Here is a 123,326-nt window from a genome sequence, read left to right as displayed (position 1 = left end):
AGTTATTGGTTTTACGTGCTCTCCAAACATTAATATCCGGGTAAATGGGACTTTATATTTGCATTATCTCCATGGTAACGTCTTTAAATTATATATCCTAATAACTATGAGCATTCTTGAATAGATAATCTAATAAAAAACACATCACAGCGTACTGGAACTTCTTTTATTTTTCAGTCATCTCTTTCCAAATATACAAATTTACAAGGATGGAGTGCTGCCCCAGTGGTGCATAGATGCCGGGTTAGTGTTGACAATTAATATTACTAAGAGGGCCGCAAATGTATTCACGTGCAAGCAATAACAACATCGTATTTGGTGGTATACAATTTCAGAATTTCTAAACAAACATTGAGGCCAGTAAATTCATCTAGACACGCACAGAAATTATATGCCTGATAGAAGAATGGATAAACTTATTATGTTAAAAAAGGCCTATATTTTTAGAAAATAAATAAGAAACTCAGTTTACTGATTATATAAAATTATCTAGTTGAATACAATCATTAAATAAACAAGCCACGTCATAGAGTTCTCCTTGAGACTATAATTGGATTTTTCTTATTTAAAATAATCGGGACTGAAATTACAAAAATCTTAGATGATTACACTAGTAAAGCCTTGGAAACCTCCAAACTTTTGTACAGAATTAAATTTAAAATCACCCACAAGAGGGCAGCGTTATTTAATCATCCCGAATTCTCTATAGCTGACCCAAGAAATTATGAATGTGACTCGGTAACCTTATAAGATTGAAGTGCCGAGTTTGTTTTGGTGTGAGGACTTTGGAGCCAGGTTCAATCTCATTCGGGGTTTCAGTGCCAGTGGTGAATTTTAAAAACTGCGTCTACCATAAGTAAACTACCAGTTATTTTGGAAAAAATTGGGATAAACAGGGCTGGAGTAATTTCAAAATGCATTTGGGAGCCTTTACTTTGGAGTTAAATCGAAGGAATGACATAAAGCCATCATGAATAAATGATATCATTTCGTGGTTCCATTCGTAGAAGTTTTTAGTGTTATAGGTTGCTGATCCTATGGCATTAGAAGGATTTACAATCACTAATTATTAAAATTAATAATTTCATGAAACAAGGAGATTTCTATGAAGTTTCCGTATTTGAAATATTAGGCAATAAAATGCACCACACGAAAATCATTCATATTTAAAATTTTACCGATTTTCTCCATTGCTAAGGCATCTTATTTAGCAAAAGAGCATTGAGCAAACGTCATGGATTCATAAGGAACAGTTATTTTCTGGGTGCAACAAGAACTTCCTGTTATAACGTGACCATTGACTTGTGCGAGTAGAATACACCAAAGATACACATGAGGGAACATTGTACTACAATCTTACTCTGCAGACTAATCTATTAGTGTTACAATCACAATCACAGTTCTTCATCCCAAATGATTGTATTTGTAAGCTCTGAAAAAGGCCCTTTCATTTCGACAATGCTAAATTTTAACACTTTCTAATTAGTTTTATTTTATTCGATATTTTCTTCTCATTAGACACAAAAAAATTTGCCTTTATATCTTATACCTATCATATAACGTTAGATTACTAATTTATCATAAAAATAAGATTTTTTTTATTATTATTATATGCCTAAATTGTACAACAACATTGCATTTAAGTTATAAACATTTTGTTCCTTCGTACACATTCACATATATACATAAATTTTTTTAAATTATATTATTATAAAATCAAAATAAAGTATTTAAATATATAGTTATTCATTACTGAAATATGCGTATGCATGGATAATTTACAATATGTAAATGAATTTGGCTCACATGAATCCCCGAGATAGATTAAAAATCTCCAATTAGATTAACTAAGCCTATAAAGTTCACAAATGTTTGAGAGTTATCGGTCTACCCATTCCTTTTAGAGACTGACACTGGTTTCTTTTCAAGAGCGCCATTGCTAGTTTAACTCTTGAATTCGTATTTAAACAACGCCTACTGAAAGAAATAAGTTGTTGGATGACTGGTGTAATAACTTTGCGAAAGCTTAAACACCAATTAGGAAGAGATCTACTTGTCAAACGCATTCTTTATCACTAAAGACAGTACCTTAAATAGCAATTTTAGCTGGAAATTGGTGGAATATGATATCGACAAAATTATATCTAGTGGAAGACGTTTTCTCTTTTGAGACAAGATATCTGTTATGATAATTAAGAATTCTATAAGTCTCAGAGACCATTATTCACGATAACAGATGTGACTATTATGCTTAGTTAAGGTTTCTACATACGACCAAAGTTAAAATATTAATCTCGCATATCGTCCTTCAAGAGAATATTGTATATAACTTCTAAGAGGATAAGATAATACTGCGCTATATTCAATTTCTTCTAAGAGAAAGTTGTAAAATAATAGTCCAGCTTCTACCAAATGGACAGCTACAGTTTATCACATATTGAATGTCATAAACTACAGAGGACCTGTCTATGCCCAAACATGATCAATATGACAGTTTTATTTTCGCCATAAAATCAGATCTGTTGACTAAAATCCCCATATTAACTGAAAAACCTCTTTGGAAAAGACAAATAAAAATTTTAAACTTCGGTTTATTGTTTTAAATGATTATCTGATTCCACCACATATAGCACCTTCGGGGGAGAAAGATCCATTAACATTGAGGTAGCTGCCATCTTATCGCAATGTTCACTTGTGTGGAAATGGCAATACCCAGGTTCGCAGTGAGACGGGTACGCGTTCTACATAAACACGTACAACAGATGCCTAACGGAAGCGGAAATACGCAGAGCAGACGATAGACCGGAAGAAGGAAATCCGTTATTTACAGTAAGATGATGAAATGTAAATAATCTCTTATTTCTTTTTCCTATTCCTTCTGATCGATAAAACTGGGATTGGCTCTCACAGTATTGTGTCCAGCATGAAAAAGCTCTTGGTTCTATTTTCGTCCTACAAAAGAAAAAATAAAGTATATATACATATCGAAAAAATCTACAAACTTGCAAAAATTGTAAAAGAAAAAAAAAGTAGTTAATTAATTGTCGAATATTTGTAAAGAGGAGAAGTTTGCAAACCTTTTGGCACCATTCCATAAATTCATCAAATGTTACGACTCCATCCTGATTAGCATCGATTTGCTATTGAAACACAAACATTAATCAGTCTTTAAACTCAATAAAACTGAAGCTTATTTTATATCCATTAAAAAAGGACTATTAATTTCCGAATAATTATTTACAATAATGCATTCACTGTGGACTAATGAAAGTTAATCAGCTAAAAGCATTTTTAAAAAGCTGTTTTGTATTAGATAGACTTTGTTTTGTTATTATAACGTTGAATGAATAACAAACATGAATTTCAGTGTTACTCTCCATAAAGAAAACAGGCGACCTCTAATTTCATTACCCAGTACGCAATGCGATATTATATTGCGCATGTTCTATCCTTCTTATTATTACATTATGCTAGTTTAGGGCATATCGATTATTACATTATCCTGGTTCCGTGAGTCAACAATTACGTTTGCTTCCCTTCTGCGCCTCTTATTGGATTACCTGCTTTTGCAGATATTTCTTGAATTAAATTCAAATATTTACTGCCAACACTTTGTAGATTCTATCTACAAAGTATTTACTTTACAAAACACCGTATTTTTATTATATTGTTAACAAACTAAATTCATTTTATTTATTATTCGAATAAGTGTAAAAATAGGAGACACAAGAGGGATTTCTGACCTCCGATTGCAGCTCCAACTAGCGGGCAGTTCATATACTTTAAATTTCATATTTATATAATTGCGTAGGACGCGAGATATAAATCATCTTTATTGGCCATAAAAACAATTTCAGGATAGCCACAGGTTTTTACTGCACTAGTCAAACAAAATATAAATAAATAATAATAAAATTAAATTAAAATTCAGAATAAAAACTAAATATATAAAAAAAACCCAACTTATATGCTTACCTCCTCAATAGGTAAGGAGGTAAACCAGCTTACCTTTGAATTCCCCCAAACGTCTCAACCATCCACAGAAGTAACTTATTCCAATAATTAACGGTTAGCTGACTAAAAGAAAACTTCCTACAATCCAGTCTAAATCTTTACCATCCACAATTTGAATTTATGGCCCCTAGTTCTGGAATTATTTACAACCGTGTAAATTTCGCCTTCATCCATTTTAATATCCCCTCTCAGAGGCATATAAACCTCAATCAGGTCCCCTTTAAAGCGCCTGGTTGCCAAGCTCGGTAGCCCATATACAAGGTGTGTCTGAAAAGATTTAGGACTACATTCATAAAAAATCTAAATCTCAAAGAAAAAATTTATTACAATTTAATCTTCAAAGTAAATTTCAAGGTTGTAAAGCTTCTGTATGGCTCTGTGGAACTGAATTTGTGGAACCCTGTTTAAATATTTCATCATGCTGATTTGGATCTCTGAAACGCTGTCAAAATGGTGTCCCTTCAGGTGAGATTTCACTTTGGAGAGCAAAAAATAATCAGCATTTGCCATCCCGTGGACGGGGATGGTGAAGCACTCTAACGCCCTCCCGTGCTAGAAACTGCTTTAAGATGGTCACGTGGTGTGAAGGTGCATTGTCATGAAGCAAGAACGACTCACCTGACTCGACGGCGTCTGGACTAACAAGTCGAATTCTTTTCAACTTATATTCAATATTTTTTAGTGTACGCCTGATGCAAAAACTTTAGGAAGATTATAATCATCAATGGCCCGAATGCAGTTCTCAATGTTTTGCTTCAGTCTTTTTATATATGCTTATTTGGATGTTTATTATATATTTTTTCTTGGGTTCCAAAAATTATTTGGATAACCAATTCCAAATAAACGCAAATTCTTCTCGGGAAAGGCCCACGTTACGCCCGGCACTAAATAAATGCTGTGGTGTTCCTCAAATACCACTACTCTCAGGATCCAATGACATCACATGCTCTGCTGCCATAGTTACAATCGATATACAACGTTGACCAATGACATGAGTGATAAATGCATAACTATCTGTTTACAATTCCTATACATACTCGTAAACATAATTTTAATTAATTTAGCTGATTTGGTAATAGTCTAGGATGACACAGAGATGTGCGTATGCCTCGCTCAAGAAATCGCGCTTCTTGAATTATGATAATTCTACTATTTATAGCGACATTTTGTCTTTCTGTTCTTTAATTAAAGTTCACAGCATCATAGTGCATTTATGCAAATGATATCAATTAACTTACATGGAAGACTCTATCCACATGGTCGTATGCGGAGTGTTCATCGACTGCAGGATCTGTATAACTGCCTAACATATCATAGATGGCGCTGACGATGTTGAGCATTTCCTGTTTAGTGATATATCCATCACCATTGATGTCGTACAGACCAAACACCCATTTTAATTTTTCTGCAACTGTACCACGTGACAGGCAAGAAAGCATGTTCAAGAATTGCTGGAAAAAAACATAAAATAAATAAATAAATTGCGAAGTTAGTGACGTTATGTTTTAAGTATCACTTGAGCATTATCTTCCACAGTTTTATTAGAGCACTAAGGTTTTCTCTGTAATAGGGCCAACGTTTCGAGAGGCATTTCTAATTCTTCTTCAAGAACACAATAATTAACATTAGAAAATTATAGAAATATTAGTTCGAATATTAACAACGTGGAGTATTATCTTCACTCACCACACAGATCTCCACTTGATTCTTCACCACACGTCATCTAGAAGTCCAGCCTCGAAATCTGAAAAACTATCTGGATTGAACGTGCAGCTGATTGAAAACCATTGGAAATTATAACTGGGTTCGAGGTATTAATTTTTTAGTTTATTTATTAAATAATAATTATACCCTTGAAGAAGAAAAGAACCATATCTTGAAACGTTTTTTTTTTTTATATATATTAATAAAAATCGGAATTCAGCTTTTAAAATTAGATTTTTTGTGATCAAAACTTAAAAAGAAAATTGGATTTTACCTCAAAATTTAGAGTACCACTGTGTGAAGACTGCTTGAACGTGTTGAATACATAATGCGCATATTGGGTAGCATCTAGAATATCAAAAACACTAATTAATTCATCATGTATATTATTCAGAAATATTTAGTATGTGAATATGTCAAAAGCAAGCATTTTTAAAATTACATTAACAAAAATAGTATATAAATATTACATTATACTTGTCTGGGGCTTAGAGCGATTACATTATGCATATTTGGGGCTTTTCGTTCATGTGCCATCTGGTGGTACGTTTAGGAAATTTTGCATTAATTGTGAAATTCCTCCTACAAGTATTTTGTTTCTCTGACAAATGATTTCGCGAATAGGATTCTCAAAGCAGGTCAAGTTTGTTTAATTTTGGCTATATGGTATATGATTGAAGCCATCACAGTAAATATACATTATGAGCAGTGTAATCACTTGAAACTAATCCTGATAAACAATGAGAAACAGCTGGAAAATGATTCGCTAGATGGGTTTTACAACAGAAAGCTGTTCCATTGACTTGTTAATATGTTCACAAAGTAAAGATAATGCACAGTTGGCAATACTGTGGTGTAGTAAAACGTGCTCCATTAATTTCATTAAGGTAATGATGGCGTTCTGATTGATCGTCCAATAACGTACCATTTGGGATTTTGTTGAGATAAAGCAGCTAGAAAAATCCTTAGATATTTAATGAGATTCAATAAATAAATACATACGTTAAGATTAAATGATATCTAATCAGATTTAGGCAAAGACGATTAATTAAAAAACACAATAAAAATTAATTCGAAATGATTAATTTATAAAAATAACACAAAGTTAAAGGTTACGCCAATTGACGATCAAATTTCTGTGTCCACCATTTTTTTAATAAGAAATCGAGACCGGGCATTCTGTTTTCCACGGCTACCTTCAAAATTTCTAATGTTCCTACTCCCTTTCCCCTCCTCCATAACGGATTGCGTCCTTCAAATCTGAAAGAGTTGAAGGGAGGTCTACGTAAACACGGTGCTTATGATATCCTTTAACCAAAAGTCTGCTAGAGTTAGGTTGGGGGACCTTGCAGGCCAGGGATGTGGAAAATGGAGACTGATAATTTTCTCATTCATGATGATTTCCCATAGGAGTTGTTTGACTTCATCATAGCATCATTCTACATAAAAATTATTCTTCCAGTAAAGCATGTTCATTAATCTTGATACTGGAAACTCATTTCGCATTTATAAATAATTAAATCTTTATTCTCATCACCACAAATTGTCAGGTTTTTACAAAGTAAATGGATGCTACAAAGAAAAAATGTTACATGTAGAAAAATTGTAGGCCTATATAAGCAAAACAAAGAAAAACAAAAACGGACACACAATAAAAGATCCTGTAATGAGATGAAGGTACAATGTAACGAATTTGAGCACAAGGAAAGACTTCACGGTACTATGGAAGACTGCGACAGATGTAGGTTGTCCATACACAGTTGGAGGTGCTGAAGCCAAATACATAGCGTCAAGTTTTGAATGGTTTAGTCTACGCAGTTGACGAGTCAGCTGGAGAGCTTGCGGTCAGAAGCACATGACGCCTATAAGCTGCCTTGGTGGCAAATCGATGGAGTTCAGCATCGAGTCCTTGGATTCTGTCAAGCATCTGACTTGGTCGGAAAGGATCCAATAAGGCAAGCCTGTTGCAATGTACAGCTAAAGTTGTCATTGATCTTAGACGGGGTGGGACGCGCAATGAACATATGTCCCATATATTGGGTTCCGATAACCATTTTGCAGTTAAAACAAATATTTTGTCATTAACCAGGTTTGGTAACCTCCTTAACCGCAATTCTTCTGCCATTGCTGTTGTCCGTTGAAGAAGGGGAGATTTTAATTTGTGGTTGACCCATTTTAACAATCAGTACTGTATTCTTGCATAAATAGGGTCGAAGACTATTCCTAAGTCGGGGTGCATTGGCACATTTATTATCTAGGATCCTCCAATGGTAGCTACAGCCTGTGCTGGCTTATTTTTCAGCGAGAAGATAATCTGGGCAGATTTAGATGCGTTGATGGAAAGCATGAAGCGTTTAAAATAGTTTTCGATGAGTAGCTGAGATTTGCAAAGATGTTAGCGTTGACATCTGTCACTTTGTCTCCTTGACTGATTCAGGTTAGTATTTTTAAATCATCGGCGTAACGTGTGACGTTGGGTTTGTTCTCAATGAAGGGTACGATTACGGCTGTAAATAAAATTCCAGAAAGCTTTCCCCTTGAGGTAATTGCGTTAATGATTCTTGTGATCGTGCAATCCTTAACCCGGAGGATCATGATTCTGTTGCGAAGAAGGGCGTCAATGAACCACAGCAGATCGCCAGGGATTTCAAAATACTGTTCCAAGACGGCGATGAGTGTCGGGATGTGGATGGTATCGAAGGCTGCTTGGAGGTCAAGGTAGGTGATGGCCATACGACCGAAGGCTGGAGAGAAGAAGGAGTTTGCTTCAATGAATACACCATGAATTTGGACTTAGCCGGATTGATCTTGAGCCCAAACTGGCAGAGGTAAGATGTGACTGCGGTGAGAGTGTTGTTAATTTCAGCTTTTACCAGATCTAGATCTTGACCGGGAATGATGGGAGTGAGTATCTTGATATCATCAGCATAGCTCAGTAGACATCGAGAATGTGCAACCAGTGGGAAGATAATAGATGAAAACAGAAGGCCCGAAAGGACCCCTCCTTGTGGGACTCCTGCTGTGACAGATCTTGTAAGGGTGCGATCTCCTGTATGAAGCTTTATAACTCTGTGATCTGAAAGTGGCATCTTTATGTTCTCTGTGATCTGGAAGTGGCATTCCAGGAGAGTGAATAGTTGATTTACTTGGACGGCATCAAATGCAGCCTCAATGTCTAAGTAACAGCTAGTTCTTGCCTTTTCTCAAATGCTGACAAGATAGTATTCGTGGTCGCTAGCAGATTGGTGATCGTTGATCTGTTTGGAAGGAGTAATGAATTTGGGCTGGATTACTGGGCAAGATCTGCTTAGTGAGGATGGGGAGTAAGGCCTTCTCCAGGATCTTCAGCAGGCTGGAGGAGTTGGAGATGGGTCGAAAGTGTTTAGCTTTCGATGGTGACAGAACTTTAGCTAAAGGTTTGATGAGATAGTTTTTCCACTGCTGTAGGAAAATCTGGTTCGAGAGAAACTGGTTGAAGATAATTAAAAGTGGCTAAATAATGTACGGACTTAAGCATTTGACCATGAATTGGGGAACTCCATCATCACCGGTGGTTGACGAGGCAGGTAGAGAATTGATGGCTACGATCAGCTGTTGTTTTGTGATCTGAATGATATTCAGCACTTCGTGCTGGGTGGGCTCTGTTAGTAGAGCCAGATCTGAGTTTGGCATAGGATTACGGTTAAATCTTATGACGAATTCGAGCCACAATTCAGGATCAAGTTGCAAAGGGAAATGAAGGTTCACTTTCTTGTATGGAATTTTTCCTTTAGCCAGATCACGGTCACCGTATAATTTGATTGTCTCAGATTTCAGGCGATTAAATTGAGCCCGTGCCCTTGAATAAACGATGCGATCATTAACATTTTGCGACTGTTTCCATGTGCGATGGAGCTGTTGCTTCAGCTGGAAACTCATTTTGAGTTCTGAATTCCACCAAAGTCTTGTATATGGACTGATTGTGATTTTTTTAGAGGCAGCATATTTGGCAACCGTGTTGATCCAGTTTGTGAGAATGTTCACAGCTGATTCTGGGTCACAAGTCTCTAAGGCCACCCAAGGGAATGAGAGAGGCGGCTCTGATGCACTTATCTACATCAAGTAAGTTGGGGACTAGTAATATCAACCTTTTTTGTTGTGCTTCTGGCTTCTAATTTGGGGGCTGACAGATATGCAGTCACATGTATTGGGACATGATCAGAGGCAAATGACGTCTCTGCAATGTAATCAAGGGTGCAAGGGATAGAGGCTAGAACTAGATCTAAGAGGTTATTCCCCCTGGTTGGAGCTTCATTAATAAGTTGTAGGTCAGCACATCTCAAGTGTGCCAGAAGATCCTTTTTCAGATTAGATAGCTGAGGAGGTAAATTGAAATCACCACAAACTAAGTGAGAAGGTGTGGGATGCAGCTGATTGATTAACCAGTTGGAAACTTCAAGGATGATTTGCTGGGAAGGCGTTGGGGGTATATACACCACATAGACGTCAAACGTCACGAAGTTGTATCCTAACGTAATGAAGATTGCTTCATAATTGGGGTGGTTGCTGGATTTATTATCCAATAGCTTGAAAGGGGATTTCTTGTAAAATATTGCGACGCCTCCACCATTGCGTGCAATCCGAGATGTGAATACGACCCCATAATCAGCTAGGGCAGCTGCCGATAGGAAATCTTGATGATCATTGAGCCAGGTTTCGGTGATGGCCAGCAGGTCAAAATATCCGGGGAGCAGAATTTGCTCCATAGTGTCAAGCTTGTTCCTAAGACTATGCACATTCTGATAAAAGATGGTGCAGGCAGGTACTCTAGGTAATGCTGAGTATTACAAATAAATAACAATATTTCTCCTTAGGGAGTAGTGCTGCTTATCTGAAATGTAAGACTGAGGCAACACATGGTAATTTTCTCCACAATATAAGACTGAAGTAGTCTGTAGAAAACTTAGTTTGCTCTAAGACATATACATGAGGCTTTTGCCAACTCATCTTTAATTTCTTAATTCTTAAAATTAATTTAATTGGTTCATGAAAAACATATGAGACTTACCTCCCTGGGGAAAGAACTGAGAAAAAATCTCCTTAAAGGTTTCTTCAGTTACAATACCGGTAGGACAGTCCTGTAAATAAAAGAACGCTTATTTAGTCATGCGCAAACATTTCTGTGAACAATTATTTCGTGAACTACTGTAATTCATCTTTGGTGCTTTACTCTAGCAATTCAAATTACAATTTAGCCAAGAAAACTAAAAGAATGCCAGCTTATATAGCTTGGTATCCTTTAGTATCTCCGATGGCAGCGTGCTTCGCAGCCAAACAAGTATTTTCAGAATAACCTGTCAGCTAATGTTCACCCCAAGACGACAATTTGTCAAGTGTAGTTGAAAGAGTGGCAGCAGCCATCGCGCTAACAGAGAGCACTTAACTATATGAAGAAATAACGTAAAATGAAAATCCACTTAACCATACAAGGTGTGTTTGAAAAGTTTTAGGACTAGATTCATAAAAAATCGAAAACTCAAGGTAAAATATTCATTACCATTTAATCTTCAAAGTGCATTATTTGTAACACGATAAACCTCTTTGCATGGTCCGACAGTTTCTGGATGGTTTTGTGGTACACCTTGTGGAATCCTATTTAACTCCCTCCTAAGGCTGGTTTGGATCTCTATAACGCTGTCAAAATGGTGATCCTTCAGTTGGGATTTCACTTTGGGGAACAGAAAATAATTAACAGGTGCCAAATCCGGCGTAAAAGGGGGAGAAACTGCTCGAGGATGATCACTTTGTATGAAGGTGCATTGTTGTGAAGCAAGAACTACTCACCTGACTCGGCCGCGTCTGGCTTAACAAGCTAAATTCTTTTCAATAGTCTGTCCATCACTCTTTTGTAAAATTCAGAGTTGACTGTCTGTCTTTTCGGTACAAACTTCGGTGCACAACTCCTTGTCAATCAAAAAAAAAAAAAAAAATCACTAACATCGTTTTGGTTCACGACTTTTGGAACGGAGTTTCTTCGGCCTCGGCGAATTTTCTCCAGCCCATGCAGCTGATTGTCTTTTTGTTACGAGTTTGCGTTAAAAGCACCAGGATTCATCACCAATTATAATATTTTTAAAAAAGTCTAGATTGCGTTCCCATCTCAATCAAATCTCGACAAGCAGCAGCTCCTTCCTCCTTCTGTTCCGCTGCCAATGCATGTGGTACGAAGTGCAAGCGCACTTTCCTCTCTTTCAAATCTTTGACAACAGTCGAACGCACGGTATCCTTGCTGATATGAAGCTGGTTTGCTCTTATTCGGAGGGACAGTCAACGATCTTCAATTAACAGCTGCCGATATTTTTCGATGTTCGAGTCCGTACGAGACTGGGATGGGCAACCAACCCGCGCAACGTCTTGAACGTCTTCCAGCCCTTCACGGAACCGCCCATACCAGCGAAAAATGTTGAGTCATAATAGTGCTTCGTGTGCATAAGCTACACTCATCATTACAAATGTTTCGGTTGAACTTTTTCTGGCTTTTATGACAGAAAAATCATTAATGTATAATAATCTACCATTAATAGGAAATATGATATAGAATAATACAGATACAGAAATCAGAAATACAGAATGCAGATACATCGATTATACCGAGGCCCTTACCTGTTTAAATCCCTGGTACATTTGTCTAATCTCATTCCTAGTGAAGTTGGTGCTTTTGCAGAGGGAATCCAAACGTTCCGGCTTGTATCTCGTAACGAACAGTTCAACATCATCGGAATCAGCCACTGTAACAAAAACCAAAAAAAGATAAAATTTACAACTGAAATAGTAAGAGCATCTGCTTATAGCAGTTTGCATATGCATTCAGATCTAATACTTATAAATTAAATTGGTGAAAGGCTTATCTATATTTTTAATCGATCCCTGTTTTTTTTTTTTAGTTGCGTATTCTTGTAGTCAATGTTCTTCTTACCATGATCGAAAAATGCACAGAGTTCATAAAAAGAAACTATTTATCTTAATATAACATCTAAAATAAAACTTCAAAATTAATTATTCAACTTTTGAACCGTCACTTCCAAAAGGCTGAGCGTTGTCGTTGTTGTTGTCGTTGTCCACCAGAACGAAATCTTCGCTTACAGCACCAGCGTAGGGAAGGCCGCAATGAGGCAGAGATCTATACGACCAGACTAATTTCCCTCCATAACCGCACTTCACCACCACAGAACTGAATGAGTTCCTGTATGTACACAGGGTTGTTTTGCGTTCCCTCTTTCGTGCTGTTGCCCTCGTGGGTAGCACAGTTGGTAGGATCGCTGTCCTCCCTACACCGGGTGGAAAAGACCTGTGACAATCCGACTTCAGGCTGCACCTGGACTCATCTGTGAGAAGCACTTGGCACCATTTCTCTTCAGTCCAATTACGATAGTCGAGTGTCCATATTCCTCTGACCTACGATGTCGTTAATTCAAAGGAACACACACCATAGGTCTTCTCACATTAAGCCCACGTTAGTGCAGGAAACGATACCCAACTACCTGGACGCTTCACAGCAGCGACACGGGCCAGGATGCAGAGAGTGAGACAGAGAGAGAAAGAAAGAAAAGGAGAAAGAGAGAGAGCTTGCCTTTACATTATTGATGGTTTAAGGCCCTGATAAGAACGGTTATGAACGGTCTGAGTTCCTTGAAATCCAATCCAAAATCTGCTAAATATATTCATGACACTGTGCCATACTTCAAATTCGCGTTGTGACTGTCCCACCTCCAATCTCCAGTGGATTCTCTTAACGGCAGATTTAGGAAAATCCTCTTGAGATGATGCGATTTGCAATAATCTACAGATTGTTATGCGAGTAAAAAAACAACGTACACTTATTCTTGAATCCTGGATAAAAAGTAAAGAGGACAAGGATTAAAAAAACTGAAAGTATAAAGCTTGGTAATAAGGAAACTGGTAACAGAATACACACACCACCTGTGGAAAAGGAAAGGGATCTGGCTGACAATATAAACTTGAATGAATATAATCAGAGTTTAAAAGCTAAATCTATTCTGACCGAATCATAACTGGAGCAACCCGCTTAGGATACGACCAACAAAGCAGCCACCTACTGGAGTCAGCCATCCCGCCCAAGTTGTGCGTGGTTAGAATAGGTGTGTGACAAGAGCAAAAGCAACTAAGGCTACGAGGCGTCTGTATATTATGTCTGTAAACTACAAGTATTCTGTTGTCGATCTGACTGCGTTCTTGACGAAATAACCTGAATTTCTGGGATAAAAATCCATGAACTCATCGACTGAGACCAACTAACTCAGCCACGTTGTGAAAAAGGCCAATAAAAAAGTTCCTCGCGTCATTGACGGGATTCGAATCCTGACCTTTTCACTGGGTGTGGGGAGGACCGTTATTATATCCACTGTGCCATCCGTTAGGGCCTTGAAAACTGTTTAGAAGAACCCAGTACAACTGCTTACCATGTTCGAACAACTGAGACGTTTATAGGTTATCCACACATTGAAAACAGTACTCCCTCATGACTTAGTCACCTCAAGGTCTCTTGCTACTTCCCTCTCAGAAAAACTTAAAATTAATATATGGAAGATACCCTCAAGTCTATTAATAATACGCGTAATCAGTAAAATATGTATCATGAACGCACTGAAATTGTTCTGATGATTAATCATCCTGGCTACAAAACACCGTCGAACCTCAATTTCATCAACTTGGATTTACAAGTTCTGGGTTAACGATAATAAAACCATTAGTGTGTCTCTAAATTGTAAGGGCAAAATATGCGAAATCGCTGGATCTATCAAATGTCTATATTAAAAACCTACCCCACCCATTTCCCCATACTTTTGATCTTGACCATATTAATTATAAATCCATAAAATCTTAAAACCATAGCGACCAATCGTTACCATGCTGCATTCCATTGCCACTGCAAACAAATCCAGGCTGACGTGCCAACCCTACCTCACGCCTCTCTGCAGGGGGAGATATCCTCAGACACAAAACCTTTTATTACCCATCTAGTATGTGCCCCACACTGATAATTGCTTTTTCTATCTGACTCTGCAACCCTATACTTCTCAAGAGATTAAAAAGGTATTCGTGCCAAATACTGTCAAAAGTTGTGCAAAGTCAACCGAAAAAAGTGCCACACTACATTGCTTATATCTAGCATAATAACTCAAATTCTGTAAAAAGCAGGAGTTAAAAATCGATGTCCAGCACGAGGATGCATAAGTACTCATAAGTTCATGTGCTTTGAGTGACCGGAGTTCGAGTGACTGCTAAATACGGTGCTGTTTATTGTATTCTCTCTATATTGTGAGCTCCTCTGACAGTGTGGTCGTACCGTAGTATAAATGAAATTTTATTTAAATGTGTCGTGGAGAACTTCCCGTTATCCCACTTCTTCAATAAACCCGGGCTCTGGTGGGTTGGTGGAATCGCCGGGTGGTGGAAAAGACTCGAGTTTAAGTCCCGTCGATGAAGTGCCGAATTTTTATGAGTCCTTTTTTCACAAAGTGGCTGAGTTAATCGGTTTCAGGTGAGGGTTTTTCTCCTGGAAAATTGGGTTTTTCATCAAGCAAAATAGAAAAATGACCACAGAACACACGCAATATACAAGGAGCAATATGGCTTTAGTTGCCGATCCTCCTAAAACCCTACAAATCAATCAGTCAATAAACCCTGTTCCTCCCATGTCTTAAAAAAGATTAATATATGTTCTATAGAAACGATTTAAAGCATCCAAAGAGATGATACAACGTCCTCAAGGATATATAGAATTATCCGATCCTGCTAACGTGCTTTAGACTGGGGATCAAAATATGCAGCTGAATCACCATTCAATCTGAATTTCACCTACTCTTTAACTAAATACACTTCTGCACTTTGATCATACAGCGCACGAATCTCTTCTTCAATACCATTAAAAATCGACATGTTGTTATACTCCCCACCTTCTGCTAACAAACGTTGTTCATGTCGTAACTCATATATTACACCCAGGAATGTGCTAGAGGGGGAATGGAGGTATAGAACTCAACCGAGCCCCTTTTTCAATTTTTGGAGATTATCCTATCGCCTTGTTAAAAAATACTTCGATAAAATTTAACCGACTGTTCAAGCAAGCACTTTGTTAACATACTGGTAGCACTCCCCTATGAGGGGCCCCATTTCAATCGGACAAATTCATTCATACAAATTAAGACCATGTGATGATCTGTAGTCCCACGATTTGAGGCAAACATTAATATGCCATGCCGAACAACTTCAAAAATTAAATCTTCACAGACATGTACGCGATCAATCTTAGAGCCATGCTAAAGAGATTAACAAAATCTCCACACAGGACAATCCACCTTTCTCTGCAGACCTCAAGGAGTGTGTTCGCTTCTACTGTACCGCTTCGGGTCGGCTCCCATTCGCAAATTATCCAGCCTGATCTTGTCAGGTAACCTCGCAATCGATTAAGGAATTGACTGCGTTACGACGTTACCTAGGAAAATTTGGGACATAAATAAATAGTATTCTATCTTCTCCCCTCCCTCCGATACCGATCAATGCTAATGATTCTACCCTCCTCATCTCATGCAAATTACTAAGAGTCCCAACACATAGTGGGAACATGTACCTTACAAGCTCGAGCCGACACAAAACTCCAAAAAGAACAATCTTTAAACGCATGCTACAGTGCGGTCACCTCCCATTGCTAAAAAACATGGGTCCGTACACCAAAAGTCAAACTGACATTCATGCTGGGATCTCTTTAAAATTCTGACGAAATTCCTTAAAATTAAGAGTAGCAACTAAGAACAGATAATATTAACAACAAAGCTCGATAACATTATCTAAACCTGTCTGAGACCTTACTAAGTAAACCTTTCTCCTCTTTACTAAAGTTTGATGCCGGATTGATCAAGACTATGGAATATCCTTTACTGTCATCGAAAGCAAATCCTTAAGAATTAAGAAATCCCAAGAAAGTATGTGGCAATATTTCTTACAGATTGCATCAGATAAGATTTACACGCGTAGGTGATGACGTAATATTGCATCAGCTGTTACTTTGAGCTATATCAACACCCTCTGCAAGAGTTGCAGTCACTCCTTGCTTGTGCCAGGATAGCGAGTTATGTGCAGTTAACGCCACGAAGAAAGAAGTGCTATTGTTGCTTTACGTGAGGAAGGATGTTCTTCCCGTCATATTGCTTATAGAGTGTCTTGTAATCAGTCGACAGTGAATGGATTTCTTTCCAAACTCAATAATTTGGAATACTGGTTCTGCTGATAGAAAAAAAAAGGAACCGGACGCAAACGAGTCTCTACGCCAAAACAGGACCGCGTTTTGAAGCGCTTATGCCTTAAAAACCGCAAAGCTTCTTCGTCTGAGCTGAAAAGAGAATAGGAAGAACAAACAGGAGTGGTCGCAAGTGCAGTAACAGTCAGAAGACGCCTCTTCAAACATGGACTTGTAGCCCGTCGTCCTAAGAAGAAGCTCCTCCTCACACAAAAATGAAAAAGGCCCGATTAATTTGGTATAAGGAGCATGTCAAATGAACCCCCGAGCAGTGGAAGTCAGTTATTTTCTCGGATGAGAAGAAATTCAACCTTCATGACTCTGATGGGAGACAAACGATTCGCCGTAGACGTGGTGAAGAATACCATCCAGACTGTATGTTGTCTACAGTGAAATTCCCTACCAGCCAAATGACATGGGGGCGCATTTCATATCCCGGAGTAGGTCACCTGCAGTTTATAAAATGTTCCATAAATATCAATGGATACCTGGCTATATTGGAAGGAAAATTGCTGCCAACCATTAGAGACCATTTTAACCTGCCAAGTAACTGCTCAATAGGTCTTCAGGACATCCCCTTACTATCTCTAGGGCTATATTCCTTACTGCATCCGCTGTAAGGAATGACCTCTTGGAAACAAATAATCACTACTCGGAATATAATTCCAAGTAATGATATAATTCCTCTCCAAGCTTATTTCGGGTAGACTAGATGCTCCCATCATCGAGAGGTTCATTATCCTACCCAAATATAACAGAAGAACAAAATCACCAAAAGTCTAAAATCCGACCAGCCCTCAACCAAATTATCTCGCTCAGTGATATGTTTCCAGCAAACACGATTGGTCTTCTGAACGACCTAAATATTAACCCCGAGGCCATTTGCGTGGACAAAATCTACAGATCCAAAGTCCCTGCTGACACCTACTCAATGTTAGAATTTTAGATGTTTCAGGTCTCCTTCGCTCTTTGTAGGACAAACTGCGCTCCCCTCCAGTTCCGGACAGCTTTCTACAACTTTCCTGCTCTCCCGCACCGTGCTTCGAGAGATGTGGAATTTATTTAGAACATTTATTTCGAATATTGTCTTAGCTGCTGTAATTTATTTGATCTGTATCCGTTATATTAATGTATATATTGTTAATCTGTTATAGTTATGTTTACCCTCCTAGCAATTTTTTGCTGTCTAGGGGTGGATGTAACCTTTCCTTTTCCTTTACTTGAATAAATAAATAAATCTTTCAGGACGACTCTTCTGCTTGTCATCGGGCGAAAAGTGTCAGTAGGCACTTCTGTAGTTACTTTAGCTTCATTTCTACATTAGAGGTTCGACAGTAATGTGTTTACATTTGTTACAGATGAAAAAAATGTTGAAAGAACCGTCCATTACAACTGTTAGCTGGCCAGGAAATAGCCCGGACCTGAATCCTATAGAGAACTGTTGGCATCGTGTGGAATCTGCAGTTGCCAGAAAGAAACCAAAGACCCTTCGTGAACTTGAGGAAGCCATAATTCGTGTTTGGGACCACGAACTATCAGTTGATTATCTTCAGAAATTGATCTTGTCAATGCCTCGATGGTGTGCTGCTGTCATCAGGGCCAGAGGCGGTTCAACTAAATATTAGTTTGCACCTGGCGAACGTTTCATTTTGTTTTCCATTTAAAATGATAAACTGAAGCAAATTTAGGGTTCTGATAACATTTCAGCCATAATTGTCGTGGTTACCAAAACTATTGTATAAACTGTCGTGTTTACCAAAACTGTTGTATAAACTGTTGTTGCAAATGCTCATTTTAGAATATTTTGAGAGCACCTGTCAAATATTACTTAGCTTTGCCTTAAATATTAATAAATATCTTTTGTTTATAGTTATATTTGTGATGCTAGTGATTAGTGTAATATACCATTGCGAAAAAGGGTTAGAAATGTGAAATTCCTAGGTTATCCACTTTCTTTGAACACCAGTGTATACATGCTGCACACCTTGCAACACTACCAGAGACTTCTCTTCCCCTTCCCCCATTTCCAGCTTCCTCAACAACTCGTGCGTAAAACTTTGGACTCTCAGATAGAATACTATGAATCTTACCCTCCTCCAAACCGAGATCACTTTCTACAGCTAACCTCTTTGCATCTGAAGTCTCCTCTGCTTGATCATGCTCAATTGCTATTCATTTCCCTGATATGTCACTAGTTTTTATACTCTCAATACTCACCACGAAACCTGTGGTCACAATTTCCTCTTTCCTCAGCAAATATCGTCTAAACCTTTGAAATACTTAAATTCTGCGCATTTTACACCATTGCTACTTCCAGAAGTTTCAACTTAGGACACATAGTAATGCTGTGAGATACTCCTTCGCATTATGCTAAAGGACCGAGCCGCAATATGCCCCAGTTTCCGGAAATTAAACATTACTCATTTACGTTGACATGCTCCTCCTTCCAGCATCGGAGATACGCGCAGACCATCCCACTATAATTCAATACACACCTTCATTTCCATAACAATCCAGGCCTTTCCTGACCAAAAAGTTGGAAACTCCTCCAACTTTCGCCTCTCAAAGATAATGATCTCTCTATTGTTTCAGGATTTCGAAATTAATTTATCCAAAAGATATCGTCTAATGGATATCATTCGATCGTTATAATTTTCGGAAAATTCACAACCATGCTTGACTTTATTGTTGTTGTTGTTGTTGTAGTAGGGTTTTAGGAGTATCAGCGACTAAGGCCATATTGCTTCGTGTATACTATCTGTAAATTGCGTGTGTTCTGTGGTTGATGGACGAATTGCTGCTTTGATGGACGAAAAACTCGTGGAGAAAAAACCATGCTACCCTCACCAGAGACCGAATAACTCAACCGCGTTGTGAAAAATGCCCATAAAAATTCCTAACGTCATCGATGGGATTCGAACTTCAAGTCTTTTCCATAGGTTTGGGAAGGACGGTGATTCTACGAACTATGCTGCCCACGAGGGCTTATCTTGAAGTGGTAAACCCTTTAGAAGCATATCCCTAGTTTTAATGTTGACAACTAATAACTCGTACCTTCCCTCCCATCGGGTTAATGCTCTATAAGTATATCAAGATGTTTACAATATCCCTAAACATACACTCTGGTGGAACCTGAAATTCCTTCTTCTGGTTCTAAAAGACCAAGACTAAAATGTTAGCATATAATACCAACAGTGGTATCAGTAAACACAAAAAGAATTTTTCAGTTTAAAATCAGAGCATATTGAATATTGTAAATTCGCAATAATCCTGTACCGTATAATATTTTACTGGCTATAGGACGTCTTCATGATATGGATAAACATTTTGCAACCTCTTGATACCATCTGAACTCCAATAAAAATCGGTTTTTGAATGATGTCACTACTACGTAGACTGACGCAAATAAGTACATCTGATATTGATATAATCTCATACTACCAAGTTACTATTCTCTTTTCTTTCAGACATATTGAACAAGTTTTAATGCTTATCAAAGTACGATCTCAAAGTATTGAATGCGCTAACAGTATTTCTTCCAGTTAGCCAATTGGCATCGTGAAATTTTCCACAGCACACTTGAGCAAAACGTCTCCATGGCAACCGTTTCTGTGGTTGAGAAGATCATTTGAACACAGTCGTGCAGAAAAAGAACAAAAAGGGGGAAAAAATAATCTTTCTCGTTGCTAAAATAAGTCTTTTTTTAATGTAATGATTAATTTCATCGCACACAATTAAAAAGGACCACCAATATATTTATTATTTTAAAAGAAAGCAGTTCTTATCCAAAACTACAGTATGATCTTATAATCGGTCCAAATTTAACTGCTATGTTATTGGAATGAGAAAACTGTATCACGCATGATTTTGCAGCATGAATGATTTTGCAGCTCATTAAAATGTAAAACCGAGCTGTAAACACAGACATTAAAGTATTACTTTTGTCTTAAAATCTATAGAAGAGACATAGAGTTCTTATTAAATAAAAATATTTAATAATTTTCTAATAATCATAATGTTTACAATTCAGCAACTTACACATTTCAGAAAAAGATTATTCTGTAGCCACTTCTCTTTATCATGTAAAATGTATCCTTCCGCCATAACGCTTACTTATGCACGCTTAAGCTGATTTATTCTGTAGCTATTTGTAAACGAGTAAATATTTAAATTAATTCGCATATAAAACTAGAAGTATAAAGTGCATATAAAAACATTTCAAACTTTTCTATTAAGCAGGGTGTTTAAATCAGCGCCTTGCACAGAAAAAGAAGAATCGATAGTCGTTATCGTGAAAAATGTATCCTTCCACCTTTCAATGTATCGAGTCATTTATCCTGTTGTCCGTAAAAAAAATATCGAATAATTAATTCTTATGAAAATACTTGAAGTATAATGTGTATTTAGAATTTTTGATAATGTTTGTTTTTCTCAATTCAATGTTTGTTCGTATGAACTATTTTACGCGGAAGGATATCTAAGTTTCCTTTATTTGTAATTGTAAATAAATAAAATTAGAAGGAATAATTTAATAATAAATATTTGTTTATTATAACATCGTGTACCTTATAAATGCACAAATAAATGTTTTATCACAGGAAATGAATATTAATTTAAAGAACCGCGATGATTTCAAATATTTTAAATAATTTTGTCAGCGTTTAGAAATTTTTAGTACGCATGCGCTTTACAGAATGCAGCAGAAAAGATCAGATTCTCTGAGAATATATTTGTTGTTTTGAAAGGAATGTGGATAAAATGTGGTTTTTCTAAATCTGCAAAACTCTTCAGGGCTTTTGCCATTTCTCATCTAATTTCTGTGTCATTAAGGGAACATTTTTCAGTGATTAATTCATCTGGAACGTGTTTATTTATTGTCATTAATCTTAATGTTACAGTTCTGTTCTTATCGTTGAATTTCTCGATTTTTAGTAAACTTTATTAAGTTGAGAGGTTTATCAAATCGTGTGCAGTAATTTCTTGTTTATTCTTAAAAACAGAGCATTTGTGGTTTCAACTAAAAGGATGAAGTGAAGTTAACGGGGGTTTGTAATTTCTTGTTGGATGATGTCAAGAATGGTGAAGCCACGCTGCTTGTGTCAGGAAGGGTTGATAAATGAGCACTTTATTATGGATGCCATTAAAATAATGACTGTTGCCTGAAAGCGATTCTCCAAACAACCAGAAATGAAAGAGCATCAGCGTTTTTTTTTTTGGTCAGAAGAAAATATTTTTATATATTCGTGTTAAGGATTATATTAGAATACGAGAAAATAATCGATTTGGGTCTACCACGATTGAGAATGGTGACCTTGAAAAAGGGGCAAGCATGGAAGGAAAAGGAAAGAAAGGAAGAATTAAAGATGAGGAAGGAGAAAGCGAACGATAAAGTGTGAGATGAACATAGAGATGACAAGAACTGTAAGAACAAAACAGAATGTACAGAGAGAGAGGGAGAGAGAGAGAGAGAGAGAGAGAGAGAGAAAAGAGACAGACAGAAAGATGAAGAAAAAAGAGAGATAACGAAAGAGAAAGATACACAGAGGAAAGGAAGAGAATGAATTATAGAGAGCAAAGAAGGAGAGAAAGACAAAGAAAGAAAGCGAAAGAGAGAAACGAGAGAGATATATATATATATATAGGGAGGACTCACATCTGGTGAGTATGGACTTGGACAGGGAGTTGGACAGGGAGGCCACAGAAACAGAGAGTTAGAAAGAAAGAAAGAATAACACAGAGATAAAGAAAGAGAAAGACAGCCAGAGAAAGAGGTAACAAAGGGAGCGAAAGCAACAGAGAGAGATAACAAAGGAAGCGAGGGTAACAGAGAGATAACAGAGGGAGTGAGAGCGACAGAGACAGAGAGAGAGAAACAAAGAAAAGAAAGAGATACAAAGAGAGAAAGAAAGAAAGACGCAGGAAGAGAAAAAAAGACAAAAGGAGAACGAGAGAAAGAGAGAGACAGCGACAAACAAAGATAGACTGGTCAGAGAGATAAAGAGAGAAATGGAGACAAAGAAAGATAGGCGAAAAAAGAGAAAATTAGACAAAAAGAGAGAGAAAAGAGAAAGGGAAAGACGGACAAAGAAAGGGCGAGAGAGACAAAGAAAGAGAGAGAGAGAGAGAGAGAGAGAGAGAGAGAGAGAGAGAGAGAGAGAGAAACAAAGGAGAAGGAGAAAGCAAGAAAGAAACGAGAAGAGAAAGTGAGAAATAAAGAACAGAAAGACAGAGAGAGAGAGAGAGAGAGAGAGAGAGAGAGAGAGAGAAACAAAGGAGAAGGAGAAAGCAAGAAAGAAACGAGAAGAGAAAGTGAGAAATAAAGAACAGAAAGACAGAGACAAATAAAGACAGAATGATAGAGAGACAAAAAAGAGAAAGGCAGACAAAGAAAGAGAGCAAAGAGAGAGAAATAAAATAAGAGAAGAAAAGGAGGAAATTGGATAAGCAAGAGAACGAAAAATTATAAAAAAGTGACACAAGAAGAAAAGAGAGAAAGGGGAAACAAAATTTGAACAACTGTTTGCGGGAATAGCTTTGGGATACCATGAGGTCATGCCACCATCCATATATTGAATAAATATCTGGACACCTCAGAGGTTTGGGAGAAATAAACCATACCGGTGTACCACGTGCCAGGAATAGATATAAAAAGAGCAACTATATTTACGCTACACAAAGAACAGACCTACCAAGTACAGCAGATGGGTCGAGGCGTTGAACTTAGCGATTTCCAACGGCGAGCCGTCGTAGGACGCCATATTAGCAATCAATCTGATTGTAACAGGGCAGCAAAACTGCAAACCCTACATCAAGGTGGGGACTTAATCACCAAATGGAAACGTCATGGTTCTATTACTGCCGAGAAGCGTTTTGGTGTACCTCAGAAACCGACAGAAAGAGACCAGACGGTCCTCAAAAGAGTGGTACATAGACATAGAGTGGTACTCAGGGAGGCCACAGGATTGATATTAGTACAACTACAACAAGTAGGGCAGCTGCATGGTATTGGATTTTGTGGAAGACCTGCAACACACAAACCAACACACGGCTTTCCAATTTGATGGACATCTTTGGGTCTAGAGCATGTCCAGAGTTCGTTATTTACCAGAGTGTGTCCTCCCAACTTCCAACTCCTCCTTTATATTTAAACACCACTTTCGTATTATTCAAACACACAAAAAAAAAATCCTTCTCTGTAAATTAAGGCAAAATTAGTTTTGTAAAATATATACCTCAATAGAAGTTGCAATAAAAAAAAAAATTCCTCCTTTGTCTTTCAAACTCATAATGGAAAAATCTCGATATAAATAAGAGATTGCCTTTCTGAGAGAGAGATTTAAATAAATTATGAGAAAGAAAAACATCAGGAATTCCAGCAAAAGCAGTTACACTTCCACGACTCTTGTATCATCTCAAAGCTAATGAACTACTGCCTCTGAAAAAATTCATCACACTCCTCCTACTTAGAAAGAGGCTGGAAAGGTAATGCCAAGAATTCAAGATATTCTTTGGATACTCTGTCTCCAGTCTTATCAGCGATGTCTTTGTGGAGGAAAAAATTCCATATCTTAACTTATTTAAGTACATTATTTCCAGCAAAATACTTTAAGTTGAGTTGATGGGCTTAAAACTGTGGTGAAACCCATCAACTTACGCCGCTTTTAACTTCTAAAATTAGCATCCCTTCGAATATTCGTTGCTCTCAGGTAACCTCTCTTGCTCCTGGGCATCTCTTATCAGATAATGCCTTTCGTAATTCTCTACAGAACATCAGAGAGATGGTGATGTTCTTCAACTGTGAAAACCTAGATAAACTGAGCCTGCGCAGTGGAGCTAACGTCCTATTGCCAGAGAAGACAACCGAAAGGAAATTCAATCAGATAAAATGAATGTGGTATAGTTTAATAACAAAAAAATTAATATCTCTTTACTCATTTCAAAAATTTAATTAATATTTTAAATTGTGAAAGTATTTATAATAACGCGAATGATTTTGCACTTGAAGCTAAATGAGGTTAAGCGTCTTTATTGTATAGACGCTGGAAATGATCCTTTAGAACATCACTTGTGTTGATTAAACTGCTAATCCTTCGAATCATTTTGTATTATCGTGTATTAGACAATAAAATAGTGAACAACAGCTTCTCGGTGGCAACCCTACGAACGCTCTCTCTCTTTCGAAACCCATATAGATAGTAAATGGCAGTTACCATGGAAACAGCCCGCAATAATTAACATCCATAAAGAAGGGAGAAACGCTACAGATGACGCAAAAGCTTTCCACAGCGGATGCTGCGTTCTGATATAAGTGCCTTGTGGCCCTTCACCTATCACGATATAGTTCCATCGGCGCCTACATTGTTCCGTTTGGTTGCACAAATCAACGCTTCTCTATACGTCAGCATCCCTGCCTAATACCTCTCAGCAATTCTTTAAATATATGACTAGTGTCCATTATTACTAATCAGTATTAGGGTGGGTAAAGGATGTAAGGAAGCTAAAATCACTCTTATTTTTCCTATTCCCAAAAACGTGATTAACGCTTTGAACTTAGCCAAACTCTCCGCCTCAGCTATTACAGAAAGTAACTTATTCCAACGATCTACAACACAGCAACTTTATGTTTGCGTTCCCTGATTCTCGTCTTTCCCATCAATGTGATTATACCTCTGACAATTGGTTTTCATTTTTTCGATCATAAAATCAAATCATTTGAAGGAACAAAAATTGGTTCGAGGTCCTCTGAACCGTTCTGCCAACCTTCGAATTATCATCAGACTTTGACAACAGAAGTTGTCAAAGTCTGATGATAACCTAATCAAACAAGAGGGGACTCCAATACCTATCCCTGAGGGATGACACTTGCTACGCGATCTCTAAAGCATGCTCGTTTATAATTGCCTTCTGTCTCCTGTGCTTCAACCAGACTAGGGAAGCAGTACCTTCCTTTCACGAACCCATGCTATGATTGTTATCGAGGTGGTCCCCGTACTTTGATATTAACTACAGACTCCGTGATACTGTCCACCATAGAAGTCCCACTCTGCTGACTGTAGCTACCCATCAGCTCTTTAGTTCTTCTCTATAGAATGGGGAAACATAGTCACTTCTCCACTCCAAGAAGATAATCCTGGAGTCTACTTTTGATCTCATATCATGATAATCCACCTTTGGGGTTCTACTCCCTAAGTTCATTAACTTTTCCACAGATTCTTCTCAGAGATTGTGACATCATTAATTTTCCAGCAAACTGATTCCTCGCCATTTTTGTTCCTGGTTGATTTGCACTATCATTTGTAAAGGTTGTTGCAAAGTACCTAGTCCACCCAGGCGCATTATAGCCATAGTAGCTTATGCACCTTTAAACTCCCATAATAACAACAACAACAACCTAGTCCACCACCCATTACTGCTTCTCTTCGATTTCTATGAATCTACCACCACCACCACCACTATCCTGTAAGATATATCGTAATTTGTACGATATCTCGTGAATATCTTTGAATATCTCGTGATCCAATTATAAATCGATATATCCTATATTTTATTTATGTGCAAACAATATTTACTTCTACATACACTGCCTTACCATTAATATCCAGACACCGCTCCATGGATGGGGAAACAGATCCTATTAATGCAACACGTCACAGAACCTGTTATAAATATGCACACTGGGCTTCGAACAGATAATCACAAAAGTGGGCATGCAAGATGACACATTCAACAGAATTAACAGACTTCCAACGTGGAATGATAGGGAGATGCCACATAAGAAAGCTTTCTGTACGAGACATTGCAGTCAATCTGGGGATCCCTAGGTCAACGGTTAGTCACGTCATATGTAAATTGAAGAGGAATGGGACTGAATCTGCCAAAAAATGGCCTAGTAAATCCCGAAAACTAACAGAACGGGACAAGAGAATTCTGCGAAGAACTGTGCGCGCAAATCGTAATTTGCCATTGTCTTAAGTCACACAAACCGTCTCTGAGAGTATTGAGACTAATGTCAGCACTAGTACAATACGAACGACACTCCATGATATCGGTTACAATGGTCGTACAGATGTTCACAAGCCATTGATCACCTCAAGAAACGCTAGACACCGATTAAAATGGTGTAAGGAGCGCGAATTATGGACTCTAGAGCACAATGGAAAACAGTCCTATGGACAGACGAGTCGAGGTTCGCACTCTCCCAGTCTGATGGCCGTTCCTGGGCGTGGCGAATGCCAGGGGAACAGTTCCTTCCTGATTGTATGCTCCCAACGAAGAAGTTTGGTGGAGGCAATGTCATGGTATGGGGTTCCTTTCATGGTTTGGCTTGGGCCCATTAGTCGTTATCGATAAAACCGTGAAAGCTGTGCAATACCAGGACAGCCTGGACAATTATGCACTTCCAACATTATGACAGTACTTCGGGGAAGGCCCATACCTGTACCAGCAAGACAATGCGCCATGCCATACTGCTCGCATCGTAAGAGAGTGATTTGAGGACATGGGTGTGGAAAAGTTGGATTGGCCAGCCCAGAAGCCTGATCGGAATCGTATTGAATATCTTTGGGATGTATTGCATCGTCGGTATGCAAGTCGAAATCGTCAAAGAACAAGGCCGAACTGGTGGCTGCGTTAAAGGCCCAGTGGGGGAACATATCACGTGACATTTATGAAAGCTGGTTGAGAGAGTACGCTGAGAAGATTGAAGTCCATCATAAAAGCAAAAGGTTTCAGCACAAAATATTAAATGACGCAATAAAAGCTCTTTTTTGGTCTAAAGGCAGGTGTCCGGATATTAATGGTAGGGCAGTGTATTTGTCTTTAGAATATATATATTCCTTAAATTCCTTCGCAGCCCAACGGTTGAGAAAAATAATATTTTTCCTTAAAATAGTTTCTAATGTTAAAAAAATAAATTTCGAAATCAATTTTTTAAATGTTTTAATATGGCACTGATTTGAAAATTTCTCGAATGCTTAGGCATCTATAAATTTAGGTATCTGCGAGTAGCATAAATAGCTTAGTGATTAATTTGCATAATCGCTTATATTTTCTTAACGTGTAAGGAATATTTTATTTTATTTATAATTTATCTAATTAGCCTAGATATAAATTTAGTAGCTAAAAACTTTGCATTCGCAATGAGTTGCGCTGGTATTGCATTAATTTCAAACAAACGACATCACAAAAAGGTTAATCCTTTTTCCAAAGGATTAATCCAAAAAGGTAATTCTTTTAAAAGAGGACACAAAGGCAAATATCAGATTAGCCTTTCGACGAAGTAATGTCAGCTCTAAAAGCTGAATTTCCCCGTTAGTTTGAAACCAAATGTGTTTACAAACCAGGATTTCTCATACCAGGATTACGACACTTTAGAAGCAATACGCAACGTCTGGTAAACCAGGAGTTGAAAATCCATCTAAACACACCCTAATGAGGTATGATTTCCATGGGTGTTAATATATTGAGTTATCAGATCAGATGAGTAATTTAATGCCATCTGCATAAACCAAGAAATCTTGATGAGTCGCCAAGAATGGGTCCAAGGTCGCAGCAAAAAGCATTGCAGAAAGAACACTTCCCAGTGGAATACATCTGTGAACTCAAAATGTTGGTACAAATTACCACGACAAACCACAAGCTTACATTTCTTCAATAACTTGGATAAAATAGTTAGCACGTTCCCTGACTGGTAATCTGTGAAACGCAGATTTGACGTCTAAGCGTACCACGTCAAGTTGTGAACTTTTGTTGAGAGCTTCTTGAATGTGGAATAAGGTTCAAAGAAGGTTCGTGACCCTAGATGGACCTCGAAGAATGTTATGCAGGTTAAGGCGGTGTGGGCCCGAACAAGTGTTCAATCAGCACTTCATGGATGAGTTCCTTGAAAATCTTTAGTAGTGAGCAGCCAATGAAATGAGTCTATAATCTTTGGATAACTGTATATTTCTAATTTTGGGGACAGGTATCACACAAAATAAGTTGATGAAATCATGGGTGGAACTGGTATTTTGATGATTTCTTGGAAAATATAGAATAAACGCCAACAAATTTTAATTATAAAATGTGGGAATCCATCTGGTTCTACGGTAGCCTTCTTCTTCATCCTATTTTCTACTTTTATAAGGATTTCTTTAGAGAGAGAGAGAGAGATACCGTTTTTGGGAAAATCCATCCCACTTGGGGTTAACAAAAGCTGCATCTTCCTTGGGTTGTTCAAAGGTCTTCATTGCCTATTCCTGGAAGATGTCATTAATGATTTCGAAGTCATACGCGTGTTTCTTCAGAATTCTTATGCTTGTCCACGTTTTAACACTGTCTTGTTGTAGGCGACTTTAAGCTACAAGGATTTTTCCTTGTAAGCAATGTAATCGCCTCTAGTTTTTGATTTTATCCATCCCCTAAAAGCTCTCTGTTTGTGTTTGAACACTGGCTTCAACTTTTCATAAAATCCAGCCTTTGTCTTGGAAGAAATACAAATCCTTTCCGAAGCGCTTACAAATGCAACTCTACGAAGCACGGAGTGTACGATGTAGTTCTCTTACTGAGTCTTCCTCACCCAGATTGTATTCCCGAAGTTCAGTCCACAGCTTGGAGATTACGTATAATAATGTCACCTCGGATGAAGTTCTCCATGAAAAAACTTTTGAGCAGCAGTGTAAACTATTCTTATGGATATTTTATAACATTCTTAACTATAATCTTTGTATTCCTCTTTGAAACTTAAAGATAAACACAGTGGATCGCTCTCTTAAGCATCCATCGGCACAGGTATTCTCAAAAGCAAGTATGGAAGGTCCCATATTTTTGGAAAGCGAACCAAGCAAAGTATTAGAATTTCGTGAGATTGATATTTACTATAATTATATCTTCTGGACAAGTTCCAAACCATGGAAACATTTACAAACTACGACAGAGCCCTCCTGGATAACTTGGCACACGACTGAGTTGAAGCAGGCCTTTTGTTACCTACGTAATCTTCCATCCCATTATGAACAATGTGGAGTATGGAATCCCTGTCCATACGAAGATGAGACTAAGAATCGCTTGGTGCCAGATATGTACACCCATGGTACATAATTCTTTTTATGAATGTAGACTCCTCACATTATAAAAAGCTAAAACTACAATTAATAATGATCTTTTTTTCATTGTACGCTCTTTCATCATCCCAGCAAAATAACATTCCCTCCTTTACACGTGGGCGGCCAACCACTCGTCCATTATTTCAACACGAAGATCAGCGCCACCTGTAATTATTGTTCTCGAACTCAGTCGTGCGTGATATGGTGTGGCCACTTTATTAAAAGATGACAAACAGCCTTTTCATTTCCACGCTCTTTCCTTTAGATGAGCGCAGCAGTCAGTTCGCCCCCCCCCACCAACTCTTATTTATTGCCTTGAAGAAATTACGATTGAGCGAAAGATGCATTAAACAGATTATAAAGAAATGGTCTTTAATCCACTTATTTTGCATATATCTATTATCTTATTAAGTAATCCACGTTTCTAAGGACAAATTCCTACAGTTTATTCCTTTTTCTCACCTTGAACAGGGATAGATATAACCAGTAGAGGTCTGGAAAAGGACGAGCAACGGGTGAACGTTCAAATTTGATCCAAATTGGGTTAATGCGCAATAGACTTATAGCGCTGGAAATATGTAACTCCATCGATCGTAGAAATATATATATTTGTACGATACATATAAAATACAACGATTGAAAGACACTAGCTGACCTCAACAACCACACAACACAACTCATTTTGGATTTAAGAGGATTTAACTTATTTTGTATATTTGCTCTTGATACAACGTAAACTTACTGCACCACTCACACGATCATTCACTCAAAGTTTTTACAGCGCCTTCAGATCATTGGACGTCCTACTGTCTTTCGCCAGAACTAGAGCCCACACATGTTGTGACATTCCACTAGAGGTCTGAGGAAGTCTAGCTCAGATTGACCATTCTTCCATCAAGACATTTGTCAGCTGCTGTGTTGTGGGCAGTAGAGAACTGCAAAGGAGATCTGCCCTTTCCAACATATCCCAGACATTCTCAATTGAATTCAGATCTGGAGAAATTAGGTTGCCAGGGTTGATGTTATAAATCTTGGGAATGATCTTCGAATCATACAGATACATTTTTTGCCTGGTGGTGGATAGTTGTGTTGTCGTCTCAAAATAATTCGGGTAAAAATGAAGCATTGCAGTGCAAAGTTGATCCAATAAGACAGAAAGATATTCATTGGAGGTAACACGATCTTATAACAGTATGAGTGGACCCAATCTGTTGTTGTTGGATTTTTAGGAGCATCGGCTCTCAGGCCATGTATATTGTCTATGAATTGCGTGTGTTCTGAGGTCTATTTTCTGTTTCGCTGGACGAAAAACCATGCTACCTTCACCCAATCTGTACCACCAAAACATACCCTATACCATCATACCACCAGCTTCAACCGCTTGAGTGATGAAGACGAGACAATATGGATGCATGACTTCATGCCACACTTTCATCCTACCATTGGTACAAAAAGTATAAATCGAGACTAGTCAGACCACATGATCTTTTACCACAGTTTCGCAGTCTAGTATTGGTGTTGGCAGCACCACTCCAGTTGAATCTTTCGATTTTTTACTGAAAGAAGTGGCTTTCGTACAGGCACACGACTACAAATCCCAGATTCTTCAACTCCCGCTACAGATTTCGGTTGGAAATGGGTCTTTCTCTGCCTAAGTTGAATTTTTCGATCATTTGCTGCACACTGGACCTTCTATTCTGACGCAAAATTCACTTTGTTCCTGCAGCCTCATCGTTGAAGTACCTCCTGTTTTCTCAACTGTAGCTCCTGTTAAACATGCTCCAACAACAGCGCCTTTCTGAAAATCGGAAACATTACTATCTTCCCCATGATCGGATCGGCTGAAAAGCCTCAGGAAAACGTACAGTATTTATCTGATTGTAAGGAACTTGTGATCATACCATGTGGCCACCCTGTATTTAACGCCAATTACAAAAGGTTCCTAACTTTTTGGCCATTGAATATATGCAGATATGCATATGTGTAGAATGTAATTCATGAGATATGCAGTGCAATTTCATGCTGACATTTTAAATATTTGTAATTACCATTTAATGATTGGAGAATAAACAGAAAGAATTCAAACGACTTTCTCAAGGAGCCATTTTCCTGAATTGATCTGTTTTTAAGAAATAATTAAAAGCTGCCCTAATAAGGAAAGTGAGGATGTAAGATACAGCCTCTAGTGAGCCAACAAGGATGCAGTGGAGCCCTTTTAAGATGAGACAGCGTGTCGCTTCCTTGATAACAGTGTGATACGAGGTGGTGTTGTTAGCAATTACGCTTTCAACAACCAAGGCTAGCAACTTGAGCGAACTCTGCATGACTTTACCTTCATCTTGCCACCTCCTCATTACAGGATCCATTAATCTTAATCAGTCTTTCAGATACCTGTGGCTACCGTTGGCCTTCCTCTTGTAAAGCAAGCTTAACCAACACTTCCTCTTCTCGCTGAACATCTGCTTATGGGGTAGACTTCTCGATCAATCATTCCTGGCTTATTTCTCTTGTCAGAGAGCTATCTCATCTTGGAAATCCCGTATTAACATCACTCCAGTTTTGCAAATGACAACTTTGAATGGGGATTAACGTTAAGGATTAAGACTCAAATCTTTCGTTGCATTTGTGTTGACTCTATAAACCAACAGAGTTCAGCTGCGCATTAAATATTGACAGAATGAAATTGAAAAAGGGTTTAAGTAACAGAAGCCTGCTTTATGGATTAGTGTAACATATACTGAACTCGCAAAAGTATTCGAGCATTCTTCCTGACACTATTTAGATTAAGTTAGGCGTGTGTTAAGCGCTGCCAAAACAACTAAGGCTATGAGAAGTTTATACAGATTGTGTCTTTAACTGTGTATTCTTCGGTCGGTTTGAATATTACTTGTATTTGAATTTATAGAGCCTTGGCTAGTCGGAAGCTGGACGTCACAATCCCTCTTTATGAAGTGGACTGCAATGTCGGAAACCACAGATATTTTAGAGGGGTTTTTTTGGGGTGTATAAGTCCTTGAAGGAGATCTTTCATTGGTAGGAGGTATCAGAAGAAGGGGACACAAATATGAAACCTTAAGGTGAAATAGAAGTTTCCCTCTCATGAAGTCTACCTTCAGGCAAAGTGTTGTAGATCAAGTGAGCAAATTAGCTTCCAATAAGAGACGTAGGTGGAGAGTGTAGAGAAGTTCAAAGTTCATAGACTGAAGTACAGGCTGGTTGGTTTGCTGTTGTTGGATTTTTTTAGGAGCATTGGCGACTAAGGTCATAGTTCAAAGTAGAATTCGACAGTCACCTCTTTGGAGATGGGAAAAGTGTTAGTGATTGGACTTTTTTCCCTCCCTTGGAAGATGCAGAACGCGTTTGCGTCTTCCAGATATTAGAATGACCAAATGTAAAATGCAATATCAACTCAAAGGATTAGATAACCTGATCCAAATAACTTATCCATGACCAAAATTGCTGTTATAAGATTGCTACGAACATTTAATGGAAATTATCACTTACCAAGTATGAGAAATAGTGTCAAACACCCCAGCGTTTCTAAGAAAGTGTCACGGACTGTGTGATGAATTAGACATGGGAAGTCTCACAGGAATATCAAGGTGACATGTCTGCTGTTCTGAGAAAAGCTTCTATACTTAGAATCAGGCCAAAGGGTGGTGTCCATGCACGTAATTGACCGAAGTTTTTACGCTATTGATGGGGATAGTTGAATGATGCTTGCTGGTCGCACTTGTCTTCCCAACCTTTGCGAATCTGACCAAAAATTCGTTTAACTGAACCGTACTAATCTTAAATGAATCAGAAAAGAACTTCCATTTCTTCCTTGTTGATTTGCTAATTGCCGGGAAGACACTGAGGGTAAACTTCTAGGTCGGACAGGTCCATCAAACCTCAGTAGGGTAATCTGACAACAATGTTCACGTCTGTGGATCTGTCACAAGATATCCAACGATTTATTTACCTTATATCGAAGATTGCCTTCACTTACGCCTTCAGTTGCCTTGTTCCCATGGTAGCAGGCATCCTCCGGGCTTTTTCTCTCTCTAGAATACATTAGAATGGAATGTATTTCAGTGTAAGGAACTCTCTCGTTCAAGTTTTAATATCCGCATCTTCTCGTCTTACCTTTGACTTCAATATTTTATATTCCATAACCGCTGGCGTCATGACGTCATATCCGGGTTTATGATATGTTAAATTCGTACAGCGACGCTATCCATTGTATTACCCCGAGGGAGCATTCAGAGGAAAAAAAGATTTATTATTATGTGTAGAAATATAAATTGTCTTTGATATTTTCAGTGAGTTCTTCTTCAATAATAAACAGAATTCTTCAGATTGTAAAAGCCTTATGAAAAGGTTTGACCCGACTTTGTGAATGCCCGAGAACTGTCATGTGCTAATAGAAAAAGCATTTAGACTTGGAATCAGAAAAAAAGGCACTGGGCTGGAACACGAGTGGAAAAAGAAATGTAAAATTAAGTAATAGAGACTCAGATTATTATTAAACCATATTGCAATATCAGCATTCAAAATGCTACTTAAAAGAAGAGTTTAAAGTGGTAAACGATGTTACTGCAAAGAATTAATGGAAAACACGGATCGGAGAGTGGTAGATGATGTAAGAAGTCAGAACGCAGCTACCCGCTTAATGTTTACATATATCAGTCATTAAAAGAATTAGATAAAGTAATGTAAAAACAGCATTTTATAATCTAGGCGAAATTCAGACGCTTTCGCAATGTCTTCTCCATGTCAGTCCGTCCGTCCTCGTGTAACAACTCCTCTCCAAGCGACGGATTTTAATAAAATTTTATTTTTAGTTTTTTTTTGAAAGATTGGTAAAGCCGTCCAGAATTCATTAGAATGGAACTAATAGAAATTTGATATTTGTTGTCATACAATTTGGAGGCGCCTAACGATTACGTGGTCAACTTTTGGTAAACACTTCTTGAGTATAGTATAGAAGTTTATAACACTTGAGGTACATTATTTGATAATCAAACGTGCATTCCTAACATCTGTAAATAAATTTTAAGATGGATCAGCTAAGATTAATATTTGTAATGACAGTTCTCTTCCACCACCCATGCGATTGTGATTATAATACGTTAGTTTTACTACACTCTAATAATTTTAAATGGATCAGGAAAGACTTTTTTCATTTATTTTCTTGAAGGTTGCATTGATTGGCCAATTTCTAAGAAGACAGAGTGATGGGAAAATGCTGGGTCAGACAATCCTGGCAACCCTTAGTAAGATGATGGCTACAGAGTACATGTCCGTGGGTGTGTCACTAGATATCGAGCGATTTATTTACCTTGTATCGAAGATGGTCGTCACACACGCTTTCAATTGCGTTGTTCCCATAGCAACAGGTATCCTCTGGGCTTTTTTCTTCCTAGACCACATTAGAAGAAACAGAACGCATCTAAGAGTAGAGAAAACTTCTCGATCGTATTTTAATATCTGGTTTTTTTTTCACATTATTTAGACTTTTGTTGAGTTCATATTTCTTCAGTATAACCACTGGAAGTATGAAGTCATGTCCAGTGCATTTAATGGTATCCTAATGGAAGTAGCTGGGTTTTAGGAGCATCAGCGACTAAGGCCATGCTGGCCATACTTTTTCCAGGAGAAAAAAACCATTCTGCCCTCGCTTGAAACGTAAAAATTCCTCACGTCCAGGGGACTCGAACTCAGGTCTTTTCCACCCGGTGTGAGGACGATGGCGATTCTACCAACAATGATACCCAAGAGGGCTTACCCTAAAGAGATAAAGCTTTAATGTGCCGTGAAAACCTAGCAGACCAAAATTTTATCTCTTTATCCCAGCAATTTGTCAATAAAATATCCCACTGGATGGTACGCTTTAAGATAAAAAAAGGATTAAATCATTTAGGCTCGCTGTTCGACAAAATTCAATTGATGAGACACAAAATGGAAAAAAGGAAACAGAAAATTAATTCATCCACTACTCCTAGACTATCAACAAACCATTGGACAATATATTAACATACAAAATGGAGTTTAAAAGAAAATAGAATCCTGTTAGAGGAATGCTGAAAGTGGTTGGGCAACTGAAGAGATAAATGAGGTAAGAAGTTTCTGCTTGCTTTCTCTCATCCATCTACTTAATATTTGCATAAATCAGTCATTAGGCAGAAATAATTTAGAAACAGTGATTTATAATCTACAGATAAAAATCATTTTAAATAATACAACCTTTATTTTATGTCTATTATAACTTATATAAAATAAATAACAGAAAATAAGACTGCATTCTTCTTTCTTTTATGAATACCAATGACTGGTTATTTTCTAAAGGGGAAGCTCATTTTATAAACGTTCCTGTCACAACTTAAATACGCCAAAATCTTTCATCATTCTCTGCTAAAGATGGAGTATTAGAGAAAGAAATCGTCTTACCTTTTTTCTTTCCTCCGAACATCTTACATCATAATCCCGGACTTCATAGCAACCCACGGGGTGAGAAGTCTTAGGCAATCTGCTCCCTACTGCTCCTTGTGACCACAGCGGTAGCTTATTGACCGCCTGCGCGGTTCCTGGGAGCTAGAGTACACAGTTTGCACAGACACGCGCTGTACCAGCTCTCCTGCTTGTATCCACGTTTGCGAATACGGATGGTAATCCTCACCAATAAATTAACTCTTTTTGAGGAAGAAAATAAATATAAATAAAAATGCGGGGAAGTTCTACATCGGGTTGATTTAATATAAACTCCTGGAACGCAGAAGCTGAGTAAAATTTATGAATTTTCATCCCAGGTTATAAATAAGAACGTTTCCTGGTCTTCTTTTGCTACAGATTTGGCCAAACGCTGTCAGAAATCCATGAACTATTTTGCAATCTGTACATGATCAGTGGTCAAAATGATCGGTGGATCTTTAAGTAGCCTAAAGATGAGATAATCAGAATCTGTAAGCTCAGAAGTGTACGTAGGATGAGGTAGGGTCTCCAATTTCGACACCTGGGTGCATTCCAGTGTTGGTTGGACAACATAGAGAGTATTACGCTGGTGATGCAGAATAAATCCAGTTATTTATCCCAGGTTTCATTCAAACGATGCGTTCATCCATCTGAATAAATTCGCCAGAATGTTAAGCTCTATCAGGTATTACTGCTCAAACCATCTTTTATCCACAACTTAAACAACTATTTATGAACCCTTCAGAATGCTCAGAACTACTTGTATGAACTTCCATCATACCATAAACGCATTAAAAAGTAAAGTTTCTTCGTTTTTTTACCTCCTCCAACCAGCAATATCTAAATAGCATTCACCTATTGAGTAGTGATGCTCCTGGAAGAGCTGCATTCATTTTGAAACGCCTTTTCCAAGCCTAGTATTTCCAACTTTATATTGCGTATACTACAAATACGCGTTAAAATGTGTAGTAATAAGCATATATTGGGCTTTCGTTCACCCTCATTTTAAACTTGGGCAAAAATTTAGCAAGTGGAGATCACCAGATAGGAATTCCAGTGATCAAAATTCTTCTCATCCATTTTCTTTCGCCATTTTCTCCATATTTTCCCCACTTTTTTATTCCTTATCTTCTATTTGATTACATTACCTTAAGTAGCGGCAGAATGTTGTAAAGAAAAGTGTCAGTTATTTACTTTTCTACTGAAAATACCTCGGGTTGCTGGGCAACGAACTGCCAGGAGCATCAGCATACGTTCTTTTGTATATGAGCAGTGAAGTAAGGAAAGAAAGAGAAGGAGGATGAGGTCTTATCTATTTAGTGTCACAAGCTTATTTAATTCATCCCCAAGGCTGACAATGCATCCTATCTCTGGAGCCTTACTTTCTTTTTTATATACTCGCATTTAATTATTTGGATCGCAGCATGATGCCAACTCACAAGACATGCGAAGAGAGAAAGATTTCGTTAGGGATGGATGTTAACTGTAAAGCCAGTTCATTCCCTCCTCCTTGTCCCTGCTAGCAAAATTCCTGTATATCATTTTGACAAAACCCCATGAGCTGTCCTGGTAGCCTGTCTGCACTGCTCAGAGAACTTCATATCGGACTGCACAATTACCCCAAGGTCTTTTCCATTTTCCACTACCCTGAGTAGATACGATACTCTGGGATTACTGCTACCCATATGCAGTACTTTGCATTTTCAATGTTAAACTTTAAATGCAATTTCTCTGTTCGTCTGCCTAATTTTTCTAGTTGCACAGCATATCTTCATTACCATCATTAACCACCCTGCCAACCAGCCTTTGTGTATTATCTGAAAAATTAGACATTAAGCCTGATATACATTCATCAATATCATTAATAAATTTAGAAAGCAACAAGGAGCCCAGCACTGAACCGTGGGGAACTCCACTAATAACATTCGTCCATGAAGAGTAGTGTCCATTAATAACCACTCTCTGCTTTCTCCCACACATCCATCCATATATCCAGAGCAATAACTTGTCTGTAATGCCACACTACCCCAATTTGTACAGCAGACTTTTATGCGCAACAGTATTAAAAGCTTTCAAGAAATCCAAGTATATAATATCAAAATTATATTTTGCATCCAGTTCCTTTTTTACTGCATCACAGTATCCAATCATATTGGTTAGACAAGGTCGCCCCTTAAAAAATCCATGTTGTGACTATCGTATAATTGCATTCCTGTCTAGATGGGCCTGCATTACTTCTTTAATCAGAGACTCCATTATTTTCTCTGCAACAGAAGTTAATCTAAAAGGTTTGTAATTACCCATGTCACCCTTTGATCCCCCTGTGAATTGTGGATACATTCACACATCTCCAGTCCATAGGGGCCTCTCCTGAATCAAAAGATGCTCTCGTCATTATGGCTAAGGGTTTTCTTGCCTCCTTTGCTGTCTCCCTTAATATCAAATTTTGAACTGCGTCCAGTTATGTCCTCTGTAAATTCTTCAAGGTTCGCCTATCTCTATTCGTCAGTTTTCTTAGTTTGCAGAATCGGATATATCTGTTGTATCACCTAGCCCTGCGGATAGTAGGAGTTGATGATATAACAGATCAATCCAATATAGTCCTCAATAACGGGAGAAATGTTTATGGGCTTTTTTTCACTGCGTGGCTGAGTTATTTGGTCTCAGACATGGACAGCACTGTTTTTACTTCCACAAATTTGGGTTTTTCATTCAGCAAATTGACCAGAGAACACATGCAATTTATGGACATGGGCAGATGAATTGGTTCTCTGTTGGAAAAACCGTGCAACCCTCAACTGTGACCGACTAACTCAACCACGGTGCGAAGAAAAGCCCATTAAAAATTCCTCGAGATACACCGGATTTGAACCGTGTATTTTCCACTCTGGAAAGTGGATGATTATATCCACCATACTACCCACAAGGGCAATAAGATACAATAAACTGAAAGCACATATTTAATGTTAATTCCAAAACAAATCTGTCATTAATTATAACCGAATGTCGCAAAGTTCAAGATTAATCCATCAACTCTTGAGTGGCTCTTAAAAATGCGTTTGATTAGTATTCCCTGCTCACTGCAGATAAAGAGCAGATGAGCTTACTTTGGGATCGAAGGTTTAGCCATGCTTCGTGTTTCGCATTATTCGCATGTGCTTCGCCATGCGAATAATGAAAGGACCCGATTTCACTTAGTGCGCTCCAATAAGAAATAGATTCCCCTGCTTACTGCTGTCCGTCATGCTGTTATCCAAGTTTCCATCACCCCAGGGGAGCAGACAGTCAAGAGAAAGAGAAACAAATGGCATCTTTCTCTTATTTTCTTTTAAAGCTCACTTTTTCCGCTTTCTTTAACACTACAGTGATCTTAATGGCTTCTTGAATGACCTATCTTGGAAAAAAAGAAGCCAGCAGCCATTAGACTTACAATAAATGAATACTACTGTGTTTGTCATTAACTGCAAAGCAGAAAATGACAAATTCCTCAGGTATTTTTTTACCACGAAGCCAATTTTTAAAATCCAAAGAGCAAACAGAGAAGACAAACCCAACAGAATTTATTTATCTTTTCTTAATGTTCAAAGATTGTGTGCACGTGTGGAAAAAGCGAGAGTGTGTGTGTGTGTGTGTGTGTGTGGTATGTCTTGCCTTTTTCCCCATTTAATACCAGCTACCACAAATGCCACTTCGGAAAGCACTTTGACTCAGCAATTGACCTTTTTTTTCTTCCCTCAAATATCAAAATCTAAATCTCCTTAAACGTCATATGTTGAAAACAGTGATATTCATGTCCTGGATTAATGCCAAGCTTCTCCAGATGAATACAACCATTGAACTACAATCGCAACCAAAAGGATACAAAAGAGATTCATCTTTCCTTTACTGGATGAATGCCAACCTTCTCTGACAATGGCAAAATTCAAATGCTCATATCTCACAGCTGACGACAAAGTAACTTCATTAAAATTCTGTGTGCTTAAGAAATACATCTTTGGCGTATTTTCTTAAAGTATTTTCATCTTCAATGCAGCTATTGCAAAGTCCACACTGACTACCGAATATTTATAAGCGATTATATTTCTTTCGTCCACTAATTAATTCCCTCGTGATTCCAAAACACACTTAACAGGATGAATCGTTAATAAAGTGTTCTGAAGAAACCCAAAATGTGATGTTGCTGGATAAAAGGAAGGGGGAAAAAAGAAAATTTCCTCTCTCAGGTAACCTGCATCATTTATCACGCTGCTAAGCACAGACCCCATCAGTCACTAAGTGTGAACTTCGCAATTAATTCTTCCATGATATTTCTTCACCGCTTCTCTGGGGATTTTTATTGAAACCAGCAAATTGGCCTTAGCACCTTCCCTCTCGCTAAGATTGATTTACAGTTTCTATTACAGATTCCAAGGCAGCTCTTTCGCGAAGAGACCTCCAGAGTCACTAATGGTCTCTGCTTTGAATGTAATTGGTGTGGATCAGCATCGCTTACAGCATCAATCATTATCCCCGGGATGCAGAGCTTATTTTAAGATTCAGGAAGGAGTTGTTGTTTTTTTTATATATAAATAATTCGATGAATGTTCCCGAGGCAAAATATTTCCCAAGATTGGATTCTTGAAAATGCAGCGAGTTTAAACTCTGACTGATTGATAGCAATCCACAGACAGTGCGTTCAGCTCTTTTACAAAAGATGCGTTTGGAAAAGGCTTTTTGAAGCGATAATTGCATCTTTGCGTTTAATAATTGTCCTGTTTTAGGTGATGGTAGAATGGTTTTCTCCTGGAACTCAGGTTTTTCGTCCAGCGAACAGCAACTCGACAGAAGACTTTATAACATTTATTAATTTTTGTGATAGCAGAGAAAAGGGACTGGACTATAGATAACAAACAGTATCAGAGAGGCCTTCTGACAAAGGGAAGGCAGTCACTATTCTACCATATCCTGGAAATAATTAACCAACTTTATAACAACAGTTAAGGACATGTTACTAGCTCTCGTGGGTAACGCAGTTGGCATAATCACCGCCCTCCCCACATCAGGTGAAAAAGACCTGAGTTCGAGTCCCGTGGACGATGTGAGGAATTTTTAAGGGGGTTTTTCACAACGCGGCTGAGTTAATCGGTCTCAGGCGAGGGTAGCATGGTTTTTTCTCCAGGAAACTTGGATTTTTCGTCCAGCCAACAGAAAATCGATCACAGAACACACGCAATTTACAGACAATATATACGGCGCAATGTGACTGAGTCACTGATGCTACATCCAGGAAGTTGAGGAACGGTCCTTGCGCCAATTATAAAAAAACAAATTAAACGAACATTCCTAAAGTCGTAGTCAAGTAGGATGATGGAATCTATCCAGTTATATTAAAAGAAGTAGCAAAAGTGGTAGAAAAACCTTCAGTTATAAAACTGAGCTATTCCCTATTTTCAGGAGAGGTCCCTGCAGATTCTACATGTGTAGATGTCTCTTCTGATCGTAAGAATGATTCAAAGGGTAAAGTTGGTAACTATAGACCTGTAAGTCTGACTTCTGTGCCAGTGAAAATAATGGAGTCAGTGCTTGACGATGTAATTTTCAATGTCATCTTGATAAAAGTGGAACCATACAGCAATCACAATATGGGTTTGTTAAAAGGAGATCATTCCTGATAAATCTGATTAGTTACTATAAGATCGTCGGCATCAAGGAGCTGGATATTATGGATAATTTTGACATCGTGTACATAGCTACTAGGTTTTTCATATCGATTAAGAAATATTGTTCAAGGTTTAGGCCTAAATGGTTGTCAAATGAACTACTGAGACTCGTGGCAGACAAGAAAAATGCATGGGATGCATATAAATTGTCAGGCGACAGAGAAGCCTATGGCAGATATAAGGTAGTCTGTAATCGAGTCACAAAGGAGGTTAGGCAGGCGAAGGCAGATTAAGAGAAACCTTTGGCAAAGGATGCTAAGAAAAATAGCAAGGATTTCTTTACTTATATAAACTCTAAAAGGAAGGGGATGAATTTGATTGGTCCACTTGGTGTCGATGGTTCTACTGTTGATGATCCTGCTCAGATAGCAAACAAACTGAATGATTTTTTTTGCATCTACATTCACACATGAGGAGTTATTAAGGTTTGAAAATGCCAGAAAGTTATCAAATTGTAGCAGGGTGCTTAATGATTTTGTAATAACTGAGAGCAAAGTGGAGGAGAAATTGTCGAAGTTAAGCATACGAAAAGCACCTGGGGTGGATGGGATCTATCCAGTTATATTAAAGGAGGCGGCAAAGCAACTAAGCAAACCCTTAGCCATAATTATGAGAGCATCCTTGGACTCAGGGGAGGTTCCCACGGACTGGAGAGGTCCCTGCAGGAGAGGTGAGAGGAGATGTGCAAATGTATCCCCAATTCACAAAGGGGGATCGAAGGGTGACACGAGTAATTACAGACCAGTTAGTTTAACTTCTGTTCCGGGTAAAATAATGGAGTCACTGGTTAAAGATGCATTGCACGATCATCTAGACAAGAGTGCAGCAATAATTCAGACACAGAATGGGTTTGTTAAGGGAAAGTCTTGTCTGATAAATTTGATTGGTTATTATGATGTGGTCACAAAGGAACTGGATGCGAAAAATAATTTTGATATCATATACTTGGATTTCAGGAAAGCTTTTGACACTGTTGCGCATGGAAGACTACTGTACAAATTGGAGCAGAATGGTATTAAGGGTAAGTTGCTACAATGGATAAAAGGATGGTTAAGTGGGAGAAGACAGAGGGTGGTAATCAATGGGTGCTGCTCTTCGTGGACTAATGTTATTAGTGGAGTCCCACAGGGTTCGGTGTTGGGTCCACTGTTGTTTTGTGTATTTATCAATGATATTGATGAAGGTATATCAGGCTTAATGTCGAAGTTTGCAGATGACACAAAGGTTGGCAGGGTTGTTAATGACAGTAATGGCAGTGTGCTACTGCAACAGGATCTAGAAAATTTGGGAGATGTGCTGAGAAGTGGCAACTGAAGTTTAACCTTGACAAATGCAAAGTACTGCATATGAATAGAAGTAACCCCAGAGAAACGTACCAACTGCACCAACTGTAGAAAATGAAAAAGACCTGGGAGTAATTGTGCAGTCAGATATGAAGTTTTCTGAGCAATGCAGACAGGCTGCCAGAGTAGGTCATAGGGTTTTGTCAAGGATATACAGCAATTTTGCTATTAGAGAAAAGGAGGTGATTGTCCCTCTGTATAAGGGAATGGTCAGGCCACGCCTTGTGTACTGCGTTCAGGTCTGGAGGCTTCATTTTAGGAAAGATATAGATTTGCTTGAGCGTGTACAGAGAACAACAAGATTGGTGAGGGGAATGAAGGGATCCTCTTACCAAGAAAGGCTTAAGTTCTGCAAATTGCAGTGGCTGGAGACTAGGCACCTGCGAGGTGATCTGATTGAGGTATATAAGGACTCGAATGGGTTGATCGCGCTGAATTCTGATGGGATTCTTCCACTTGTTCAGATTACGAACCTAAGGGGGCATAAATTCAAATTGAGGAAAGACAGTTATAGAATAGATGTGCGGAAATTTGCCTTTAGCCAGCGGGTGGTTAATTGCTGGAACAAACTTCTATCTGACGTTGTGGAAGTTGATAGCTTAAATAAATTCAAGGAGGAACTGGACAAACCTTTAGCGGGAATGGTTGTGTGAATTCTTTTTTTTTTTTTTTTTGGCTGATGCTCATACGCTTGCTTTCTTGCATCACATGCCTCTATTACTATTTCAGTACAGCCTTTGATACTGTTACACATGGGTGAGATCTATACAGATTGGAGCAGTATGGCATTAGAGGAAAGTTACTGTTGTGGATAAAAAGACGGATAACGGGAAAAGACAGAGAGTGGTTATCAATGGCCACCACTCTTCATGGCGTAATGTGATGAGTGGAGTTCCACAGGAGTCCGCTTTCTTCTGTTTATTATTTTTAATATTTATTAATGATACTGATATACATATTTCGTTTGATTCCCAAGTTTCTTGATGATACAAAGGTGAGTTGGATGGTTAATGTTGTTGACAAATTTTTAGGAGTAATGGGTACAATTTTATTTGAAATATACTCTACTTGAAATATAAAAGTGGTCCGTGTCTGAAAAGAAGTTTGGGAAACAATGTATTAGATTTCCCATTCAGGATTCAACTCCAACTCAATCTTCATTCATCAATTCTACATCCATCAAGCAGAAGCACAAACCTCCTCGCTTCGTACTTTCTGAAAATGACAAGCAGTTCAACTGGAGTATTCAGATTCATTAAGTCGCCATGCTCCGGATTACTATTAACATCAGCTTCTAAGCTACCACGAAATTATTCATCTGATTAATGGTCGCAACTATTGTTAGGAAACTTCATTTCCAAATTACACCGGTATTTCGGAGTCTGTGAATTTCCCTCGAAATCGTATTTTGATATGATGCGCAAAGGACAACTGATCGCTTTATCGTAAACGAAGTCTTTGAATGCGCTGGACCTTGCAAATACCTTTGAATATATACATTTGTTTCGAAGTAAAGTTTAAGCCTCTCGCGTTAAGTTTGTGCTATCTGCATTTCTAACAAAGTTTAATGTAAACTTTCTGCTAACTTCGACACCCCAATCCAATTATACACATGTAAGGATTATGTAAATCAAGGGATAAATCCTGTTTTCCCTCTCTGATTCCTGTCCACGGTACAGATTCTGCGAATCGGAGTTTGTGCGCAGTGGTGTAATAGGAAGATCGAACATTCTTTGACCACGAGCCTTACTGCAAATCACACATTCAGAGAGAGAGAGAGAGAGAGAGAGAGAGAGAGAGAGAATCTTTAATTTCCTTCACGGCCAAAAAGCCAGAGGTTTAAATTTTTACAACCTCCCGAAACTTCGGAAACTCGAACAATTATTTACAAAAAAAAAGGTAATTTTACAAATGAAAACATATTTTGATACAAAGGAGAGAACTCCTTACGAGAGTTAAGTTTGATTGAGCTGGCTTAACATCGAGATAAGAGCACCAGCTCAATCAGACAGGAACAGATGCAATGTACACATCAGTCATTGATGATTAGTCCTACTAGTCATAATTTTTTTCCGGTAAGTCCGGTCAACAGCGAATTTGTTCAGGTCGGCGTCAAGTGCCTGGCTTTGCTTCAACATCTGCTGAGGGAGGAACCTGTCCGAGAGATGGAGTCGTGCTGAATGCGAGTAGAGCTCGGGATTGGCCCTAAGGGCAGCAGGGGGGAGGGGATCCTCCAGCCACAGGTATCCCAGAATGAAGGTGTTGCAATTATGCCTGTTATCATCTTAACTGTTGCTAGGAGGCGTTGTTCGTCAACTAAGGTGGGAAGCCGTGGAATCCCGAGAGAGTTGGCAAGCTGCGTGGTACGAATCGGAGCTGGAAGGTTGTGCTTCCTGTTGGCCCACTTTAGGAGCCAGAATTCTGTGGCTCTGCAAAGAGTGGTTTCTTTACTGACGGTGCCGCTGACGCCCAAATTTCAGCATCATAGAGTAAAGGTGGAAAGATGATTGTTCTTATGTACCTCACGGTTGTCTTTTTATCTCTGATATGAAGGAGATGCTGTTTTGCTATCCACCGGAGTCTTGAAGCACGTGTGAGGAGCATGTCTATGTGGGCGTTGAATCGAAATTTGGAGTCGAATACAACCCCAGATCACGATGGCTGGACACAGTTGGGATGAGAGTGTTGCCGACCGAAGGCTGGAGAGAAGAAAGAGTTTGCTTCAATGAATACACAATGAATTCGGACTTAGCAGGATTCACCTTGAGCTCAAACTGGTAGAGGTAAGATGTGACTGCAGTGAGAGTGTTGTTAATTTCCGTTTTTACCAGATCAAGGTCTTGACCAGGGATGATGGGAGTGAGTATCTTGATATCATCAGCATAGCTCAGTAGACATCGAAAATGTGAAACCAGTGGGAAGAAAATAGATGAGAACAGAAGGCCGGAAAGGACCCCTCCTTGTGGGACTCCTGCGGTGACGGATGTAGTAAGAGTGCGATCTCCTGTATGAAGCTTTATAACTCTGTTATTCAGAAGAGAGGAGAGAAAGCATAATATGTTCCCTGAGATCTGGAAGTGGCATTCCAGGAGAGTGAGTAGTTGGTTTACTTGGACGGCATCAAATGCAGCCTCAATATCTAAGTAAGTAACAGCTAGTTCTTGCCTTTCATCGAATGCTGACAAGATAGTATTCGTGGTGGCTAGCAGATTGGTGATCGTTGATCTCTTTGGAAGGGAGTAGTGAATTTAGGCTGGATTACTGGGTAAGATCTTCTTAGTAAGGATGGGGAGTAAGGTCTCTCCAGGAGCTTCAGCAGGCTGGAGGAGTTGGAGATGGGTCGGAAGTGTTTAGGTTTCGATGGCGACTGAACTTTGGCTAAAGGTTTGATGAGATAGTTTTTCCATTGCTGTGGAAAAATCTGGTTCGAGAGTAACTGGTTGAAAATAATTAAAAGTGGCTGAATAATGTACGGACTTAGGCATTTGAGCATGAATTGGGGAACTCCATCATCATCAGTGGTTGACGAGGCAGGTAGAGAATTAATGGCGACGATCAGCTGTTGTTTTGTGATCTGAATGATATTCAACACTTCGTTCTGGGTGGGCTCTGTTAGCGGAGCCAGATTTGAGTTTGGCATAGGATTACGATTAAATCTTGTGACGAATCTAGCCACAATTCAGGATCAAGTTGCAAAGGAAAATGAAGGTTCACTTTCTTGTATGGAATTTTTCCTTTAGCCAGATCTCGGTTAACGTATAATTTGATTGCCTCAGATTTCAGGCGATTAAATTGAGCCCGTGCCCTTGAATAAACAATGCGATCATTGACATTTTGCGACTGTTTCCATGTGCGATGGATCTGTTGCTTCAGCTGGAAACTCATTTTGAGTTCCGAATTCCACCAAAGTCTTGTATATGGACTTATTGTGATTTTTTTAGAGGCAGCATATTTGGCAACCGTGTTGATCCAGTTTGTGAGAATATTCACAGCTAGCTCTGGGTCACAAGTCTCTAAGGTCACCAGGGAATGAGAGAGGCGGCTCTGATGCACTTATCTACATCACGTAAGTTGGAACTAGTGATGTCAACCTTTTTTGTTGTCCTTCTGGCTTCTAATTTGGGGGCTGACAGATATGCAGTCACATGTATTGGGACATGATCAGAGTCAAATGACGTTTCTGCAATGTAATCAAGAGTGCAAGGGATAGAGGCTAGAACTAGATCTAAGAGGTTATTCCCCCTGGTTGGAACTTCATTAATAAGCTGTAGATCAGCACATCTCAAGTGTGCCAGAAGATCCATTTTCAGATTAGATAGCTGAGGAGGTAAATTGAAATCACTAAGTGAGAACATGTGGGATGCAGCTGATTGATTAACCAGTTGGAAAGTTCAAGGATGATTTGCTGGGAAGGCGTTGGAGGTATGTACACCACATAGACGTCAAACGTCACGAAGTTGTTTCCTAACGTAACGAGGATTGCTTCATAGTTCGGGGAGTTACTGGATTTATTATCCAATAGCTTGAAAGCGGATTTCTTGTAAAATATTGCGACGCCTCCACCACTGCGTGCAATCCGAGATGTGAATACGACCCCATAATCAACTGGGGCAGCTGCCGCTAGGAATTCTTGATCATCATTGAGCCAGGTTTTCGGTGATGGCGAGCAGGTCAAAATATCCGGGGAGCAGAATTTGCTCCATAGTATCAAGCTTGTTCCTAAGACTACGCACATTCTGATAAAAGATGGTGCAAGCAGGTACTCTGGGTACTTTGATGCGAACGGGTGGTCTCTGACATGGCACTACTCGACTCAGCGGAGTGTATCTAGGACTGATGAGCACAGGGATCGGCATTTTGGCGTTCTGTGTCTGTTTTACTTGTAGATGCAGAAGATGGGGGACAGGAACTTATGCAAATTAGTGGTAAAGCTCTTACAGTTGTAAAAACTTGAAGAAATGCTCTTATATCGCCGAGATGGACCACGAGAATCTCCCGTTCCAACAATTTCAGGCAGTCCGAATGTAGTAGGGTGGACAATAAGGCCCTTTATGCAATTTCTCCAGCTCTTGAAACACTAGAATAGCCACCAGTCTTCTTATTCCTATTGAAATGATTGTAACGCTGCTTTAAAGATTTAATCAGCATTACTTTCCAATTGAGGAAGGATATCACCAGTTTTTGAAAAATTAAAGAAAGAGATATGCAGCAGCAGCCATAAAACTTGTATTACCCTCTTAAAGTTTAATAGTTCCTTAATAACTGTCTCTATTGATAAGGTTAACTGTAGGGAACAATTTCTAAATGGTTTATTTGGATTTTAGAAAGGCATTCAACTCAGTCCCTTGTGAGAGGTTGCTGCATAAGCTGGAACATGTTGCAATTACTGGAAGGATTCTAAGATGGATCGCAGGGTGCCTGCAGTGTAGAAGACAGAGGGTTGTGATTAATGGATTAATCTTAAAATTGGTGTTGCGTCACAAGTGGGGTCCCTCCAGGATCGGTTCTTGGACCACAGTTGTTTCCGATTTTCATAAACGACATCGACGAAGGGATAAATTTGCAGTGTACAAATTGGGACAGTTTAATGATCAGTGACAAGCACCGCTCCTTCAAGATGACTTGAACTTGGGTCTTACACTTGAGAAATGGTAACTCCAAAATAAATTATACAGTGGATGTTGTTGAATTACAAACAGCAAAGAAAGAAAGAAAGAAAAGGATCTGGTAGTTACGATGGTAGCCCGTGGTGTCGTATCGGTGAAGGGAGGTCATAATCCCATTGTATAAGGCAATTGAAAGACAGTATTTGGAACACTGTGTCCAAGTATGGAGTCCTCATCTGAAAAAAGACATTGAGGTTTCTTGAAAGGGTCCACCACTGTAGTCACCAATTAATTAACTAACTAAACCGATTAAAAAATAGTTTTCACTTCACTGCACACATTATCTGACAACGCAATATTCACTCCACGTTTTCTAATACTTTTATAATCAACAGTGCATGAAATGCAACACGTATTTCGACTCTATGATTTAATAAATTAAATATTCCTAATTTACTGCCAACGCTTTCATAATGCAGTTTATTTATGTCCCGTGTATTTTAACAACAGTTGAAATGTAGCGTTAACGCTTCTACCGAGATTAATATAATATGAAAATAGTAATAATTCATGATTTATGTATTTAGTAAACTGATAACAACATTAATAGGATGCTGAAGAGCCAGAATCATTAAAATAAAAGCATCGCATTTTTTTTTCTCTCTTTCGAAGGAAATATTCTATCAATGTGGTGCCCCAGTACATGTCACCTTCTGGTAATGGCCTTGCCAACTGGAATTTACTCCCGATTTATCCTCTTCCCTGCGCAACACTAAGAGAAACTGATGTCATAAAAGTAACCATCTAGCACCGCTTCCAACCCCCTTTTTCATCTCACTGAAATAAACGACTCTGTCTGGTATGAAGCGTGTAATGAGTCCACTCTTGCTGAGGATTTCTGTCGCAATTCGGTAGTTCCACCATTACCGGCACGTTTTAAGAGAAGAATCGAATCACCGATTTTTTTTTTTTTCTCTCTTTTTCTTTTCTTGAAGAAGATTCGCTATCTACAGGGGTAAAAGGCTAACGCAAATAACGAGGACACCCGTTTCTGAAATTGCTCCCAGCACGTGGAGCAGAAGGAACTTTAAATAAATATGTGCTCCTATACTACTTGAAAAAAAAAAAAAAAAAATGGTACAATACCAATAAGCTCCCTTTGAACTCAGCATTTCAAAAAATATTTTTTATCGTTTGCTTTTTTATTCTAGTTTTGAAATTATTCTATATTTTTTTTTCTGTAGACACCTAATTAATATCATTCAAAGATCTTGCGAGTTTTTAATGAATGGACTTGTCAATAAAAGTTTTGACAAGTCCATTCATGTTTCTGATAGGCGAAGAGAGATATGGCCATTTGTATGTTGGAAGGGCCCCCTCAAACCCAGTAGGTGCACGAGAATGGAAGAGCAACGAGAAAACATGAAAATTTACTTTAAACTGAGGAAAGTTGCAACAGAGACTCTAAACCTGTTGCAACAATACTGACTCCTGACAATCTTTCTCGATCTCTGAGTCCATATGCATGTACAGTATCCTACCAAAAGTCGTGAGACACCGCATGGTTGTAGAAAATGTTTGATTAAGAAAAATACTGTTGAATTGGAGAATGACAGCCAAAAGAAAAATTAGAGATCTTCAAGGAAATATTTACCAGTACATCATTTACAAGAAAACATGATAAACAAAAAAAGACGTTTCATGGATGGATTTTACAGAGAACTGAAAGAGCTTTAGCAAGTGAAATAATTAAATTATCCATATGGTTTGCAGTCAGCTGGATGATGTCCTGGCCTGAAGGAATCCATGTAGTCTGAATGAATTCATTGGGCTCATGGAGGCATCCAATTTCAGTTTATTGACAAGGGACGGCGTGATGGATCATAAAATTATTCTGATGGATGTTGAGTTGGGCTCTGGATATATGGAAAGCGAGGTTGTGGTCTGATATAAGCTGCTAGAAGTGGAGAGAGAGAGAGAGAGAGAGAGAGAGAGATGCTGAAGGAGGTGTGGTGCAAGGATCTGTCCGTTGAAGATTTGATGGATCAGTTTTTAGATCATGAAAAGACAGCGAACTTCAAACGAATCTGAAGTGATTGCGTGTAGAAGAGTTAAACATTGGTCTTCTCTTGGGAAGATAATTGATGAAGACTGAACTTATTTCAACTCTTGTTTTAGGTGACTATTGATTCCAAATCGGTGAGACGAATTCAATGATTGGTTCTACAAGATTCTTGAAAAGAAGAATGAGAAACACGGATTCGTATACATGCATGTTCACCTTTTAAAAAAAGTCATTGCTTGGTGAATTATTCTAACAGTCAAAGATCTCCGACTTCTGAAACCATGGCAATATCAGTGCTGTCCATCATATACTTGAAGGCGAAATCATCTTTGTTCTTAGAGCCAGCAGATGAGGAACCAACATTTGCTGCAAGCCCATGGTCAGTTGCCCAGCGAGGTTCTTTCTTTGTTCAAAAGGACCAAAGAAAGAATCTTGTGGGACTCCACTCAAAAGGAGAAATGGACCTGAATTTACTTCTTGGAATGATTAATGTAGCAAATTCAGTTGCGCAATGATGAGTAAGAAATTGCCCGACCTTGTAAAACGTTCTTTCCAATAGCGGGGCCCTTATCTCTGATATAAAATATGTGCCGAGATCCTAGTGACGTCAGAAAGAAAACATCATTATTTCTTGTTTACGATTTTTCCTCGAGACCCAATCAGAAAAATTAAAAACTTCCTTCGAAGAATATTTCAAAGTGTCACTTGGCAGAGATTAATTGGAAATGAAAATAATTTTTCAGAACCTCGTTTGCCTTACAACTTTTTTGGCAGGCTAATGCTCCAATGACGTCACGCACGTCAATTAAAAGAACGAAGTTTAGAGCGTGCTTCTTTAATCTTGTAAAAATATAACGAAGGAAAAATTATCTTTAAAAGAGTGTTAAGAAACGTCGGGGGTTGGGTACAGAGGTCTCTTTTTCTCTCCATCTGGTTTTAAGTAGCAATAAGAGATGAGCGAAGATATCCGTCGCTCTCTTGTACGAAGAAGGAATGTTTCCTCGTAGCGTGCGAGAGCATCCTCGGTTGCTATAGTAACGCATCTTCTGTTGTCAACAGTTTTGTCAGAGACTGAGCCGATCTTTCGCCAACAGCGATGAAAAAGTGCCGAAGACGTCTGTCGATAACGCATAAACCATTCTCGTAGCGTTCTTCGGACAAAATTATGGCGTTCGTGACGCAATAAAAGTGGCTGCGAACAATCGACGGATACTCGGAGATGAAGTAAGTTCGGAGGGCAGCTCGGTGTCCCGGATTCGCACAAAGAAGTGGGCCACCCCATCCCACCCCACCAAGGAAGGAATTAAAGTTTCGTGGCCATCATTAACTTCTCTTCTTCAGATGCCGTTTTGAAAAACATTGTGAACAGCAATGGCTTGGCTTTCCATTCCTTGTTCCCTCTTTCCATTTCTGTCGCTAGTTCTCTGCCTTCTTCGCTCTCTCTCCATCCCTCATTCTTACTCCCCTGTTCACTATCTTTCCATTTCCAGCTTTATTTATCCGTCGTTCTCTCTTTTTATTCCTTTCATTCTTTCTTCTTATCTTCCGTTCCCCCTTTCCTTTACGTCTCTTTTTAACTTCTTTTATCTCTCTCTCTCTCTCTCTCTCTCTCTCTCTCTCTCTCTCTCTCTCTCTCTCTCTCTATCTTTTTTCTCTTTCAATCAATCACCTCTTTTGTTCTTTTTAGTTTTTTCTTCTTCGTCTCTATCTTTTCTATTCCTTGTCTTTCCTTCTTTCTCTTTTCGACTGGTGTTTTTTCACTTTTTCATTGTCGCTTTCTGTCATTTGTTTTCCTCTTTCTATTATTCTCTAGCTCTTTCTGTCTGTCTGTCTCTCTCTCTCTCTCTCTCTCTCTCTCTCTCTCTCTATCTTTTCCTTCTGTGTTTCTCTTTTTTATATTATTCTCTATTAGTTTATCTTTCCGCTGTTCTACACTTCTTTCTCTTCCATTTTATTATTCTCTAATTCTTTCTTTTTCTTTCTAATATTCTCTCTTTCATTGTCTTTTTCTATCTTTTCTTCTCTGTATCTCTCTCTTTCTCTGTTTCTCTTTCTGCCTTTCTTTCTCTGTATCTCCTATATTTCTTTCTCTATTTCTCTCTCTCTCTCTCTGTTTCCTTCTCTTATTCCATCTCTCTCTCTCTCTCTCTCTCTCTCCTCTTATTCTCTCTTTCTTTCATTGTCTCTATCGTTTCTTTCTCTGCTTCTGTCTCTTTCCTTCTATTATTCTGTCTCTCTCTCTCTCTCTCTCTCTACTTCATTGTTTCTTTCTATCTTTTATTTGTCTTTCTACCTTTCTTTCTCTGTTTTTCCTTCTATTTTTCTTTCTTTGTTTCTCTTTCTACTTTTCGTTCTATTATTCTCTCTCTTTTTTTCTCTATTTCTCCTTCTACCTATCTGTTCTCTATTTCTCCTTCTATCTTTCTTTCTTTCTATTATTCTCTCTCTTTCGTTATCTCATTTTATGTTTTCTTTCTCTATTCCTCTTTCTGCCTTTCTTTCTCTCTTTCTCCTTCTATCTTTCTATTATTCTCTATTTCTTTGTCTCCTTCTATGTTTTCTTTCTCTGTTTCTCTTTCTGCCTCTCTCTCTCTCTCTCTCTCTCTCTCTCTCTCTCCTATTATTTTGTCTTTATTTCACTGTCTCTTTCTACCTCTCTCTATTTCTCCTTCTTTCTTTCTTTCTTTCTTTCTTTCTTTCTTTCTTTCGATTTTTTGTTTCCCTGTTTTCCTCTTTTTTTCTCTGCTTCTTTATTTCTATTATTTTCTATTTGTTTCCCTTTTAATTATTCTCTCTCTCTCTCTCTCTCTCTCTCTCTCTCTCTCTCTCTCTCTCTCTCTCTCTCTCTCTCCTGTCTTCACAAATTAGGTGATACCGTGTGGGGGGATAACAGGTGTTAGAGGTACCCATTGAAAGGATTTCCAGTGCGAGAGACAGAAGAAGGGAAAGCGATTGGGAATTTTCGTGATAGAAACACGAGGTGGGAAAAACACATCCAGCCCGAAAATGTGAAAGTCGACACGAGTTCGATGCACCTCCCACTCGCGTTGGTCGTGCAATCCCCCCCCTCCGGATGAAACCGAAGAACCCGTCCAGAACGGAAAGGTCACGAGCGAAATCCCTTCACTCGAATGACGTAATAATCTCGGCAGAATAATTCATCTTTCTATTCTTAGCCGCATATTTGACGAGTGGGTTCGCTGTCACAATTAATGGACGCGGAATTACAATCCTCGCGCGCAACACGACCTCCTCGTTACCGATCCACTCGTCGCAACAACAATACGAAAAAATACCGCGTGAGGGCGCTCTTCCCCAACATCTAAATTGACAAAAGCACCAATAATATTCATTTTCACTTCGATATTTGGTGCGCAAGCTTCAATTTTCCCTCCCACTTACAACAAAAGGGGGCTCCCCAACCCAAATCTCACTCTTTTGCTATAATTTATTCTTTCCCATCTGCCTTTTTCATATGCAAATTTAATTACTAAACATCTAGGTTGCTGTTAGCTTCTAAAGCAGCGTATTTTTAATTTTCTTCCGATTAATTCTTAAGTCTTCCAACTCCCCCCCCCCACCCCCAAAAAAAAGAACTCTTCACAATGGTCGCTAATTACCCTATCCCCTAATTGTTTCCCGGTTTAATTTAACCGATCGATTTGAATTATGGTTCATTAAATTGATGCCTTTCACTACTTAAGTGCCGAAGTGTACACGAGCAGATCAATGTTGGAACTCCAAAAGGAATCGTCTCAAATAATTTCAAAGAGGACATTTTATTGGATGCATAACTCTAAACGCGTAAAATAAGAATTTATTCCTTCCATCTAGGTTCTTTTGCAATGAACCTAGACTCCTTCCAAAGAAAGAAATTTAATAATCTAATGGAGAGACAAAATGTTGTGTACGCCCCTGAGAATGGCATTTTGACTGCTTGTTGGAATCTCCATGAATATATAAACAAGCAGTTTACACACTCCGAGGAGATTCTGTAATGGAACAGTCCTAAGAAATTGGATTTCGCGAAAGTAGAATAGAACGCTGCATGAGAAAAAGTGAGAGATGGAAGAAAAAAAACTACAGTTGACACTTCGGGCCGGCGTCAAGAGATTTTCCAGTTAAAACGTTCCGCTGCACAGATGAATAGCCGAAGAAGGGTATTTTGAAATTCCATCAAAGCAACCATATCACATCTCCACAGCACTGGCAGAGTTTTCAGAAAATGGGATTGTTCTAATGTTGAGCAACACAGTTTTAAACAAGCACTGAGGCGCTCTAATTAGTCCCAGATGAATAATCTCTTCAACGGTATTCTGGATAAGATTCCCACCAGGCTATACTGTCTTCGGGGACTGTGACACATTCTTCCACTTGAATTTCAACATAGCCTCGCGTGATATCAGAATCGATTACATCCAGGATGCATTGACTCACTTCAAATCTCTCCTTGAGCCCCTTAAAATCTCTCACCACCAAAGTATTAGTCAGTTATCCGGATATGCGAGCTCTGTCACTTATCGAAATTGAAAAATCAACAAATAATCTCTCAATTCCATTCCATTTCATTTGATTTTAGTTGAGGGTACAAAAGGATTTTCATACAAAGATGGTGCTTCTGTAAATTTAAGTATCTGTTAACCTGTCATCTGTTTGCTGATTAATTGAAGTGTATTAGGCTTTAAAAGGGTAAACACTCACTGGCCAAAAAATTAGAAACCTTTTGTAATTGGTGTCAGCAGATAATTAAACGTGCGGTATGAGGATATAATTTTTCACATGGTTTGATCAAGGGTTCCTTGGTATAAGATGAATGCTGTACGCTTTCCTGTGGCTTCTTAGTCGCTCTGGCCCTGGGAAAGACAGGTGATCTTTCCGATTTTCAGAATGGTGTCACTGTTAGAGCACGTTTAGCAGGAGCCACAATTGAGAAAACAAAGGAAATCACTTGTATGTAGAAAGCAACCATCCGAAAAGTGTATTGGACGAAAGGAGAATGTGCGAGTCCCATTGCTAACACCACAACACAGGACTCTGCAACTGGGCGAAAGAACAACGGCATGGACCTTGGATGATTGGAGACGGGTCTCGTTTCCAGTTATTTCCAGAGGACGGAAGGGTGCGTACCTGGCGGAAACCGCAAAAGCTATGCACTCGTCATGTCAACAAGGAACTGTTCAGGCTGGTGGACGGTCGGTAATGGTCTGGGGCGTATTCAACTGGCACACATTGGGACCTGTGATACGTCTAGCCGCATCTCTAAATGGTCCGGATTACGTGTTCATTCTTTTAGACCATTTGCATCCCTTCATGGCCATTGTGCACCCACAGAGAAATGGACTCTTCCAAAGGGACAATACGCCTCCCCACAGAGCCGTGGTGACTAGAACATGAGTCGAAGATTTTACTACCATGGAATGGCCTCCCCATTCACAAGACATGAACCCTGTAGAGCATCTTTAGGATGCTGTGGAAAGTCCAGCTTTGGATCCTCCACCCAGGAATGAGACGGAATTATGGACAGTGATGCAGAATACAAATACCTGTGGAACGCTTTCGTGAACTAGTGGATTCAATGCCTCGCCGTGTGACTGCCCTTATCAGGGCAAAAGGTGGGTCTACCCGTTACTATGTAGGTATCCAATTATTTCTGTCCACTCAGTATATTACCTCCAATGAATGCAACCATTCGCATTACAAATAATTCTATCTGAATGATTTGAGGAATATAGCCAAGATTTCCAGCATCTACCTTGGCCGCTTAATTCTTCAGATCAGAATCCAATTGAGAACGTATAAGCAGATCTACTTCGGGATTCTCTCTGAACCACAATACAGCAAAATGAAAAATATCCTGATGGAAGAATAGTCAAATCTGGAGCTAAACTCCCTTAGACACTAACGCAATCCATTCCACATCGTGTATACTAGATGGGCAAAAGCTGCCCTTCTAGATATTGATAAAGTTAAAGATTTGTGTTATATTTTCAACTTATTTAACGTGCAAATGACCTTGAACAATAGTTTAACGGAAGGCGTGGCAGATGATTGAATCGGTGGTTGATGCTCCATAAATTTATTCGTTTACTATCCAATTTCCTAAACCTACCAATTCTCACGCAAGTAAACTATTGTTTACTCACCACCACCACTCTATACACGATGTCTCACCTGGTGGGAGTAAAACGCTGATTAATGGCTGCGTTGATGAATAATTCACAATAGAGACCATTCGGTGGGTTTGCAATGCACATAATGAACTACATAAATAGTTAAACTTCCCCGGTTCGCACGTGCAATGCACTTACGCTTTACGAGGTCACAAACTTCTCCCCGATCACAGCGTTTCACACGAACCGTGCTCAGAATCGTCAGTGGCAAAACTCGCCTACCGATCTCCCATTTTATTATTCATTACTTCTCTCTAAGCTTCTCACGTGCCTATAAAAGACACACACACAGACTGGTTGGGTCCAAATAACATTCATTTTGTGATGCAGATCCTCACGATTATGTTTAAGAAAATGTCCTTTAAGAACATCCCTGCATCGATGAATACTTCAAGACGCTGTCAGTAAATGAAAGAGAGTATGGACCCCTAGAAGAGTGTAGAATGTTTGTAGGACTGGAGACATTTAAGAGACTTTCAGCGCCGAATGATAATAGGGTGCCATATAAGCAATCTGTCTGTAGGTGACATTTCAACCTCACTGAAGATTCCTAGGTCGACTATTGTCGATGTGATCTGCAAATGGAAGTGGACTAGTGTTAAACTACTACTAAAATACCTGGAAACCTCCGAAGGTGATGGAATGTGACAGTGGAATCCTGCAAAGAATTCTTCGCTCAGAACGCAGGTCAACGCTGTCGCAGCACATACCCTCAGTGAGAGGATTGGGATGTATGTCAGCACCAGCGCAGTGCGAAGGATTCTGCATGATATAGGTTGCTACGGCTTTGCAGTATCCACAGGCAAATGAGGGAAGCTTAGCTTTGGAGGTCACGAATCATGGTACATGGTCTTCCAGTCTGACGGTGGTCCTTGGGTGTGGAGGATATCTCGAAGAAAGCTGTCTGCCGGGCTGTATCGTCCCGATAATGAAATTGGAGAAAGCAGCATGATGGTTTGGAGCTGCTTCTCGTGATTTGGTCTGGGACCATTGGCTATTTTGGACATAACCATGAATATTGAGTCTATCTAGATGTTCTGGACAATAATAAGTACGTTGTTGTAGCACGTTGGCCCATACGTATATCAGCAGGACAACACTCCATATCATACTGCTTGCGCTGTAACGGACTAATTTGAGGATTTGAGCGACAAAAAATTGGACTGGCCAGCCAGGTACCCTGACCCTCAATCCTATAGAGAATCTTCTGGACGAATTGAATCATCTGGTGCATATGAGAAGAGACCGCCCAAAACACAGAACTTCGCTGCTTTGAAGGCCGAATGGTAGAAAATATCGGTGCACATTTACAGTTTCTGTTTGCTGGACATAAAACCAGACTTTCCGGGATGAAAAACGATGGTGACCTCGTCTGAAGCCAATTAATTCAGCCACTTTGCGAAAAGGTCCATAAAAATTCCTCACGTCATGGACGGGACTCGAACTCAGGTCTTTTCCACCCATTGTGGAGAAGACAGTGATTCTACCAACTGTACTACCCACGAGGGCTTGAATCGATTGCAAAGATAGTCTAAAAAGTGGCAACTAAAGTTAATTCTACCAATGCAAAGTATTGTACTTGGGGAACAAAAACCCAGGATTAGTTTATAGATTAGGCAGAGAAGAATATTAAATTCTAAATAACCATAAATGCCATCCCAACAATTTGTCAGACAACAGAAGCAACAAATAGGCAATTCCGAATGAATCTACGATACACAAAAAGCAAAATCTATTGAGTGCGCGGTACCACTGGAAAATACACACGACTTGTGCGCCACCTGCAAAATTTGACTGATACATCTTAACAAAGGGAAGTTCTTCCACTTTGGAACTCATTCTTTCAGAGAATTTATTTTGTCAACATTTTATTAAAATTTACTTTGCGAAATTACTTTCACCCTATCGTAATTGTTTTGGAGACAAAAGGAACGCATTAGATTGAACCCATAACTCTAGAAAGCTGAACCAACACTTATCACGTTCTACTCACCAATTTTAACAGAAAGCGAAGCTCTCCAGGTCCGCAAATTACCATAATGACCAAGAACGCCGAAGACGAGGCTCGGCGATTGACACGTGCGTGTAACTTAATGCCTCGGATGCCGACTAATTGGGAAAACACAGTTCACGTGAATCCTTAACTGGAACATGATTAGGAAGTTCGAACTGCGCAAATCTCTCTGCAACGTATTCATTTTTTTAATTATTTCCTTTTTGTTTCGCAAGTAGTGATGGGAATAATCGAGAAATTTCTACAAATCCAAATAATCGAATGATTTTCCAAAATCTGATGAAATTGGTAGATGCCCTTGAAGGGTTTAAATTGGGAGGGGGCCTTCAGTTCTGTAAAGGGAAACGGGTTCAAAAAGTACAGGTGGATTGGGACCGGGTTACTGCCATGGATAAAGGGATGGTTGAATGGAGAAGACAAAGTTTTTGTTAATGGACAGTGGTCTAATTGAATGGATTAATGTTATTAGTGGAGGCCCCAGGTTTCACAGTTGGGCACATCGTTGTTTTATATTTTTATTAATGATATCGATGAAGGCATATCAGGCTTAATAGTCAAATTTTCAGATGACAGGATGGTTGGAAGGGTGGTTAAAGACAGGAATGACGATATGCTGTTGCAACAGGATCTAGAAAAGTTAGGCAAAAGGACTGAGAAATGGCAATTCAAGTTTAATCGTAAGTAACATCAGTAACCGCAGAGTAACATCCCAACTGGGTGATAGAAAACTAAAAATACCGGGAGGTTATTGTGCTGTCTGATATGGAGTTCTCTGAGCAGTGCAGACTAGCTGCCAGGACAGCCATGGTGTTTTCAGGTCACGTCTTGAGTATTGCGTATAGGTCTGGAGGCCTCATTTTAGGAAGGATGTAGAGCAGCTGGAACGAGTACAAAGAAGTGCAACGAGATTGGTGACGGGAACAAAGGGGGGATGCTCTTTCAAAGGTTCTGCAAATTGCTGTTAAATTCAGTTCTGAAAACGGCAGTTAAATTCAGTTCTGCAAATTGCTGTTCAGTTCTGTAAATTGCAGGGTCTGGAGAGTAAGTATTTGCGATATGATCGATTGATTTAAAGCTTTGAAGGCTTGAAGTAATTGAATGATTTTCCATAATTGAAAGAATCATTCCAATGATATGAGTTCAATCAAAACAACAGAAATATTGTTCAAGGTTTAGGCCTAAATGGTTGTCAGATGAACTAATGAGACATGTGGCAGAGAAGAAAAATGCATGGGATACATACAAATTACCACATGACACAGACGCCTATGATAGATATAATAATTGGTTGGTCTGTAATCAAATCACAAAGGAGATTAGGCAGGCAAAGGCAGACTACGAAAAATCCTTGGAAAAAGGATGCAAAGAAAAACAGAAAAGAGTTCTTTACATATTTAAACTCAAGAAGGAAAGGGATGAATCAGATTGGTCCACTGGATATTGATGGTTCAACAGTTGAGGATCCTGCTCAAGTGGCTAACAATCTAAATAATCTATTAATCTATTTTGCATCTACATTCACGCATGAGGAGTTATTCACGAAGGAGAATGACGTAGGTAAAGTAAACATTGGCAGTGAGCTAGATGATTTTGTAATAACTGAGAGGAAAGTGGAGGAGAGATTGTTGAGGATAAACATAAAAAAGGCACCTGGGGTGGATGGGATCTATCCAGTTATATTAAAGGAGGCGGCAAAGGAAGTAAGCAAACCCCTAGCCATAATTATGAGAGCTTCTTTGGACTCAGGGGAGGTACCCACAGACTGGAGATGTGCAAATGTAACCCCAATTCACAAAGGAGGATCAAAGGCTGAACAAGTAATTATAGACCTGTTAGTTTAACTTCTGTTCCAGGTAAATTAATGGAGGCACTGGTTAAAGAAGCACTGCAGGATCATCTAGACAAGAATTCAGTTATAGCTCAGACGCAGCATGGTTCTGTTAAGGGCAGGTCTTGCCTGACCAATTTGATTGGATACTATGATGCAGTCACAAAAGAACTGGATGCAGGGAATAACTTTGATATTATATATTTGGATCTTAGAAAGGCTTTTAATACTGTTGCGCATGGAAGACTGCTGCCCAAATTGGAGCAGTGTGGCATTGGAGGCAAATTGCTTCTATGGATAAGGGGGATGGTTAAGTGGCAGAAGACAGAAAGTGGTAATCAATGGACACTGCTCAATGTGGACTAATGTTATTAGTGGAGTTCCTCAGGGTTCAGTGTTGGGTCCGTTGTTGTTTTCGGTGTTTATGAATGATATTGATGATGGGATATCAAGTTTAATGTCCAAGTTTGCAGATGATACAAAGGTTGGCAGGGTTGTTAAGGACACTACTGACGCTATGCTGCTGCAACACCAGAGCAACGTATCAACTCTACGGTACTACACTGACAGTGGTGGAGAATGAAAAGGACCTGGGGGTAATTGTGCAGGCAGATATGAAGTTCTCTGAGCAGTGCAGATGAGCTGCAAGAGTAGCTCATGGTGTCTTGTCAATGATATACAGGAATTTTTCTAGCAGGGATAAGGAGGTGATTATTTCCTTGTATAAGGCAATGGTTAGGCCACATCTTGAGTACTGTATACAGGTCTGGAGGCCTCATTTCAAGAAGGATGTAGAGCTGCTGGAACGGGTACAGAGAAGGGCAACAAGATTAGTGAATGGAACAAAGGGTTGCTCTTACGAAGAAAGGCTTAAGTTTTGCAAATTACACAGTCTGGAGACTAGGCACCGGCGAGGTGATCTGATAGAGATGTATAAGGCTTTGAATGGTTTGAGCATGCTCAATGCCAATGGGATTTTTCATCTTGCTCAGAATAATCACCTGAGAGGGCATAAATTCAAATTGAGGAAGGACGGATGTCGGATAGATGTGCGGAAATTTGCCTTTGGCCAGCGGGTGGTTGGTTGGTGGAACCGACTTCCATCACTTGTTGTTGAAGTTGATAGCCTAAACAAATTTAAAGCTCAACTGGACAGGTATTTCGAACGAACGGAGGGGTGAAATGGGAGTGGTGTGTTTTTTTTTTTTTTTTTGGCTGATGCCGAATAAGCTTGCTTTCTTGCATCATATGCCTCTACTAATGCTAATGCTAATGCTAATAGAATAATATGTCATAATCGCATGATTTTTTTACAATTCAATGATTTTCCATAATCGAATGAATCATTCTGATGATATGAGTAATAATCAAACGAGTTTCTATAATCGATTATGATCTGTAGATTGTGCCCATCACTGTTCCCAAGATAATCTTAACCTTCACAAGCCCATAATTCCAAAGTCAAAAGATTTAGAACGTTCTTCCAAAATTTTCGCAAATGCTATAAGTCACAGATCCCCGTGAATGGGTGAATGATTTGTTGTATTTCATCGCTGCAGGGAGAAAGCAATGATTTCTTGATCTAGAACCTTGACCTTTGATCTTTTCGTGAACAGTCTCGACAGGAAAGGACTGCGACAGACCTCCTACAAGAAGCGAGAAATGCCAGAAGGAATTAAAAGTAACCGTCTTAAAATGGATGCCAACACCATTGCCACAGCTCAATCTCTCTCTAAAAGAATAAATCAAAATCTAAAAAAACATCGATGCCTTTAACAAACAACATATATCTTTGTCAAATCACCCTATTTTTATGTCTGCTTCTTAAAGGAATTACATCAATTCTCCTTGTCTTAAATATATCCTGTGTACGCAGCTATTTGCTGGCAATTTATCATACTTGTTTCCTTAGCTTGGCATTCCAACAGGTTGGCACAGTCGTCATAGTAACTGCAGCTAGATCCGAAAGAGCATCGCTTGTCCAGGTCTGAATAGATTAATCTATAAATAGCATCGTGATTATTGCATCCTTGGAAGCTCTGCGCATCGAAAAGCGAATTTCTTATATATATTTAAGTAGAAGGAAGTTGTACTTGATAAAAACGTAATTAGATGAAGCCGGTCCTTGAAGAATTACTAAAAGAAAAAATATCTTCTTCGTACGCTACTTTTTTCGTATCTCTTACTATTGATAGATTCTCGTATCAATGTGAAATTTTGTTAATTAAATTTAATTTGGCTTGGGATAGATGCATAGTACTAGGGCTTTTCTTAACTATACTGAAAGTCTTCGTGTTTATTGACTCATCTTTATAATTCTTAAAAGATTGCCACCTGTCCATAAACTGCAAAGTCCGTTTTTAATCAGAGGTGTCGCTGCCATTTGATTTATATGATGATTTTTATAAAGGCCGTTTTTATGGATGGTTGAGAAATACAACAGCGTCCTGATTAACCGGATTGGTTGGGAAATAAATTTTTGGCATATAAAAGAGTGCTGTACAAACTGGAGCAATGTGGCATTAAGGGAAAGTTGCTACAATGATAAAGGGATGGTTAATTGGAAGAAGATAGAGAGTGGTTATGGGTTGGCACTTCTCTTCGTGGACTAATTTTATCAGTAGAGTTGCTCTGGGTTCAGTGCTGGGCCCATTGTTGCTTTCAATATTTATTAATGATATTCATGGTCTATCAGGCTTAATGTCCAAGTTTGGATAATAGTCGTACAAAGGTAGGCAGGGTGGTTAAAGACACCACCCTTCCATTTTGGAATGGCGTATTGTCTTTGGTGTTCCCATCCCGCTGTTGATTAATGATCATCAGAGAACGGTATGGCACGAAAACAGTCTCCAAACCATAACACCACCGCCTTCAGCCTGCCAAACATCGACAGTGCATCCAGGTGCCATGGCCTCGTGGTGCTTTCTCCAAATGCGGATACGCCCATTAGCATGATAGAGTTGAAAACGGGATTCGTCAGACCACGTCGAATGCCATACATATACAAGCTAATGTCCAGCACATAGGCTATATGCATATTGGTCTCGCTGTCCCTCAAAAATTGATCTCCACATGTGTGAACTACAACCTTATATGAGCAGTTCTAGACTTGGTGCCCTCATTAGCTTCAGGGTGATAGGCGCCTCCGTAGCCAGGTGGGAAGGAGCAGCAGTGCGTAGCACACGCTTCTTGATTAGACCGGGGTTCGAGCCCGTCACCACCAAATACAGAGCATGCGGAAAGGTCAGGGAATGACCACCGCACCAGAGCAATATGGCCTTAGTTGCTAATGCTCCTAAAAACGAAATAACAACAACAACAACAGCTTCAGGGTGAGCTTCTGCAACTATATCTTGGAAAATTGGGTCGACTGGCTGAGATATGGCAGTTGAAGTTTAGCATTGACAAATGCAAGGTAGTGCTGCACATGGGTAGCAGTAACCCCAGAGTAAGTTATCAACCGTGTGGTACTACACTCAGGGTAGAGGAGAATGAAAAAGACCTGGGGACAATTGTGAAGTCAGACATGAAATTCTATGAGCAGTAGACATGCTGCCAAGACAGCTCAAGGGGTTGTGTCAATTATATATAGAAACTCTGCTAGCAGGGATAATGAGGTGATTATCCCTTTGTATAAGACCATGGTTAGTCCGCATCTTCAGTACTGTATTCAGGTCTGGAGGGCCTCGCTTTAAGAAGAATGCTAATCTGCTGGAACGGGTGCAGTGAACGGCAACCAGATTGATGAAGGGAACAAAAGGGTGCTTTTGCCTAGAAAGGCTTTCTAGGCGTCCCGAGACTGGGCACCTGCACGGAGATCAGATTGAGTAGGCTGAATGTTAATAGCATTCTTCTACTTGTTGAAACTACACACATGAGGGAACATAAATTCAAGTTGCAGGTTAGATGTAATTTTGCCTTTAGTCATCGGTGGTTGATTGTTGGAACAGGTTTCCATCTGTTGTGGAAGTAGATGGATTGAATAAATTCAAGGAAGAACTAGACAAATTCTTGGAGGATAGGGATGGGTAAAGTGCGGTTTTTTTGTTTTGGCTGATTCTATATAAACTTGCTTACTTGCATCATTTGCTGTTACTACTACTATTACTAATCGAGAGTCTAATGTATACGTTCACTTTCTTAATTTTCTTAGTTACTAAGATCATATTTATTCACACACATTTTCATTTTTGTTTGAGATTATATTTAAATAATTTTTACTTCAAAGATATTTCAAGACGTTACCTATATTCTAAAACTAAACACTTAAGCCCAGTAACCATAGTCGTCTATCCACATTGAAGTTCAACAGATGGTCTTACTGTAAAGTGCTTATTGAATTCTTAACACATTTGTCACTGGTATTGTCCCAAAATATGAAACCCAACCATTTAAATCTTGCAGTTGGCTCTATAGTCGACACATTAGATGGGGATTTCTTCTTTTCTATGGCGTTATATTTTTTTTTGCTGCATCCCCGGATATTGGAATGTATGATTAGTGGACATTCTTCGATGTTACCCTTTCCGACTACCGCTGCGTGTACCCTTCGCCATTCTATCTGTTCTCAGATATCACTTACTTTATGTAAATTTTTCTGTCGTGGCGTTTCCTTCATTCCTTCCAGATATGGTGGACTTATTCTGTCTGCTGGAAATGCATGAGTGCGAAGTTAGAATTTCAAATTGAAAGTCCAACGTAAAACCTTACACGCAGATAGTTTTATGGATGGACAGCATCTACTTGATGTACGCGTTGATAACGGAAACACACTTTGTCGATTCATTAAAACAGCGCATAATTTTAAATTAATTGACTTAAATTTGTTTATTTGTCAATCACACTGAAAACTGCATACAAACAGCACGATTTCCCATGATTGATATCGAAACACATCGTGATGCTTTCTCTGGTCTTTTCGGCAATTGATGTATCATAGAACTCTAGTTTGCCATACACGTTGGATTGAAAGTAATGAGAAAAGTAGTTCCATGAATGACTTCATAAATACCGTATCTGCCGGATGATAAGAGCCATCGGACCATAAGACGCAATTTACAGACAATATACACGGAGAAATATGGTCTTAGTCGCGGATTCTCCTAAAATCCTACTACAATAACAACAACTTTGACATCAGTATGTTGTTGTTTGATTTGATGCCTCCATCTACTGGCCTATGCTTGACAATTTAATATCTTAAAGGGTTTGTTAACTGAGATGTCCAATGACTCTACCAGGCTGTCTTCCTGGAAATCGCAGCTAACTCCCGTTTAACAGAGAATCTGTCCTTTTTTTGTCTCCATTATGTGTGATCCAAATTCTTCAAACAGCAAAAGAGGCTCTTTCAAAAGGCAAGCTGGGCATCTGGACCATTTTTTCTCTAGTCACGGCCTTGCACAGACATGGAATTCTGGCGATTAGTATAATGATGTCTTGACTAGCATTTTATGGGAAATCTTGCAGATTTCCCATAAATTTTCTGAAGATGAGCAAACTTGACGATCCGGATGATCCCATATCGGGTTTAAGTCAGACAGACGACTGGGATGGTCACACATAATTTGCAATACCCTGTCCTTTTGTATAGTCTCTAAAAAGTCCCTGCACAGCTTAGAGCTGTGTTCCGGGTCATTGACTTGTAATATTAAATTTCTTCCACAAAGTCAAAGTCAGATAATATTGCATTATCTTCAAGAATGTTTTTATAGCCTTCTTTTCTTAAAATTCCTTCAATCCTGACGATGTCACCCATTCCATAAAAACATAAGCAACCTCATATCATGATGGAACCACCACTGTACTTAACAGTAGGCACTGAACAATGTGGCAACATTTTTTTTTCAGTTGAGCGTTGCAAACTCTACGCTTGGATTCAAAAAGTTTAAATTTTGATTCATCTGTCCAATGTCGATGGCTCTTAGCCAAAGCCATCCGTCTCTTTAGATTTTTCGGTTTTGATAATGGTTTTTGAACCGCTACAACGTACATCTACAACGGTCTTCTACATCTTTCTGGAATATTCTCGAATGTTCTACAGATTTCTTAAATATTATTTAAGTTTTTTGATAAAAATATTTTAATAAAAATTGGTAAACAAGTTGGTCGAACTTTAATAAAAAGTTTGAAAATGAATCGTGATTCCAAACTTTTAGGCAGAAGTGTATCTCTGCTTTTATCCACCTCCCTGGACACTGCACCTCGATGTAATATCCTGTTAATCTAGAATTATTTTTAAAATAAATAAATAACGAATAAACCGGAAAATATCTCCCAGTCATTGAACCGAGACGCTTCAACCTGACAGACTTAATTCGTTATCTGTTATACCACGGAGGTTCAGCCATCCATGATATATTCAAGCTTCTCTTAAAACTAATATCCGGCGTGTGCCTACACGTTATGATCAGCCCAATAGCAAGACATTTCATAAATGCGAGTTCCTTGAGAGGCTATAAATTAACTTACAATGATCCCTGGCTCCGAGTGAATTAATTACCCTCATCTAAGCCAGACTTTCCGCCCCCTAAATAATTAAACTTCCTTTAAACGCATCGGAGAAACCTCAAAGTAGATTAGTGAAGCCTGTAAATGGTGGTTTTGTGAAATTAGGCAGCAAAAATATCTCTAAGAAAAATAAAACAAATTATGCATAAGCGAGACGCTGTTGAAGATCAAAGCCAACAATCGCTTAGCAGGTAAGAACTTCATTAGGGTGTAGGAGCTGACGTTGGAGTCTAATTTTCATAAATTCTTCTCATTACTTATTTCGGAAAGATGGTAAATATCTCTGTTATACAAGAACAAGAACTCAGTTCTTTTATATAAACATTTTCTTTTATAGAAAACTAGGTTTGTATTACACTAGTCTAAATAAAAGGCACTGTTCCAGTGGAGAAGTACACCGAGTTAGCTTTGCATTAACAGCACTTACGTAACACCCCGTGGGCCACCTTTTGCCCTTAATACAGCCCGTATACGTATTGTCATGGACTCCACGAGTTGTTTCCGGGAGTTCTCTAGTAGTGCTACCCATGCTTTGCACAAATGTGTCCAGTAATGATGGCAAATTGTCGGGTGGGTGGTTGTCGCATGGAATCTCTTTTTTCCACTAGAAATTAGGCTGCTATGAAAGGACAGAGAATTCAATGCACCATGCCACAATTCCCGGAAAGGCTGCAGCCTTTCTGGGCATTGTGGCATGGCGCATTGTCTTTGGAGTTCCCATCTAGCTGTTGATTAATAGTCATCAGAGAACGGCATGGCACGAAAAAAGTCCTCAAACCATAACACCACTGCCTCCAGCCTACCAAACATCAACAGTGCATCCAGGTGCCATGGCCTCATGGCGTTTTCTCCAAATGTGGATACGCCCATCAGCATGATAGAAAACGGGTTCGTCAGACCACGTCGAATACCATAGCCTATACGAGCTAACGTCCAGCACATAGTCTATATGGATATTGGTCTTGCTGTTCCACATCTGCGAACTATAACCTTATATGAGTAGTCCCAGAGTTGTTGCCTTCACTAGCGTCACAGACCAGTCCATTTCTACAAAAGGCATGTTGCTAATGCAAAGCCAACTCAATGTATATTTCTGTTTTGACCTATCTGACTGAAAATTCTGGGTTAATTTTAAATTTCACACCGATTACCACATCGAGATGGTAGGCCACGGTTGAGTTCATGCCGACTATGAAAATGTTAAAAAATTTCCACTCTTTCCATCGAGTTCTTTGACATATAATCGCTGTGTTTGTGGAACTTGAGAAAGAGTATTACTGGAAATAAAATGTTATAGTCAGTTAAAAGTCTAAACAGTTTGCTATTCGCGAAATTCTGAGCAAGATAGTAACGAAGTAATTATCTTTAATTAAGTAATAACGTTCTGGGAGTGTGGCAGAAATGCCAGACAGCTTTCTGATAACGGTTTCAAGATTGGGTGGAGCATTGATATCAAAGTAATGTCTTTCTGTCTAGAAAATGGACATGGCCTAGTTGTAGGAAACTGCTGCATTGACTTCAGATATGAAAATATTAGGAAAAATTCTGTCAAGATTTCATTGGTTGTAATAAAATAACTTTACATTCCCTCCAACACTTTGTCCTGGTCAAAGAAAACTTCCATATGAGATTGCGGTAGAAATAATTGAATAAAAATAATAGTAGAAAATATAAAATTATAATGGAGTTAAAAACAAAAATTAGAATTTAAAGGATATAAATTCTAAATATAGTAAACCTTCAAGTAGATAAATAAATGTAAAGCCAAACAGGAAAAGAAATAGAGGAATGAAGAAGTTAAAGATAGATCAAGAGAGAGAGAAATATCGATGGAAGATTCATCTCCCATTAATGAAATATTTCTAGATATTCACCCGAACCTTCATTGATTTATCGTACTAGAAATTCTCCATCTTACTGCTTCAGACAGTTTCACAAAGAGATCAACATTTTTCCATTTTAAATCTTCAACGTAGTGGAAAATAGAAAGATTAACCTCATCTCCGATCTCCTGCGTCACGGATTCGTTCGAGTGTAAAAGATTTCGATCGGAAAAAGCGAAGATGCAGTTCATCCCTACCGATGGATATGCGATGGTAAAGATCATCAAGACATTATGTATTAATAACATTTATTTTCTGTAGATAATCTCTAACTACACCATTAAAATAAAACGATCTTAAATTCTAAATAAACCCAATAACTTGCCCAACTTGACTTCCTAATATGCACATTCAAAAATTTTATTTACGACTACTAAAAAGAAGGGAGGGAATGAAATTTAACCCACATCCCTCTTCATTACTTAAACTATATCTGACACGAATCCTGGTAAATCCATAAAATTAACTTTTAAGAAGACAATTGACCTTCAAAACGACTTCCATGGTCTTCATAATCATCTCTGGTCTAATGTTCTTAGAGGCCTACGTTTCATTTTGTTTTCAGGAAACCTAAAAGGCTCTCAGATATATGCATTCGTTTCTCAACTTCCATTATCTCATATCAAAAACTATCTCTATAGCCAGTGTTTGTGTGCGTGTGTGTGGTTCCGGATCGTTCCCCATTGGTTACTTGAAAATCTCTTTCTTATTTTTGAAATCGTTCGAGTGAGACAGTGAACTTTTCCTTTAATGTGCTGCAACTTTTCAAAGTTTCTAACTTAACAAAAAATGCGTCATCTTATAACCAAAGTGAAGAGCAATAAACAATCTCTCTGACAGATTCTTCCCCGTTTTGTCTGCTTTGCCATTTTCGATGGCTGTCTGAAGTTCAAGCAAGCGAGTAATGGATCCGCCATTCTTTGTGTTCGAAATTTAAATAACCACATTCTGTCTTGTAACTCCAGCGTAACACACATAAACGTCCAGTAGAGAAAGAGAGAATGTGTCAGCGCCAAGATGACTTACTGGTGTTTACTACCGGTGTATTCAGACATGGCTCTGTGAGGTTGTAAAACATTTTATCCCAAGAATTTTGTGAGCTTCTATAAACCGGACAGTTGATTTTATTTAATCAATAATTAAATATACGAGTTATAGGTACGAGGTGTGGCAATAAAGTTCTCGGAGTGGTGCAATAAAAAGAATAGAAAGTGAAGGAACTCAAAAATGATTTTACTTTTTATTCAACGTAATCACCACTTTTTATACCATTCTAAAAGTCTCTGAAAAGAGCCAGCCAAGGCACCCAATGAGATGATGTTTAGTTCGGCAGTTAAGTTCTTCAACATCCTGAAATCTATTTCCTTTGAAAGCAGTTTCACTTTGCAAAAGAGGAAGAAGTCCGCTGGTGCCAGATCGAGAGTATTGTGGGTGGTTTATCCGTACAGTGCTATGTTTCATCATTCATAAATGCCTTCACCTGTGGAATGGGCAGGGACATTGTCGTGCAACAAGAACCATCTGCCTTCTCTCGAAATTGCGGCCTCACCCAGAAATGCACTTCCATAGTCTTTGAAGCACCAGTATGTAGAACACACCATTGACTCTTCATCCACCTTCAGGTACAAATTCCTTGTGAATCACCCCCGGTTACATGATCAGCAACATCTTGTTCCTAGACTTCAGTAAAAGAAACGTTTTTGTCCGTGGTGATGATTTTGAAGTCCACTGCACGCTCTGACACATCGTCTCTGGGTCGTACTGAAATACCCAACGCTCATCTTCAGTGACAATACAGTCGAGGAAATTAGGATTGTCTTGACAAGTTTGGATGAAGTCTTTGCATGTGATACTCTTCGTTGCTTCTGTTCATCTGTGAGGCTGTGCGACACAAATTTTGCTCAGACCTTCCCTTTCCCTAAATCTACACGCAGAATTTGACTAATCGTCTTCTAATTCATATACAACTCATTAGCCACCATTCTGAGGGTCAAACGACGATCTTCTGTCGCAATTTCCAGAGCTTTTGTAACTCTGACTTCATATCGAGAGGACGCCCAATTCTTGGGTCATCATGAACATCCTTATTTTGAATGGAACATGCTTATTCCAATGGAATAAGCATGTTCCTTTCAAAACCCAATTATGAAATATAACTCCACAATATGAGAGACGCCAGATAGTATAATACTTGTTCCTCTAAATCGCAACTTAACCGTTCTTTGGAGATGTAATGTCATATCTAGACGGTTAACCCACTAGTTTAAAAACAAACATGTTTAAAAGCAGTGCAGTACTTGGAAAACTCATTCTGAAGGCAAAGTTTGTTCCCCGGTTCGAGGCCACATTTGTTAGAACCAGTGTTGTGTATATTAATGCAGCCATTATGGACAAATTTTATGGAAAACATTGGTGAAACTCAAACGTTTACTCTTGCATTTCAAAGGCTTTTGATTGTATTTGGAAAAAAAGGTCTTCTAAATAAGCTTCCGTCTTATAGATTGACTGCTGCTTTTTGTAACTGGGTATCCACTTTTCTCTGACAGCTCTCTGCGGCTGATGATGGACTGCCCTCTGTATTCTAATTTCTCCATTAATGGTGGCGTTAGTCCTCTATCTTCTAATTTCTCCACTAATGGTGGCGATCCTCAAAGTCCAGTTCTTTCTACCACTCTTTTCCTCTTGTGTGTTAATGACCTTCTTCCATTGACCGGAAATCTTATCGATAGTTTGGTGATGATAGCTCGTTGCTTTCCACCTTATAGTTCTTGCCCTGCTCAAACAGCTTCAACTTCCCGAATATCACTACTACGAATTAATTAAATGCTGATTTCCAGGTATTCTACAATGGGGAGGCAAAGACAACTTAGTTGAATTCAATCCTCCTGAAACTCAGTCCTTCATATATGTCGCAAAAGGTTTCTTCTGTTCCTATGCCTCTTTGATGACACTTTGATTTCTCGGCAAGGTGGCTCCAATGACACTTTGATTTCTAGGCAAAGTGATATATCTCTATTAGAAATTACCATTAATTCTAATCTAATCTCCCTTTACATAAGCACATCTTTCGCCCTTGACTTTACTTTTCTTCCAAACAGTTATTCAGTCTCTTCAAATCTCAAACCACCCTATCATGGAATATCGTTCCCGCATCTGGAGTGGTGCCCCGATCACTTCTCTCAAGCTTCTAGACTCCATTCAAAAGAAGACATTTAGGCTAATTAATGATTTATCTCTTACAAAGTCTCTTTACTCCCTGTCTCATAAATGTTCTGTTTCTACTGCATTGCCTTTTCTACAGATACTTCCATGGACACTTTTCTTCTGAATTGCATCTATAATTCCCCCTTTCTCTTCCAAGCCAGACGTAACACGTGCGGCACTCAGTCAACATTGTTTACTCTCCAACTTGAAACTCACAGAACCAACTCTTCTTCTTCTTCCTTGTTTACCCCTTCGAGTTCCGTTTTCTGGAACAATCTCCCTTCACGCTTATTTCCTAAAAATTACAATCATTTGAAAATGAAAATGAATATTTTGAGAGAACTTAAAACGAATCCCATAAATATCAGTTTAACAAATGTCGTTTTATAAATAACGAGGCAGTCGTCGTGGTGTTGGTGAGACCTCACACTCAAGTAACAGACGCGTTGATACTCTGCCACACTGGTAACTTACAACTGAGTAATTGGTATGACTCATAGAGTAGAACAATACTCTTCATGCTGGTGTTGTTGGTATATACTGTCTAAAGCCCGTTCTTCAGAAGATACATAACAGACGTAGTAACCCATCAAGCCGTTTGGATTGATGCTGACAACTGACAACCCAATACTGACAACTTCAGAGACATATTGGAGCGATACGTTACAATAAGGTAAGTGAAGAGGACGGTTTACATCGTGTGTTTTATAATAGACAGAAGAGAAGTACAGGGATCCTACAAATAACTTGGTATCATTGGCAATTTCCCCAGATATTTGAAAAAGGTTAAGCTTCAGATCCTGTTGATGAAGTGTAGAACTTATTGACCTACTCTTTCAGGTGGAGAAAAGAAAAGTTAGCCGGCCTCAGAGGAGGAAAGTTCTTCACCCAAGAATCTTCTTTTATCTTGTGAACATACCGTCCTTGGAACATACAGAATACACGAAACCTCATAGCTACTTGAGGGCGAAAAATATCAAGTTGATGTTAATCCAAACAACCCGTCCTCCATGCAATCGTTCCTCCAGTCAAATTCGAGTCTAAGAATCTGATTAGAGGAACTCTTAAACACCTTCTCAATGGAGTGTATAGTTAGTCGACCGGAGGGGAGGGGAACATGGTTCTCCTGGTTTTTCAGTCCACAATACATGCAAAAAATTAGAAACCTTTCGCAATTGGCATCAGCAGAGAATTAAACGTCAGGAATGCAAACGTTGTTGCATGGTATGATCACAAGTTCCTTGGTATCAGATAAATTCCGTGAACTTTTCTGAGGCTTCTTGATTGATCTGGTCATGGGAAGACAAGTGATATTTTCAATTTTCAGAAAGTGTTATTGTGGAAACACATTCCACAGGAGTTACAATTGCTAAAACAAAGGAAATCACTGGTGTGTATAAAGCAACCATCTCAAAGGAGCGAAAGAAGAAAAGAGAATTCAGCTCTGACAAGAAGAAGAAATGCGACATAAAGTCGCTCCTACAAGAACGGGACTGCAGGAATTCAAAGCGCATTGTGCTCTAGAATAGAAGTTCGAGCGTTAATCAAATGATTAACAAATAAAGTTATTTTCCAAGATACTGGGAAAATGCCCTCTGAGAAACATTTGTTAAACATTAGCAAAATGTTTTTCAACTCTGATGATGGATTTATTTTCAATAAGGTCGCTGCCAGGACATTTAGAAACGTTGACCTTTTTAATGGCTGTTTGTAATTCTTCCAGTTAGAACGCAGTATCGTCTCCTCGGGGTTGTACATAGAATTTTTTAATCTAATTGGAGCATGAAGATAATCATCATCTAGAGTAGGGTCATCCGGAGAAAAGAGCCCAGCTAGGATGGTATTAATACTATCAGGTCAGTTTTTAGTTTCTGTGTTATTATTTACCACAGGGATTAAAATATTAGGAGCATCTATTGTATTTTATTCTGTCAAGTTCGTGCAATAATCCCCACGGATCAGAGTTACGAGTAGTATTTTCAAGACTTTTCCAAGACTCCCTTTTGGCAGTTGCATTATCTTTAGCAAAATTTCTTTTTAGTCTTCGGTATTCCGCCTTCAGAAATTCAACTTCTGCCGAGGCCACTTTCATACCATTGATATCGACGCCTGGCTTGATAAACTTGTTATCTCAAATCTGTTGATGGTCTGTTCCACCATACACTTTGTTTGTCATTACCACAGATACAAATTCAAAATCTTTGACATGGTTCAGTAATTTTACTGACGTTGTTTTACTGTTCGGTAATTTACTGCATGATGCAGACAAACTTCCTTGGTCTGCACGTCCAGCAGGGCTGTCGCCCATGGAACATATTTAGAATATTATGGGGCGATCATTGACCTCTGCCTATCAGCCCACCACCTTTGCCCAACTAACAGCACAAGTGCCGAAGCATGATTCCATTACTCAATGTTCACCAAGATGACATTCCTACTTTTTTTAACTTCCTGCAATGACATTCAGCGTTTTGTTCATGGAAGTCATACTAATGAGCACCCTGAATTTTTGTAAGTATTGCTGGAAATCTTGTCCTCTTTGAACTCAAAGAGGGAGTGGATTACAGCGACGATCAATATTTATACGCCTTGTTAAGTGACTGAACCTTTATTTGAGCTGTATTTATTAAACCAATATTCATTCCTGTTTCCAAAATCAGGCAGAAAGATGAGGACTCTAGACTCAAGTTTGTGCCAAATTAATCAATGACTATACATGCTTACAGGTCTCTCTCTGGACAAATGTGTCAACCAAAAACTGAAGGGGAGGGACGGGGAAATAGTGACAGAAAGCCTAAGATGTCATTTTCCTCTCTCTCGCTCTGTAATAACTTTTTTCCTCATGCTAAAAGTTCGATTGGATCCTTAGCACCAGGAGAGCAGACCGAAGACAAGAAGGCGTACAAAAACATGTATTATGTCGCGACCAAAAGCCTCATCTGGTGGCTGTGCAGGTGACAGGTGGACGTGTAACATGGTCTCTGGAGAGCTATAAAGTGCCTGTCGTAGCATCGGATGTGCAGTCTCTGAAAGTGACAGCGACAATCTGTCTTACTGGGGGACGACAAAGGCCACGCGGTACAGTAAGATGTGCCACATCCCACACACATTAACGTCATAGTTCTTAGTTCGCCAAAATGAAAATCTTCAAAAGTAGTGCTGCAATTTGTAAGGGTCTCTTAATGGGCTTTGATCGAGACAATTCCTGAGAGATTGCGAAAAACAGAAAAAAAGAAAATAGATCGATAGTTCAAACTGCAACGTCACAAAAAAGTATTCTTTTATATAAATTTAATAATTGTTTCATAATTAAAGTTCCCATAAATTCTATTTCAGCTTAAGTCATGTCTGGACATGTTCCAAAGATAGAAGGATAAAAGTTCCAAAACTTACCGCCATAGGGACAATGGTAGCACAAATCGGATCTTAAAATCCTTTTTAAGATCCGATTAGGCTTAAATACCTGCTTAAAACGAACCCCGGTTAATAGAGATCAAATACTTCACTTTTTCATTTGGAGATGTTCACCAATTGCGAAAGATAATCATCAAAGTTGTCCATCGATTCCTAAAGGAATATGCAAAGTGCACTGAACCGTAGTTGGACGTAGATAAGAGAGAGAGAGAGAGAGAGAGAGAGAGAACGCCCTAATTTCCTCCTCATAAGTTTAATTGCCACGATGTGTAAACGAAAGTATATTTAATTTGGTGTTACTTAATTATTCCTCTAGCTCATATTAAATTACCCAGAGATTAAAGGAGGAAATGACGTCACTAGATGGTTTTAAATGGCAGCGATAAAATATTCAACCCTAATAAATGAACTAAGAAACATTACTTCATTAATATCCCAGTCTTTTAAGGCAAAAGTAGCCATCTTGAAAATAAAAGACTGAAATAGGCTTAGCTGATTGAAGATGGTGGCTAGAATTAATATAGATTGTTGTCTTTGGTTGCTATGGATTCGGTGGTTTGTTAGTTTATTTATCGCTTCTAGATGGAAGCAACGCTATCAAAGCTAACAGAGAAAACTTTGGCCCTCTTTGATCTCCGAGGTAGCCATGATGTTGCCTTCAGCCGCTTGTTACCTTAGGATGCCGCAAGGACCGGGAATAGTGGGCTGTCAAGCACATAATTCCGCTATACCTGATCAATATGAGTCGCTCAGGGACTGTTGGAAAAGGAGCCGCTCATAAAGGTAAGAAGAGCTCGAGAGAGGGTGCACGACTTTCTTTCTATTTCCGGCAGAACAAACATGAAATGAAAAAGTGCAAATAGTTCTGTCCAAATATTAGAATGTCTCGAGCAGAGAACAGTATACGGGATAGTAGGAAATAAATTATTTTTATTATATTTGAATTTTATACTTGAGTCAGCACTGTGTACTTGATTCTTATGGATAATTTTTTTCTCTATTAAAAATCATTAATAAGAAATTAATTTAAAAAATATTTGCATTCCATTTTATACAAAAAATTTATATTACATGCTGAAGGACTGACGGATAATAATTGCCAGATTTCTATTGGTCACATTTTAATCAAATTTCCAATAAGTAAACAAATCTTTCTAAAAAGACCAAATATGAAATTTAATGAAAATCCATTCATACCAGATAAAATCGAGTTGCTACATGTGAACGGACGAACGGACATGATGAAGTCAACAGGAGCGTTATGCATATATGCTAACGCGCCTATAAACCACAGGTAGTATAATTAACCAACAACTTAATTCAATTATAATTAAATAACGTCAAATTACAAATTAATTTTGCAATGGTATTATAATTTTTTTTACAACCACCTACAACGAGAGGCATGCTTCCCATCGTCTTTTAATAAGTAGTGCAGCCCGTTGTTTGTAATGATGTAAACCGACCAGCATCTACCAGTGCTATAAATAATAAACATAAATCGAATTTTATTTTCGAAATTAGATGGATTTGTTTACAGTCCAAGCAACCAATAAAAATGAAATGATGATCACTAGAAACAGAATAGGGCCGGATCAAATTTTCTGAAGTTTCCTAACTTATTGAACGTGTCAAGTGGGAATTTTCAGTTAAATTAATGAGACAAAACCTTCAAAGAGATAATTGTACATCATTCTAAGTGAACGTTAAAAAGCAATAATTGTTTACGCCTCATTAGCCTACCAGATAAAAGTGCTCTGAAAATTATAAGAGTGACGTAAGCATTCTGGATGTTCTGCCTTTTCACAATGATGCTCTTTCTCTTTCCTTGAACATTTTTTTCTCCTCTGATGACACCCTCTTCGGTACAAATCTTCACCAAAGTTATTTTTGTGAAAGGTTATCATTACATTAATTTTAAAAGAAATCTATTTCTCGTTATGAAGAAAAAAATTAATAAAATAATCTTCGCAGACAGTCCTTGGGATGTCTACATTTATAGGGATCGCGTTTCTTAAGAGCGGATTACAACGAGCTGCCCCAGTCTTACGCTACAAATAAACAGAACTTCCTACAAATAGATGTACTCCTTCCTAGATGATAAAACTCCCTATAAACTCCTTGGTCCACTAACTCTAAGTAGTTAAAAATTGAATAGGAAGTTCCTTCTTTACTGGAAAAAAGATAAAGTTAACAAAAGAAACCTGTGTAGCCAGCGATTCGATGAGTAACTCTTATGGAAACAGAAGAAAGTGGAATCCATACAGCGTGCAATGGATGTAACACAACAGAACGTGTCCCAGTGATGAAAATGTAGGTTAATGTAGCGAAAGAATGTGTTATCAAACTCCCCAGCTTGAAACCGTGCAACTATCCACAATTTCGATAGTAAAACCACTCCATAATGTTGCTGTAGCACCGCAGGAATCATTTTAATCTTGATCGTGTCACTCGAAATAGATGAACAGCGTCAAGTTACAAAAGAGCGACGTATATGGCATTTTTACACGCAATTTGATTCTTGAGAGATTATTCCAAAGATTCTAGAATTTATGGTGTCTATTTGAAACCCGCAGAGACAACATTTAGAGTATCGTTTGATCTGTTGTGGCTGTAACGTATAAAGGAGTATCTTTCACAAAAGACTCGCATTGATCATGGATATCCAACCTCCTGGTAATTCTAGATACGTATTATCAATGGTCAATGTTTTCTCTCCGGTTTCCTTTATAAATGTTAAATTCAGTTTCAGGTTTAAAATTGGTGGACCATTAAAGTAATGCGTGATATTCGATTCTGATGTTGTGATTAGAAAATCCTTCTACCTCAACGAACTTTTAAATTATAATAAATCTACCACGTTATTTTTAATGTCATCATATTGGGAAATCATTTTATTGGGTTTTTATAACTTAGGAAACAGCAAAGAGATGCTGAAGATAAATCTGATGAAAAGGCGGTTGATCAAGCTTTGGAATCTGGGTTTTTTTCAAAACTCTCCTACAGGAAGCGCATATGAGCTGGTTTATTGTCGTGGCAATTCAGTTTTCCAAAGAGTTATTCTTTCTTTCAAAGCATAAAATGGATACTTTAATCGACATTATGAACTGATAACGGATCACTATATACACCTTTTTGACTCCTTTAAACCTTTAAACAACTAGTTGAAATACGCCTTTAAGCATTTTTCTTCACGTTTTAACCTGAAATGGCTGAAATCCATATTTAAACATGTCTTTACAAGTTGCAATCTTCACTCACATCAACAATACCATCAGTCTTTATCATCACTTTATGGTTGTGCCTCATATGATGGTAAACGTTAAATATTCAATATCTGGATTATTATTATAACGAATTTTCAGTTAGTGAGAATAATATTACCAACGTTGTCGAGTGCCAAAGATGAGCACAGCCCACTAGACCATAATTTACAGAAATTAAAGCTTCGCTCTAGTGACAGAAAACATCATTTGTTGTTTGTGTATCAGTTACAAATGAACGCTGTTTACTTTCACTGATCTTTCATTTTTCCCAGGAAATGGCGGCCTGGTCCAGCTTTTAAGAGAAGGAAGAAGGTACCAGTGGTATATGGTGGTAGTAAATAATCTCTTGGGTCCTTCAAAACGCTTGAAGATTTCTCGAAAGTCATTTTTGAGAAATAGACGGATTCACTCTTCTATCCATCTTTGTGGCGTCGCGAATTATTCGTACACGTGTCTTAGCCAGCAGCTTCGTACCTTCAATCAAACAGGTGTCATCTGGTGCTACGTCATCTAAAGCAAGAGAAAGGACACTTACCTTTTTTCTTATTCCCAAACATGTTCCTTTTAGGAGATGGTCCCCTCTCTCCCAGCTAGAACAATGTGGCACAAACACCCCTATGATCACAGCGACCAGTCTTTCCTCCTCCTTTCCTTCCAAGCTGACACCGGAATGTGCACCGGGAGTGTGGTATTGACCGCTTTCGCGCGCCAAAACAGTGGGATCGAGGCTAGAAACGGAAGCGCAACAACTGGGTTGTATAGGAAATAGCTGTCAGATCAGTGAAGTGAGGGAGTGTGCCGTATCGAAATGTTAATGGAACAGCTGTGATCTTTGATGCAGTGCCAGTCATACGGTCAGAGAGTCCAATACGTTTTGGTCCTCCTTGTTTTCAATTTAGCTCCTGCTGCGTGACGAGAACATTTTTCATCGAATCTACATTGCACAAATTACTTCTGCGTTAAATCCGCTAAAGAGATGTCTCGCAGTAACTTAATAACACTAATACCTTCGTAATTACTCTAATTAATCCAGAGATAATTAAATTTTCGGTGTCTAACAAAATTTGTCAGCGTTTCCTCACGGTTATGAAAACAGATGTTAAGATGCCATCAGGTGGCGTCGTGAAAAAAACGTATTTTGTTCCAAGTTGAGCCTTGTCCCATTTTTTTGTTTTTTGAAGACTTGGAAAGAATCCCAGTTGTGTTTTTCCCTCCCCCACTCTTTGATCAATCATATGTGTAAAAATCTTTTCACATCCAAGGATTTCCGGGTTTTTGATTTGATTTTTTCTTGAAACTTCCGCTCTATCTTGCAACAACCTCTGATACACTGATTGAACTGTAAAATTTTATTTATGAACTTTAAAAATATTTCCAGTATATATATATATATATATATATAACATAAATAAACTATGATATATTTAAAATCACCGACTACAAGCCTTTGTAACATTAACATAATGCACCCCTCTCATTGGTCAATTATTGCGGTATTGATATGCGAATATCTTCTTCTTTAGAATCCCATATTACCCTTATGCCAGCCATCGATTTCCATAAGTATCCACAGTGCCAGCCAACGTTGACACCATTCAGGATCAACATTTTGAAGTGCGACAGACCTTTCTCATCGCTTTGACTTGACTCCAAGTAATTACTGGTCATATGTTCTGCCACAGCCCATCATACTTCCATGATGTACTGTCAACAATCCACTATCACCTACTTCATTAAATGGCTATTTAGAACTTCACATGCATTAAGCAACAAGGAAGTGGATATCGTGAAGGCGGCCTTTGACAAACTGTTTATTCCTGCCCTGTGTTCCTTACTATGCGACTACTTCGGAATCCCCACACACACACCTATTTAGTCTTCTTAAGAATCTTCTGCAGTCAAGAACCTTGTCGATAAAAAATCAGAATTGTCATCGAACTGTCTGTTCCGGAAGTATCCCCAAAGGTGAGGTGGAGGCGTTCTTTCTTTTTCCCCTTCTAGACCTCTTCTTTGCTAATCATGATAACTTTAGCACCTATGCTGACGACTTAAATACTATGCTGTTACAAAAGGCCTCCAAATTGTTACGTCAGCCACACAGATGTAAAACCAAAATTTAGAAGAACTGGAAGATTATCTCCACGCTATTGGACTCTCAATAAACAACTATAAAACCTCTCAGCTTACTTTCATCAAAAAGAGAAAAATCAGTGGCAATGGGGTAAAATACATTCTCCGTTGTTTATTCCCAATTCCCCTATTTAGGCTGATTAATAGGACCTTTGGGTCCCCAACTTACAAATCTAAATTCTTATCCCCTGAATACTGTTTCCTAAAACGGCTGAACAGGAATGCAGGTCTATCAGTTACGATCTCAAAATCCGTTCGGCTTACCAACATACTACCATAGCGCTGTAATATCATTTCCAGGAACCTAGTCAACCTTGCTCATCTACTATCCAGAAGCATCGACTCACCAGATGTTTCGGATATCAATTTCAAACTTGCACCCCGCAATACAATTCCTACAAATTTACTGACCATCAAATCGAAATTGCAAAGAATAGCCTCTCTGATCATATGCATCCATTTAATTCCATCGAGATAGTTCAGAGATTACCCACTGAACCTCAGAAGCTAAACGAAGATAAAACCTACAGATTGGCCACCCTTGCGCCCTCATCAAGCTATTTTCTTCAAAAGCCAAGTAACAACCTTACCTCAAACCTACCTTCTAAACATCCCATGGAAGAACGTTATAGTTCCAGGAGCAGATCTACATCGGGCAAACCTCTTGGGCCCAAGAGCTCCTTATGCCACACTGAACTACATTCATTCAGTTTATAGTTAGGTGAGTAGATTTAATACGCAGTAAGAGAGAAAATGGTTTAGGATTTTACCACCACGTATTGTGATATTTTTAATAATTCTAATAAATTGTAAACATTATGTCCATAAATTGTATACAATATTGTATTTCAAATTGTGGTGTAACTGCTCTTTCCTTAGCTGGATAACTGTAAAAGAGTATTTCTTTGGAAATAAATTAACAATAATAATCTCTTTTTGAACATATTCAAGGCAAGGAAACTTCGTCTCCCATGACCATACCTCATTTTTCTGTCTGCTGTACTGGAACTATCTGACTTGTGGCGCTTTACTTTTCACAAGAATTTATCCTATTCACCACGTGTTCAATAAATACCCAAGCCACTGATCGACTCGGCTAGGAATGCATGCAAGTTCAAAGCAAAGAATACGTGAAAAGAATTTTCTTCTTTACTAGAGGTAGATGGGTGGATGGGAGGGATTCTCTTCAAGAAGGCGCTGTTTGGAAACGCCGTTAAAGTAGCAACAAATCAAATCGAAGTTTAATACAGAAGTACATTAGGAACACGTTAAAGAGAAAATACAATTTCTTTCAAGACAGCCATAGATCGTGAATGGTAATCGTATTTGTCCTCTGTACCCCTTGGCCTTTATGTTAATAAGCTATTATACAAGATTGCACTATTTATGCAGTTTATAAAAAGAAAAAAAAACTAATCTAACTTTTATTACGCATTTCCGGAAGTAAATAAAAATTCTGTGGACATTTAGCCTTTCAGGGAAACGTATCCAACGTGATACAAGTCACGCTGGATCCATTTTCCTCAAAACGACAACTTTAACCATTATGGATTTCTTCCTAGCGATATGCAGTGCCCCCTAGCGTCATATCATCAATTATTAACATAATCAAAGAAAATAATGTTAAATGCAGTTTTATATAACATTCTTGCGAGAATTTATACTAAGTCGTGCTATCTTTATTGAATATTTGAAGTATCTGAAACACAGTAAAAGTTTGGATAAATCATCAGTGCCAAGCCTTGCAAAAACTTGAGAGTGTGGACAATATTTGGCAACTTGCCAAAAAATGAAAACGAACGCGGTGTTAAACCAGAAGCAAAAACTTAAGACTTTCTTTGATGATACTTACAGATGATGAACTGCGCTGCAATTCATCAAATGACGAAAGCTGAAATTTTTCTTCTCCATGAAACAAAAATATGACAACAAACCCTTGAGATATAAAATCCTTAGAGTTAGCCGTTTGATGTATTTTCAACGGAAACTATTAAACCAACGCACTCCCCCTTGGGCTGCCTCAAGAATTCTACAAGGTTGTCACATGCACGCGCAGTCCTGCACTCCTGACACGTAAAAATTGGAGGATATTTTTTAAGGACGTCTTAAAATAGCAAGCCAGCAAATCTTAAAATACCAAATTCCGGTCTTAACTTGTCAGAGGGTGATGTGTATAGTTCGTAATAAGATTAACTCAGATTGTGATAGGATCAGACCCGTGACCACAAAACTACGTAGTTTTCTGATTCACGCCAAAACGTAAAACGTTAATACACTGCTCCACAAAATTAACAGAACAGATAGAAAAAGTGGTGTAACTCGTGCAGCTTGCGATGAAGAGGGACTAAAATTGATATGGTGTACCACAGAAGAACGATGAAATGAGGAGGCCGCTAGAAACTTCGGGAAAAGGGCATTTATATGGTTTGTATACGAATACCAAAAAGGTCACATTACAGAAGTCGATATAAAATGCTCGAAAATATGGTCACATGACATCAGTATGGCCATGATCCCCCTCTAACGGCTAAACAGGCCTGACAAGCGGTGAGCCAGCTCGATATAAGAGTGTCAATAACATTCTGTGGCACCAAATCCCATTCTTCCACCAGCGCAAAGGTACCAAATGAGTCCTGTTGGTACCAAATGAGTCCCTTCATACCGTTAGAAGGTTGTGTTACCTCCAATGAATATCTTTCTGTTGTATCGGACCAACTTCACCCTGCAATGCTTCATTTTCACCCGAATTGCAATGGGCTCTTTAAAACGACAACTCAAATATCAGCCATGGGAAAATCTGTTGACTCATCAGTATGAAGGTAAGAAGAACCAATGTTTATGTCCCTAATATCAATGACCAATATCTTGTTATTGGTGCTGCTATATCAGAATTTTATGTTATAAAAAGAAATATGGTTATAACGAATAAATAATTTAAAAAATGCCTTTTATTCATACCCATTTCTAACTTTTGTGATACAAAGTTGTACAAATTAATGGAAACACCTGTGATAAGAGTTACAGGTATGAACTAATTGGTGTTGGCCCACTGTCTGCTTTTAAAACAGCTTGTATTCCACGTGGAATAGGTTCAAATAAATCGTGAACTTTCTTAAAAGGAATATTGGACTATTATTCACGGAGGAACGTTTCAAGCTCCTTAAGTGGTGAAAGTGAAGGAAATCTGCTTCTAACTTTTCTCATCAAATATACCCAGTGCCTCAATAACGTTTAAGCCTGGTGATTATACAGGCCATGGGAGATGCTTAGCCTCAGTTTCATGCTCCTCAACCAAGATTAGACGCATCTAGCTGTGTATTGGAGCACTGTCATCTTGAAACATGGCATCGTTGTAGGAAACATTGGTTGCACCATGAGATGAACCCAATTACTCAGAATATCAAGGTAATCAGTGGCAATAATTCGCCCATTCAGGGTGATGATAGGACCTAAAGAATACCAAGATACTGATGTCCAAACCATTTACATTACTGAATTTCATTGTGTGGTATGGACACCTACGACAGTAAGGTTTGTGAAACTAAATACAGTAAGGTTTGTGACAGTAAGGTTTGTGATTTGAACATCCTATACTGGACACGTTACATTACTTATGATTTAATTTTTCGGATCTTTTGCATCTTGTTTGTACGAAGCAACATAAAAGAATTAGTCAGGTGCACAGGGAAGGTATCTGCTTATGTCCATCGTACTTTCAAAAATCTATCCTTATAAGAGCTCACCACTATGCAGAATTCAACTTTATTTAGGTGTACCTAATAAAGTAGTCACTCAGTGTATACAACTTCTTAAGGTTTTTTGAAAGCATCGCAAAAATCATCGATGTATGAAATTGTACGATTTCATTTTGGTGGAAGAAGAAGAATCTAATTTTCATTCAAAATATATTTCTAAACAGTTTTGCTGACCAAAGAGAAGTTATACGAGTTTGAAATTCGAAACCACTAACTAAGCATTCTTTAGCTGACAGTTTACGTACTTCCACTTAGTTCATCTCAAGAACCTATTAAAGCCGGGCCACCCAGGTGATATTGATTTGCTCTCATGGTTCTTTCAAGAATAAAATTATTTCGGTGTACACTTAAAAGTTTGGCGACTGAAGACTTCTGCAAATGAGATTCTCATCACCAAAGGCAAAACTGCGAGTAGCTGTAACTATTTGCATGTCATCCATTACAGAGGAAATTGGAGTAATTGAGTTTCTGAGCTGGAAAAAAATCTGTAGCTAAATAACCTCTGCAAACAGAAGCTACTTTTTATTTTCACGAAATTGAGTTTAATAAATGATTTAATTAATTTCAATTATTTAAATCGAGGTCATAATCAATTATTTCGATTATATGCATATCATTCCGATGATTCCATATGGAAAATCATTATTATATCGTTGGATTATTGAAAATCATTGGGTTTTTTTTATTCGATTATATCACACGATTATAAAAAATGATTGCATTCTTTCTTTCATTCAATTATGGAAATCATTCCATTACTTCGATTATTGAAATTCTCGATTAATAATCATTTCGATTGCTGAAAATATCGATTACTAACCATTCGATTATGGAAATAATTCGATTACACCCATAACTATTTGAAATACCGGTTTGTGTTTTCAGTTTCTTATGGGCCCGATCTTTTAACCAAAAGCCTTTCTCTAGATGTCATAGTGAAACTAGTTCGGAAGTATGCTTAAAGAGTTACCCTCTCTCCATATTAATCTCTAATCCCTTCAGTGCACCCATCCTCTATTCACTACCTATTTTATTATCAGAATCTCAATTAGCAGACCAAGTAATATGAACATATTGAATAAAATTCCATCGTTCAATTGAAAAACTTTTCATTGTTTTTCAATTTGATTAAGGAATCCAACGTTGTGATATTCGTAGCCTTCCATCATGGACAATTGAGGAAAAACTTTGTCTTGGTGTAACAAATTTATAAGAAGAGCTGCAGTGCTTTGGCAGGCTCATTAAAAGTGTACTATAAGAAAGGCAGGAGACATCAGCGACCTCACGAGGGGCATGATCATGGATTTATGATCAAGACCCAAGCAGACTGTGTCTGAAGTCTTCAGTTAGTAGCTGTTGTTGGATACAAACCAACAAGAATCAAAAGTGCTTCTGGAAGTAAAAATAGGAAGGCAACATTGAAAATAATCCGTCTCAATCAATCCACGTGCTCTAATATTTTGGTAAGGTAATACATATGGATAATAATGTTTATCCATATCCACTGACTGCTGTACAGAGAAGTTATGTTCTGATTGTGAAGGGTGTCCCATTTAAATAGAGTAAGACAACTAGGAATTGGAAATGTGATAAAATAAAAAGAATGCCATAAACTAATCATTAACCCAAAAATAAGTCCTTATAATCCGATCCTCCGAATTATAGACTGTACCAGACGCCACTCACTAAAAATCAAATGAAGAAAGACCAAAGGTTTCTCATTTCTCTCTTGAGAATAAAAGTTCTCTAATCACACAGCTGCGGGCTTTCAAATAATGAATACCCTTTCTGTCAGGAGGACACCGGAAATTGTCAACATACTCACTAATACCCGTATGGAAGGGTTCTATACATACAAACCCATTTATTTTAGAGTTCTGTTTTATTGACAATGGAAGAAAAGCCCTTAGGAACTTTGGATGGCGTCTTAAAGAAATTATAATCGAATGAATTAGATATAGATTTCACGTACAGAACGTCATCAAAAGTAATAGAGCGAATCACATGTATTTAAAAAATTATCGACAATTAGCAGAATTTTTAATGAGTCCTTTAGGCCAACACGTTTGAAGCTAAAGTCAATGTCCAGACAAATACCTCGACAACAGATAAGGAGAAGAATAATAATTATGGTTGGTTACAGACATAAAAATGTCTGTAACCAACGTAGACGAACTTAATGATACTTGGTACATCTCAAAAAGTTAGACTTTTTCTCTAATATTTTGGTAAGGTGATGTACCAAATTCGCTCTCTTGTTCAACATCTTGGATATAACTTCTGACAAAGATAGTCCATTGTTGAAGACTTTTCTTTATAATAAGCGTCTTGACTTTCGAACACCTTGGAGAAAATCGTTTGTCAAGAAATTGCCTTCTTTGTAGAAGAGAATCTATCATCTAGAATTGATGGCTCTATTCAGGCACTAATCTCATCGAGATCGTATAGTCCCACTTGCGACCTACTCTAAACACGACATATCTTATGTATAAGGTTGCAGCTTCGTTCTTTTACAAAACCAAAAGAGAGAGAGAGAAGAAGAAGAAAATGAATGATTTGTTGTTCTCACTTCAAACTCTTTCGTCCCTCTTGGCAGACATGAAGTAGATTTTCTTGGATCATCTTTCACATAATGGAGCGTGACCATTGATCTTATCTGTAGGAGAAACGGGATTATAAATTGGCGCTATGAAACCAAAGTCTTCTAAAACTTTTCAGAAAACGCGATGTCTTGGTAAGATTTACAGAATTTGAAAGTAATTGGTGGAAGTTTTTTCCCTGGTATGTAATATATATTGTTGATAGAAAACAGGTTTGTAAAGTTTCCTGATGGATCTTTCATAACTGTCCCAATGGTCACTTTATGGCATCTTTTAATGCATATAATTCTCTATAATCTTTCCAATCCGCTACAAGTGAATGCATTTCAAACGCATTAAAAGTTGAGTTAAAGTTCATAGTTAATGTAGCGTTCTGCGTACCAGTCTGGTAATTAATTTATGGGGAAATTAAACACAGATTCGTTGTACTCAACTTATCAGGAGTCAGCGTATCTAAATTTGATTTTTAACGCTTGTGCTCTCTAGAAAACTCTCGTTTTAGTGAAGACCTATTTAAAGAGTTCTGTCTGGTCTTCAATAGATTTGTACGTCATCAAAGCTAGACATTGAGTTTCAGGAGAGTTACTTTCCAAGTCTCAAAAATTTTCATCCACTGACAGCTCATATATCTGGAAGAAGCGTGGAAAATAGAATCTTTCTCCCTGCCAACCGACCATCAAAATAGACTTCCTATTTATCATTCAACTCCCAAGGAATCTAAATTTTGTATTCCTCCGCGCAGAAAAAAGTAATCAGCATATCTCGAAAGGAATATTTTCGTTAGATGCTTTTATACTCACATAGTTTATGCTTCAATCGATTATGGCACAAGTGTTACTTACATGCCACACTGGTGGATGTACAGACTGCACGTGAAGGTAAGATTTCAAACTATTTATAGACAAAGCAGGTTTTTTTTTCGTCGAAGAAAAAAATCGATGACCTTTTTTGATGGGACAAAGACATGATTTCCTAAAAGGATTTAATGGCTCAGTAATCTTTCTGATTCATTTATATTTAAGTGAAGAATTAATTGGTGTGTCACGAGATAAACGGCAAATATTCTGTTACTCTAAATATAATTGAGTTGAATATTAGATTAAGGAAGGGAATTGATTTATTTTATTTTTTTTTTTTTTTCAATCATGAGCATCCCAGTTATAACGTAATGTATGAAGATGGCTCATTTTTGTCATATAAGAGGTACACTATATTGTCAAAAGTAACTGGATACGTGCATTAATTACATTACTATATCCTCCTGGGTGGACTCCTAAGCAATTTTTTATAACCAACTACGTCACTACAAGCTGTACAGTATGACATAGTGCATTGTCATTCTGAAACAGAAAAGGCCATCCCCATACTGTTTGACACAGTGCAGGAAGAGCGGAATTTCCCAGAATGTCAGTGCACTGAAAATCAACGACCAACTTTACAAACCTAAACCATGGAAAACAATCCCATATGATAGGACTTCTGCCAAAACCACAGTTTAGGCTATACACCCACACACATTGGTAAATATCGTTCTTCGCGCATCCACCAGATCTAAAAAGAGCCATCAGATCGAGTAACTACGTACTGTGATTTACCATTCCATAATGTAACTTTCCAAAGTTCCATGGTTCAATTAGGAGGGTTGGGCACAACGTAAGTAAACTCTGGTGCATTGCGAGCTCTGCTTTTTCGTGGGTGTGCTAAGGATTGATCTATGTGTCACTCCTCCCGGCGCCCTCTGGTCTCCTTGATGTCCATTCGAACGTTTCCTGGTTGTAGTAGCAATATGTTGTTTCCATTTGTTGGTAACGTCCACTGTTCATCTAGTGTCAGGTTTGCTATAATGGTGCAAACAGATTATTGGTAATATGGCATCTTAAGGCGACCCTCATCCACTTGAATTCACTACGCTCAATGACCCGATCTGTTTGCTATATTTTTATTTTTAACGGGGAAGCAGTTCTTTCTATACTTATTCCTGACAAGTAGATGGCGGGTTTGGTTCATTTTTTAATGTAGTTGGAGAAGGACATTACGTGGTGGTTTTCCAATAATTCGGCAAACAGGAAAGAGAATGGGGAGTCAGATATTTGACAACAGGAGGCTGGCAACAGCCTATGTAATGGGCTGAGGATGGGTTCCGACAAGGTTTCCAAAACGTTACCATAATGTATAGGAATTTAGTTATCAGCTAAATAAACTATCTTAATATTCACGTGGTATAAGAGTGGTTCATTTTTCCCAAAATCCCAGGATGTTCTGATACCTCCAGCGATATACTGTAAAAAAATACCCACGAGTAAAAAATAGATAATTCATTCTACATTTCAGTGGTAAAGTGGATGTTCTTAATTTAATTTTTGGGCGCATAAATCCAATCCTGGTTATGGTGTGGATAGCCAAATACAACAGATTATTTTACCAATCGCCTCTTAAATATCAGAGGAGTTATAATGACTGGCCTTCCATAGCTGTTAAAAAGAATGAGTTCCAGTTTTGTATATACAAGGAGATTGGTCTCTTGGCCTATCCAACGCCTTTTAGTAATATTTAATGAAACGTGATAATATCAGAAGCTCTTATTTTATTTAGATTAGAGAGAATTTTCTTTCTCAGAAATATTTCCAGAAAATTTCTCCATAAATTTCTATAAAAAACTAAACAAAATACGATTTGACAGGGCATAAATAAAAACGAAATTTGTGATAAAATTGTACGTAGGCTGGAATTCTTCTTTTATGAACCACTGCATGCAGGAACATCGCTGAGTAATAAGTCTGTCGCAGTTCTGTCAGCGACCTGTTTTATACGTAAGTGATAACCCTTTATAGCTTCAACCTTCACATCTCACCAAGATTGCAATCCAGTAGCGCGGACTTGCTAGACAGACCATCCAGAGCAAATAAAGTGCAGCATAAAAGCAAAGAAATCACAGTCCTGGCCAGAGAGCTCTGGTCGAACTAACAGGAAGAATATAAAGAATGAATACACTGGCTAAGCAAAATATTGGTGCACTCCTTTATTTGAAGTGTTGGAAACAAAAACAAATGATAATAACAATGCTCGATAAATACTAAGAGCACTGTGCACCTTAAAATCTACACTACCCTCTCAAATGTATTCGGGCACTCCTTCCGAATGTATTGATCAATGATTTAAGGTATATCAAAACGAGAAAATACAGTTAATCAATTATTTGGACTGTATAAGTCTTCATAACAACAAGGCATGTATGGAGCATTAGAAGAAAACTAATAGTAAGGAGGACAGTCCTTACTATTTGTTTTCTTAAGGACTGTATTCTTAAGTACTGGCATTGGCGAAATGCTAATGCTTCAGAGCATGATCAGGTTTACGATCTGTAAGCTATCATTGATTCGATAAACAACTTCTAGCAGGCGTTTATTTGGCTCCAAAGCAATTGTGGCTATGATGCGTCAGTATATAAGAATATTGAGTCTTAATTTGCATCTATCCTTAGATTGGTTTGGTTTTTTGTCCGGCAAACCTAGATAAAACATCCGAATATGAATTTCCTGGAGGGAAAACTATACGACCGAGTAACTCAACCACATTGCATAAAAAATGTCCATAAAACTACTCGCGTCATTGATAGGATTCGGATTCAAGTCTTTTCGATCAGTTGCTGAAGGAGGCCATTGCCCTGAGGAGTAGTATAGGGATTGAAATGATCCCTATACTACTCCTAAGGGCAATGAACTACTTCTATCTCGACAATAAATATTACAATAAGTGGCATAAAAATATAATCAACTGATATTATTTTTTCGTTTTCTGTTTCTTTTGTAAGGAAGGTATGGCTTCTACCTTTCTTGGTAAGATTTCTCTATAATTGCAATATCTTGTTGGAAACATGTTCATTACTAATGTGCCCAAGTTGTTGTTGTGTTTTAGGAACATCAGTGACTTATTTCTCCGTATATATTGTCTGTAAATTGGGTGTGCTCTGCAATCGATTTTCTGTTTGTTGGACGAAAAACCCGAATATCCGAGAAAAAACCATGCTGCCCTCACCTGAAACCGACTAACTCAGCACGTTTTGAAAAATGTCCATAAAAATTACCATTTGAGCAAGATGTACAAATCCTGACTCCAGAACTTCTCAACAACAGTCCAACTGATATGAAGAGATAGACCAAAGCACAAACATGTGAATACTATAACTCACCAGAGAGCATTTTCCAACACACGTTCATAAGAACCTTTTGTCTCTATGATCTCCAGAAGTTTGACAGAGGTTTTAAACAACCTTGTATATATCTACTTGTAAAATAATTTTCTTGTATATACCATGTAGTGTTAATACGCAGGATCGAGTGGTATTGCTCCCGTTATAAGGCGAATTTTTTTACAAAAACAGCATCATTTATTTCACATTATTATTATAAGTTTTGTGAGGGCTCTTTGTTGTTTACATGAGCAGATAGTTTTGATATCGGGATGGAGGGGTAAGAGATTCTTAAAATAATTTGGAGAATGTGAATTTTGTAGATTTTTTTCTCAGTCTTACGTGGTTTAAACATTTGAAGTTTTTTTCCTTCTGAGAATCTGCTCTATCTGATAAGGCATTTTCCCTAAATATTACTGGATATGGTAGAATCATGTTAGATATAAAAAGCAAAAATACAACGCTTTCTCATTGTATTATTGCAGTCTTTCTTTTTGCCTACAAAATTTCCCCATAAAACCCTTTGTTTTTCTTTCGAATTCACTCAGCTGGATTCCAGTTTCCTCTGGTGTTGTATTCGTTATGGCTATTAAAGACACCCGCACCATCAAATTTCAGTTTTTTTTATGAAATGTGTTGCAACTTCCTTTTGTAAGACCAAGTAATCTCATTTCTTCCCTGAAACAGTTTCAGTTTCCAAGACAACCCACGCAATACTGTTTAGTTAAAATGGCTTATCATGTGGATTGGAAACTGCACGTAAAAAAAGGAAAAAGAAAGAAATGAAAATCAAAAACAACATTGCTCTTTCGGTTTGGCTGGTGGGCGGTATTTAAATCAGTTGCAAATACATTTTTTCTTCAGTTAGATAGCAACAGCGTTGTTACTGGAACCAAAAATAGTATTGCATGACATTTTTATTAGAGACCTTTAAAGAATATTATTAAATAAATCTTACAGCAGCCGATAAAACTGAAGAAACATGGAAGGCATGGAAAATAATTAATATATAAGAGAACAACTCCTCATCGGATAGAAAGAAATACATTTTGCGCCCATGAACGAACTAAATACACACATAACAATATACAGTATATCCGTATTTTAGCAAACCCATTCCAATAATCGTGGAAATCTCAGTGTTACTGTCTACCACAGAATAGGAATGCAACCACGTTCTATTAAATGGTGCATTGTAGCGCTGCATAGATTCCATGGGGCATGCATTGATGTATAATTCGTAGTGTGCCCTTTGGACATGGGCTTTCTATAAACGGATGTCAACGACTGATGTGAGCAGGACATCCAAAAAAGGAAGCGCCTGGTTTTCCAATTCCATGGTGAACTGAATATTGGGTAACAACAAATTGAGATATCAAAGGAGAAGCTCAAATTCACGAATCTTTCGAACACATCATTTAATATCTCCACCAGAGTATAACTGATACCAGAGGATTCAAAATTTAATACAATTCAGATTCACAACCGGTCAAACAGATATTCAACGCCTGCCAAATACCATCCACTGGCAGCGAGGTCCTGCTCCCCAGTGTAGAATCTCTGACTTGAATCTCTCAAGAATGTTGAAATCCTTAAACATCTGAAGAAAATGGATACCACTTATTCACTACATAATGCATACTTCCAATAAGGGTGACAAAATCCAGCAACATAATTGGAAAGCTCATAAACAAAACAATATAACATATTTTTACAATACAGTAAAAGGAATTAATTTTTTAAATAAATCAATTTTCGCTACCTTGATCACTTCTGAAGTTCTAGCTACGTGTAGACAGCCAAATCTAGAACGGTCACTTATTTACTGAGTGTTCACTGTATCTTTTAATGGCATGGTAGAGAAATGCCAAACTTTGTAATAATATTTATGACAGCACTGTGTATATTTACTTAATAGCCAATACTGTAAAATAGTACAGATAATGAACAGGTTAGTGGTCGGCAATGCTTATGTAGTTGAAAGCGATATTGAGAAATTTGGATCCTTCAAGGGTTAAAACGTGTTTCGCATCATTGATTAATACAAATTTGTACCATACATTAATCCTTCTTGCACCTTTTTATTTATAAAATTACTGTATTATACACTTTATTACCAAAAAAGACATGGGACATTCCTCTGGTTGCATGAAATTGTGCATGATTGCAAGTTAGCATGTAAAAAGTGATCAGCGATTATCCAGGATTCATTTCAAAAGTGTACGCCGAATGATGAATACACGGAAAAAGCTAACAAAGTTTCAAAAGGGAATGATAGTTGGATGTCATTTAAGAAAATGTCTGTGCATGCGATTACTCAGAAGTGAACATCTCAAGTCAACAATTGGTAACGTGCTGAAGAAATGGAACCGATGCTGAACCCAAGAAATGATAAGAAAAGGGAAAACATCAGAGCATTGCAATGGAGAGCGCAGAGCATGATCTAAACCCAACTAAACATCTTTGGGATGCACTGGAATGCAGATCAAGGCTAAAATGGCGCTCTTCTTTAATAGAGTCATGTCAACCGTGGTAGCTTAGAATGATATATCGCCGTCTGCCACTTGGAGTTCGATACCCATCGATGATTGGAACAATTTGTGAAGTCCTCTTCATTCGACTATAGTAGTACAAAAAATTCATTTCATAAAAAATTAGCAAATTAACAAATCATGTTAATTACATATTTATTGTCAATGCTCATCTGAAAAATGCAGAAAATGTTTGAAAAACACAAACACAAAGGAAACCATCAGGTTAAGCTGAAACAACTCGCTAAGATATCTTAAATTATTAAACTTCATTCTGTAAAGAATTTTACATTAAAGAAATTTATGCCAAGGCTTTAACCATATAAAGCTTCATTCGCAACGACTTTTTTTAAATCACATACAGCCCTTGTGGTCAGCACAGTTGATAGGATCGCCATCTTCCCCATATCGGATGGGAAAGACTTGAGTTCGGGTCCCTTCGATGACGGGGGGGAATTTTTATGGGACTTTTTCACAACATGATTGAGTTAATCAGTCTCAGGCGAGTGTTGAATGACTTTTCATCCCGGAAACTGGGGTTTTCCACCAGAAAACCGACCACAGAACACACGCAATTTACAGAAAATGTACACGGAGCAATATGGCCTTAGTCGATGATGCTCCTAAAACCCTACTACAAAAAAAAAAAAATCACGTACATTGCTAAGTAATAAAAATTAGTGACAAATGGGCCTGGAGTACTGGGGTCCATAGTTTCAAATACAGATATATACAGTTATACCCAGATATTTATTAACAAATAAGTACAAATAAAATAAAATATAAGTACAAAAACCAGTAGCTTTCGGAACACGTGTCCCTTTATCAACTGATAAGTTAATATAAAATTTGAATACACTACAAGCAAAGTGTGGCACGTTAATCATGCGTCATTGTTGTAGCACAGTTATACCAACGAAACCTCCCATCACACAGCTCGCTATGGGTATAGAAGCCAGTATTACCAACCTTCCCGAAGATACTGCCAACGAGATCCGATTCAAGACTGCCGCAATCCTCCGCAACACTCGAAAAACGTGCTCAAACCTCAACCACCGCCAGCGTGCCGCCCTGTCATCTATAAGAAAAGACAACTCCATCGTTGTACTTCCTGCGGATAAAGGGCGCCGAACTGTTGTGCTGGACCGATGAGCCTACCGAGAGAAAGCCTTGGCCCTATTACTCGATTCTAACGTATATGAACCTCTACCTGATCCTCCCGTTAAAGTCTTGAAACGTCTGGAAGCAAATGTTAATAAACTTGTCCACGCATGGCTTAAAGATAACAAGATCCCGACCGCGACTCACCATCTTCTACGTGCTACTGGCTGCCAACTACCGCAATTCTACGGATTACCAAAGATCCATAAACCGGGTATTCCTCTCAGACCCATAGTGGCTTGCTGCAGTGCCCCAACGTATGAACTGTCCAAACACATCGCGAGCCTCCTCTCGTCTCTTATATGTAATACATCTCACACCGTTAAAAACAGCAGTGAATTTATTAACATCATTAAGGACATTTCTATTCCTGACAACTCTGTCATGGCATCATTTGACGTGGTCTCTTTATTCACCTCGATTCCCGTCCAACAGGCCGTGCACTGCGCCAATAGGCTCCTTGAGAGCGACTTAAGCCTCCAATCCAGGACGTCACTATCCACTGATGACATCTGTACCGCCCTCAACCTATGCCTCTCTAGCAGCATCTTCACCTTTGAAGACTCACTCTACAAACAAGTACATGGCACTGCTATGGGTGCCCCTGTCAGTTCCGTAGTAGCTAACATCGCCATGGAAGATCTGGAGAAGCAGATACACCAGAACCCACCTACACCTATTACAACGTGGTGTAGATACGTCGACGATATTTTCACCATAATACCACGTGGTTCTGAAACGGTACTACTAGAACACCTCAACTCCCTATCCAATTTCATCAAGTTTACCGTAGAATCAGAGGTGAACGGTTCGCTCCCGTTTCTAGACGTACTAGTGCATCGCGTAGGCCCACGTCTAGAGACCTCAGTATACCGCAAACCCATGTGGTGCGGTCAATTCACCAACTACGGGTCCGGCCACGCTCCAAGCCATCTCAATAGCACTGCCCGCACCCTGTTCTCCAGGGCCTGGAGCCATTCCAGCACCGACACAATTACACGTAACGAGATCTCCCGTGTGAAGGCGGACCTAACCAGATGCGGTTATCCATCCCATGTACTAAACAGATGCTTGTTACAGGCACAAGAACTTACTTCCAACCCAAGACCTCCGAAGCAAGTCGGCATATCGTCCGCCTACATTCCGTACTATCCAGGAGTGTCAGGACGTATCTCGAAGATCCTGAGAAGTTACAACATCAAATGTGTACAATTACCCGGTAGGAACCTACGTTCACTTGTCTCCAGTGTGAAGACCCCTGTCACACCTGTCTTACGCAGCAATGTAGTGTACCGTATTACCTGTAGGGCCTGTAACAGTTGCTACGTAGGTGAGACATCGAGACGTCTCCAGGATCGCCTCACGGAACACGACAGAGCAATCCGGCTTGCCGAAACTGACCAGTCCGTGCTCGCAGAACATTTTTGGGCTACCAACCACGATCTTGACCCCAAGCGCGACTTTGAGATAGTGGACCACGCGCGACACTTTCGCCACCGCCTATGGCTAGAGTCACTAAACATAATAAACAACCCTAAGGCATTAAATCGCCAGAAAGGCATGCGTATACATCCAATCCTGGAGACAACCGTTTTATTGATGGATGATCACTGGTGCAAGGCAGCACACGTCCGTGCTACAACAATGACGCATGATTAACGTGCCACACTTTGCTTGTAGTGTATTCAAAAATTTTATATTAACTTATCAGTTGATAAAGGGACACGTGTTCCGAAAGCTACTGGTTTTTGTACTTATATTTTATTTTATTTGTACTTATTTGTTAATAAATATCTGGGTATAACTGTATATATCTGTATTTGTAATAAAAATTAGTATAATGGAAACTTTTTCAATGCCTATATCTTTAAAAATGTGTTAGCTACAAAACTGAAACGATAAAATCTGTTATTCATTCATAAAATTTTCTTTAATTCTCTTTTTATTTCTTCTTAGACACTTTCGATTTCTTGGGAACCCACCAGGGTGAAATAGGTTACCAAAAAATGTTATTCCTTAACCTCAGGTGCTCATTCCGACTGACGAAGGAGATCCTAACTTGGCAAATATTACAAGAAATGATGAAAATAATGTCTTGACATTTGAGCCGAAAATACGTTTCTTTGAATTAATGTTCCAGTACCTAATGCTAGATGATGCCTGGAGCCATCTAAGAGATAACGTGCTTTTTTTTTTCTTGTTAAAAATGTTTCGTAAATTGCATTCTTACATCTCCAAATCGTTAAGAAAGACAGGGAAAAACAAAAGAAAATTACGCATAGACGAAATATTTTCCATACGTTTCGGGGCATTGTCTAGAAGCAATATCTCCAAAGTATTCGAAATATATCCAGAGTTATAACCAAGCGAAAAATTGTGTAGGCTATAAACTACACAAGTTAATGTACGTACAAGCAAATGAAAATACTTGGACTGGTCTTAAATAAACTGAAACTCAGTAAAATATTTACATCAAATGTACCTCAAAGACACAAATTGGTACATACGTTATGTTTCGAGGCATGTTTCCCAATATTGAGCTGAAATAAGTCTCTAAGCGAAGTACTCGCTTCTATTTTCCAAGTAATGCTGGATTTGTTTTTCACTAAAAGTCTATAAGAGGTGCATAAATACATTTCATTTGACCCTAACTCTTTTTAAGTATCCACAGAAGATGGAGACCTAAAACTGCGTTCTTGCCTGATCAATAAACAAAAGGATTCTAATAATTACAATTCAGTATTCTTTTCTCTGTCAAGAGTACAGACAGCTTGAACACAATATCTGAAAATCCCTGCCCGATCGTTACTTCATCCAGTAATCTGTGCGCATATTGTTCAATGTGTATTATTGGTAACGTCGTGTTGATTCACCCTTCGAACTGTCACCTGCAGGTGCTCTTAGCGAGCACGTGTTACGGAAACAGTTCTGCTTGGCATGCGAGATTAATGGTGTTCGGCTGAAGTCCAGTGGAACGTTCGATTGGCTTAATAGAAAGAAAGCAAAAAAAGGAACGATTCTCCAAAATGTGAAGATGGAATAAGTCAGGAAGTATAGATCACTGAGATATTCGAAACGTGTTTGAAATAACAAAACAGGAATTAAAACTGTGGACAAGAAGAGTGGAATCAAAATGGACACACCTTGAGATAGGACACGTAGAGAATAAAATTATAAGAACTGGAAAAAAAAATCTAAGAAAATGAAGCAATCTGTCCCTCTGAAGTACTTCGATACTTGTTTCTTTAGGATACACCCATACCCACTTGAGAACAGGAGATTTCATTTCATCATCATCACCAAGATTTAAGAATAAATCGTTTTCAATATCGGATTATGAGTTCAATTTATAGAAACATGAAGTTCCTGATATCAATGAACTCATACAGGAGTCCCTATCGGTTCTTTTTTTACCTTTGTCTGCGATTTTGTGTTACACAGCTTACCCAGAAACATTGCCCTCAGTATTAAAGGTTTTATAATCTTGTTAATGTGGTTAAGGTGTAGAAAGAGTCGATGACGTGAGGAATTTTTTGGGCCTTTTTCACAACGTGGCTAATTTAGTTGGTCTCAGAAGAGGTAGCATGGTTTTCGCTCCAGGAAACTCGGATTTTCATCCAGAAAACAGACAAATTGACCACACACCACTCGCAATTTACAGACGTTATATACACCGCAATATGGCCTGAGTTACCGATGCGCCTAAAACTCTACAAACAAACGTTTCAGGTAATTGGAGCTGTACAAAGATATTGCAGCAAGAACTGCAAGTTGCTGGTACTGTATTATGAAGCATGGCAAGCTAGTCCAAATATCTCCCCCATCCATGTGTTCATGTGAAAATTTGGACTGGTCTTAAATAAATTGAAACTCAGTAAAATAGTTACGCCAAATGTACCTCAAAGACACAAATTGGTACATACGTTATATTTCAAGGCATGTTTCCCAATATTGAGCTGAAATAAGTCTCTAAGCGAAGTACTCGCTTCTATTTTCCAAGTAATGCTGGATTTGTTTTTCATTAAAAGTCTATAAGATTTAAAAATGAATTATAGCCACTAATTTAAACACAACAACAACAACAAAAACCCTGGGTTCTGCAGCTGTTATTAAAATATGTTGCCAGTAAAAGGAAATTAATTGCATTTCATTTTCAATATCCAAACATCTTAATTTGCATAATCAATCTGTGTAATGGTAGAAAGATGTGCTTGAATTCGATTATTGTATAGGAACTGTTAAAAACCAATTATTTGTTGCAATGGAAAATTCTCAACTATTGTCAACTGACCATTAAACCACGAGGCAGGTTGTAGATCAGCCGATCGTGATGCTTTGAAGTTTATTTTTAGGTAAAATCAATGACGGTCTCAGGAAGGCACTAAAAGCACTCCTCCCTTATGATAAAAATAATGTGGATTTTTTTTTACTGCTACATGATCTTTAGGTGCCGCCCTGTACAAGGCACAATCAACACACACAACACAACTTAATAATTCTCGGAACACTGCTTTAGCACCCCCTCCCCTTTAGAAAATCCTGGGCCACTGATTAAATTTGCACATAATCTTGTTTAGCCATTGAGGAAGAGAGGAAAATAGGCCCAAAAATACATGACCTATAATTATTAACTAAATTACTCAAAAATCTGATTTAAATACACTATTCACTGTCTAAAAAACTCCGCCTATTATCCATTTCCAAATCAAAGCTCGGATTTGAATCCAACTGAACATCTCTGGGATGTTTTGGATCAACAATTGAAAGTAATAAAATAGTTATGATACTCGTTGCGAAAGCAAAGTTTTTTCTGCTGTGAGCATAAAGATCGTTGAGTTAACGCTCCAAAATTTGGAGTTGTGTTTATCCATAGTTCAAGTTTTCCTTGCTTTTATGTTGTCTGTAGTTATTTCATAAATGGGAGATTAACCTCAGTGCCGAAACTACCATTCCTCCAGCTCCACCATTGCGGGAGTTTGCCTGAAAGCTCTGATTTGGCATGTTTGTTAAAGATCACGCGTGGCCGTTGGACAATTTAGCAGAGACAGCCAAAATTTATAGTTTTGCTACTAATTAACTTCTTAGTATTTAGCGAGGCCAATCGTTTCAAAGTAGTTCAATATCACTGTAGTTCAATATACGTTGTAAAGGCTATGTTTGTTCTGTTCTGTTCTGCTGTACGCGAATAAAAATCGCCTTTTTACGTCCGTAGTAGTAGTAGAGGCATATGAGGCAAGAAAGCGGGCGTATGAGCTTATGCAGCATCAGCCAAAAAAAAAAAAAAAAAAAATTCACACATCCATTCCCTCCACTAGTTTGTCTAGTCTTCCTTGAATTTATTTACGCTATCAACTTCTACAACGACAGATGGAAGTTTGTTCCAGCAATCAACTGCCCGCTGGCTAAAGGCAAATTTCCGCACATCTATTCTACATCTGTCTTTCCTCAATTTGAATTTATGCCCGCTCAGGTTTGTAATCTGAGCAAGCAGAAGAATCCCATCAGAATTGAGCGTGCTCAACCCATTCAAGGCCTTATACACCTCAATCAGATCAGCTCGCAGATGCCTGGTCTCTAGACGCTGCAATTTGTAGAACTTAAGCCTTTCTTGGTAAGAGGACCCCTTCATTCCCCTCACCAATCTTATTGCCCTTCTCTGTACTCACTCAAGCAACACTACATCCTTCCTGAAATGAGGCCTCCAGACCTGTGCGTCTCAAGGCGTGGCCTGACCATTGCCTTATACAAAGGAATAATCGCCTCCTTTTCCCTGCTAGCAAAATTCCTGTATATCATTGACAATACCCCATGACCTGCCCTGGCAGCCTGTCTGCATTGCTCAGAAAACTTCATACATAACTGCATAATTACTCCCAGGTCTTTTTTATTTTCTACCACCTTAAGTGTAGTACCACACAGTTGGTACGTTCCTCTGGAGTTACTGCTACCTATATGCAGTATTTTGCATTTGTAAATGTTAAATTTCAGTTGCCACTTCTCAGCCCATCTGCCCAGCTTTTCTAGACGCGCCCCATTAAATCCATCCATGGCCCTTCTCCACTAGGGGTCTATTAATGGGCTACATATATTGCCGAGAGCAGCTGAAATTCTCAGAATATTGATCAGCCTTAAACAACCTATTAAGGACCATTTTTGTCATTCGAAGAAGGGTGCATTAAAATTTTTAATGTTAGTTAAATTTTAAGCTCCGTTTGCTGGAGGAAAAATGCAGCTGATAGTTCGCTCTGATACTTTCATTATTAAAACATTCTTCCGGTATCAACTATTTTAGATAACAACTATTAGAAAATACAACATAGTCGTGAATTGTTTTAAAGAGTTTTTCCAACGTTTACATCACTCTTTTTTTTTAATTCCAAAGTAATCGAGATGATTTTTGTGGTTGTTTTAAACCACCTAAAGTTTCATTAATCGTTGATGCCTGGCACAAGTTTATTTATCTATTTTTATGCGAGTACATTGGTATATCGATCGCTCAAGTCAGTTTGCAGAGCGCTTGGAGAAGACCTCAAGAAATCTTGAAGAAAAAATTCTTGCCAATCTCACATCTGTATGTGACAGGGTTTTCTTACACCATGGAAAAAAAGGGCACGAACCACATGTCTACACTGAGGATAAAAAAAAAAGAAAAAAAAGGCCAAAAGTTTCATTCCCTATAATCAAATAGCGATGAACGTGGAGCAGCCGAAAAAATGTTTTAAAAATTATTTGAAAACTTCCGATAGAGGGCGCTTAAACAAGGCAAGTTTTAGTTATGTACTCCTGCTTTTATATTTTGAGACCAGTATCCTTTTATGTGTTTCTTTACGAGTAACTCATGGCTGGAAGCTTTCCCAAGAAAAACAGATAGAAAATAATTACCGAAGGTATCAAAAGAGTTTCCGGCTAAAGTTTGGCCACGTGACTGGAGCATCTTATAAGAAGTTGGCCATTATTCTCGAATAATGGACCATAAAGTAAGCCACTGTTTGTCAGCCCATTAACTCCTGAAGTTCCATAAAACAAATGAATGTCTGGTTTAGTAAAAAGTTGAACTGGGCATCGTCAATTGTAGGGGTCTTTAATATAAATAGTTCCTGGTAGAAAATAAAAATAAAACATAAGCATTAAAGAAAGTTGTAAAAACTTTAAGATTTTCCCGAATCTTTTAACGCTTAAGAAACAGTAGTAGAACTGTGGAAGCATAATTGAATTAAACGTTGCTCAGTAAACTGTAGTTATTTCCAGGTTTAAAATTGAAATTCAAAGTCTCTATATGGTTTATACGAAATGTTGTTATATGAAGGAACATTTTTAATGTTTTTATATATTTTTAATTGCAAAAACTCTTTATAATTTTATTTAAAAAAATTAATCTTTAAAAGTTAATAGAAATAATAAAAATTAGAAATTTTTTCGCATATAATTTCAATCAATATAATTTGATTGATTCGTCTATTGTCCATCATTTCATAGGAGAACGTACGCATCTATTCTGCAGGATTACAGATGGAATTGAGAACAACATCACAGGAAGATAATTTTTGAAGCATTTTATATTCATCCCGCAGTGTAAACTATAAACGGAAACAAAGGGCAAGAAACCATCCCTCCAGATACCGTTGTTCTCAAATTTCTCTGTCTCTTCTCTTTCATCCCTACATCACCATCAAATGCAGCAAAAGTCCAACAAAACCTATCAAATCAGATTCTCAGCCAAAAAAAAAATCTCATATCATGCAACCATTCCCTTCAATAGTTTGTTTACTTCTTCACTTAATTTATTCAAGCTGCTCACTTCCACAACAACTGATGGAAGCTTGTTCCATCAATCGTTGAACCCCCCATTGGCTGAAGGCAAACTACCGCACATCTATTCTGCAAGCAACTTTCCTCAATTTGAATTTAACTCCTGTCATGTGCATAGTCTGAGCAAGAGGAAGCCTCATCAGCACTGAGTTTGCTCAAACCATTCAAAGCTTTAATCAAAGCCTCAATCAGAACCATGAAGTTCTCTGAACCATGAGAACTTCATGGTTCTCTGAACCATGAAGTTCTCATGGTTCAGAGAACTTCATATCAGACTGAACAATTACCCCAGATTCTTTTCATTTTCCACTACTCCGAGTGTAATACCACACACGTAACTCTGGGATTAGTTTTCAAGGAACACATTTCAAGAAACATCAAGCACAAATAATTAAAACTTATTTACATCTGTCAACATCTGTTTACATCTGTATAATGACTGTCTTTGTCATTCCATCTGTTTTTGCTGTGCTGGCAATAGGATTTAAATTGCATGGATAATGCAATCGCCTTAATTCTCACAGCAGAACAAATTTGCCTTTATAACGAGTTGCCCTGGTATCGCACTACTTTTAACAGATAACTCTAGTTGTATTGCACTTTTAAAACTATTATCATTTACTTTATTGTAATTTTAATAATGGCAAGAATGTCAAGAATATCCTCGGTTACTTTGGACTAAACCTAAACATCCCAACTGCCGATGGCAGAAACCATCCTTCATATAAAGAGTGATTACAGATGATCCGATTTTCAACTTTCTTATGAAATACTTTAAAATCGTTCAGTAGATACTCCTTTCGTGCTATGCAGAAGTGAAACCGGTATTCTGTTTCCACCACTTCTAGAAAATGATCTTGAACTTTTCCAACAAACTTATGTTTGAAAAATTTCTTCAAATTATCTAACGTTATTGGCTTTGGTGGAACGAAAACGTAATTTCAGACATAATCCAAAAAGGTAACGTCGAGAGAATGAGCTATCTAAGCAATGGGTCCTCCATGCTCTAGCTAACGAGATAATTGCTTATTCAGAGATTGTAATCTCGTATTGAAAATGTGGAAACGTACTATCGTGCTGAAACAAAGATATCCGGTTTTAACACTTGTAAACTACAAATGTTGAAACCAGATACCTTTTAGCTCAAATAAATTAAGTTAACGGCTGGACTTTTTCTTTTGCATGGTACATCTGGCATTACTTGATTTTCAATACACCATTCGACCTCCTTAAAAGATTCTCGTAGGTGAGCATGACAGAATTTGTCGAAGAAAGCGGTATTAACGGTTTTCTTTCTTCTTTTATTATTTATGTATTTCACTAATTTTTTTTCCTCGAGACAACTTAGGATTTTGGGTATATGTGGAGGCGAGATTGGAGGCATCTGAAACATCTATTTTGGCAGACAATATTATGGGTTTAAGCTTGCTTTCTTGCATCATTTGCCACTACTACTACTACTAATAATAATAATAAAAATAATTAGTTCACGGATTATAGTATAGCTGTATTCCATGGAATTAAGTATAACATAAACAGTACCAAAATGCGTTTCAGGTATGATGGCTGATGCCGAATTAGTCTCGAAGTGTGTACATGGAGTGACCACTTTATTAGGTACACAAACCGTTTCATGAAATGGAACCCTCCTTAAGTAACAGCATCATGTAACTACCATGCAAGCAGGAGGGCAGATACGTAAGGAATGCTGTATGTGTGTCGTTCTGTGCGAGTAAGAGAAAGACTGAAGACTGGTATGAGTACCTTGGAAACTGTGACCCTGCTGGGATTTTCAAGTACAAACGTGTCTCTTATTTATCGAAATTGGTCTAATAACCAAATAACATCCAGCCAATGGCAAACCTGTAGTCAGAAACAGTTCACTGATGCGAGACGCCAACAGAAGCTGACAAGAGTTGTGCAAGGCAACAGAAAGGGTGTAGTCAGTAAAATAATAACCCAGTACTGCAGTGGTAACCAAAGATGCATTTCTGAATGAACAGCTGTTCGTACCTTGTCAAGGATAGGGGCATCAGCCGATGACCGAATTGAGAATTGGAGAGAACTGATTCCACGAACATGAGAGCGAATTCAGCCTACTGCAATGGTCTCCCCATTTCATAAGATCTCCATCCAATTAGGCACTTGTAGGATGTGATGGAACGAGCACTTCGGATTAGATTCGCAGCCATCCAATTTGCAACAGCTGTGAGCAGCATTTGAGTCAAACACGGATCAGTAGCTTTGTGGCACTCTCTAGGCACTTCACCGAGTTCATGCCACGATGAATCCAGACTTTTCTAGGTTAAAGGGTGGACCTACTTCATATTAGGGAAGTGTACCTAATAAAGTGCCACTTTATAAGATTACTCAGTGTAGGATAAGCGGGTTAGCAAATTTGGTGATACATTTCGCAACAGCGTTAAGTTCTGAAGTACTTATTAATTCTTTGTTTAATCTTAAAGTAAAGTTATGATCCCAGATCAGGCCTTGAATCTAACTACTTTTGATACTAGAGAATTTCAAGGAACACTTGTATATCGATCACTGAGACCTTCCTTATTATCAACTAAACACATTTCTTCTTACTGATATGAGGCCAAGTTTTTATTTCAATTTTTATTGCATGATTTAAAATGTTCTGTTTATTCAGACATTACTAGCTCAGAGGAGAAGGAGTTTACAACTAATCAGTTTGACAAGAATACAATCATTAACCGTACTCACTTTCTATAATAATTCGATTGCGAAAAATATATATTTATCGAACGATTAGTAATTAGTAGCTACTAATCTGCCAATTACTAATCATTTGATTATGTCCATCACTGTCAAACTAAGTTCTACCATTTCTTGGCGAACTATGGAAAGAGGCAATGTGTTGTGTAGTTTATGAAGACAAAAGCTGCTGCAACTATGCAACATTTATTCAGGAAAAAAACCTTTTTCAATTATTTTTTCAGAAATATTTCCGAGAAATTGTAAATATCCTCTAGAATATAAATAATTCATGGCCCCCTTTTCCATTATTGATTACAGACTTCAATTCCAACTTGTCAATGTGTTTTTTCCAACAACAGCATTGTCTCCATATAGACGAATGTTCAAACTCTCCTGGTTGCTGAAACAAACTCACCATAATGAATCACCAGTAGATTGTAGTTACAAGTAGACAATCAAACGTCCTGTTGATGGGGTGTTGGTTGAAGCCAGAGGTTCCTATTATTGGTAAATTACATTGGAAAATGAAACAAAATTCCATTTTCGCCACTAGTAATAAATATTAGCAGTTAAAATTATTTTGCACTACTCGATGTCATTCTTGATTTCCCTTGGGAAAGATTCAGCAGTGGACCACGGGGTAGCCATTAGAGCCACGATAAGAATGTTACATCCTCTAAGTACTCCTTGGAGAGCAGAATTATATGTCGAAAACATGTCCCAAATGTGTGTTAATGTCAAGGTTAGCAGTGGTTCACACTCATTACAGACAACTTACGTTGTGCGTAATGTTGTTGTCTTAGAAATGTATTATTAATAACACTCTGTCATGTTTGTCGTTTCATTCTAACTTCTGTAATGAAGTCAGATAATTTCAGTCTCTCTCTCTCTCTCTCTCTCTCTCTCTCTCTCTCTCTCTCTCTCTCTCGCTCTCTCTCTCTCTCTCTGGGGATCCTAAAGACGTATGAACTTTCCACAGCTCACTGTAGTTTCTGTAATGTTAACATGTAGCTATCATTGACTATAGGATGAATTACGATGGGCGTAGGAAAAAGGAGGAGTAACTATAGTAACAAGAACATTTATTTCAATCGATAGCGCATTATCTGCATTTCCAAGGGTAAATTCGATTTATGTATGTCTCAGAGTTGTGATTCTCTACTGGCAGTGAGCAACTTAAGCTCCTCCTGACCTCCGTACTGGTATTCCATAAATTTGCCCTTTATTCAAATCTCGCTTGGCACTTTTAATTCCAAATTCCTTAGTATAAAATAAAAAAAAGGCTACTTAAAGAAAATAACTGTTTGAAATAACGGTTATTTTTGGTGTTCAACGTACTGAAAGTAAATTTAATTAATTTTTGTGTTTGCTCTAATATTTGGCAAAATTGTCAATAAAACGTATTCGTAAATCAGAAAAATTACAGAATAGAATATAAATATCTTAGAAATTAATCAAGAATGCATCTATATGTCTCTTTAGACTTTCACCTTTGAATTCTAGGAGATTATATCGCAGTTCCCTTTTCATTAATTCCAATATCGATTCCTCGCAAGATTTATCTGTTTACTTTCTTGTTACCCGGGTTGACACTGTGGTGAGTTTAATGAATGATGAACCTGACGTCAGCATTCCTTATATGGTCAAAACTTGGTTGTTTACAATTTGCATCCAACGTCACTTGTTTACAATTTGCATCCAACGTCATTTGGTTTGGTAGAACTGTGACCAAAATTAGTGCATGAGTTAAAACATTATATTCGCCAGCAAGGAAATTTATTTGGAATGTTTTTGGATATTTTATTCGAAATGCCGGATACCTTAACATCACACCCACCACTCCAGAAAAGAGTTGCTGTTCTGGGATCTCGAAAATATCGATTGTAAAACTAACAAACAAAAGAGTGAGAAAGAGAGAATCTTTATTGCAACAACATTTGATTGTAACTGGTTAAAAGGTTAAACAGTGTTGCACTTTCCCTTCACCGCCAAAAGGCCAGGGGTTTACAGATAAGGGGCGTTAAAAAACATTAAATAACATAAGACATTAAAGAACAAAAACAAGATGACATTAAATGATATAGGGTACCGTTAATTTACATAAGACATTAAGGTGACGAGAACTGGCAAATTACATTACAAAGACGGCTTACATGAGATTTAGAACATTAAACTTAAATAAACCAAATGACAACTGATACATATACGATTTACAGTAGTGACTATCGTCCTCACAGTTCATGGGAGAGAGAGAGAAGGAGAGTATCAAAAGCAGTGTCAGGCTCATTTCCCATTATGCTCATTAGTTAATTCACAAGGATCTCCAAGTGGTGATGAAGGGTATGCTGTCTTTGAATGTGAAGAAAGAAGGCTTTTCCTTGTAAATACTGTCTGAACCAACGTAGAGTATTCCTTACTGTTTTAGTTAAACGATTTGGTGATTGGCAGATGCAGCTGACAGTTCACGGTCTACGGGGACTAGTGTCCCACGTCGTCGGTTGACAGCAAATTTCTGAAGGTCGGCATCGATGTCCTGGATTCTTCCAAGCATCTGGTATGGTAGGAAACGATCTGATAAATGCTTCGAATTTCCCTATCAATATAAGAATATAAAAATGAATTATATAAAAAAAGGTGTTTTAATATTGTATTCTTTAATACCTATTAAAATTTTTAGAAAATAGCAAATATATTTAAAGATACTTAAATTTTATTTTACAATTTTTTTATAAAAGTAATTGCCATCATTTTAAAAATATTAATAAATATTTATAAAATATATTTAAAATAAAAATGCTAAAAATAGCATTCATATAATATATTAGTATTTAAAAATATTTATAAATATTTTAAAATATTATTTTTTAACTTTGTATATAGGAAGGATGTAGGATTGCTTGGGCGAGTACAGAGAAGGTCAAGATTGGTGAAGGGAACGAAAGGGTGGTCTTACCAAGAGAGGCTTAACTGCAAATTGCAGTCTTCTGACTAGGCACCTGCGAGGGGATCTGATTGAGGTGTATAATGCCTTGAATGGGTTGAGCAGGCTTAATTCTGATGGGATTCTTCCTCAGCTTACTGACCTGAGGGGGCATAAATTCAAATTGAGGAAAGACAGTTGCAGAATAGATGTGAAGAATAGAAAGTTTGCTGGAACAAAGTTCCATCTGTGGTTGTGGAGGTTGATAGCTTAAATAAATTCAAGGAAGAACTGGACAAACGTTTAGAGGGAATGGATGTGTGAATTTTTTTTTTTTTTTTGCTGATGCTACATAAGTTTGCTTCCTTGCATCACATGCCTCTACTATTACTACTATTATTATTACTATTAGTTAAGTACCATAGTCGAAATCCTCGTGAACGAGTCAGCGAACTCTTTGGACTGTTTGAATTATACTGACTAAATAAATTTCAGGTGAGATTATTTAATAACCGAGATTAATAACTCGAAAATGCAGTAGTAGTAGTAGTAGTAGTAGTAGTAGTGGCATGTGATGCAAGAAAGCAAGTGTATGGGTTTATGCAGCATCAACCTATCAACTTCCACAACGACAGATGGAAGTTTGTTCCAGCAAGTAACCACCCGCTGGCTAAAGGCAAATTTCCGCACATCCAATCTACATCTGTCTTTTCTTAATTTGAATTTATGCCCCCTTAGGTTCGTAATCTGAACAAGTGGAAGGATCCCATCAGAATTCAGCGTGCTCAACCCATTCAAGACCTTATACACCTCGATCAGATCACCGCGCAGGTGCCTAGTCTCCAGCCACTGCAATTTGCAGAACTTAAGCCTCTCTTGGTAAGAGGATCCCTTCATTCTCCTCACCAATCTTGTTGTCCTTCTCTGTACACGCTCAAGCAAATCTACATCCTTCCTAAAATGCGGCCTCCAGACCTGTACACAGTACTCAAGGCGTGGCCTGACCATTGCCTTATTCAGAGGGACAATCACCTCCTTTTCCCTACTAGCAAAATTCCTATATATCATTGACAAAACCCCAGGACCTGCCCTGGCAGCCTGTCTGCATTGCTCAGAAAACTTCATATCTGACTGCACAATTATTTAATTATATATTCATAAAAACAATAATCAGGAAAAATTTCGTTATTTTATAAGTTGGAACAATCCCCATGCTCGTGATTAAACACATAATCAAGAATTCACGATAAACTCGTGACTTTCGCTGTTCGAATATGAAGGAAATAAATTATGGCTTCTCCAATACTTGTAGTTCTGATAAGAATTCATAAATAAGCAACGATATGTTATTTAATAATTTGGTCTTCTTGATGGGGTGTTATTGATTTACACGTTTTATGTAAACTGCCTACACACTGTATAGATAAGAAAAATCACTGACAGCCTTGTTTGTGTAGAAGATTAAAATTAAAAACTCTAAAGGAAGGTCTTATTATTGCAGCTATAAAAATGCCGTAACACTTATTACAGCCATAAAACGAAGGCTCCATTAAAACACCTTTGCGTGCATTACTTATCGCAAGAAGCAAAAATAATGTGGACAGGTTTTAAATGGCAGCAGCTAGGTTGCCATTATGGTTTATCATCCCTCTCGGAATACAAGCGAAGATTTTTTTTTTAATTATTACTGTACATCTATTATTACCCAGTAGTCATCAAAGCATTGCTTAAGTAATGGAATAAAAATAAATATAGCAAATGTTAATGTTATTAAGTTTAGCTATTATTTTTTCATATCAAAACATTATTTTTAGGCGCATTAACATATGCGTAAAGGTCTTCACTGTATCCGTCCGCATCTAATACCCGATTCCTAGTGGAGTTTCATGAAATTGTATTTCAATATTTTCGAAAGATTTATCCAACCATCCCAAATTTCACTAAAATCGGACAAATATAAATCCTGCAGTTATTATTACTGTTATATACATATCATATGCTATCCATATACAGTATATTGTAGCTAAATTACCGGATAGTTTGTTACCTTGCGCTGATTGGAGGAACAAATGGACAATATGGCGGATGCGCAAAAAAAGGAAATGTTATAGGTTTGCGCATCAAAGGCTACTCCGTTTATTATTAATATTTTTTTTTTGTTATAAATCATTAATTATTAATATGCTCGTGCACCTAAAATGTAACACACTGTACACATTAACTAAATTGTTCTAATTAACAATTGTGTATTTAAAATGAAAGTAAAAGAGATCAGACTTTATAGCGACATCTGGTGCCGATTGTTTAGCCTAATATTTGAATTTAATGAATAAAAATTATAATATATATATTAAAAAAATAGCAAAAGCTTTATTTAATTGATAAGCAACTCATCACTCTGACCGTGAAGTTCTGTTGTGATAAAAATTGAACGATAAATTAAATTTTATATGAACTGAAACGAATCCCTCAAAATATTTTTGATGCAGTATTTTTTTTTTTTTTTTTTTTTTCGTAATTTGAAGCAATTATCTCATTTCGTACCAGTTAATAATTAAATTATTTTATATGACAAATCTATTTCAAAAATTTGAAAATATTTGTATATAATGGATTGAAATTCGCTGTGTTCTACCATTTAAATGCACAATAAAAATATTTATTTAATCAAATTATTAAAACGTTGTTTCTTTGTTAAATAACTTTAACAAAGACACAACACAAGTACTAAATATTCACTAAACTTTCTCATAATCAAAAACATTTTTCGATCTTCAGGTTGCAGACCAATGATATAAGTGGTCAGAACACATCAAGAAAAAATTGTTTAATCGAAGTGAGTTTTGTTGGGTTTTTTTTAATATATTGTGAAAACTGTTCTGGAATCATGAATAAAGAAACTCATTGAAGCAGATAACCTTTGGGTTCCCAAGGGCTCTTACTGACAGGTTGACATATGAATATACCCATATCTTAGCCAACCCGCTAAAGATGTGGGCCATTAATGTAGCGGTCGATAATTCAGCCATTTAGAAAGCTAAGGAGGAGGGAGGGAGAGACAGAGGGTGAGACTACGCGCCTTTCATTTTATTTTGTCGCATGCTAGTTATGTTATAATGAAAAGACACCAGTGCACTTCTGATTATGATTAAAACAATAATGTTTTTGTTTCCCTCATCTGTGAGTCTTCTAAACTTAACTAAATGTCATTAATAATAAAATAGTCCCTCACAAAAACCGATCTCTATTTTTTATCACCAAAAATTTGCAAATGCTGAGAAGGATTTTTTTTTTTTTTAAGAGGGGAAGGGATTTTACCGAGGATGGGAGTATCGTTTTGGGGACTGAGGATTTTTTTTTTTTTTTTGCATTCGATATTAACACCCCCTCCTATTTTCTTCTATTGTATAGATTTGGAACAAATTTTCAAAATTTCACTGATTATTTCAAATATCTATAAGGACCTTATTTTTTTCTGTTGTTGGTTGATATGTTGTTTAATGGCACAAGGGCTACTAAGGCCATATTGTGCCTATTTTTTCTGTGTAAGATGAATTAGTAGCAAGTTGTTCCGTTAATGTGCTTTTGGGCTAAATTGTCGATATCAGGCCCAGAATGGTCAGAATTGAGGTCAGAATGCTCGCGTTCTCATGCTGCGTAATCTTTCTGCTTATGGTACTTCAGTTCCGTATATTCTTCGAGATGTCACCCTACACCCTTCGCTCAGTAACAGATTTCGCTCAACGAAAAGTGATAAGTCCGATCGGAGAGCCTTTGCTTCGAAGCTATTTGAATATTTACGAGAGTCGTAAAACGAGAGAACTTAAAACTTCCTACTTTAGCGCATACCATTAAAGACCTAGCATCTTTCATCCGGGAATCGGAAGAGACGAAGGACGAAAGTAATTTGGTCTTGTTTGCCTCGAGCAACTTTTTGGAGTGTTGCCTTAAGCCTCGCGTTAAAATGTGTTTGCCGTTACGATTATGTGTTACTACAATTAGAAGTGAACTTGGATGCAGTGACCTGGCCTTGGGCTGTCAAACGTACCACTTTGCTAATGGAGGAATCCAAGTTGTGTCAGTCTTATTGCGAGTGTCGTCTTTCTGGATTTCAGACTGCCCTATCTTCTGCATGGTTCATATTCTGCTCTTCTGAATTTAAGCGTTGGTTTATTCTGATCGCTTTTATAATTTCAAATTATTAGGAATGAATAGTACCATGGAAAAACATCTTCATAATAATAAAACTGGAATCATAAATGAAATGATTTCATTTAACAATAGATATCTATAAAAATAACATCATCAAAAATTCGTCTTAAGTACAAATAAAAGCTTTCGAATTAATACATATCCGTTAATTTCAACTCCATCTTATCATTTTAAATAAGAATCCATTTAAATGAGAATAACTTCAGTAAAAGAGTGCTAGAGACATGATATTTACAAACAGCACCATCATCATCGCAATATAATTGAGACGAAGTCTGTTCCAAAACAGTGCTTGCAGAATGTTGGATGACGTTGGAACTGATGTATGCGTTTATATTACTTTTCCATTCATTCAGAGTGATGTGCGTGTATTATAGGCAATGTCTTTGACATAGCCCCACAGAAAGTAGTCTAATGGAAATAAATCTGGTGAGCATGGTGGCCTTTTGAAATTATGCGATCTCCGAACAAGAGGGATAGCTTGGCCATGTTGCTGAAACCATCTTTAACAATCTCCTCTTTAGCGAGGTATCATAGGAATTTATGGATATGTCAATGTAACTCTGAGCGGTTATAGTTCTGTATAAAAAGATTGCCATCAATCCTGTAGTGAGTCACTGCCCACCACACTGCAATCTTCATTGAGTGCCGGGGAGTTTCATGTGTTAGATTACATGGGGATTTTCAGTTCACCATATACTAGTGTTCTGAGAGTTCACTTACCCAGTCAGATAAAAGGCCTCATCGGAGAAGAAGTCCAGCCTAACATCCACTGGTCTTCATCCACTTTTTCCAGTAACCATCCACAGCATCGCTGTGGATGGTTACTGGAAAAAGTGGATGAAGTGACTACTCCACGTGATACAGTATTGCTTTAAAAAATCACATGGAGTAGCTTGAAAGGACTATGTTTTGCTCCCCTATGTTCAATGCTATGTTCATTTACTCTTGCATTAAGCATGCATATTCAAATCTTTAAAGGTTGTCGATAGATAGCGACACCATCCACAGAATAAGGAATAATGCTTGTAAATTTCGTATCTCTAGCTCTTTTACTCGAAGTTATTTGCATTTTCTTGGGTTCTCATTTAAATTGATCGCGCCCGTACTCAGTCTTGTTCAGTCAGATACAAAACATAGTAGCTCATCTGTTATGTTTGATAGGTACGATAATCCATAATTTAATGAAAAATTTTAATTGTTTATGAACACTGAACTTTTAGAGAATAGCTTATGAGTGAATAATTCCCAAAGCCCTTTTAGAATTTCTAAAAAATCTTGTATTACACTACCTGTTCTCTCTCTCTCTCTCTCTCTCTCTCTCTCTCAGACTCAAAGAGATCCACATCTGTTTGCTTTTCAAGGCAAGAGATGAGAGCCTCTCAAAAGATGCATAAAAATATAAAAACCACTTTTAATAAACTCCGATTACTCTAGTTTCATTACTGCATCAAAGAATAAATACAACCACTTTAACCTAATAATAAAAAAATGTTTTTTTTTTACATAAGCATATTATAACACTACGCATACCTGCGTTGTGGCTCCAAAAAAGCAGTAATGAATAATTTATTACGTCTACACAGTTTTATAAATAAGTATCCGCGGTGTCAGAGGTGCCTTTTTTAATGTGTTTTTATTTTTTTGAAGAACATTTAGTGGGTTTAGATTGCAGTTTGCTTATTGCAAAAGATCGTGACGGGCAACCTAATACCGTATCTTAGGACTATAAATAAAAACCAAAACGTATAACCACTTGGTTTTTATTCATTATGGTATGTCAGGTGCATGTGGATAAAAAATAACTTCTGCAACAAGCCATTTAAGGAATGCATTTTATCTCAAAGAACGTGGTGTATCATTATTCCCATAAAATTGTGTGACTGGAATTGTTATAAGGGAAATTCTAACGTTTATACCATCAGAAGAATATTGGAACATCCTCAGAATGTAGAGAACCTTCCGATAATTGGACCTGGACCTTAGGTTCCAACTCAAACTGGATCGAATCTCATTGATAATTATAAATCTCGATCCAGTTACAAAACTTCTCTAGGTCCTCTGTAGTGTTCGTTGGACGATTTTATTTTGTTTGTAATGTGAATTGAAAATATTTTAATTTCAATAATTGAAAAAGAATGAAAAATAAGTGTAGAGGCCTTTCAAACAAATTGTTTTCTATTTTTCTTCGTGAATTTTGACAAATTAACATTTTATTAACGCGCTTTTGGTTTCAGTAATTTTCAAAAAGAAACTACACCAAAGGTCATCCTAAAACAGTTTAATCCTACATTAAAAATCGATTTTTTGCCTTGTTTTTTTTTAATTCTATTTAAACAGCGCATGATTTATTTAATGACAAACAAGCACCATCAGTTAGACGGCTAAGAACAACCCATTAAATTCTCCTTTGGTGGACAATGGTGCTTGTAATTAGATTTTCTCCTGTAGCATTCTCTTGTTTTTCTCTCTCTCTAGAAAATCAAGCGACCAGTTCACGATAAATTTGATTATGTATACATAGTAACTATCTTATAATGTTTCATTTCTTGCAGCATTCTTCTTCCACAGACAAGACAAACATTGACGTGGTTCCTGCCATGAAAAGTGTTGGTCCTTTTCTGGATTTCTGTAATGGTTGTTTTGTCTCCAAAAATTCTAAAAAGCCAGTTAGGATATATAAAGAGGAATTTATATGCCTAAATCCTTTAAGATATACAAATCCATGTTTTTCTTAATGGTGATAGCAGTTTAAACGAATCTTGATACAATTTTGTAAAAGAGACGCCATCTTTATAAAGACTCGAGCATTGAAAAGAATTTCAAAATTAAATACAAGACATTACTACCTGATTTTTAATTACTAAGTTGGAATAAATTATGAATGACTCTCGTACTTTGATAAATTTATACACATTGGTCTCACATTACTGATCAATCTAAATGTAAAATATCAAAAAGAAAGCCTTATTAAAAATAAAGAATAAAAGTCATTATAAGTAATTCGCAACATAAGAAATGTAACAGATCCTTAAAAACACGTGTCACTTTAATAATATAAGATAAAATGTCTTTTAAAACGATGTACATGAAATAGAATGAAAGCCCATTTTAAAAGTCATGTTAGTTTTGTGCTAGATTTCGTACAGATTTGGGACACCTCATGAACCCAGCGATGAGAAGTTGAATATGATTCTGCCCACGATTCTAAACAAAAGTGTCATCCAAAAAATGTCCATTTGTCTTTTCTGGCTTATCGTAAAACTTTAAACTGGTTGACCAAAATTAAAATGGGAATAGAATTCCCAGCTAAGCTTATATCAAGTATGCAAGTTCTCGAGACGCAGTCCCATATAGTGGCAATATTATTGCCACTGCATGGGACTGTTACACGTTTTAGCTCTAGGATAAAAGAATGTGCGGATATTTGGTTTGTTTGTAATAGATAGATAGATAGATATGCCGTGCAATACCACGGGAACTCATTGCCGTGGTATTGCACTACCACGGCAATGGAAGTAGAGCAATACTAGAGCAACTCGCTGTGAAGGCAAGTTTGTACTGCTCTGAGCATTAAGACCATTGCATTAATAAAGCAGTTTAATGGGGCACTGTCGAATCCATGTTTAGAACACTCATTCTCAACAGTTACGTTTTCCTTCGAAAAATTTATTAATTGAACATTGTAATTTACAAATCCATATTCAATTAAAATTTGCTTTGAAAACTTTTGGAATTCGCGAAATTGGTCACAGGACTCATCATTATTATTATTAGCCATATAGTGCAAGGAAGCTTGAGGCTTATGCTGCACCAGCCAAAAGAAATTTCCGAGTAACCCTAAGAGAGAGAGAGAGAATCACCAAGAAACAGAACAATGATATCCAGAATTATGATATCCAGCTCAGGGCCCTGGGTGTGCCAAGCCCATACTCACCAGATGTGAGTCCCTGGACTCGTTTACAGCATCGTTTTGATTACTCACTGCTGGGTTCTAGGTTACTCACTGAAGAGAACTTGGCGAGAGAGTTTATTTTACAATGTAAATCTCCCTGCAGAGAAACTTTGTGCAACTTCGAAATGAATTCTGTCCACAAATATGCATATTTCTTTTCTTTGGTTCAAAGTATCTAAACAAATCAAAAACGTTAAATTTCTGTTTATTATTATTATGTATTTTTTCTTCAGGATCAGGTTTATAAACTTTTTGTTTTTATCTTAAACGTTTCGAACGAATTAAATTCAAAAATATCGGGGATTATTTTTTTTAACTGGTTATCTATTACTAACAATCATTGATAAAAACATAATCCCCCTTGTTTCGTGATAATAATCTAGAAAATATCTCACGGAGTTCCGAATATTTGTTCCTGATAATTTGAAAGAATTGTCTTTAATCATGTGGCAAAAAATAAAAAATTTCTTCTAATTTTAAAAAGTAATCAATGGCTGCTTCTTGCGCATTTACACACCCCTTAACACATAAAGGAGCAGCAGATTTCCGTATCTGCATATATTTCAATGCACAAGTTGAAGATAATGGCTTCCGCTTTCAATGGCCAAAAAAATAAAAACCTTTTGCAATTGACGTCAAAAGATAATTAAACATACGGTATGCAAATGTAAGTTGTCACGTGGTAAGGTCACGAGCCCCTTACTATCAGATAAATACTGTTGGCTTGCCTGCGGCTTCTTAGTCGATCTGGTCATGGGGAAGACAGGTAATCTTTCCAATTTTCAGAAAAGTGTTATTGTTCAAGCACGTTTAGCAGGAACCACAATTGAGAAAACAAAGAAAATCACTGGTGTCGAAAGCAACCAGTTCAAAAGCATATATTGAGTGAAAGATGAAAGGAGAATGCAGCTCTAAAAGGAAGAAATGCAGCAGAAAGATGGTACTTCAAGAACGAGACTGCAGGAACTTAAAGCGAATTGTGTGTCACAATAGGAGGTCCAGTGAGAATCAAATGACTATAAAATTGAATTCAGACAAAAAAAAAATACCCATTTCCACCTGAACTATGCAGCAGGTATTGAAGAATCTGGGATTTGGTAGTTGTGTGCATATACAAAAGCTGCTATGTTCTGCAAAATTCAAAAGATTCGACTTGAGAGTGGTGCTGCCAACGCGAAGGCTGAACTATAGAACAGTGGAAAAAAAGATCACGTTGCCTGACGATTTTCACTTTTTTTTCACCAATGGTAAGGTGAAAGTGTGGCCTCAAATTCATAAAGACTATCTCATGTCCACCAATCAAGGAGCTGGAGATTGTATCATGGTATGCAGTATGTTCTGTAGTATGGATGGGTCTGCTCTTACCGTTAAAAAGTCGTCTACCCTCCAATGAATATCTTTCTGTCGAATCGGACCAACTTCAGTCAGCGATGCTTCATTTTTATCCGGATTGCAGTGGATTCTTTCAAACGACAACAACCCAACTATCCACCGTGCAAAAATTGAGTCTAAATGGTTCGATGAACATTCCCAAAATTTCTAATATTCCTAATTCTCCAGATCTGAATCAAGAGAATATCTTGGAAGGACAGTTCGGCTTCGCAGTTCTCTACCGACAAGAATGGAGCAGCCGATTAATATCCTGATGGAAGAACGATCAATACTGGAGCTAGTCAGACACTTAGTAAAATCCATGCCACAATATTTACCGGCTATAATTCGGGAAAAAGGTGGCCCTACCAGATATTGAAAAACATTTCTAATTTTTTGGCCAATGAGTGTAGATGATACTGTTTTATAATGATCTGAAGGTACCGGAACTGGATTTTTTTATTTATATACATTAAAGAACAACATAATAAAACATAAACAAAAAAAATATACCAAAGTTGCTTGTTTCTGCAAAAAGACGTTATTCAGTGAGAAAATCTTAATTTCATTTGTCTGATAAGCTTAATGAATTTAAATGAAATGCGGGTTCTTAATTCTTTGTACTTTTGGAAACTAAGGATCTCACAGATGCCGAAAACATTAAGGTTAAGAAGCAGCATTACTTCTAGTTGTTCTAATTAAACACATTGAGATTCATTACACTTTCCGGCATAAATGGGAAAAGTTGTTATCCAGGTCTGTTTTTTTTTTTTTTTTTTTTGCCCTAGACAACAGAGGTCGAATGTGATAAAAACGAACAAATTTATCCAGACATTTACTTTTCTTGGTAACATAAACATTCCAACAATCTCTTAAAGAAAGCTAATGAAAGGTTTTCGAGGTTATTCTGGTAGTTTCAGTAATACTATTGATGTACATGCACTGAGTTGCCAATTATTAAGCGCACCTTTTTCATAAAATTGAGAGCTCTTAATAACAGCATCACGTATTCGTACTATGCGATATAAAGCTTTATAACACTACACAGTGTGTAGTGTTAGATGACAAGCTGAACCAGGGATCTCCCCCCAACTCTGTGGACAGGCGGGTATGTAGGAGTGCTGCATGTGTGCTATTCATTAAGAGAATTGCCTGACGAAAGATTTAAGTGACTTTGAACGTGGCGTGGTAGGCAGCAACAGATTCACCAATATACGAATCTCATAAAGTGAAACCTGCTGGGGGTTTTATGCATGAATGTGTCTCCGTGTATCCAGATTGGACCAATAACCAAATAACACCCAGCCAACGCAAGTAATCGGAAACAGCCCGTTGATGCCAAAGGCCAACGGAAGCGGACAATTAGATTGACCACTGCTGCTTTGTCCACTCACATATCGTTACCATCCTCCCCACAGCGGGTGGAAAAGGACCGGATTCGAATCTTTTATGGGCTTTTTCACTCCATGGCTGAGTTAGTCGGTCTCAGGCGAAGATAGCAAGGTTTTTTCCCGGAAAAACTGGGATTTTTCGTCCAGCAAAGCAGGCATATCGACCAGAGAACAGACGCAATTTACAGACACAATACGCATAATTTAGTTTTTTTGTTTTTAGATCACATACCTTGCCCATGTTGACTAAGTACTTCATACAGACTGCGTGCCACGAATCCACAGTATCACATTTACCGGTTCTCACCGCGACACCTATTCCACCAGGCGGGAAGTAACAGCCGATTGCTAAAACACGACGGTGGTCAAATATTTTTTAATGGACAGTGTATGATGGAGGATAGTCTGTATTAGAACCAGTAATTTGAGCCTTACATCCATGGTCAACTTGTACAATACAATATTTTCAGCTATTTTTTATTTCGAATTTTATTTCCCTTTAGATAATAATTACAATCTTGCACGAGTTTTCGCATAATTGGTATATAAAAATCATGAACTTAATGGCAGACATTTGCTGAAATTATCACTCTGCTGAAAACCGATGTTCGCGAATCGTATATAAAGTTAGATGCATCTTGTAATCTCCGTCCCTGCCATATTTCGCATTTGATAAACATCTTCCCAAAGATCACGCAACGCATTTTCCAAGCGTGCATTGTCTCCATCTAAGATTTAAGCTGCTACATAACGCGAGAAGGAAAGAGAACTTGTTTTCTTGCATCGTCAATTCTTTCCCCCTTCTTTCCCCTTTATCCTCGGTCTAGTAATGACAGCGACATGCGTGTCTAGCAATGTCAGCACCTGCTGATGTTTTTCTCGTAAGCACTTTACGTTTTACGGCCTGACGTGTCGTTGGAGGAACAAAACTGTAAACTCTAAGGTTGTACAGATTTCATCTTTTGTCCCAGCTACTTTCCCCATCTATTTACAGAACAACAAATAAAAAATAGTGACAATTCTTTTGATGATGACACCCTGACAAACCATATTTGCTTTAAAATATGTAAACTGGCAAATGTTAAAATAAAAATACATACAGGATTGCGAAGTCAGCTCTGGAACCGGTAAAGAGATTTGATGGAGATAAAATGACATTATTTCAACTCAGAAAATGCTACTGTAAGGTTGGGATTTAAAGTTGTTGGAATTCTTATGGGCTTTATACCAGAGCCGTGTTAGTTGTTCCAAGGAGAGGATTTCAACGTGTTCTCCAAGGTTTTTTAACAAAGAACTTCAATTTTTCACTCATGGCCTTAGTTTCTTTGATGTTAAAACAAAAACAAGAACTTGTTGGAGGCTTAGCAGTTTCGTTATGCTCGAGACTAGAAAGAAATGCCATACCCCTCTGAAAGATGCTGAATCTTATAGTTATGCTTGAACAAAAAAGGGATTTCTTTCTGTGTTTTATTTTATGATTTATGTGAACTGTTCTGCTAACCAGAACTCCTTGTATTGTTATCTCACCGTAACTAAACATGTTGAGCCCTCGTGGGTAGCACAGTTCGTAGGATAGCCATCATCCCCACTCTGGACGGAAACGACTTGAGTGTGAATCCCGTCGATGACGGGAGGGTTTTTTTGTTGGTACTTTTCACAATATGGCCAGATTAATCGGTCTCAGGTGAGTACCATTCATGCATTAAGAATCTGCAGATAGAGGAATCACTAAGTGGTAGTGATCACAGTGTGCTGAAGTGGGATTTACTCAAAGAGGTAACTACCATCAGGGGTAAAGGGAAGGGTTATTGCGTTCATAAAGGCGACTACGATGGACTGAGACAGTATTTAAATTCTATACAGTGGGACCAACTGATGATGTTACCAACAGCAAACTCAAAATGGGAAGCATTCAAAGAATTTATCTTGGAAGCTACTAGGCTTTTCATACCAACTAAGAAATATTGTTCAAGATTTAGGCCTAAATGGATATCAGATGAACTAATGAAACATATGACAGAAAAGAAAAATGCTTGGGATACATATAAATTAACACGTGACACAGAAGCCTATGATAGATATAAGTTGATCTGTAACCAAGTTACAAAGGAGGTTAGCCAGGCGAAGGCAGATTACGAGAAATCTTTGGCAAAAGATGCAAAGAAAAACAGCAAAGAGTTCTTTTCTTATGTAAACTCTAGAAGCAAGGGGATGAATCAGATTGGTCCACTTGATATCGATGGTTCAACTGTTGATGATCCTGCTCAGATAGCTAACAAACTAAATGAATATTTTGCATCGACATTCACACATGAGGAGTTATTCAGCGGGGGAATGACAGAGGTGTATTCAACTCTGGCAGTAAGCTAGATAATCTTGTAATAACTGAGAGGAAAGTGGAGGAGAAATTGTTGAAGATAAACACAAGAAAGGCACCTGGGGTGGATGGGATCTCTCCAGTTATATTAAAGGAGGCAGCAAAGGAAGTAAGCAAACCCTTAGCCATAATTATGAGAGCTTCCTTGGACTCAGGGGAGGTACCCATAGACTGGAGATGTGCAAATGTGACCCCAATTCACAATGGAGGATCAAAGGCTGACACAAGTAATTATAGACCTGTGAGTTTAACTTCTGTTCCAGGAAAATTAATGGAGGCACTCGTTAAAGAAGCACTGCGGGATCATCTTGACAAGACTTCAGTTATAGCTCGGACACACCATGGTTTTGTTAAGGAAAAGTCTTGCCTGACTAATTTGATTGGATACTATGATGCAGTCACAAAAGAACTGGATGCAGGGAATAAATTTGATATTATATACTTGGATCTTAGAAAGGCTTTTGATACTGTTGCACATGGAATACTGCTGCACAAATTGGAGTAGTGTGGCATTGGAGGCAAATTGCTGCTATGGATAAAGGGGTAATCAATGGACACTGCTCATCGTGGTCTAATGTTATTAGTGGAGTCCCTCAGGGTTCAGTGTGGGGTCCATTACTGTTTTCTGTATTTATAAATAATATTGATGATGGTAT

At 38.0% G+C, this 123,326-nt stretch overlaps 1 protein-coding gene across 2 annotated transcripts; it reads right to left on the bottom strand.

Moving 5' to 3' along the window:
- Positions 1-1,769: 1,769 nt before the first annotated feature.
- On the bottom strand, positions 1,770-80,217 carry LOC150077926 (calsenilin-like). 2 transcript variants are annotated; one of them, XM_090384747.1, is made up of 7 exons: positions 80,084-80,217; positions 12,361-12,485; positions 10,766-10,835; positions 5,993-6,066; positions 5,253-5,465; positions 3,078-3,140; positions 1,770-2,952 (listed from the first exon to the last, which is right to left on the bottom strand). In XM_090384747.1, the coding sequence occupies exons 1-7, from the start codon at positions 80,103-80,105 to the stop codon at positions 2,905-2,907; spliced, it is 615 nt and encodes a 204-aa protein (XP_090240873.1). In that variant the 5' UTR covers positions 80,106-80,217; the 3' UTR covers positions 1,770-2,904. The 2 variants fall into 2 exon arrangements, with proteins under 2 accessions (XP_090240873.1, XP_090240872.1); XM_090384746.1 differs by lacking the exon at positions 80,084-80,217 and adding an exon at positions 36,529-36,633.
- Positions 80,218-123,326: the final 43,109 nt, after the last annotated feature.

Source organism: Mastigoproctus giganteus, chromosome 11 (assembly GCF_048544385.1).
Source record: "Mastigoproctus giganteus isolate SK-2022 chromosome 11, ASM4854438v1, whole genome shotgun sequence".
NCBI lineage: Eukaryota > Metazoa > Arthropoda > Arachnida > Uropygi > Thelyphonidae > Mastigoproctus > Mastigoproctus giganteus.
Note: the sequence above shows the minus strand (reverse complement) of the source record. Positions and strands in the feature narration are given on the sequence as shown.

Bases quoted from the DNA above. Each gene is read 5' to 3' on its own strand.
- LOC150077926 (XM_090384747.1), bottom strand. From the start codon at position 80,105: ATGTTTGGGAATAAGAAAAAAG. The intron at 10,836-12,360 runs GTAAGGGCCTCG...TTTTATTTACAG, and splicing joins TGTACCAGGGATTTAAACAG to GACTGTCCTACCGGTATTGT. The intron at 5,466-5,992 runs GTAAAATCCAAT...GTTTTTTTCCAG, and splicing joins GTGGTACTCTAAATTTTGAG to CAATTCTTGAACATGCTTTC.